At 38.4% G+C, this 144,179-nt stretch overlaps 3 protein-coding genes and 1 long non-coding RNA gene across 4 annotated transcripts in view; all 4 read right to left on the bottom strand.

The window, feature by feature from the left end:
• The window catches only part of LOC122138699 (phospholipid phosphatase-related protein type 5-like), an 11,549-nt gene extending 4,610 nt beyond the window's left edge, over nucleotides 1-6,939 (bottom strand). Inside the window, exons 1-2 of the mRNA XM_042732558.1 lie at nucleotides 6,928-6,939; nucleotides 5,744-5,932 (exon numbers count right to left, since the gene is read on the bottom strand). Of these exons, the coding sequence (XP_042588492.1) occupies nucleotides 5,744-5,932; nucleotides 6,928-6,939 (201 nt within the window). The remainder of the gene's footprint in view (nucleotides 1-5,743; nucleotides 5,933-6,927) is intronic.
• A 22,335-nt stretch (nucleotides 6,940-29,274) lies between these two features.
• Nucleotides 29,275-95,593, bottom strand: LOC109048198. Its single transcript, XM_042732549.1, has 17 exons — nucleotides 95,554-95,593; nucleotides 87,267-87,677; nucleotides 53,876-54,313; nucleotides 52,183-52,620; nucleotides 48,487-48,552; nucleotides 47,277-47,323; nucleotides 46,780-47,146; nucleotides 46,044-46,466; nucleotides 35,219-35,644; nucleotides 34,263-34,520; nucleotides 33,926-34,180; nucleotides 33,599-33,841; nucleotides 33,191-33,448; nucleotides 31,481-31,789; nucleotides 31,149-31,397; nucleotides 30,981-31,064; nucleotides 29,275-30,676 (listed from the first exon to the last, which is right to left on the bottom strand). The coding sequence occupies exons 3-17, from the start codon at nucleotides 54,280-54,282 to the stop codon at nucleotides 30,610-30,612; spliced, it is 3,897 nt and encodes a 1,298-aa protein (XP_042588483.1). The 5' UTR covers nucleotides 54,283-54,313; nucleotides 87,267-87,677; nucleotides 95,554-95,593; the 3' UTR covers nucleotides 29,275-30,609.
• A 35,956-nt stretch (nucleotides 95,594-131,549) lies between these two features.
• LOC109071431 lies at nucleotides 131,550-134,073 on the bottom strand. The gene is made up of 3 exons (XR_006154029.1): nucleotides 133,977-134,073; nucleotides 132,379-132,802; nucleotides 131,550-132,288 (listed from the first exon to the last, which is right to left on the bottom strand). It is a non-coding gene; the product is annotated as an uncharacterized LOC109071431 (long non-coding RNA).
• An 858-nt stretch (nucleotides 134,074-134,931) lies between these two features.
• LOC109069072 (nucleotide-binding oligomerization domain-containing protein 2-like) lies at nucleotides 134,932-138,725 on the bottom strand. Its single transcript, XM_042732537.1, has 3 exons — nucleotides 138,593-138,725; nucleotides 136,620-136,971; nucleotides 134,932-136,538 (listed from the first exon to the last, which is right to left on the bottom strand). Exons 2-3 carry the CDS (start codon nucleotides 136,951-136,953, stop codon nucleotides 134,932-134,934), a joined length of 1,941 nt encoding a protein of 646 aa, XP_042588471.1. The 5' UTR covers nucleotides 136,954-136,971; nucleotides 138,593-138,725.
• Between the last annotated feature and the right edge of the window lie 5,454 nt (nucleotides 138,726-144,179).

Below are 144,179 nucleotides of genomic sequence, written 5' to 3'. Positions count from 1 at the left end.
GATTAATTGTGCAGCCCTACTGTATATATATATATATATATATATATATATATATAGATATATATATATATACACACATATACAAACATATACATACACACACATATATACACATACACACAACTTGCAGTCTGCTATCAACTTTTCAGAAAACAAAACCTGCAATACCTACAGCTTTTGAAATTGTCAACTTTTAGAGAAGCACATAATTAATTATTAACAGCTTCTTTTTGATTAGCGTTTGGTTCTTTTGATCATGCGGTATAGAGATGATGTTTATCTCTGGCTTTCTTTCATCAGTCTGTATCACTCATGCTACCAGTCTCTTGTTCCATTTTCTTCAAATTAATCATCAGCACTGCAAACTCTCTTTCTTACACTTTTCTTCTTGTTGCATTATATACTCATCTGTAAGTTAGTATTGACTAGAGAATTTGCAGAACCCTTTGATAAATCACAACATTTTTATCAGTGAAACTAAACTTACTTTGTTTATTATTATTATTTTCTTTTTGACTGATGAAAGTGATACCAAAGTAATTTCTGTTGCTGGAATTTGTCTATGTAAAAGTACTTTCTTGATATCCTTGTAAAAAAAAAAAAAAGCAAAAGTAACTTGGTTAATTTCTTTAAGCTGGTCATGAAATTGAATGGCTTTGCATGGACAGGGTTTCTCAGTTCTTTCAGACCAGTCCCCAGTGAAATTTAATAAAATAAAAAAATTAAAAAATTAAATATAAATGAATTAAAAATATATATTTATTATAATTATTATAATTATTTATTATTCATAATATTATTTAATAAATACATTAAAATATTTAAAATATTCACCGTGTTCTGTTTAATCTATGAAATAAATGTAAACATACACAATAATTAAATTATATACAATTATTAAAATTATGATAAATACAACAATTTAAAAATAAAACATGTAAAATACATATAAATAATATGAATTATTAATAATATTATTATGAATAATTAAATGATTTAAAACCTGTTCAATGTATACTTACTAATCAATCAAACAAAATTAAAATAAAATAAAATAAAAAAAAAAATTAATAATTTAAAAAATATTTAGAATTATTATAAAACACACAAATCTTTAATTAAACACTTGTATCAGTAAGCCATGCAAACCAAATTATACAAAAATCTGACTGTAAGAGGAATATTTAATATGTTGTTATATTAGATAGATTAGTCAGTAGATGGTAAAGATGAAAATTACTTAACAAGCTGACTGTTTGGGTATGAAAACTCATTTCAGAGCTGAAAGTTGTTGAAAATTTATACAAATCACATCGGCACTGTGAGACCAAACCAGATTCAACCAACATCTCGCTGCCCTCAATATGACTTACACAACATGTGTGAGTGTATGTGAATCAGAGGGAATTATCATTTTGATCCTTCCTTGAGAAAACCATTTCTCTGGACTATTGAGAAATAAATGCTTCAGGGCTCTCAGTGTTTGATAGAATTCATCTTAGCAACAAATAAAAGCTCTCAACGATGCAGGGCTCAAAATGTCACAAACACATGCGCTCACATCTGACCCGCAAGCTCTAGAAACAAACAAGATATTAATTAGAAACTGAAGGTTTCTGTCAAATAGTTTCTGATCAGATTTTAGAAACATGAATAACTTCTCCAGAACAGCATCACGTGTGAAAGACATGAGCAGAGTCACAGTATTAGTGGCTGTACACTGAATGTCATTTCAGCTTCAGTGGTTACAGCTTGAACCTACGACAGGTGACAGAAAACACTCCATCAAAATCACAGAAAGACAGTAAGAGATGTGACACAGGAAGCCCATATAATATTTTTCCTTTTTCTGATTATTATGCTGCCAATCAAATAATGTAGATATCATTTAATTGTGCTTTCTTGTTTCTATTTTTTTTATGTATTAATTATTAACAACAATGCAATTTATAAATATGAATAACAAATGTGAAAATAAAACACCGATAAAATCCAAACAATATTTCTCCAAATTATCATCATATATGCTCACACTTATGTAATCTATTGATTTATTTTTTATTTGATTTATTGATTTTTTTAGATAGATAACTGTCATCATCACTATTATTATTAATATTATTATATATATATATAAAAATAGTATTGAAATTTTCACAGTATCAATATAAGTATTAGGACTGTTGTTGTTATTGATGATAATAATAATATGAAGAAGAAGAATATGAATAATATTGTTTGGCTCTTTATTAGGTTATTTTGTTTCATTTATACATTTATTTGTATATTATTAATATTTATAAATTGCATTGTTAAAAATAATAATAATAAGAAGAAGAATGAAACAAATGTAAAAACATATTTGAACAAATGTAATATATATACTATGTGTGTGTGATTTATATTACATTTGTTCCATTTTTGCATAACAATATACATACAATATATAAAGTTATGTAATATATTTATTTACTTATAATTATTTTTATGTAGTTTTTTTTATAGCCATAAGGATAGATACAGATCAAATTCTGTAATTGATAAATGATGCACTGCATTTTCAATGACAGACTGACCATTATAACATATAGTATGAATCAGTGACGTCTCCTTGTGTAGTCTGTGATGATGGGAACAGCTCTGATGATGGATGAGTTTAATTAAAGATCCTGAGACCCCCAGAGTCTGATGTGGACATCTCCTCTCCCCCCTAAGAGGACTGAATATGACTTCAGAGAGCTCAGGGCAATCAGAACATCTGTCCAACATGCTGACACGGACGCTACAAAACACAGATGTGTGTCTGTGTTTGATGGTGTCAACCAATGTCACATCACCCAAAAGCTTCGCTGTCTGCTTTCTGATGAACACTTTGTTTCATAGTTTGTGGGTCATTCAAGTTTTCAGCTGCTGTAAGACATTTCTGTGGTACTAAATGAACCTGCAGACTCTCAAAAAAACTCCCCTGTCCTGCTACAGCTAAAGACAGAAGAAAACAGATACTATGATACCAACATGTTCAAACAATTTAATTTATATAAATATATGTACAATGTACAACTACAGTACAAATATTTTGTCCGTAAAATACTTTTAATATAATAACTTTGAGCAAGGATGCATTAAACTGATCAAAGTGTCAGATCTCTTTTGTACACTTTTTGTTATAAAATTGTCTTTACTATTAAAAAAAGTATCACAGTTTCCATTTAAATATGAAGCAGTACAACTGTTTTCAACACTGATAACTGATAAGAAAAAAACGTTTCTTGAGCAACAAATCAGCATATTAGAATGATTCTCCTGCAAGGACTGTGGACACTGAAGACTGGAGTAATGATGATGGCTGAAAAATTCAGCGTTGAGCACAGCATAAATTACATTTTTTAAATATATTTCTATATGATTAAATACATGCAGCCTAGCTACTAAACCCAAAATTTTGTAATTGTTTGTGTAAAAATTACTTTTATGCATGATATTTTATTTATTTTATGCATAAAATAAAGAATCTGGGTGACCGTGTTACTCTGCGTTGGACAGAAAGTGACCGTGTCCCGCTGGACAAAAGCACCAGATGTTGCACATTTCATTCCCTCTCTTGTTCTCAAATCCATCATTCCCTCAGCCGGCCATCATAACATCTCCAAATGAGCCTCTGCCTGTGCTTCCACACCTTGCTCGATTCCTTGTACTTTCCCTTATTTATGAATCTAACAGAGCTCCTCCATTTCATGCATCTTCAGTTGGCTGTACTTTCTGTGTGAGCATGTTTTTTTTGGCTCTGCCCACAGACACACACTAGAAGAACCACACACGGCTCTGGCAGACTCAGAAAAGCAGAGAGGCAGATCCATGCGGTCCCGCAATCTGTTGCCTCCGGTTCACAACATGGCAGGGAGACACCAGTAAAAGCATCACCTACAAACCCCTCACATCCAGCTACAGTTGCCGTCTACACCTTCCTCACTGGAGCTCACGCTTCTGCTGCTTTTCAGCATCAACCTCGTGATCTCAGACGTTTCTCATAAAATTCCCCTTAGGTCAAGTTAATTGCACCAATAAGGATTAAGCTTATATTTAGTTTAAGTCAAGGTTTATCTAATTATTCTAATGCATCAAAACTTTAAAACCTTGTTTAAAAGAGTATGTTTAAATTTAAACCATAATTTTGATCCTTGTTTTAATTTACATTTAAGATTTAAGTTTAAACCTGTTGCTCCATTACTAAACTAAAACTTACATTTCAATCTCATTTAGGGATTCATTTTAAACCTGAAGGTGAGGAGGAACTGATTTTGATGAGAAATGTTGAGATCTCTGACTTTTGATTGCAGACTTTGGTGTTTTGCAAAACCAAGCAGAGTTTGAGATGTTGATGAGAAATCGGCTGAGGGACACGTTAGATAGAATTGGAGTTCTTATTCACAGAAGAAACATCTGAGAAGCACACAACACAAAACACCCTCTCCATTTAATCTCACTGCTGCCTATGAGAAACTACTGAGAAATTAAAGAGACATAAGAGCTGGTTATTAAATAAGTACTGGCACATTGTGAATTACACAAAAAGTCTTTCCAGGTCATAAAATTATCAGAATTATTTAAAAATTATTAAATTATCCAAAAAGTTCTGTTTTAGACAATGTGATATCATGATGATAAATTTACTACCAAATTATTGATTATTTAAATAAGGTCAGAATTTTCTACATTTTCTTTCTCTATAATAGTGATCCTCATTAGATTCTTTTTGTAATAATACAATTTTATTTATGAACTAATTTATTATAATGCATGTTTATATTTATGTATTACAATTTTGTTATAATAAAAAACAACAACACTTGTTTTACATTTAATTGTAACTATTTTATTTTATTATCATTTAATAATAATTTTTACAATTAAAAGAATTATTATCTATTACGGTAATGAGAATTGGATTATTTTTTGGCATTATGATAATGATTTGTTTTTGAGTGTTTAGAATTATTTAATTAATTGTAAAATAATATAACAAAAAATTACTACAAATATATGCATCATATTTTTATATGTATAATTATTTATACATACAATTTTATTATATGTATAAAATATGTAATTTATATAATAAACCTGTTTTTAGCTATATTATTTTTTTTGTGAATGTGCTTTGGTTTGTAGACTATTATTTTGGCTAAAATTGTTTGATTACATAGAAATGTGAATATAAAATAATAATAATAATAATACTAGTTGTTATTATTATGATTATTTATTACTAAATAAAGTTATAAAAATATTACATAAAATCTAAATATTACAAAAAAATACTAGGCCTATTTTAGAAACCTATTTTGTAATTTTTTTGTATATATTTTTTACAGCTTTATTTAGTAATATTAATAAAAAAACTATTATTATTATTATCATTTATGGTAATAAGAATTTTATTTTGGCATTTCAATAATGGATTTTGTCACAAACAAAATGTATAATATACAAATGAAATGATAAAATATATAACATTTAAATATAAAATATATTCAAAACATTGAATTTGATTGATGTTTGGTGTGTGAGTATGACATGTTCTCAGGATTTGTGAGATCTGGATTCTCTCTCTCACACAAAAGCACGTGTACATGTACATCCTGATACTGAATAATGATTCATTCTTTATCACCCATGCTGAAGTTGATCCTCACTGCCCACAAGCACACAGAGAAGAAGTGAAGGAAAGACGCAGGTTACTCACGGTTATAGTGGGAATAGCAGCGACCAGAGAGTACACGAGCACCGGCGGTACGTTACTGGTCTCCTCCGGTCCAGGGTAAGGTTTGGAGAACGTCTTGTCGAAGCAGAAGAACCCCTGGAATGTGCACGGGAAAGGTCCCGTGTATTCGAAGTAGTACGCCAGGAGAACGGTGCCTGCCATTATCACCAGCTGAAAAATAGAACATGATCCACGCTTTACAACCAGAGAACAAGACGGGCTCCGCCACAGCCCCGCGCTGCGACCGCACAATCAGAGACGCACGCGCGCACTACTCTCCGGCGTCGCGTCCGTGGATACTGAGAGCGCTACATGCTGCTCCCCGCGAGGAAAGCCGCACACAGAGAGAGCGAGAGTAGAGTGAAAACGCGGTTGCGGTTTTGTGCCGTGTGGTGCGGCGGCGGAGAGTCAGCGGGGAGGGACAGCCGTGAATTGGAGCCTGAGCGGACAACAAATTGGCTCAGCTGCGCGTGTGTGTGTCCGCGTGCCGCGCTAGTGGACATTTGGGAAGTGTGTGTGTAAACACAACGAGGGTTGAACACGCTCATTAGCGACTTTTCGAAACGAGCTCGCCTTCATTCAGTCCCTTCTCATTTCAACCTTTACAAAATAAAGACAACACCTTCTGACACAAGCAAATTAACTACTTATAATGACTCCAAAGGGTTGAGGTACACTGAAAAAAAAATTGGTTTGAATTTTTTTTTTGAAAAAAAAATTTCACACACCATTACAAAAAAAATAACGGCAAGTAGCCTAAACACATTGAATTATACATGATAGGTCCTGTTTTTTTTGAAGTAAGAATAAAAAACTGACAACTGTTACATTTTTGGCAAACTTGTAAAAACTTTGAAAAAAAAAAGCATTTAACAACGTAAGGCTGTATGGTGTGGTTTTAAAAAAAAAATCTCGAATTATGATTTTTCTGATAATAAAGGAATAAAAAAAGACAAAACAGGTTTTGCTTGTGGGGCTGTATAATTTGTGGTTATAATATCAATATGGTTAATTAATACTACTAAAATAATAAATATTACTTATAATATTTCACTGTAAAAATAATAAAAATGAGTATTTAAGAAAATTTTCACTCAGAAATTTCAATTACATTGGAAATAAAGATGGCAATTTTGTAGGAAAACTCAACATACTTCAAAACATACTTCAACAATCATTGCTTTATTAAACAACTTAGAAGATAAATCAAAATAGGGCTGCTTTTTTCTAATTATGATTTTTCTGATAAAAAATTTGGTGATTTAAAATCAGGTTTGCTGTGCTTGTTTTGTAGAGCTGCATAATTTGTGGTTTTACATCAATGTGGCTAATTTAATACTACTACGGCTGCTTACTCTTACTACCACTACTAATAACAACACAATTATTAATATTATTATTACTAAATAAAAACTATAAAATTTACTAGATAAAAACAAATTTTACTATTTGCAATACCACTGTAAACAAAAAAACAGTGTATAGAAAATGAACAAAAATAATCCTTTGTTTTATTTATTATTATTAATAAATTATTATTATTTAAAATTATTATTATATATTACAACTGTAAAATTGCTAATTTTTAGGACTGTCTTAATTTCTTCACTTCTGTTTTAGATTTTTATTGTAAAACCTTATTATTAAAAACTATAAAAATATGCTGGTATGTTTTGCATTGCCAAATGCACCATTAAAGTGACCCAAAAGACTCAGATCAAATACAGAAATGATCTGCTCTGAGACGCTAAAAAAACACTGGATCATGAGCTGGTTCACACATTTAATTGTCAGGGTGAAGAATAAAACATTGCAGGTTTAAAGTATTCATGGCCAAAATTTTGTTTCCTAACATTACAGCCTGAATATAATTGTAGATTATAACAGCCAAGCAGAAATGTATTTATTTGTATAGTGCTTTGTTTAAACCACACATTGTTCTAAAAGCAGCTTTACAGGAAAATATAAAGAATATACGGAAGTAAGAGCTTAGATTTGGTGTAATGCAATGCTGGAAGTGTCCACCAGGGGACAGACTGGAGCTTTAAAGATTATTAATGGTGCTTGATGGGGCAAAAATCGCTATTGATATTTCATTTTTAGAGTAAGAAACTTGAGCAAGCCCCTCCCCCAACTGTAAGTAACTAAGTACATATAGTTATGATTTTTTGGACAATAAAATAGACCAATAATAAATAAACAAAACAATGTAAAAAATCATAGGTATACATCATGATGTAATATTATAAATTTACATCAGATTTACATAAAACATCATAAGGGTGGACTTTAAAATATATTAAAACAGAAAACAGTTTTTAAATTGTAATTATATTTCAGAATATTACATTTTTAAAAGCATTGGTGAGCAGTAGAGAATTCTTAAAAAAAAAATCATCTTATAAAACAGTAGTGTACATATTTAGTAAACAATATTTGCTCTTGCACTATAATATCATGAGTATGTGAAACACAGACCCCCATGGTAGTGTTTAACATGCACATCTGATCATTCATTGGAACAAAATATTCAACTGAAATGTTAAAATAGTATCTCAAAAAACTGGAACATGCTGCTTTTATTTGGCATGGGTTTGTGAACCGATCATTAACGCACTGTACCAGAATCACTCTGTGGCTCGGTGTTCACCAATCAAAGAGTCTAATTGAGAGCAGGGGGAGGAGAAATATTTCCATATGGCAACAGTTTTCTCCACAGCAAGCAAAATTCAAACATTAATCTGCTGTCAACACTCAGTTCTATATAGTGTAGAGCGCAGAGAAAAAAGTTCAGATCAGTTCAGTCCTAAATGTATCCTGGAGACATGACTGTATTGAGTACGTCTGCTGCACCAAACCCATATAAAGAGAGAGACGTGCTGTGGAAGACATGAGCAAAAGAAAACGGGTTAATATGTGTCATAGCATGCCTATGAAATTTGCTCTGTAACTATATGCACTTCTATATGTGGTGCATATACAGCAAACAAGTTGAGATTGATCAATAGAGACCCTCGCCGTATTAACCACAGCATCACATTAAGCAAAGCTGACAGGCGACTCCACAGTTTTTTGGAGAAGCGCTGCGGAGGACACGCTGATTGTGTTTGGAGGAGCGTGGAGAGAGGGACTTTCCAAAGGACAAGATTCCATCCGCTGTCATAAATTTAAGAATGACAGAATGTGGTGTTATTTCAGGAAGAACGCGGTGAAACCGAAGATCTGTTTTCATAGCCTGTTTCCGAATGTACAACTCCCCAGAGATTCTGACGTCTTTCCTGATTCCTAGGGTTTTTATTTTAACAATAATATTTTTATTAAAAAAATTTAATTTTTTTTAATCAAAAATGTAATTTTTACTTGAATACATTTTAATTACATAATTTATATTGTTACTATTTATAATATTTTATATTCATATTATTTTTATTTTAAAAATACAATATTTTAATTTTAATGTATTATTATTATTGATGTTGTTGTACACTAAAAACAAGTATTATATTAAAATATTAAAAATAAAATATTTAATTTTCATTTATCATTTTCATTTTTTTACCTGAATATAGTTTTATGTACATTATTATTATTTATATTGTTATCATTAACAATAGGTTATTTATATTCATACTATTCTTATTTAAAAAGTTATATAAATGGATTTTATTTAAATAAATATAATTTATTTATAATAATAATAATAAAAATAATAGCATTGTTTTTCTTATATGGTATTTATATTAATTTTTATATATACGCTTAAACAGAAAATTTATCTCTAAATTTCAGTTAAGCTCATAGAATGAGGACAGACAGATATGACTCATAATCTCAGTGTCATTCAAATGTCTCGCTCTAATTGGGCCTGAAATCAGTCTGGTCTTTCAGAGTATTTTTAGAGTTGTCTCTCTTCACGCTGGCAGACACTGAAGGCTGTCTAGCCGTTTGAGTGACAGCTCATGATTCTCTTATTCATAGCTCATTATGGGCTTTTATTTCTGCCTGATGAGCAGAACTAAACAGCACCAAAGGATGCCATGTACCATATACTTGTACTATATGATGCAATGGATACAAAAATAGGATCTTTAATAAGTACAGTCTTAGCTGCCCTCCAAATGCCTTTAGGTGGGGCTGTTTTTGGACACTTCTCTAGCTAAAAAACCAGCTTGGTAAATTTGGGATACCGTCTTACACCAGTTAAGAGCATTAAAACCTATATCAGGTCAGATAGACAGATCCAACAGTCTTGATTAAATTAGAATTCAAGCATTTACTGCACCAAAAATGAGTAACGTTTCAACAGGTTTGCTGTTGCTTCACAATTAGCGGCTTGTTAAGAGATGCAGCATAGTGCAGATCAGTGTGATCAGTCTGTTATTAGCCTGTGTTTCAGCATGTGTGCAGTAGATCCTCAGCTGTAAATAAACATTATCCCTCTGAGAAGCCATTCCAAGAAAATTCAAGTCATTTAGGACGCTGCCAAATTGTGCTGCTCTTCCTCTCTTTCTACAAGTCTTCTCTACGCTTCTTTCATCCGCCAAGAGCAACACGGTTTCTCTGCCTTCCCGCTGTTAGTCTTTTATCCTCCTACTGAGTCAAACAGCACAGCTCCCACAATGCTCATCTGCGACCTGCCAGTTCAAGTGTCAAACTCGTTTAAAAAAAATCTATTTTTTTTTTTTTTTTTTCATTTTCCAGCATCTTTGTAAGATCTCCATGCTGCTATCAAATGAGCCAGAGAGACTAGATGGGCTATCGCTCACTACCAAAAGATCGACTGATGATGAGATGTTATTACCTTTTACTTTTCAAATCTTGCTTGTTTTAATATTTAATGCTTTTTAAAGCACCTTTTAAACCATTTCCCTCATAATGTAGCTTATATCAGGTTTTACTATATTTATGGATATTTGCTTACCACAATATAAGCAAAAAACCCGACCCACAGAGACACAGAAACATACCTTTATATCCTAGATAAACTTATTAATGATTTCACCTCAAGTTGAGAATATTTATTATTCAAAAATAAACCAAAACTGATGTGAAGAGAAAGGTTTTACTCTCTTCAAAGTCACTGAAGCACCTGCGAAATGTGGTGCCCCTCTACTGGATTTTATAGGAGGTACAAAGCAAATACTTGAGGTCCACAAATTTCATAAAAATGTCAATTTTGTCATCATATTTCAAATATGTACTATATTTGCCATCATCACTGATACAAGTATCTGGGATACAGCAGAAAGAAAGACAGTCATTGAATACTGATTTGCACACACTCACAAAAATACTGTTTGACTTTTGAAGACTTGTACTAAATGTAATACTTATGCTACTTTGTGTGTTGGTTTTTTTTTGTTTGTCTTTTTTGTGTGTGTGTGTGTTCATGGTTACTGTTTGCTTTATAGTATGATAAAAGAGCAGACCGAAATATTCTTCAACATTTCTATAAATTATTAATTATATAATTATTTATTGACAGTCTTTTCTTTCGGAGAAGCATTGAAAGGGCCAGGCCTTAGGTTTCCCTCTTTAAGCTGTATAACTGGCTGTGTTATGTTTCTTTCATATTCTCAGCCTTTTGCTTTGCCTTGCTTTAGTGAGTCATAGCAATCGTTTGAATGTGCTACACAATAAATAAAATAAATAATAATCAATCAATACTGTGGCTTATCAAATATCATATATTCATGCTCCAAGAGCACGATACTGTAATGCTGTTGTGAATGCATGTGCGGGTGTATTACTGCAAGAAAGACAAAGAAAAGATTTAGATTTAACAACGTGTGGCCGAGAGAGAGAGCATCTAAATTTATATAGCAAAAATAAGAATACAGACTCAGGGTAGAGATCCCCGCTGATTGGTATCCATAGTAACAACAGTGGAGGCAAGTGTAGTGATGTGTTTGTTGATGCACACGTGACATAACACACACACATAATAACCACACTAAAACATTTCAGCCCATATATCTTTCACCATCTTTCAAGAAACAAAGAATGAAATAAATTTAGAAAAAATTCATTTTCTTCCTTAATGAATGAATCATAGAAATCATATAATTGATATACTTTATATATAATATGATATATATATATATATAATAAGATTATATATATATAATAGGATCTATTATATATATATAAGCATATATATAATGCTGCTGCTTTGAAAAAACAAATTATTAATTATATTATAGAAGATTATTATAAACATATATTAAATGTAGAAATCAATATGTGAAATTGTTTCAAACTAATTTCAACTGTATTTTTAATTAAAAAATTTATGTTTATATTTGTCCATAGAGACAGAGAGAGAGAACTCACCCATTTACTTTTTGAAATGAAAAATTAACTGTATATCTGTTTGTTTTTTTAAATTATTCATTTCGAAAAGACAATGTGGTCTCGTTTTTTCTTCACGTCCGCAGTTAACTATGCCCTGCACAAGCACGTGTAAACTGATCTCAATCAATCACAAAGCAAATAGCTTGAGTGTAGCTTCTCTCTATATCATTAACAACATTGATGGTATTGATCTGAGCTTCACTTCCTTTCAGGTCATGACATAACCTCACTCTTTCACTGTGAGCCCATTCAGAGTTCATAAACTTCCTGAATTAAACTTGATAAACTCTGGATTATGATTAGGGTTACGGTTAGGTGGTTAACAGGCTGTAGGATAACTCACCCTCCACAAATAGGAAAACATGGTAAAATGGAGCTACTGCTCTTCGCAGCAGGATTCTCTTCTGCTGCCATTGTAGATCCCTCTTCTTTCTGCTCTGCTCCTCCTTTACACTCCCACTTTATTTCTTCTCACATGAAAGAGAAAGAAAGAACAGGTCAGGAGCTAGAAAAACTCAATTATAATAACTTATTTGTCCATGCTCATTTTTTTTTTTTTTTTAGGCTCATTTTATGTTTTAAAAGCAAGAGGGAATTATCTGAATTTTTAGTGGCATGAACCTCCAAAACAAAAACTTTCCCCAAACCTGCAATGGAAAAATATTTATATTTACATATTTCCTGTTCTTGTGTATCCTGCATAGAAAATTATTGCATTATCGTTGACAGTTCCATGATCCAAAAAGGGTTTCAAATATAAAATGGTACACTGAAATACTACAAGCTGCTTTGATGTTAATAAACTAGATTAGGCCGCTTGCTGGATCAATTACGGTATATGTCGTATTAAGTAATTACTGTTTAACTTGACAGAGAGTTGATGACCCTCAAGATTAACTATTGAGCTTAAGAACAAACTGATGGCAACCATTTGAAGCAGGTTACAATCTACTTAATTAGTACTAGAGTTCAAATTTACGAACAGATGGTCTAAACCTACCCAGAACTTTTCTAAGACTGACATTCATTGTCTGTGACCCACAGAGCAGCATTTTGTCAGCAGGTCTTTTCAGACATCACACTGTAAACCTCAGGAGTTCAGGGACAGGGAACTACATATTCACATTAAGCCAGGCAATAAAAGCTCTACAACAGAAAGTCATTCAGTACCTGCCATCCGCTTTTAGTGTGACTTAACGATCACGAGCGGTCAACGTTTTACATCATGTCCGGTGTGGCCAGTCCTCAGATAATGTATACAAAAAGAGAGAGAGAGAATAGATGGGCAGGCCCTGCATTTTTTTTTAAATGTCCTCCTTGTTGACGGTAGCAACACTGGACTGTTTTCTAAAAATTCTTGTCTCTATGTGGTGTTTCGGTTTATAATGTCTTTGAGGAAAAAAAGCTAAAGTGCACACTCCCAACCGAGACAGAACGATGTTCTCTAATGTAAAGACTCTAGGGGTAATTCCATCCCAAATAAACCCGAAAATTGGCTTACCCCTGAAAAGAGTTTTTTACGAAACACATTGGGTACCCGCCTCGCTTAGTTATTCATTCATCCTTTATAATTTGCTCGGTCCTATTCTTATGGTTCACATGCGTTTATAATTTATGTAGATGCATCAGCTTCAAACAAAAGCCATCCAGGTAAGTGTGTCTTGGAATGGTCTAGCAGGCCTATGGTCTGCTCCTAAGTACTCAGACCTGCACACCCACAGACCAAGCATGGACCTATTACAGACCGGCTGTTGCAATGTTACCCACAAATAGGAGCATTGTGCACTTTGCTGGAAATCAGGACGGGATGTGTTTTTATCGATTGGACCTTTTCTCTATCCTTAAAGCACCAGAGTTCATTCCAAATCGCAGGTTAGTTCACTTATGTGTGTATGATGGCCAACATACATAAATATATAGCCTACGATACTGTTGTGAAATGATATGTTTCTCTATATAGTCTTTTATCTATATTTTTTATTTTATATATATTATTATACAATACAATTTGGGTACTGTGTGTAATATGCAAATTAAATTTTGTTTTGAATAAATATTTAGATTTGAATATACTGCTAATAGTTTAAAAAATTACAAAGTTGCAAGGTTTATATCCACTTTACCCCAAAATGCACCTGCGCTGAATTAACTTTAATTCTCATTATAATTCAATTGTTAATGCAATTCCTCTTCCCTGTCATCCTGACAACTATTTCACACTTTTGGCACAGGATGATGAAGTGTAATGCATGTGAAATTAAACAACAATTGAACAAAATACGCCAAGGAAACATCTGCTAATTTGCAATGCTACTATACCTTTTGCCTTAAAAAATTTTTTAAAATTGTGGTCAGATGGTACTAACTGAACAGGAATTTTTTTTTTTTTAACATGACATGATAAAATGTTTAAATTAAATAAAATTTTTGTCATTATTTGCAATTTTTTGCATTATTCTTGTGGTCAGATGGTACTAACTGAACAGGTTTTGGTCAGAATATGCTGCAAAGTGGGCCAGACTTTGTTGACAGTCAAAAGTCTGGCTGTATATGACTAACTCATGTGTATCATACTACAGCCCTCTACTCTACAAAGCCAGGCTGACAAACAAACACAAAGGCAAAGGCTAAAATTAACCCCTTATACTGAATGAGCCACTTCAAACAGGAGGACTTTCCCAGAGATGGAGGGTTGCTGGATTACCACAAATTGAGACTGGGCTGCTATATCCACAGAGAACACTTGAGCTTCATTCAGTACAGTCAAGCAGTTGTAGGATCCCAGGGTGCACCAACTCCATTACAACGCAGAGCTTACCCTGACTTTTCATTCTGGTTCAGGTGTGAAAATATAGATGGCCTGTCTCAGCTTTCATATTACATTAGAGTTCAGAATGATTGCTATTTAAGAATGGTGATAAGTACAGTATTCAACAACTCGCAAACAAAAACAAAACAAAATGTCTAATCCTATAATGGAGAATACTTGTGCAATATCTTCACCAAAACAAACTGACTTCAAAAACTCGCAAACAAAAACAAAACAAAAGCTTAAATGTTAAAATCATCTGCAATTTTAAATTTGATTAAAATGTATAATCATGAAATACAGACTAAATTAGAAAAAAAAAATACATAAGCCCATAACAAACTATAAAGAGAAGTCTCCTCACATCTTCCAATAATTCTCAGTTTTGTCTATTTGTACAGACTGGTGGCATTATTTGGATAGGTGAGCTACATCTTTTGCATGCTAGTCCTAGGGATGGGCCAGATGGCACCATTCAAATCTATTTGGCAGGTCTTGGCCAGAATAAGCAGTACTATCTTCCACAAAATACAACCCAATCCAACAAAGCCCACAAAACTGCCTAGGAAAGTAACGAAAGCAAATGCGAATTACATCTCTTAAAATAAATGTTTCCAAAACAGGTTTTTTACAGTGATAGCAAGATGACCATTTTTGTTGTCCCAGACAAACCTTTCATGAAACATGCTGAAAAGAATATATTTTTTCTTAATGAATACCTTCCAGCTGTAAAGAATCTTTTGGGAAAGGAACAGGTTCCATGATGTTAAAGGTTTTCAATGATGCCAGTGAAGAAGTACTTGATTAGTATTAGGTTTGTGTCACAACCTAACTCTAAAGGAGTATTGAAACATGATGCTTGACATCATTATCTTCTTACCTTTATGTGGTTTCTATTCGCTTTCCATAGAACTATACAAATCTTTCTTCTGTAGAACATAACAGAACAACTGAAACACTGAACCTCCCACTGTCATGCATTGAACAAAACCCAATCACAGAACATTGTTTCAAATTCATATTTTGTGTTACTTTAAAAGCAAATCATTACAGGTTTTTTAAACCTAAATAATGGCGAAGCTACTGAAGACAGTTTAACCAACCAATCACTTTTCAGTGCATTCGTACAAATGAAACTCCCCATAACCCTTATCCAAGACATGCTGCACAACTAACTCTGTCATCTGTGTCTTAGGCTCTCTTTCTCAGCATTCCCGTCATTTGTTCCAAGCCCAGTAATAATAAGGAATCACGTTGCTCAAATCAAGAGCCTTCTTTCTTGCGGCGTACCGGTTGTGAGCACCTGGATTACACTGTGTGTGTCTCAAATCTATCGCTCCAACTGTCTCATCTTTGATTTGAACGTGTCTCTGGGTTTCGCTACCCCCACAACACATGCACGTTTCAAATCACCACATGCCATCAAGCCGCCAGCATCGCAATTTTCAAGCTATTAAGGGTGGGGATGCATGCAAAGCAATAAGAGTGTGAAAACCCTAAAGGGAGTTTTGGTCCCCCCCCCATACAGGGTAATTAGAGCTAGCGTTTTGGGGAATGAACCACACCCCCACCCTGCCTTCCTTCTCCCAAGTCCCTTCTTGATTTCCATCGATATGGAGCAGAAACATCACATCATCCTTCCATGTTGAACACTCACTCCAAAGCGCCCACGATTCGCCCCCACATGCACGCCTTGAAATTACAGTCAGAACCATCCACAATGACCAGAAGCGTTTGCATGCACAATTAAATGGATAGCCATCCTTACCTCTGCAGCCGTAGCGATGGATTCATATGCAGTGGCCATAGCGTGCGTTTTCCATGGAGCTCCTGTGCACCGATCCCCGATTCTCCTCCCTCGTCCTTGCCTTCTATCTATCCACCCACCCACGCAGGATTATTCCCACGGAAGCGTTTTCCTCCACATTAGCGGACGGCAGATGGCGCTCACGGTCTGTGTGCAAACCACAGGCGGATCCCTTCTTAATGAGGCGTTGAGGAGTTAAACCGTCCACCGGTCAAGCGCAGCTCTCCATGCGGCTGGCCTCTCTCTCTATCTCTCGCTGCAGGGAGTCTAGGGGAGAGTCTGATTTGTATTCAGGCTCGTGCCTCTCTCTCTATCTCTCGCTGAGTCACATTGCAGGTACAGTGTAAGCCTGTAAGTAGAATGTAGGTTAATGCTATATTCAAAAGTGATCTGGTGTGTGGGTCAAGGTAATGCATACCTAAAATTTTTACAATATCTAAAACAAATAGCAGTTTTAGCATTAGTGATGCTTGGATCAGTATTGATAGTAATGCATACTGAATAGTCTAATAAATGACAGTGATCCACAAAAGACAAATGACCTCCAGTAATTGGGGAGGGATCATATTATTGGTTGCCAAAGGCTGCAATGTTAAACAACGGAATCAATGAAACAACTGGCCATGCAGGTGTTTAAGATAAAGACTAATTGAATCAGAACTCCACAAAGTCTCCATGCAACTTTCCCTTAGAAATTACTGACTTCTGGTCTTTCATTTGTTGCAAATGTGACTTGATTAAAAAATTTACTCAGAAAAGTCTGGGGTTCCTTTAATGATGTGCTCCTTTGACATGAGTCAGTAAGTGACATACTTGCACAAAGCCAGAGACACCCTATTAAACCATCTAGCAACACACCCTAGTAAGTACTATTCAGAACTCAATGACAACCACCGAGCCAACCATCCAGAACCACTGTGGACAACCCCTAAAAACACCCTAGCAACATTCCAAAACATCCTAATCACCATAGCAACCATTCAAACACTGTGAAGGTCCTTGCTGCCAAAAATTTTGCAAAACAATACGAAATGGATTTTTTTCGTATTCGTCATCCTTAAAATTAGTTATGCACAGAAACCTTGCACAATGAGTACAAAGCGTATTAATTAATCCATTGCCAAAAATTTTGCAAAACAATACGAAATGGAGTCTTCAAGCAGTGAGGATGATTTTGTTGTCCTCTCTCTTCTTAAAAAGAGAAAAATAAAGAGGAAATATTGGGTCCATCTAATCCTGAGATTGTGTAGATGAGAGAAGGGAGAGTTCCACCTCCTTTATCAAGGAGCTGTGGGATTATTCCAAGCTATTCTTGCAATCATCAGCCAAAAATCTGTATCTCTTTGTATGGACCTTGACAACCACCTAGGAACACCCTAGCAGTCATCCAAATCACCATGACAACCATCTAGCAATGCTCTAGCAACCATCCAGAACACCTGAACAATTAGCAACCATCTAGAAAAACCTAACAACCACCTAGCAATGCTCTAGCAACCATCCAGAACACCACAACAACCACCTCAGCAACTATCCAGAACACTGTGACAATCACCTACCAACACCCTGGCAACTAACCACCATCTAGCAACGCCCTAGTAACCATCTAGAACACCATGACAACCACCAATCATCCAGAAAACGGTGACAACCCACCTAAAAACACCCTCGCAATTTTCTAAACACCCTAAACACCATTGCAACGATTCAGTATACTGTTGACAACCACCTAACAATGCCCTAGAAGCCATCTAAGTCACCATGACAACCATCTAGTAATGGCCTAGTACCATTTAGAACACCCAAACAACCACCTAGCAACATCGCAAAAACGTCTAACAACCACCTAGCAATGCCCTTTGCCAACTATTCATAGCCAAAACAACCCTAACAACAACCACCTAGTCAACCATCCAGAAAACCAACAACTTAGCAAAGTCCAGGCAACCATACAGAACTATCAGCCACCTAGCACCGCCTGAGCTACTAGTTCCAGTCCATAACACCTTGACACCCATCTAGCAACATCCATAACACTGTGAACAATCACCTAACGACCGCCCCTAGCAACATTCCGAACAACCCTAAAAACCCTCTAAGCAATTCCCTATGTAACATCCGAGAAACTATCATGACAAAACCACTTAGCAACCATACAGAACACTGTGACAAAACGCTAACAACACCATATTCAGCCATTCAGAAACACTGTGACACACCACCTGGCAATGCCCTAGCCGCCATCCCCAAATCACCATGACAAACCATCTACCCTAGCAACATCAAGAAACCATGACAACCACCTACTAACCAATCCAGAACACCCTAAACAAACACCTAGCAAAGCACAACTAACACATTTAAAAACACCCAACAACCACCTAGCAACCATAAAAACCTAATGCATTAGCAATGCCCCAAGCAACCTACAACTCCCAACAGCCACCTAGCACAAGCCTCTAGCAACCATCACCAGAACACACGGGGGAAAACATTACAAAATGTTCCTAGCAACCATATGAACACACTGACAACCACCTAGCAATGCCTAACATGCCCTAGCAACACCACAGCAACCATCCAGAGCACCCTAACAACCTCCTATCAATGCCCTAGCAACCATTTATCTAGAACACCCTGACAACCATCTAGCAATGGCCAAGCAAGTATCTGGAACAATGGGGAAGTCATGGCCTCTGTGGTAGAGAGTTTTGACTCCTAACCCTAGGCCGGCAATACCACACTGGTGCCCTTGATGCGAGTGTACTGAACCCCAACTGCTCCCCGGGCGTAAATGCTTCCCACTGCTCCGGTGTGTGTTTACGTGTTTGTGCACCTTGGATGGGTTAATGCAGACACGATTCTATGGATTTATTTGCTTTAAAAAATCATGAACTTACCTTTCATGAGTCAGAGAGCACCTTTCCATCAAAAGCTCCACCAATCGAGTCGATCACTGTTAAGGCCGCCCCCACGAAAGGTTTGTGTCAAACCCACACGAAAACTGCGAAGCGTAAGCGAAATCTGTGGCAATGCATTTAGAATACACGATTAGCGAAAACGAGAATCTTGAAAAACATTAACAAAAATGAGCATATATTGAAGTCCTGTTAAATTGTGATTGCTACTGATTTTCATTTTCATTGTGTGTTTTCGAAAAATTCTTTTGTTTTTTATATGGCCTATTTTTTAAGTTTCTGAACCGTTACGTTCAGTTTTATAAAATTACGTTCTTTGTTTGAAGTCAAATATATTCCATAGATTCTGAGTATGGGTCACCAACTTTGCTGTATGTCAGGCACTTTCACTTTTTTGTTGTACCGGACTTCGCATGGGCTTTGCATGGCAGCCTCATCACATATTCTCGAAAATGTCAACATTTATTTATCAGACAAAAGTCCAACTTTTTAAATTAAACAGCTTTCTGGATTTCCTTCAATGTAGAAGCAAGCAGCAAAGAGATAATGACTGGATTAATGCAAATGAACACCTAAAGCATGCTTTGCATGTCCTCAGGGGTGGAGGCATGTGCATTACAGCAGTCCATTGGGTGCAAATGTGACCATAAATTTATTTTCTAGTGTGGTGTGTGTGCGTGTGTTATTGGACAGCTCTGCTACGTAACACCCATCATGGCTGGAGTCCCTTAGGAGTCTGCATTCAGCCAGCGACAGTGCTGTCTCACACTTGATCATTCCACTAAAGAGTGTTTGCGAGGAAAAGAGAACAAATCGATAAACGACCTTGAATCCATCATATTTCTATTACTGCTTGCCAGCTGCATACAAGCAAACAGTTGCATTATTAATTTTCCAAGGCCTGAAGGATGAATAAAAGAAGTCACAAAAAGGGCAAAATCATGAATATTTAAATGGTTAGTGAAACTAGTTCCAGATTATTAACAGGGATTTTTTTTTTTATTATTATTATTGTTCATATTTAGGGGTAGAGATCTAACAAGCCTATCTCTACTAATAAGAAATGTTTCTATAACAGGATAGTTCACAACAATAAATAAATAAAAAATAAAGTCATCATTTCTCTCACCCTCAAGTTGTTCCAAACCTAAATGAGATTCTTTCTCTTCTGTTGAACACAATAGGAAGACACTTGCTGGTAGCCATTGATTTCCATAGTTATGGGGAAGAAAACAATATGGAAGTCAATAAAATGTTCTGGGCTATATTTTCAGGCAATTTTCCAAATATCCACGTTTTTTAAATATTATTTTTTTCCTTTTTTTCCCTTAGTTTTGTGAACATTAGAGAAAGCATTAAGGGAATGTTAATTTATAATTTTGCAAACATTATGGGAACGGTTACTTTTGAATGTTCTCTGAACAATCTTAACCAAGATAACTTTATACAACATTCTATTAATGTTACTGGGAGGCATGCGTTCATAACTTTCTATAAACATGAAATGATGCAATCTGAGGAGATTTACTATTACTATTTTTAAGACTTACTGTACAATTTGTGCCTGGTGGACATCCCAAAAAAAATATATATATAATAATAAAATAAAAAAGTAAATAAATAAATAAACAATACTTACAACGTAACTATATTATTTTGGGTGAAACTCACCAACCACCAACTCAGTTCAACTAGGCATACGATTTGCCATCTACAATTTGTGTTCGGCACAGATTTTATGGTACTCCTATTCATGTGTACCCTGATTTGCTAATTCCTTTAATGAAGGTGCTAAGCAAATGCACAGTTTATGCAAAATAAAGGGAGGGCATCAGTGGGTGCAACTCATTCTTCCCCTATCACTCCCCCACAGTGTTTATACAATGGGTAAATGAAACATCCTGTTTCATTAGAGCTCGTTTAAAGGGTCATATAATGCTGCTAAAAAGAACATTATTTTGTGTATTTGATGTAATGAAATGTGTTTATGCGACAGTTTAAAGTTCAAAAAAAACATTATTTTCCACATACTGTACGTTATGTTTCTCCTCTAATGCCCCGCCTTTTTTTTTTTTTTTTTTTTTGAAATGCGTAGGCGTACTTTACACAGGTGGGAAGGTCAAACAAGTAGTTCGCTTTTCTCAACGAAACAGCATAACACACCGCAGCCTTGGACTGAGCAGAAGCCGGAGGCCTAGAGTGAGCCGCGGCCGACTTGAGTGAGCAGAGGCCGGAGGTTTCTAGAATGAGCCGCGGCCCGGACTTGAGTGAGCAGAGAGCCGGAGCCTAGAGTGAGCCCGCGGCCGACTTGAGTGAAGCAGAGGCGGCGGCTTGAGGCGGATTCTAGTCTTTGCAACTTTACAGATGTTCTTTATTTACCAAGAGCTTGTAACACTCCAAAGAGAAAGGAAAAATTTGAAATCGCATCATATGACCCCTTTAAGAAAATCTTGTAGAACCTCTGGTTCCTTTGAAATACGCCTTTCTTTTCTGCCGCTGCGCGTTATTCAGCACACAACGCACCAGATGGAGAACTGATGCAGACTATACTGCTGCGACATGCAAATAAACGGCCTTCCCTCTTTAAAATTCATGGACAAAAAACGAGGTCATAGCCAGCAAACAGTCAGAGTGGACAGGTTGTATCACTTCAATTTAAAAAAAAAAATTCTTCAAAGAACACAGTGGTGCTAATATTGCGAAAATTTTTTATAAAAACTGCAAATTTGTCTTCCCATCAAAGCAATGCATTTCTCAAACATTTATAGAGAACTATAAACTGCAATATTCAATATTCTGTTGACAAATACTGCAATTTTGTATCAGCTCCCATTATACCATGTGTCATATTAAGACCTTCATGATCCACTCACTGAAGAAAAAAGAAAGAACAAAAGAAGAATAAAAGAGGGATTTAAACAATCTGAAACAATAGCAGTATCTTTTCTAACTAATAGTTATCACTCAGGTCATACTGAATAATAGAAAAATTAAAATACTAAATATTATTTTTCCAGTATGCAGTAATTATGCATATTTTGTGTGCTAAAGTTGCACTGACACAGGAAAATTGTAAAATTTCAGTATTATTAAAACACACACACACACACACAGGTTAGTGAGAATCACTGACACAGGGCTGGATGTTCTTCACTGTGGTTGCAGTAAAGCTGGCAGCTCACGGAGAATTCTAGACTGTGTCTGGAACAGTCCAGAGAATTTATATCAAAGCCACATGGCCTCATTGAGTTCTTCATGATGTGAGAGACAGATATAAAAGGTGTTGGTAGAAAAAATGCACGAATATGCTTCAAGGTATCCCATCATGCCACCGAATGAATATTTTCAGGGATGAGATGCCAGAACGAATGTGTGTGTCATGTATATGTGTGCAATATGTGCATGTGGGTTCATTGTACTGGGACTATTCATGGTACTGGGACTGCATTTTCATACCACAGAACGCTTCAAATCTTTCACACAAGAAAAAACTACTGACCTCTATTTTCTTGAGATCGTCTATAATGTCTTTGTGAACATTCCTGAGTTATATTCACTTCATTCATCTTCAAACCGTAATTACGGCAATGATTGAAAGAGTATTACTTTTTATTATCATCACAACGATTATCATTTCTAAAACAAATATTACCATAACTTTAAAGTCAGCAATAAAGCAATAGAGGACTCTTATTATCAAGTTACCTCAAAACACTAGTTTAACAAAATATCTTTTCTATTCATTGTAGAAATATTGGCAATTTTTAAAAATAAAATGCCGGAAAATAAAGTTTTAAGAGAGGATTTGTGACATTTTGCGACATATATATGAGTAGAACCACCTTGCATTTTGATGTGAACTTTTTTTATTTGTAAAAATTGTGATGCTTTTGGGGTCACGGTGAAGCAGCTGTGAGTTGGGTGATGTGGAAGCATGTCATATTTTAAAGCCTGGGGCTCTCTGAGTTTCTCTGAATACAGCATGGCCGAAAGCTCAGTTCCAGGGGGGGTTAGAAAGTGTTTGTGAGTCATGCCACAGCAAATCTCAGGAAACAGGCAACAAGCCCCAGGATTGTGAAAGATGGAGCTGTTTTAAGGAAAAACCATGAAACTGGAGGGACTGCTATTTAGAATCATGGAAATAACTGGGTTATACTCTGCTCTTATGACCCAAACTTTATTTTTTTTTTTTTTTGGCCAATTTAATATTACACGGTTGCAATAATTATACAAAATAATGCAAATTTATAAATGTAATTATTATATATATATCTATATAGTATATATATATATATATATATATATAGCTATATGTATATGCTTTATAGGTATAATATATATATATATATGATATATAATATATATATATATATATATATATATATTATATATAATGTATATGTATGTATGTTCATAACGAGCCAGCTAAAAACTATCTATGGGTTAGTCACTGTAAACAGTCCGGGCTGATGAGGATTCCGACGTTTGGGAATTAATTTGACAGAATGACGGATGGGGTGTCCCTGCCAAGCCAATAGTTGCTAATATGAACTCAAAAGGACAAAATGGTTACATCGCTGCTCTGGAGTATAAGCTTGTTTATTATTGCTGTGTTTTGGCCATACAGCCCTATTGCTCTCACATCACATCAAATGACACTATGGATCATGAAGACATGCATAAACCTTTACCAACATATCCATGAATCAAAGCTGAAGTGAAATACTACAGCATAATAGAACTGTATTGAAACTTTCACTGAAATATACAGAAGATACATACACAGCTGCAGTATAATAATTGTTCCAAATAACCATATTTTTAAAATAAAGGTTCTAAAAGGAGTTTTCAAAGTAATGACATAAAAGAATCATTTTTGGTTCCCCAAAGAACCTTTCAGTAAACTTTAATTTTTCTAATTGTGAAGATTTTTAATCTAAAGAACATTTCCCAGTATAAAAAAATAAATGGATGTTAAAGGTTCTTCATGGAACCATCCATGTCAGTTAAGAACCCTTATTTTTAAGCATGTTCCTAAAGAATTTCCCAATACAGTACTCTGTGTTTTTGAGCAATTTCTTTGTTGTAGTGTGATGTACTTTAGATAATAAAGAAGAAGTTCATAATAAGTAAAAGCTCTAAGTAAACTCTAGTAAAAATGTGGATCAAATCTCCTAATTTACTAAATTAAAGAAACAGACACATAAATAAACATAGTTAAAAACATACACAAATACAAACTATATTCTTGATGAACATTGCAAGGAAGAAGAGAACACTTAAAATAAGATTATTTAAAATATAAAATAACCTATATATATAAATGAACATTAATTTCATACTTTAAACTTGACAATAATTTTAAGAATTTTTTTTGTTGTTGTTGTTTGTTATGCAATCAAACATTGCAAGTGTTTATCAGATGGAAGCCTCATGTCATCTGATGTGCCAGTTGCTGAGCAGATTGGTTTTGTGTTTAGTGCTTAAAGACAATACGAGACAATACAGCCTTCCCGAGAGGAGAGCAGATGAAAGCAGAAATGAGATAGGGGTGGAGGAGAGAGGGAGGTGTATTTACTCACCCGTGAAGCACACATGCAGAGGAGGACTAATCAGCTCTGTGCAACAATAACAGAAAAAGTCTGCTTCACTACCAATGATTGCGCCACTTAAAAGAACAATTCGCCCAAAAATGAAAATTCTGTCATCATTTACTCACCCTCATGTCATTCCAAACCCGTACGACTTTCAATGGAACACAAATGAAGATGTTTTGAGACAGAGTGGCATTTGTTTAGAATTCAATTTAAACAAAACATCAATCCAGAATGATTTTGTTACAGGACATGTTGCTGGTATGGTTGTGCACAATCAGTGTATAGTTATTCCAAAGAACAGAACTTGGTCTTCATAATCTTTTATCAAAAATGTTTATATGGTGTGAAATCAAAAGTAATATGCTATTTATCAGAGATCACATCGTTCAGGACACATTAAATGAAGCATATCAGTCATATCGATCAGCTCATAAGATTCCTAAGATCACACAGGGAATAGTGCTACAAAATATAAAAATGCAGATTTAGAGGGACAACATTTTGAACCATTCATGACAACTAGAGGAGAGATTTTGTGATTGATTACTGTTGTAAAGCATTTGGATATGCTTTGAATTTAATATGCTTTAAATGGCTTTCCATTTAATATGGATCAATTCATTGCGTCTCGGAGAAACATGACATTAAAGGTGAAAGTGAATATCGTTGATATCTCCCTAAACCAGGCCAATTATTAATGTTCTTGGTAGATTAGCTGGTAAGCAAACAATCAGTTCTTGGTATCAAAGTGTTGGATGCAGGAGAAAAGGTGCAGGAATAAAGATTGTGAGCAACCTTTGACAAGGGCCCAATATTTAGGCAAGGTGACTAGGATGAAGTATCTCTAAAATGGCAAGCCTTGTGGTGAGAATTTACCATGAGTGGTCCAAAGAGGGACAAACCAATGTCAGGCCATTGGGTGCCCAAGGCTCATCAATGCACAAGGGTAACAAACCAATCAGAGAACCTATGATGACCTCCATCCACTGTAGAAAGTGCCTACAATGGTCAGTGAGTGTCAGAGCAGTGGAAGTATGTTGCCTGATCCGATGAGTCCTGTTTTCTTTTACATCACGTCAACAGTCATGTACATTTGCAGAACGTTTACCTGGGGACGGTGATGGCACCCAGGATGCACCGTGTGACAACAACAACATGGTAGAGGGAGTGTGATGCTCTGGGCAATGTTCTGTTGGGAAATCCTAGGTCGGGCCATTAATGTGTATGAAAATCTGACACGTGATACCTACAGTGGTGTTGACTGGTGAAAGTGGCCTCTTTCAACAGGCTAATGCACCCTACCAAACTGAACACACTGTTCAGGAATGGTTTGAAAAACATGAAGAGTTCAAGGTGTTGCCCTGGCCTCCAAATTCCCCAGATCTCAATCCAACTGAGCATCTGTGGGATGTGCTGGAACCAACAGTTCAATCCAAGCAACTCCATGTCGCAACCTACAGGACTTGAAGGATCTAGCAGAGACACAGGCACCTTTCAGGGAGGTCCATGTCTCAGCATAATTAATACATGGATTATTGCCTCGAAGAAGAGGACATCATTAAAAAAAAAAAAAGGTTTTGTCTTAACAAATCTGCATCTTTGTTGTATTTTTCAAACTCTCTCTTGCTGAGCTGGGTGGAGCAAACTTCAGCAATGTTACTACTGGTCTAAAAACACTGATCTCTTGGAATCAAAAACTCTGATCTCTGCCTCAGTTTCAACCATAAACCTCATAGATCATGCACATGGTGGTCAGTTGCACTAAAATGCCACATTTTCTAATACAATATATTAGTCTAAACTTGCTGGCTGAACTAGCAGATGTACCTTAAATCCTTGTACTAATTCCAGATAAGCACAACAAATATTTTCTAACTGAGATGAGATGGAGCAATAACTCTAACGGCAAAATCAGCACATCCTGTAAACCTATTAGATAAACACTAGTAACTATTTCCAGGTTTTACCACACATAGACACCCACTACTTTCCCACATTACACAAGAAAAACTATGAAGAAAACCTACCACATGAGAAGACTGAGAAACACCTGCTGGGTCTATAAAAGCAAATTAAGGTTGTAGAAGACTTTAAAAACAAGCCCACAGCAGGTTCAAAGTGGAGAAGATGAGATAATTCATTGAAGAGCCCAGCAGAACTCTGCTTCTCAAGAGCTAAAGACAGACTCCCAACACATGATAGCAGAAAACAATCCACAAAACTGCCGGAGAAACTCTTTGTGTGGCTGAAAAACAAAAAGATTTATAACTCCATTTACTGCATTTTCATAGCATTATCTACACTAACTGCTGTGTTGTTAAGGTTAAAAGATTAAAAAACTTAAAAAAAAATAAAAAACTGAAAAAAAGAAGCGTAACATCAAAAACCAACACAAACAAACTGTTTTTTGCTTTTTGTCACACACACAATGATAGCACTGCTTCACATTCAGCTGGAAAGCCATCAGTTCACCAAGAGTACATACTTGCCATTTTAGTCGGATCATCAGTGTGTGTGTGTGTGTGTGTGTGTGAGACTCAAACCGAATCTGCTCTTTTGGGATATGTGACTAGATATTGATACGGATAGATTTTTTCATTATGCGCCATTAATCAAGCAAGAATAATATTTTCAAAATCCACATAGACAAGTTGACTACAAAGTGCATAGTATAAGTGCATAATGTATTATATGTCATTTGGTACACAGATTTCCCTATAAAACAAGCTTTCACAGAGATCAACAACATTCCACAGAAATGAATGACTCAAGACAGTCTTTCTCAGCAGTTCATGTGTAAACATCAGGTTATTCCAGACTCCATTTGTGTATCCATAATGAACTGACTTTGAGCTTGAATAACTTAAATGACAGCATGTAAGTCCTGCCCTCATTTTGACATCACCTTATTTAGTGTCTATCATGTTGCTGGAATGCACTGGATATACAGAAAGCTTTTTAATAATATATATTTTTTTCCCATAAGTGAAAAAGTACTTGTGATAGAAGATAGAAAAAAAGAGCTAAAATTATTTCATGTGATTTCATAAAATTACATAATATTTTATTTATTATTTTTATTTAATACTACATTTACTTGAAAAAAGCTAAATTACTTAATATATTAAGCCTTGTTGTCTGAAAAACATCATCAAAATTAAGTGAGTTCACGCATAAACAAGAAAAAAAGTGACAATGAGAAAAAAAAAACAATTCAAAGGGGAAAAAAAAGATTAGTTTTTTATCCCACGGACATATACTTTTTCTTGTTTTAAGCAAAAACTCATTTTGATCAATTAGTCAGTAAATAAGACTTAATACCTTAAGTCATTTTGCTTCTCAAGTAAATGTATCTCGTAAGATATTTAGATATTTGTATTAGAAAACAAAACAAAAATCCTGAGTAAGAAAATCTTTTTTGCAGTCTATCTCTCTTCAAAACAAACCTACGTGTAGTGTAATATTGTTGCATATGAAGACAAGGCACTTCAGCAGCTGCTCATCTCTCTTTCCAAACAATTGCGAGATGCTCTTATGCTCTGTAAGCACTCAGTCATTCTACTGACATACTCTTGTCGTACAGACATATTCATTGTCCAACTGAAAAAGCACTAAGATTGTTCAGTGATTGAAGACATTGTTCCAGCATGTCTGTGGAAATGGAATCGTCATGGTAACAGCTGTGCTCATAAACCCTGAAGAGAACAATACAAGTACCCTTATCATCCCCCTAATGTGAATCTCGATCAGATCGTCCTCTATTTCTCTACCTTAGAATATTGCTCAAAAGAACTGCTAAAATTCGATAATACATCTTAAATTCAGTAGTTATGAATTCAGAAAGACAAAAACTCAGTCTGTTCCTAAATAATGATTCAATATCCATCATGCCCAAGGAGAAAAAAAATCAAAAAAAAAAACAATAACAATAATATCGTTGAAAATGATTGAACTTTTAGGAAAAGTTAAGGAAAGGAAAACATTATGTTTCCAGTTCCCAAATGACTGCACACTGTATTTCACATGAATATGCAAATGAGCAAATTTTATTTCATACATTTTATGACCATATCCACAGGTTAATACTAGCACTACACAGGATTCAATACAAAAATTAAGAAAAAATAAATAAATCTAAAAAAAAAAAAAAAAAAAAAAAAAAAAACACAATCACAAGGGAAAACTCCTATAAATGTTTGTGATACAGTGATAATTTATTCTGACTGCTTCAGTACCATAACATTTTACACTGTAGTAATAAAAACAAAAGCTGGTAGACCCTCCTGGCTAACTAGCCAAACGTTCAGTCACAGGGATGAGGTAAGAGTATAATATCTCTCTTGTATTCTGTTTGCAGTAAACATTAGAGTTCAAACAGTGAAACACTTCCTGTTTGTAAAGGATTTCTCTCTTTGTTAGGATGTAGAAGAGAAGATCAAGTAATCAATGGTATAAATGCACTTGCTCTTTATTTTGGTTGTGTCATGTGTATGTCCCCCTTGCTAACTTCGCTTGTGAATTTTCTGGGCTCTTGTTATTAATAAATCATTGCTGCTCTCTACTGGAATGATGCTGATATTAAAACAGCAAGATGTCAAAGCTGCAGTATTTTACTTGAAATATAAGCATTCAAAAGCCTTTTTTCAGCATTCATAAGGTTTTATGTCAATAGCTTTACATGCATTTTTTTAAGCAATTAAACAAATAAAAGACTCCCAATTTATATAGATTATGCTTATTTTATAGTAGCATTAAACTGTTCTTGGAAATGTAATGCTGATTAAGTTTTTACAAAATAGTTTTTAAAGGATTCCAGTGAGTAGCTATTCTTTGGCAGTGCTAAAATACTAAAACTAAAAAAATAAAAGTGAAACTAGAAAACTGATTATCTTCTTACAAATCTATTTTTAAATAAATCCAGTAAGTAGATTTACTTTGGAACTGTTAAAACAGGCTACTACAATTAAAATGAAAATAAAAAAATAAATAAAAAAATAAGAATTATAGAATAAGAATAAACAAAAACTAAATTAAAAGGTAAATTAAAAATGTATATAGAAATAAAAGCAAAATAAAAAAATTCAGAACTATAACATGCATGATGCAAATAATATAAAGGGAGGAGAAGTGAAAAGACAGTTTATAAAGGAGATAGTTAATAGTTATAGTTGTCATAGTTAATGCAACAGAAACCAACTGTTGATTATGACTGAAAGTGATGATAACATGAATGTGGTTTATGGCTTGGTGGCTTGATTCATAGGACTCTGGTTGGGCAGATTCCTCAAAGGTTTTTACACCTGTTACCTTATCTTCATTGGTTATTTCACCTGCTTGTTGATTCCAGAGAGTGTTTCTTGGCATCACCAGATCTCAAAACGGGGGTCTGTGCGAAAGAGCGCTTTGAATTCAATTTTGTTGTTGAAGAGCCTACAGAGATACAAACACACACTGATATTAGCTACAACCCGCCGCTTGTATTCCTCATTTGCAAGTCACTTTAGATAAAAGCATCTGCTAAATGAATACATAAATACAGTCATGTAAATGAAACAAACACTTAACATCATTTCACTCTTTTGCACATGACAATATCAACTACCAGACAAACATTTGGACACACTTGACTGAAGTTTTTGTGATCAACAAAATGCTATTTATTCAAACATAAAGCACTTTAACCCAGATTTAACCATTCAAATAACTTCAGACATTGTGACGCTCAGACACAAACCTTACTGTCTTTATGTTACTGTTGCGAGTGACGATACTGTAGATTTTTGGAGCCAAAAAGTCAGTGATGCTATTGCCACTAAAACTGAGATCAAACAAACAGAAATATAAGAACTATTACATTATACTTCACAAATGTACACTTTGTGTTTCTTTCTCAGTCACTCACTCAATGTTTTGCACTTTGTGGAGGTTTGGGAGCAGCAGACCCAGGCTGTCATCGGTGAGACAGCACTGACTCAGATCCAGTTCAGTCAGTCCTTCAGAATATTCCAGAATCAGCTTCAGACCTCTACAGACCTGCGGATTCAGCTGAGTCTGACTGAGGTTAAGCTCTTCACCCAGCGCTTGAGAAAGAGACTTAGCTTCCTCAGGCCTCACATGAGCCAGAAACTGAAGCAGTAGAGATTTAGCACAGCTGAAAGAGAGCAAAAAATATATGATGTATTTTTGAATGTCTTTATATTTCAGCCTGTTTGTGTATCTGTTCATGTTTCTCACCATAGTTTAACAGAATGTAACACTGGGAACAGCTGATCAATTCCAGCTGTATTAATCTCACAGTCCTGCAGAATCAGTTGTGTCTTTGTGTCTGAATGAGCACTCTGAATGACTCTGGACATCACACAGCAGTCCTCAATGGTCAGATGTAGAGGCTCTGAGTCTGTGTTTGCTGTCAGATCCAGAGCAGAACAGCAGGAGAAGTCCAACTTGTGCTGCAGGATGGAGAGCAGAACTGCTGCTGTCTCTTGCTGGATGTCAGAGACACTGCAGCAGTGCATCATCTTCCGTAATAGCAGCCTGTCAACACTGAACACAAACACTATATTAGAACATATTCTTGTCATATCAATACCATCTGAGATTCAAACCATCTTAAACTTTTTTAAAGTAGCATAAGTGTTTTGCTCAAGGTTACTAAGGTAATAGTTAGTGGCCTTTATAAGTATGGATGATAAACTTAAATAATTCAATTATTCTGATCCCTCTTAGCAATTCTGAGTTTACACAGTCTTAATGGTTTCAGTCATTCTATAGGAAATAACATAAATACAATACAATAACTGAAATACATGTTAAATAGTATTCAAATTTGTATTAAAACGAAACCTAGTGAATATAAAAAATCATGCAGACATGAAACCAAAGAAACAGGAAATAGAGAGACGTTAATATGAATTGGAAGGCTGCATAGTTAAGCTGCATATCAAGGCTGCCACATCCTCAAAGCACAGCAAAAGGCAGTCTCATTTTGAAGTATCCTTGAAAAGCAGCCTTTTTTTGCACCCTTCATTTGTGTTTTTCCAAGTGTATTCTTCACATCCTCCAATCACCAACAATCATTTGCACACATTATAATCCACTACAGAAAAAGAATTTGTGGAAAATAAATCCGTACTTTACTTGTCAAAAAAAAAAAAAAAAAAAAAAAAAAAAAAAACAATTGGAGAAAGAGGCAGTATGGTTTATTTTTTGCTGTAAATTAATCACATAATGATAACTGCCCGTCTCCACTGGGAGACCACGAGTGGTTGTCATTCACTGTATTGCACTGATAGAAAGTTAGTTAATAAAATATATAGTATTTTTCCAAAACTGATTTTAGTATTTTCATGCTGTGACAAAAGGGTTAAAACGGGCGCGGGAAGATGTTTTAGGTTGGGGGTTTGAAATTTGAAATTTGAAATTTGAAAAGGGAGAAAAAAAGTCTGCTGTAAGGCAGATTAGAAACCGGGTCAATTGCGTCAAAAGGAATATGACCCATGCTTTATCATCTACTCCACTGAATCTGACAACTGATGACCACCTTTTGTAATGTTGACTAGCCCAGTCACATGTTGCTGTTTTTCAGTGGGTGAAGCTTGTGTCTCTGCTAACAAGGGGACCTATTTGCACTTAGTGTAAATAGACACTCCTATTTCTTTGTTATTATTCCCAACAGTTAAACAGTGGCCCACAGAAAAAAAAAAAAACAGGGTTTGCTGCAGCACCCTCTGCACCACCACTTCCCTCACCTATGGGCTGAAATCTTTATGACATTGCCATGTGCACACTGTATAGCTTCTCATTCTAACCTTCAATGCTCAGGAGGAATTTGGGTACTATTTTTTCTATTTTAGAAGCCTCACGAGGGCTTATATAGGAAGAATGCAGCCTCACTATGATGCAGCCTTCCTACTGAGAATCCCCCATAGAGAAAAGCAGTGAGACCTGAGGTGGGACACATGTGTGAAGAGAGGCAGAATGCTCTCCAGCTCTTCCTCTGGTATGGAGGTCCACTGTAGATTGAGTGAAACTGCAGTGCAGTGCTGCAGTGTGAAGCGCAGGGCCGCACAGTGAACAGAGTCCAGCTCTCTGCCCTGCAGGTTAATGTAGTTCTCAACTGAACTCAACAGACTGGACACAAAACCAACAGAGCCGGACTCATAGATCTCTCTGATTACAGACAGCATGAAGGTAGAGCTGATCCTGTAAAGACATTATACAAATCCTTGCAAATAAATCTAGATTTTTATTTAGATATTATTCAGTTGGAGATTTGTGAGAAAGAAAGGAAAACAATAAATCTCCATTTGGAGGTTTTCTATCATTTCTAAAGTGTTTTTGAGAGTGGTTTACCGTTTAAATTGAATCCTGTTAAAAAATGGCAACATTTTTCTGACATTACATCCAATGTTGCTCTTTCTGAGGTCCACAGTGATGTGTGGAATCTTGTGCTGCAGGAAATAGTGAAGCTCTTCCCAGCTCAAGGAACAGGAAGTCAGATCTCCACCCACTTTCTGCAGGAAGCACTGAGTCAGTTCCTCTTCCTGAGCTTCACAGACAAATTCAACCAGCTTCCGGAGAGTTTCTTTAGATAGTCTACACATACAGAATTTTTGTTTTATTTCTATGCCATGATAAATATAAAGTCAAAAACTGCTGAAATTTGTCTTGCGGTCAAACCTGAGAATCACTGGTCCCTGGTGACACAGTAGGACAGATAGAGAAACAGACAACATATTGTATTCAGTCAAATTCAAACACTGGACAGTCCAGAGTCTCAGAATGATGGCCAAATTGCTCAGGACCCTGGACAGCTTCCTCTCTGACCACTGTTCCATATTCAGGTTAAGTGTGAGTTCATAAACAGTGACAGGAGTTTGAACCCACATAGACCTCAATGCCTCCGCTATTCTCACCACCATATAACCACTCAGCCTGAAAAAAAAAAAATGCACACTTTAAATATAAGCAAATCTCAATCAACATTTGAAATGTTGATTTATAATGGTGTCTGTACCTGAGTGTGTGTAAGTTTTTGATGTGTCTGAAAAGAAGCCTTGTTCCTTTTAGAGAGATGGCTTTTGATTTTAGAGTGAGGTTGAGTCTGTCAGAAGAGAAAGGCAAAACTCTCCCCACAGACCTGCAGGTTTTACTGGGTAAATGTCCTTCCAGACTGAAGGAGAAGCCAAGAACCTCCAACAGTAAAGTCACCAGCTCTGGATTCTCTCTGTACTGGACCACTTTAACTAGTGTTAACAAACACAGCTCAGAACAACTGAAAAAGACAATAAATACTTGATTAAAATAATTACAATTAACACGACCCATTACAATTGGAAAAAAGAACAAAGTATTGAGTTTATGTGCAAAAAAAGTATCAAAGTTCAAAGTTTTTTATTACTCAAATATAAAATAAACAAAAACACTGCACTGAAGGGGAAAACACAGGATCCACCAACACAACAAGGCAGGCGAGACAAGGGAGGACAGAGACAGGATTGGCACAGTGGGGAACACCACACAGAAACATTGGATGTCATTCTGGCACAGGGCAGAGAACACATGGAGAATAAAAAGGGAAAGAACATCAAGAGGATAACAAGAGAGGAGAGGTGGCCTAACTGGTGGTTTACAAGAACAGTAGAGGCAAGACAAATAGGGGGGCATATGGCACACAAAAACAAACATAACAAAAGACACATGCTCAGACAAAACATGAAGATGAATGAAAATGAAAACCATGACAAGCCGTGCATTACAAACATGTCAACGCAAGAGCACCCGACAATTATAGCAGATCACAAGTCAGGTGCTTGACTAAAACACACAAGACCTGACAAGAGCACACAGTGAGGAAATGAGCACTCAACCTGTGTGCTCAAAACAAAAGACAAAACAGAGCATCAATGTCCGAACCCTGTCCCTGAGCTGAAACCGAATTAGACAGAAGTGCCAGAGGTAAGATTCTCTTACCTCAGCTGTGAGATGTAGGGCAGACACTGAAGTAAACTCATCACTTCACTCTCTTCCTCTGAACATCCTCTCAGCTCTACTGGTTTCTTCTCTGTTTGGAGTTTCAGTACTTCCAGGAGGATGGAGCTCTTTCTCCGTGAGAGATCTATGATCCAGACATCAGGTGCTGACTGGAAAACTGACTGTAATGCTGGAAGGAGACTCCTGCCTGTTTGAGTCTCATAGTCCTTCACATGTGAGCAAAGATCCAGCAGGAAATCACTCTGTTTAATTCTGTCAGACCACTGATAAGGAAAAGAGCTGTAGGTGCAGACTGTTTTTAACAATTTCAGCATCTGCTCTTCTGTCTGTGTCTCAGTCTCTGCTGCTTTAATGAGGAGTTTCAGAACAAACTGCACTGCATAATTGTTGTTCCAATGATCAAATCTGTTTTCCAAAGAAACATTTTTTTATACAAAGATAAAAACATCTAGGTTACCTATATAATCCTGTAAGATGCTCCATCATTGCATTGATGCTATGGGAATTCCACATGAACCGGTGTCTAAAGCATGTTCCAAAACACAGCAATTAATTGGCTGAGAGCATGACATGATGTACCATACCACATCACCGAAATTATTAATAGAAAGAAATGCATATCATCAAATTGTCTGAGGAAGACACACAGGCCTGACCGAGGTGTGGGAATGCAACCTTATTATATATACCATATTGTTCTGAATATAAGACGACCCTGATTATAAGATGCCCCCCCCCCACCCCTCTTTTCAAGATGTACCTTTTGCAAAAAGTGTTTTTGAAGACTAAATCTTGTCTTGACGTAATTCATAAAAAATTTAAAAACATTATACATACATAATTCATTTCCTTTTGAAAACTATGTAAATGTACTTTACAAAAATGGTTGACATAGCATAGGGTGAATAGCAGGACCTCACTTTGAGGAACTCTAGTTCTGTACCAAACAGACACTGAACTGGATCAGACTGTCTTTGTTCATACCAAGACTCAAAGATTTTCCATTTTGCTGCATACATTTTTCTAGTAGAGAGAGCCCTCAAGCTCAAAATCATATCCACCACCTAATCTGAAAGACGCATGTCTATGAGCTGGCACCCTTCAGGGGCTAGGCCCAAAACTTCTAGATCTTCGGCCTGGGATGGAAGATCATCTCCCAGACTTGAGATAGATGGGAACCTCACATGGAGTGCCATCCAGGAGAGAGATCAGGTCTGACAACCAAACATGGGCTGGCCAGAATGGTAGAGGGCCACTCCAAAACCTTGTTGACCATCGAGAACTGCACCCCAGCCTGAGAAAGAAGCATCTGTTGATAGAGATTTTTCATGTCAACACTTCCAAAGAACTGATCCTTGGTTCAGAAACCTCTGTGTGCGTAATCCTTATTAGTACCCCTGAACCCTGAGCCAAAGCTAAAATCTGAACAAAAAAAAAAAAAAAAAAAAAAAAAAAAAAAAAAAAAAAAAAAAAAAAAAAAAAAAAAAAAAAAAAAAAAAAAACCTGAGCCAAAGCTAAAATTAAAAGCAGACCCAATGAGATAACACTAGCTGCTGCTGCCATGAGACTCGGCTGCCTCTGAATGTGAATGACAGATAATTCCTGGCCTAACTTGATGCCACTCATGGCAGTAAGGATGGCAAATACACATGCAGGAGACAATCGTGCCTGTGTAATGGAGGCCAGCGAGTAGATGCTGTGCAGGTAAACCTCACTGCCCTGATCTTAAGAGAAGCACTGGCGACTGACGCTAGTGGCTACAGTCTTTAGCCTCCTTGTTAATGCACCCGCCTCCCATAGCGACTGACGCTACACTCTAAACCCAGATATTGTTTTAAATAAACATTTTTAGTCGTCATTAATTATTCTTTCTTGTTTTTGTAAAAAACTTTGACATTACTAAATATACTTAGCTGTTTGAAGTATTCAGACAAAATATTGAATGCAGTGATTATGTTAACTAGATATAGCTACATGTGTTAAGTTTCTGTAAGGGGAGGAGCCCTGTTCCAACACGTTTGAGCAGTGAGCGTGGGATCTTTGAAGATTCCGGCTGATGATGCACGCAATGGATTTGGAAAGCAGCATGTAATGGTGAGTGTGTTAACTTCTATATCTTTATCTTTCCGGGAAAATTGATAATCCAAAAGACCGGTCCGATGACAGCGTTACTGTAGTCGGTTCACAGTTTAGCTATAATGCTAATATTTAAATTGGTGTTTCTTTTGGTTCACAGTTAAGATAAGTTCATCAAGTGTGTTTCTGCATGTTCATTTTAGCTGTAACATTAGCATTTCATTACCATTAGCTTCAGTCGTTTAACATCAGCATGTGTGCATCAATTAGCTTTTTGTTAAAGCTACGTTAGCTTGTCTCTTTGATATATTATCGTGTCTATTATTATTTATAATAACTGCAACTGAGTTGTTGAGCTTAAAGGGTTATACGTATGCTAAAAATTTATGCTGAAAGTTTCAGTTAGTCTTGAAATGTAACACTTTTTTCTCTGTTTTAGGTGTTTATGGAGTTCTAATTAACGTTACAGGATTGTGGGCAAGAATCTCAAGCATGAAATCATTGACCGACATATTCATAGTCTAACTGAGATATTTCAGTCTAGGAGAGAGAAAGTTGGGCAGCTGTTGAAAGCTTTCACAACAAATCAAGGTTGGTCCATATCCGTTATAGACTTGCATTGCATAGATTTTAACAGCTTAATATTGAAAATGTATCACAAAAAGTTGTGCTCAAAATTGTGCTTGATTGGTTCTGCTTTCTTGTGATCAGTTCTTTAATTAAGTTGGCTTGAAAAAGCCAACTTACTGATCTACTATCTAATCTTATTATTATTATTATTATTCTTCTGAGCCAAATTTTAAAACACTATCTCCTCCTAGAGCTTTCAAGCTAGAACCACCAAACTCGGGTCAGACCTTCAGACTGGTCTGACTCGGGTTGCTATATCTTTTCTAAATGATCCGGCTTATGGTTTTCGTAAACCAGACTACCAAAACAACATAAAAAACCATACAACTACCATAGCAAACCTTAAAAACTCTCTACTAATAAGACTTATAATGTATTTAAGTTGTCTACTACCATAGCAAACCTTAAAAACTCTCTACTGAGAATACAGCTAAAACCAGCCTAAGCTGATCAGTTGCTTTGGCTAGTCTCCCAAGCTGGTTTTTAAGTGGTTTTGGCCACTGTCACGCTGGTCTTAGCTGGGTTTTAGCTGGTTTTTACTGAATCCACTGGTTTAAGCTGGTTTTGGCCGGATTAGCATAGAAACATGCTAACAACATGCAAGTTACTCACTAATCAGACTAGAAACATACTTCTAACATGGTTTAAAGTGGTTTTGGCCACTGTCACGCTGGCCTTACCTGGTCTTAGCTGGTTTTCTTTACTGAATCAACTGGTTTTAGCTGGTTTAGTATAGAAAAAATGAAAACAACATGCTAGTTACTCACTAATCAGACTAGAAACATGCTTTTAACATGGTTTTAAATTGGTTTTGGCCACTGTCACGCTGGCCTTAGGTGGTCTTAGCTGGTTTTAGGCTGGTTTTCTTTACTGAATCAACTGGTTTTAGCTGGATTAGAATAGAAAAAATGTAACAAAATGCTAGTAACTTGCTTATCAGACTAGAAACATACTTCTAACATGGTTTAAAGTGGTTTTTGGCCACTGTCACGCTGGCCTTAACTGGTCTTAGCTGGTTTTAGCTGGTTTTCTTTACTGAATCAACTGGTTTTAGCTAGATTATCATAGAAAAACCATGTTAACAATATGTTAGTAACTTGATAATCAGGTTAGAAACATGCTTTTAACATGCTTTTAACATGGTTTTAAAGTAGTTTTGGCCACTGTCACGCTGGTCTTAGCTGGTCTTAGCTGGTTTTAGCTGGTTTTCTTTACTGAATCAACTGGTTTTAGCTAGATTATCATAGAAACATGCTAGCGACATGCTAGTCACTTGCTAATCATGCTAGAAACATGCTAGCGACATGCTAGTCAATCACTAATCATGCTAAAAACATGCTAGTCACTTGCTAATCATGATAAAAACATGCTAGCGACATGCTAGTCAATCACTAATCATGCTAAAAACATGCTAGTCACTCGCTAATCATGATAAAAACATGCTAGTCACATGCTAGTCACTTGCTAATCATGCTAGAAACATGCTAGCGACATGCTAATCACTCGCTAATCATGCTAAAAAACATGCTAGCGACATGCTAGTAACTTGCTAATCATGCTAGTGACATGCTAGTCACTTGCTAATCATGCTAGAAAACATGCTAGCGACATGCTAGTCAATCGCTAATCATGCTAAAAACTTGCTAGTGACATGCTAGTCACTCGCTAATCATGCTAGAAAACATGCTAGCGGACATGCTAGTAACTTGCTAATCATGCTAGTGTGACATGCTAGTCACTTGCTAATCATGCTAGAAACATGCTAGCGACATGCTAGTCACTCACTAATCATGCTAAAAACATGCTAGTGACATGCTAGTCACTTGCTAATCATGCTAGAAAAACATGCTAGAGACATGCTAGTCACTTGATAATCATGATAGAAACATGCTAGCGACATGCTAGTCAATCGCTAATCATGCTAAAAAAATATGCTAGTCACTTGCTAATCATGCTAAAAAACATGCTAGCGACATGCTAGTCACTTCCTAATCATGCTAGAAACATGCTAGCGACATGCTAGTCACTAGCTAATCATGCTAAAAAACATGCTAGTGACATGCTAGTCACTTGTTAATCATGCTATAAACATGCTAGCGACATGCTAGTCACTAGCTAATCATGCTAAAAACATGCTAGTGACATGCTAGTCACTTGTTAATCATGCTAGAAACATGCTAGCGACATGCTAGTCACTTGCTAATCATGCCAGAAACAAGCTAGCAACATGTTACTCACTTGCTAATCATGCTAAAAACATGCTAGTCACTTGCTAATCATGCTAGAAACATGCTAGCGACATGCTAGTCACTCACTAATCATGCTAAAAAAACATGCTAGTGACATGCTAGTCACTTGCTAATCATGCTAGAAACATGCTAGCGACATGCTAGTCACTTGCTAATCATGCTAGAAACATGCTAGCAACATGCTAGTCACTCGATAATCATGCTAAAAACATGCTAGTCACTTGCTAATCATGCTACAAACATGCTAGTGACATGCTAGATACCTTGCTAATCATGTTAAGTACATGCTAGTCACATGCTAATCATGCTAGAAACATGCTAGCCAACTTTGCTAATCATGCTAATGACATGTTAGTCACTTGCTTTTAATGCTAGCAATATGTTAATCACTTTCTTTTTTAAACTTCTGAACTTTTCAAAATTTTAAATCTTTTCAAACTTTTTAAACTTTTCAAACTTTCTAAATTTTTCAAACTTTCTGGTCAGGCTTTTTCAAGCCAACTTAAAGTTTGAACACAAACTTACTATCTAGTTTTATTTATCAGTGATTCATTTTACTCCCCAACAGACTAAAGAGCCAACTGATACTAGGTCTCTGGTGCTCAGAGGACTCCCTGTTGTCCTTGGCAACAAACCTACAGATTTCTACAAAGTATGCTTTGTAAGTAACCTCTGTTTTCTCTCAGAATATCTAAAAGTACATAAAAACATCATTTCCCCATTAATTGATAGTTCCTGTCATAGGCAGAGGGTGAACCAACTCCAGGGTAAGGCTAAAAGTAGCCAAATGTATTAAATATAAACATTGTGTCTTTTTAGGCAAGAACCAGGCATGGGTGTCATGTAGGCTAATTAAATATGTTTAATGGGACTGAATTTGTATTTAATGTGATTACAATTAAATTAAAACATTAGAAATGGATAAATATATAATGTTTCAGTTCCATGGTTATTCGAATGGCAAATAAATTACATAGCCTACAGAAAGTGACATTATCACTTACTTTGATCTATCGCGAGTTTAAGCACTTTCAAAAAACAAAACTGTGGTTATAATCACTGAAGCTGTCTACACTGCGAAATGAATCCCTTACTTACACTGTACGTTTATCTGCGTTTTGCTGTTTATGATGAGAGAATTCGCAAGATTCCGGATTTCAGTCAGTGAACGCGCGCACTCAACAAAGCTGATGAGTTTCAGCAATGTCTCACCTGAATGACTCTGATTGGCCATTGCATTCCTAAGCTCAACAGAATCATGTGGTATTGGTAATAATGCGCAAAACTGTAAAATGCCTAAAATGAAATATTGTGCTGCATTAGCAGATCTTAATCTAATGCCGCAATCGATACTTTCTATTCATTTTCAGTTTGAAAGTGAAAAAAAAGTGAAAGTGAGCCATACTCAGACAGTACACACACAGCAGTGAACACACACACACATGGAGCAGTGGGCAGCCATTTATGCTGCAGCTCCCGGGGAGCAGTTGGGGGTTCAGTGCCTTGGTACCTCAGTGTGGTATTGCCGGCCTGCGCCTCGAACCCACAACCTTAGCATTAGGAGTCAAACTCTCTAACCACTAGTCCACAACTTCCCCACTTTGCTAGCAATCCCCAGCCTTACACATTCTCCACCTATGGTTCCTGTGTTTTATAAAACTGCTGAGAATAAAACCTTAACCATTAACTTATTACAATAGCTCTTTTAACCTCTTTGGGTGATCTGTTTGCTTAAAAGGTTAGTTCATCCAACATTTGCTCACCCTCATGTTGTTACAAACCCTTTGGACTCAAGTTTTTAAGAATTGATTTTTGAAATACAATTTTAAGTATAGTTCACGTAAGTATAGTTTAAGTATGATTCATTTAATGCAAGTCAATGGCTATCAAAACTAATACCTGTGTCTCTTGATGATACATTGAGGTCTTGTGAAGCAAAACAATCAGTCCGTGCAAGAAACTGAACATTATTTACAGCATTATTACATTTAATCCACAGCCCCGGCAAACAGTCCTGAGCGTGTTTACAAATGTCTGGAGTTCAAGCATAGTGTGTTGTATTGGTCATCATCAAAATGGTACTTGCGTGTACTTATTTTGGATCCCACAACCTACATAAAAATTAAAAAACATTTGCTTGTGCAATAAACTTCAGGAAGATTGCTCATGTGTGAGTTATCTCCTGCGCATACATTATTATATGTGACAGGAAACTCATGCTCCAGACTGTTGTGAATGCGCTCAGGACTGTTTGCAGAGGTTGTGGATGTTTCTCAGACCAATTGTTTTACTTCGTAAGACCTCAGTGTATGGTCAGGAGTATCCACAGGTATTAATTTTGTTTTGCCTGTGCATGTTTTTTTAACCATCAAAAATTACAGTTTCCATCGACTGTTTTATATCAATCACCAAGGACCACAATTTCAGCTTATAATCTTTTAAGGTTCTACTGAAGAAAAACTCAGCTACACCTTGGATGGCCTGAGGATGTGTAAATTAACAGCAGATTTTCATTTTTGTATGAACTGTTCAGTAATGGAACATCATAAGTTTTTGTTCCTAAATTCCAAATACACATGCAGGTGACAATCGTGCCTGTTTAACGGAGGCCAGCAAGTAGGTGCTGTGCAGGTAAACCTCACTGCCCTGATATTAAGAGAAGCACTAGCGACTGATGCTAGTGGATACAGTCTTTAGTCTCCTTGTTAGTAAGGACCCGGGAGAGAGGGGTTAAACCAGCATCAGTGTAGAATCCCATACAATACCAAGAAATGTGGTTATCTGAGCAGGAGAAACACACACTTTTTGAGGTTCAATCTGAGTCCCAAACGCATAATGTGAGCATCTCAGTGTTGTTTTGAAAGCACCTTTGATTGGGCCAAGATAAGTCAATGGTCTATGTAACTGAGTACAAGAATGCCCTGAAGTTGCAGAGGAGCCAAGGCAACATCCATGTACTTTGTGAAGGCTAAGAAGATTCTGAAATTGAGGAGCTTAGCCCGAAAGCTAACCTGAGAAGTTTTCTGTGCTCTGGCTGAATCTTGATGTGAAAATAAGTGTCTTTGATATTTATTGTTGCAACCAATCTAAGATTGAATTGACACAATGAGTATGTCCTCAGATTCAGGCAACGCAGATCTAATACTGGATGTACACCCCATCCTTATGAAGTACCTGCTGTAAAAGCGTGCTTCTCTCTTTGGAGGAGGTACATTTTCTGTGGCCCCCTTTGCCAAGAGATATTGCAGTTCTTTATTTAAAAACGTGGACGGAACTTGAATCACCATTGTTACTAATAACCCAAAGTGGGCAGGAGGCAAATTGAATTCTGTAACATTTCTTCACAATATTTAGATCCCACTGAGAAATATTGGACAAAAGTTGCCACACTGCCACAACATTTGACAGGGGAATAATTTTTTCGATGGGATTGATCTGTTTGGGGCCCTGAAACAATGCATTGGTAGGGAACCCTTAAACAAGCCTCAGAGAGAGAGATCTTTGGTGAGTGCAGATAGGGATAGGTAGAAGTACCCTCTAAGGGCATCCTGGATTGTCATTTGGCCTCCTGCTATCCGTAGATGAAGGTGTATACTTCATCACCAAACAGACCAGAAGGTAAAACCAGGGCTTCAAGGAGAAATGCCTTGTCCTTCTGATGTCTTTTCTATGGTGGCCATGAAGGGCAAAACAAATTACAATTATGAAAACAAAATAACAAATTACAAATGCAACAACAATTCAGTAAACATTATAAAAAATCAGAAAACACAACAACAATTCAGTAAACATTATAACAAATCAGAAAACACAATGACAAATTCGAAAACGAGATCGACCAGGGTTCGATTCCACCTTTTGCCGCGCTTTTTTTTCTTCTCCCTTTTTAAATCTCGTATAACATTGTAAAGGCATTTATTTTCAATAAAAATTAAGGAAATTATCAAAAAGGTGAAAATAAAGTATAGGGTAGGTTTAGGGAGGGCTTTATTGTACCAATAAGGTGGCATCCATTTAATAATTTGAATTAAAATGATCATTTACACTCAATACGTTTTTATTGCATACTGTTTTATAATGTACTGTTATACTGAAGTGCAGTTAATTGCCACTATTTGCAACAAGTAGTATACATAGCAGAAAATCCTGCTATTCTGACACAGTGTTAATAGGTATTTGCACTTAGTGTAAATAACATATTGCTAAAAATACTGCTATTTTCACTTAGTGTAAATAAAATCCATTGCTAACACGAAATTTGAAAAGGGAGAAAAAAAAGTTTGGCAAAAGGTGGGATCGAACCCGGGTCGATCGCGTCTAAAAGTTAAGAGCAGACACTTAACCATCTGCACCACTGGAACAGACAAAACACTGATGCCTAAATGCCAATAAGGCAGATAATTTGCACAAAGTGTAAATAGACATTCTGTATGTTTTATTCCATAGTAAGCACAATTCATACAATACATTTAAACTGAGCTACTTTAAGACCATCTCCGAACTTTCTACCACGACTCTGCTGTTTTTCGGCTGGTTATTTCTGTATACTTTGATTGACAGATGTCTCGTCCAGTCAGTGGTGAGTAATCCCAAACCAATGGCGCTATCTCAAACTATACTTACCTCTTCCCGTTTGTCTGATTTGTCGTTGTGTTTTTTGACTCGTTATTTTGTTTTCAAATTTGTCATTGTGTTTTCTGATTTGTTATAATGTTTTCTGAATTGTTGTTGTGTTTTCTGAATAGTTATTTTGTTTTTTACATTTGCGTTTGTAATTTGTTATTTTGTCTTCATAATTGTAATCTGTTTTGCCCTTCTTCGGCCACCGCACTTTTCTGATGGCTGATGTCTGTCTGCTGTGTTGCATAGAGTGCCAGATCTGTGGCCCAGTGAAGTTCCAAAACCGCCTCTTGGCTTAATCCCTCGATCCACAATCTTGCCCACCAAGTTCGACGTGACTCTGCAATACTTGGTGGACAAAGCAGAGCATTTCTTCGACCTTCAGCATCACCCCGTAGCCCTGTCTGCACATACTAACCATAATAGAGTATGTATAAGTGGCGTTAGTATGTACTCAAACAGAGTACATATGAGTACATAAGTGGCATTAGTACAGTATGTACTCAAAGTTTCATGATCTTGACAGCTCAGTGTGGAGAACTGGAAAGAATGGGAGATGGCAGTGAAAAGGTTGTACAGAATGTAAGAAAACAATCATCTAGTTTAGAATAGACAATCGAGGACCGTGCATGCTCCTCACCCATGCAGACAACGCACAACTTATGCGAGTTGTCCCTCCTAATAAAGTGAGGGCATGGCGTCACACTCTTTGCCTGACATTATACACTCTGACCTTATATACTCTAATTCCTGATCTTCTTGAAGCAGTGCACACCCACTCTTTATGATTCATTTGCACACAAACGCGCACAATCGACATGCAGCTCCTGAAGACAAAGAAGCTGATGATGTGCATTTCTGATGTCCATATATGACGTGATGTGCTAAGCTAAATAATCATGCCATGCTTTCTGCCAACTGATTGATGTGTTTTGACACATGCTTCAGACACTGGTTCATGTGCAAGCATTTCCATAGCATCAATGCCATGATACAACAACAAATCACTACTCAAAGGGGAGTAGTGTTTGTTTGCAAATTTAATCTTCCTTTGTTATTAAGCTTAATGAGTATATCAGATGAAAGAATAAAGATCAATGTAAAACCAATCATTAAAAAAAGAGTTTCAACTCTATTTAAAACAATACATATTTGTTACATTAACAAAATAAAAAATAAAGTGATACTGATTGAAATTTTGGAAAATGAATATCCAAAAGTTCAGGTACCTCAGCTGTGAGATGTAGGGCAGACACTGAAGGAAACTTATCACTTCTCTCTCTTCCTCTGAACATCCTCTCAGCTCTACTGGTTTCTTCTCTGTTTGGAGTTTCAGTACTTCCAGGAGGACGGAGCTCTTTCTCAGTGAGAGATCTATGATCCAGACATCAGGTAACTGGAAAACTGACTGTAATGCTGGAAGGAGACTCCTGCCTGTTTGAGTCTCATAGTCCTTCACATGTGAGTAAAGATCCAGCAGGAAATCACTCTGTTTAATTATGTCAGTCATTTCATAAGGAAAAGAGCTGTAGGTGCAGACTGATGATAACAGTTTCAGCATCTGCTCTCCTGTCTGTGTCTCAATCTCTGCTGCTTCAATGAAGAGTATCAAAACACTCTGAATGGCAAGACTGTTATTCCAATAGTCAAACCTGTTTGCCAAAAAACCCCCCCCAAAAAATATCAAATAGTTTAAACAGAGTACCACAGAATCTGACAAAGATAAAAATTTAGAAATTCTACTTGTGTACTTATATGAGAATTTAATCTTCCGTCATAAAAACATTTTTAAGAACATCAACATAAAAATATAAAAATAAAAATAAAAAACATAAAAACAAAAAAAAAAAAAGAAGAAAAAAAAGACTATTTTTGAACCCAAATTTGTTACATAAACCAATTCAAAATACAGGGAAGTGATACTGGTTGAGAAGTAGTTAAGTGAATCTTCAAAAGTTCAGGTACCTCAGCTGTGAGATGTAGAGCAGACACTGAAGGAAACTCATCATTTCACTCTCTTCCTCTGAACATCCTCTCAGCTCTACTGGTTTCTTCTTTGTTTGGAGTTTCAGTACTTCCAGGAGGACGGAGCTCTTTCTCAGTGAGAGATCTATGATCCAGACATCAGGTGCTGACTGGAAAACTGACTGTAATGCTGGAAGGAAACTCCTGCCTGTTTGAGTCTCATAGTCCTTCACATGTGAGCAAAGATCCAGCAGAAAAACACTCTGTTTAATTCTGTCAGTGCTTTCATAAGGAAAAGAGCTGTAGGTGCAGACTGATGATAACAGTTTCAGCATCTGCTCTACTGTCTGTGTCTCAATCTCTGCTGCTTAAAAAAAGATTCACAAAAAAAAGCACCACACCACTACTACTCCACCAATCAAAAAACCTGTTTCCCAAAGAAAATTAAATTGTAGTATGAATAAACATTTCACAAAACTCTAAAGGGATTCACTCACCGGATAAGCTAGAATGCTGTTTAAAATCCTGCCGCACTAGAGTGCCACTATATAACAGTTTTTTTAATTACGTTAAATTCACATTAAATTTGTCACAAATTGTCATTAATGTGCATACAGACTTCACCCTGTGCTGCAAGATAGATTTCACAAGTTCACACTTACATATAAACACAATCACAGAAAAAAACCAAAAAACTCCTCCATGTCCCAAACAGAGGGCTCCAAGTGTGGAATAGTTAGGAGTGGGGAGTTGGGGTAGAGGAGAGATCCCGGAAAACCAATATTGGACAGATTTGAGTTGGCTGTATATATATTTACTATCGTGCTTATTAGGTTGATTATCTGAATGTGCTCCTCCGGGACTTTAATTAAACATAATTTAGTTTTATAGCTTAAATAAAATATGAACACGTTGGAGAAAATGTATAATAAACATAGCCCTTTCTAATCTTTAATTTTGCCTTGTTGTGCCATTGCTATTATTAAACTAAAATTTATTACATTAATACATAACATTCGATTACTTTTATAATCACATATTAAGTTTAATATTGCATTGTTGACTTCGAAATTGAGCTTGCATGCATAGAATTTGCACATTCGGGGTGTTATACGTCTGAGTCGTCCTAGACAAAAATCAAAAATTTGTGTGCGTGCATGCAAATTTTAGCTATTGCTTTGATATAAAGAGTTTAATAACTGCATAAAATAAAAGAACCAAGATTAGTTTAAAACTCAGATCATTATAAAATAGTCTATTTTAGCATAAAAACAAATCTGCAACATAAACAGACTCAGGATATAGTGACATTGACTGCAGTAAGTGAAAATCCAAAAGTTAAGGTACCTCAGCTGTGAAATGAAGGGCAGACACTGAAGGAAACTCATCACTTCACTCTCTTCCTCTGAACATCCTCTCAGCTCTACTGGTTTCTTCACTGTTTGGAGTTTCAGTACTTCCAGGAGGACGGAGCTCTTTCTCCGTGAGAGATCTATGATCCAGACATCAGGTGTTGACTGGAAAACTGACTGTAATGCTGGAAGGAGACTCCTGCCTGTTTGAGTCTCATAGTCCTTCACATGTGAGCAAAGATCCAGCAGAAAATCACTGTGTTTAATTCTGTCAGTGCTTTTATAAGGAAAAGAGCTGTAGGTGCAGACTGATGATAACAGTTTCAGCAAATCCTCTACTAAAACTTTCACAAACACTAAAGAATCAATAAAAAAATTCAGAACAAACTGCACTGCACGACTGTTATTCCAGTGTTCAAACCTGTTTCCCAAAGAAAATTAAATTGTTGTATGAATAAACATTTCACAAAACTCTGAAGGGATTCACTCACCAGATGAGCTACAATGCTGTTTAAAATCCTGCCGCTACTATATAACAGTTTTTTTAATTCGAACCCGATTCCAAAAAAGTTGGGACACTGTACAAATTGTGAGTAAAAAAGGAATGGAATAATTTACAAATCTCATAAACTTATATTTTATTCACAATAGAATATAGATAACATATCAAATGTTGAAAGTGAGACATTTTGAAATGTCATGCCAAATATTGGCTCATTTTGGATTTCATGAGAGCTACACATTCCAAAAAAAAGTTGGGAGAGGTAGCAATAAGAGGCTGAAAAAGTTAAATGTACATATAAGGAACAGCTGGAGGACCAATTAGCAACTTATTAGGTCAATTGGCAACATGATTTGGTATAAAAAGAGAGCCTCTCAGAGTGGCAGTGTCTCTCAGAAGTCAAGATGGGCAGAGGATCACCAATTCCCCCAATGCTGCGGCGAAAAAAATAGTGGAGCAATATCAGAAAGGAGTTTCTCAAAGAAAAATTGCAAAGAGTTTGAAGTTATCATCATCTACAGTGCATAATATCACCCGAAGATTCAGAGAATCTGGAACAATCTCTGTGCGTAAGGGTCAAGGCCGGAAAACCATACTGGATGCCCGTGCTCTTCGGGCCCTTAGACAGCACTGCCTCACATACAGGAATGCTACTGTAATGGAAATCACAACATGGGCTCAGGAATACTTCCAGAAAACATTGTCGGTGAACACAATCCACAAAGCCATTCACCGTTGCCGGCTAAAAACTCTATAGGTCAAAAAAGAAGCCATATCTAAACATGATCCAGAAGCGCAGGTGTTTACTCTGGGCCAAGGCTCATTTAGTAGTAGCCCTTTATTGTCACTGGTCACAGGTACCAGCGAAATTAGCCATCAACCTGTCCATACATACAATATGACAAGGGGGTAGACAGGACAGGAAGACAGTGAATTGAGGAAGAAATACAGCATAACATGAGGGAGGGGAGGAGAAAAAAAACAACCCCCAGACTATGCTCCTGTGGTGAGTACAGTGCGGGAACAGGAAAAAACACCTCAGCAACATAAGGCCATAATCAGTACAGCATGAAAAACACACGACTTGCAACAGGGGAGGGGAGGGGAGGGGAGGGGAGGGGAGTGGGGGGGTGAAGGTAACCCAGCACAGGCAAGCAGCCATCCGGTCCTGCAGCCATTCTCTGCGCTGGTCACAGACCCGCTTGTCAGACTGGTGGTACAAAGGGGCGAAGACGAGGCATGGGGGGTGGGGGGTGGACGGGGGGGATGCATATAAAGAATGCATATCTTTATATATGTGCGTATGTGTGTGTGTATGTATGTAAAAGTTCTTGTATGTGTAGGCCTGGAAAGTTGCTACTCCTGTCATCAAATCTAGGTGCCTCAGTCTGCAGGATTGTCATAGCGATTCACAGCATGTTGCCATAGAGACAGCCTTGATCAGGTCCCAGACAGAGTAAACAATCATCAGGTGTATGTGGAAGTGGGGGGAGGAACGCAAGAGCGTCTCACTGCAGTGCTCTTCCAGGGGAGTTGTTGTTCCAACAGCGGCCTTGGCTGAGGCCAGTAGTGGTTGACGGGAGCCGAAACCAGATAAGATTGGGATTGTTTGGTCTTGGGGCGAGTAGCCGCATTCTAATTTACACGACTACTCTCTTAGTCCATTCTGGTCTCCGAATCGATCCATTTGCCTTTGCAAATCCGTGAGCTTCTCCGTGGTGTTATCCATATTGCAGTTAATAGTCCCAGTCTCAGTGCTGACCGCTCTGCCCACTGCTTCAATCATGACGGGCAGCCTTGTGAGGCTTTGGACAGCTGTTACCATTTTCTGAATTCCTCGATAAACCAGGGCAATGCCTAATCCAATCAGCAGAAGACCTGTTTTCATGGTTCCGAATAGGTAGATATCTTCAATGTCCTCCATGGAAAGAGCCGCCAGACACACGACCCGCCACCTCTCCCATGCATCCATTGTGTAGCCAGCTGCGAACGTTCCGGCAGGGCAGTCAGGTTCCCCCGAACCCAAGCTTCTCATCGAGAAGATGGTGTCAATTGCGTTGAGAGACCAGTTGATCAAATCCATGATTTTTTTGTTTGGAGAGCAGTGCGGAGAGAGTCTATCAAAGTATAAGACAATAGACGAGAAGAGACGAGACGAGACGAGAGGAGCAAAGCAGGGAAGGTAAGGGGGAGGAGAGGGAGAGAAAATGCGACCGCCTTCGTTGAGAGCCAAAGAGAGAAGAGATTTAAAATGGACTGTGGCAAAGTGGAAAACTGTTCTGTGGTCAGACAAATCAAAATTTGAAGTTCTCTTTGGAAAACTGGGACGCCATGTCATCCGGACTAAAGAGGACAAGGACAACCCAACTTGTTATCAGTGCTCAGTTCAGAAGCCTGCATCTCTGATGGTATGGGGTTGCATGAGTGCGTGTGGCATGGGCAGCTTACACATCTGGAAAGGCACCATCAATACTGAATGGTATATCCAAGTTCTAGAACAACATATGCTCCCATCCAGACGTCGTCTCTTTCAGGGACCTTGCATTTTCCAACATGACAATGCCAGACCACATACTGCATCAATTACAACATCATGGCTGCGTAGAAGAAGGATCTGGGTACTGAAATGGCCAGCCTGCAGTCCAGATCTTTCACCCATAGAAAAAAATTTGACGCATCATAAAGAGGAAAATGCGACAAAGAAGACCTAAGACAGTTGAGCAACTAGAAGCCTGTATTAGACAAGAATGGGACAACATTCCTATTCCTAAACTTGAGCAACTTGTCTCCTCAGTCCTCAGACGTTTGCAGACTGTTATAAAAAGAAGAGGGGATGCCACACAGTGGTAAACATGGCCTTGTCCCAACTTTTTTGAGATGTGTTGATGCTATGGAATTTAAAATCAACTTATTTTTCCCTTAAAATTATACATTTTCTCAGTTTAAACATTTGATATGTCATTATGTTGTATTCTGAATAAAATATTGAAATTTGAAACTTCCACATCATTGCATTCTGTTTTTATTCAAAATTTGTACAGTGTCCCAACTTTTTTGGAATCGGGTTTGTACATTAAATTTGTCACAAATTGTCATTAATGTGCATACAGACTTCACCCTGTGCTGCAAGATAGATTTCACAAGTTCACACTTACATATAATCAGATTGAGTGAATAATATGTATATTTGGTTTGCTGTCCGAGGAGAGGGCTCCAAGTGTGGAATAGTTAGGAGTGGGGAGTTGGGGTAGAGGAGAGATGCCGGAAAACCAATATTGGACAGATTTGAGTTGGCTGTATATATATTTACTATCGTGCTTATTAAGTTGATTATCTGAATGTGCGCCACATGTGCATGCATGCAAATTTTAGCTATTGCTTTGATATAAAGAGTTTAATAAATGGATAAAATGAAAGAATCAAGATTAATTTAAAACTCAGATCATTATAAAATAATCTATTTTAGTATAAAAACAAATCTGCAACATAAACAGATTCAGGATATAGTGACATTGACTGCAGTAAGAGAAAATCCAAAAGTTCAGGTACCTCAGCTTTGAGATGAAGGGCAGACACTGAAGGAAACTCATCACTTCACTCTCTTCCTCTGAACATCGTATCAGCTCTACTGGTTTCTTCTCTGTTTGGAGTTTCAGTACTTCCAGGAGGACGGAGCTCTTTCTCTGTGAGAGATCTATGATCCAGACATCAGGTGACTGGAAAACTGACTGTAATGCTGGAAGGAGACTCCTGCCTGTTTGAGTTTCATAGTCCTTCACATGTGAGCAAAGATCCAGCAGGAAATCACTCTGATAAAAAGGATCATACTCATCAAACTCTAAAGGGAAGGTTTTGTAACTGCACACAGATGACAGAGTTGTGAATCTTGTTCCTGTATCGGTGTCACTTTCTACCGCAGCAACACTGAGATTCAGCAGGAATCTTACTGCAGACATCCATCTTTCTTTATCATGAAATTCCCCAAAACTGATAATATAAAAACAAAAATGAAACACTTAATTCATTTCAGAAATCTTACATCACATAATATAATACTTTACATCCTACACAAATAAATAGTTAAGCAAGTAGACCCAGGGCTTTAATTTGAGAATATCTTAACTGAAATGAAGTGCTATATGGGATGTCATTTGTGCAAAGTCTGTGGGTATGATAAAGGAGGCTGGAAATTTTCTTGGACGTACCCAGTAAGTCTTAAGACCTATTTACACCAAGAATGATAACTGTAACTACAAAGTTTTAATAACCACTCTTATTCTATGAGAATTGGTAAGTCCACACCACAGTTATAGCTATATTACAGAGGAACGATATCATTAGAATCACTTTCAGAATGATTTTTTTTTCCAGCTGATGAACAATAAAAACATTGACAGCCAATCACAATCCACCCGACTTTAAAGAGCTTGAGCATTTAAAGTGGCAAGTGACAAAATGGCATCACTCACTTATAATAAACAGAACATTATTGTCTGTTGGTGTGGATGTTAGAATAATTATTCCTATAGTAATAATTCTTGGTGTAAGCAAGCCTTTACGTGCAAGTGGACTGGTGAAATCACAAGCACAAAGCTTGAATTCATTTGGTAAAGTGCACTTTAATGATGAGTTTATTCCCTGCAAACAATAGTGATATACATGATGTTAGTCCATACATAAGAAGTGAATGGAGTGAAAGTGATGCATTAGAAGAATAGAAAAACTGTCTTATGTTTGTTTTTTTAATGCATCCTTCTTGAATAGCAAAATACAGTGCTCAACAGGACTAACAGGATATTGGCTCCATTAAATGATAAGAGAATGGAAGTATAATTAATCATACTGATCTACTGAAATACACAGTGATGACTAGTGTTAACTGTTATTGTCAGCTACATCACTTAGCACATATATTTTGGTATCTGCTGGTGAAACCTACAAGGTTCATCTACAAGGACCTCCCATAACTACACCTATAATTTGTGCTTGTACATTTACAGATATGGTGAGCACTCACACCCACTGACAGTTGTGAATTGCCCTGCATGAAAACTGCACTTGGATTTAAGCATTCACACAAAGACGAGACAAGATTTAGTGAATGGTAAGAATGCATCACCATATACCTAACACTGATAAAAACAGAGCCCATAATCTAACAACACTCATTAACACCTGAAAACATGTTCCAACACAGAAATCATATTTCACAATAACTGTAAGTTTCCAGAGATTCTTTTACCTCAGCTGTGAGATGTAGGGCAGACACTGAAGGAAACTCATCACTTCACTCTCTTCCTCTGAACATTCAAGTAGCTCTACTCGTTTCTTCTCTGTTTGGAGTTTCAGTACTTCCAGAAGGACGGAGCTCTTTCTCCGTGAGAGATCTATGATCCAGACATCAGGTAACTGGAAAACTGACTGTAATCCTGGAAGGAGACTCCTGCCTGTTTGAGTCTCATAGTCCTTCACATGTGAGCAAAGATCCAGCAGGAAATCACTCTGACAAAAATGATCATACTCATCAAACCCTAAAGGGAAGGTTTTGTAACTGCACACAGATGACAGAGTTGTGAATCTTGTTCCTGTATCGGTGTCACTTTCTACCGCAGCAACACTGAGATTCAGCAGGAATCTTACTGCAGACATCCATCTGTCTTGATTATAAACGTCCTCAAAACTGATAATATACAATCAAAAATAAAACACTTCATTACTTTGAGACAACTTACATCACATAATACAATACTTTATATCCTACACAAATAAATAATTCAACAAGAAGACCCAGGGCTCTAATTTGATAATGTCTTAACTGAAATGCAGTGCTATATGGGATATCATTTGTGTAAAGTTTGTGGGTATGAAGGAGGTTAGGAGTTTTCTTGGAGAAACCAGTAATCCTTAAGGCCCATTCACACCACGTACGATAAATATAACTAAAAAGTTTTAATAATCGTACTATCTAATTCTATGAGAAATGGTAAGTCCACACCACAGCTATAATGATAGTGTCACAGAGAAACAATATCATTAAAATTGCTTTCAGAATGATTTTTTTCCAGCCAATGAACAAAACCATTGACAGCCAATAAGAATCAGAACTTTTATTCACCAAGGAATTTTTTTTTTTCAGGAGCCCTTGGTATATACATACATACATACATATATACATATAGGACATGGGAACAGAAAGAACATTTAAATTAGTAAGACTAAGGAAAAAAGTAGAAAAAAAAATATTAATAATGTGGTATACATCTGGAACAATACATATGTACAGATTTGTCTATTATCTACTATATATATATATATATATATATATATATATATATATATATATATATATATATATATATATATATATACACACATATATATACACACACACACACACACACACACACATACAACCGTATAAATAAAATATGTATATGTATTTACATAATATCGAATTATTGCCTCTTTCTCAGGTACTGAGAAAAAATGAATAAAAACAGGTGGTAATTGCTATGTTAGCTGTTTAAGCTGGAGATGGCATGGGAGGAAAATGTTTTTATGCCTAGATGTTTTAGTGCACAGAGATCTGTAATGTCTGCCTGGCAGGACTGTTAACAGGTTGTGTCCGGGGTGAGCGTGGTCTGTTATGATGTTACCTGCCTGTTTCTTCACTCTGGAGTTATACAAGTCCTGAAGGAAGGGCAGGAGCACGTCAATTATCATTTCAGCTGTCCAAAAAGTCCATTGCAGTTTCCTTATATCTGATTTGGTGGCTGACCCAAACCAGACAGTTATAGAAGTGCACAGGACTGATTCAGTAACAGCAGAGTTGAACTTTTTCACTTGACGAAGGAAATATAACCTGGGTTTTTTTCACAATAGGGTCAATTTGAGTGTCCCACTTCAAGCTCGACAGAGGGGTCTTTAGAGGTGCAGTCATTTGTGTAGAGGGGAAGAGCAGTGGGAGCCCTGAGGAGCACCTGTGGTATTGGTGAGGATCCTAGATGTGAGTATTCCCAGCCTAGCTGCTGCCTTTCTGTCAGGAAGCTGGCGATCCACTGACAGATGGAGGTAGGTACAGAGAGCTGTGTGAGTTTAATCAGGACGGTCTCCGGGATGATGGTGTTGAAAGCAGAGTATTTTCCACCAAATTTGTGTGAAACGACTTCGTGATAATGGCAAGCAGAGGCAGCACACTTCAAAGCATGGAAAAGTCCAGTAAATCAGTGAAAAAAGACGCTAAAGCTGACGCTCTGGCAGAGGTGTTGCACGAGGAAGATGGCGTACAAGACCAGGCTGAACAGGTGCTCAGCTCTGAGAGACTTGTGACGGATATAACGAAATGCATCACTGGATGAAAAGCTCGCTACTTTCCTAAGTCAACTGCAAGATATCGCAAACAAAATACAAGATAACACAAAGCGTATCAATGAGGTCGAAACCCGAGTATTCGGAACAGAAGACAAACTAGCATCGACCAAATTAAAGCTAACGAGCACGCTTAATTGCCTAGATGAACAGCCAAAGAGGATGATTTGGATAATAGATTAAGACGATACAACCTGATCATCTTTAACTTTCCCGAGGGGGTGGATGCGCTAATCCCACCAATGACTTCCAATCCTGGACACCCACCTTTCTAGGATTAGAAGAGAACATGGAGATAGTTTGTCTGGATCATGCTCACAGATTAGGGAGACCCAGTTCGCAGCTGCCCAAACGCCTGGGGCACTATCCGAGGCCGGTGATAATGAAACTACATTAAGTTGGAAGTTTTTTTTATTGAGGTGTATGTGGGTGGAGAGGATTGGATTCGGGTGGGATTTTTCAAGTTTAACTCTAAGTGATAAACTACTCCAGTAACACGTTCCTTGGTCTACTGAGGTAGAGGTGGGTCATGTTTCTGTTTCTTTAATTTTTTTTTTAGTTGCTATTGCACTTTCGAGACATGGTTGTTATATGTCCTGAATTTTTTTTCTTTCTCTCGGGGTTCCGTTGGGAGGGAAGGATAGTGTGCAGCCCATCAATTTGAGATCGTCTTCCCACCTGTTTTTCCAACAACAGTAACGTTATGTTCACTATTGTATTATTATTTTATGAGTGATCTTAAAATGCTGACTCTAAATGCGAAGGAGAAGAACCATGTGATCAAGCACGAAAAGGTGCAGTCCTGGCTGAAAAAAGAAAAGGTACAAGTAGCCTTTTTACAAGAAACCTACTTAAATGACATTGAACATGCCAAATCACAATGAGATGGGGTGAGGCAAGTATTTTTTTCCTCTTTCAAATCAAACAGCAGAGGTGTGGCTATATTAATTCACAAGTACTTCCTATTTAAGTTAGAAAAAAATGATTAAAGATAAAGAGGGTAGATATGTTTTTGTCTTGGGCTACCTCTATGGAGAAATGGTCACATTAGGCTCAATGTATGCCCCCAATTCTGTAAATTTTTTGCTTCATTGTTAAGGGACCTGGCATCCTGCTTCAGTTCATTCACTGTTGGTGGAGATTTCAATTGCATCATGGATGCTGATTTGGACCGTAAACCGCTTCTACCAGCTAATGACAAAAGAAATTCCAGGGCATTCAGAGACTTTGTAATGATCTTAATCTACTTGACATGTGGAGACTTTTACACCCCAAGAATAAAGACTTCACTTTCTATTTAGCTCCACATTAGTCTTTTTCGAGGATAGATTTTTTTTGCTGCACAAAAACATTTAGCCTTACTTGCAAATATGTTTGTTCAAATTTACTTTTAGAAAAATGTGCATCATTAACCTGACAAATCATGACAAATAGTCACATATCAGTAAAAGCCTAATATAGAATCAAATTTCACGTTCTTTGCAGATAATCCATTGCGTTGACATAAAATACTGTTATCAAATGTACATGTGAGTTAATAATAAAAAAAGTAAAACATTATGTCATCCGTGAAAATCATTTGTAAAAACAACATCTCCCATCGTTCCATGCTCCGTCATTGCGTCATCGAGCTTCGCCTCTGTTATTGTTTTGAAAACGCGACCTCTAGCTGTGAAAGCTTACATTTTGTACCTTTAATTGCTCTCTGCTTAATAATCCAAAATTCCTAAATTATTTGAAGGCGCAATGGTACTTTTTTTTTTAGAAACCAACAATTTACTTTATGTCTGCCCCTTAATTTTATGGGAAACAGGCAAAGTTTATATGCTTTGTCATTAAAGAAGGAGACTAAAGAAGCAGGCAGAACTTGAATCCAAGACTGGTTAAAAGCAGGCAAACAGTTAATGGAATTTCCTCATTAAAAAACAGTAATGGCAAGACACACCATCTGACTAAGACAATAAATAAACTTATGACAGAATATTATTCTCAACTTTATTCCTCGGACACCTCAGCATCCGAATATCTTCCTAGATTAAGTGACGAAAATAGAGAAGTACTATCTAGTAGTATTTCTAGGCGAGAACTTGGAGGTTTTTGGATTACTGAAAAATGGCAAAGCCCCTGGGCTTCGGTTCAGATTTTTATAAAAAAAAAAATGTCTTTACTGATATATTACTTAAAGTATTCGACTTCTTTTGAAAAAGGAATGCTATCTCAAACATTTTACCAGGCCAACATACAGCTTATTCTAAAAAAACAAAAAAACAAAAAAAAAACACTCCAGATGAGTGCTCATCTTACCGCCCTATTTCCTTGATTAACACGGATAGTAAGATTCTTTATAAGGTCTTAGCTCGATGCTTAGAGATATTTTTGCCATCTCTAATTAAAGAAGATCAGACTAGTTTTGTTCATGATTGTCAGTCGTTCACCAATATGAGAAGTCTTCTCTGCATTTTTCAATATTGCAATCATTGCTTTGCCGAAGCCTTCCACCAACACAAATAAGCCCAGTTACTTGTTCTAGCTCTGGGGACAAAGACAGAAAATAGCTTGAAAACAAGAGGGTCTTCCATATTTTTAGGAATGTAATATCATCAATATCATCCCTAATTTACTCACTCTGTGCCTGTCTCAAGATTTCAGCTTCATTGTAGGCCTCAGGAGAGGGAGTTCTGTTCTCAGCCACCCCTGTGAATAAATGCTGTCGTAGCTAGGGATGGGTATCGTTTACATTTTATCGATATCGATACCGATACTACTTATCGATACCGGTACTTATTGATACTATTTGGTGCAAAAAATATGAAGTGAAAAGTTGTTGAAAGTTTGAAAAAGTTATTTTATTACTGCTGAACTGTAGCAACTGTATTAAAGTTCTTCAGTCAAGAGCGAGTTATTTTTCTCTTTGTGTCTTATTTTATTAACATTAAAGGAATAGTTCACCCAAAAATGAAAATTGTATCATCATTTACTCGCTAACAAATACATGTTTGGGCAACATGTGAGTGTGTAAATAATGACAAAAATTTATTTTGAAGAATGTGGGAAACTAAACAGTTAAGTTTTTTTTTTCTCCTACTATTAAAGTCAGTGGGGACCAGCAACTGTTTGGTTACCCACATTCTTCAAAATAACATATTTCGTGTTCAGCACAAGAATAAATAAAAATTAATACATGTTTGATACAACATGACTGAGGAAATAATGACAGAATTGACATTTTTGGCAAGCGACAGAATGTTTAGTACGGTCCCTTTAAGAGTTGCACGCATCTGTCTACTTTCACTTTAGACATTAACTGTGTTTATATGTAAATCTTGTGTGATTTTGACAGTATTAGTGCAATCAGACGATAACTAAGTAATAAGGTGCTGCTTGACCAGCCTTTTAGTGTACGGTCGCTTAGGGTGTATGCGCTCTAAATAAACACATGTTACAAAATCAAGCAAAAGAAACAGCTAACAGACAAAACATAAAACAACACATAAATAACACACTTCTGAGATATATAACAAGCACGTCAAGCAAACGTCTACTGAATCAACATTTGATGTGAATGTGTCTCACAAGTTTCAGCAGGAGCTGGAGCCACGAGACATAATATAGCACATTGCTTGAGGTAGATACTGTACGTTTCATTAATAAATGTTTCATTATATTACTAGTGTTTCCTTCTTTGTTCACAATTACTCAACTGCATACATTTCATCAGACACTGTTGTTGCTTAGTTTTGTAACGTGAGCTCACACTTTCAAACGTTTCACTCTTGCCGCAATGACTGATTGCACGCAAACACACAGCACATGCGCCATGGATATCACACACACATCGAGCAAACGTCGGCCACATCATTCATTGAAGGGAAATGACAAGCCGCAGCATCTAATTAACCATTAACATAGAAGTATACTGAGATAAAACAATGCAAGTATTGATATAAGTATTGTTTGTCCTGAAGCTTATCAGTATTCCGGTATCGACCCAATTACGTACCAGTCCAGAAAAAATACCGGTTCTCGGTACCCATACCTTGCCATAGCCATCAGCAGTTCTTGGGAGATAGAAAACTGACTAGAATGGAACAAAGGCGACACCACAGAAGTGGGGTTTACGTGATAATATGAAAGTTCTGTTGGTGGCCTAGTGGACCATATGAAAAGAGGGACCTTGGCTCTATCAGTTTGGCCCGATAAGTTCTGACAGAGTTTTACCCCTGGTTATATAATCGGCTGGATTATTTGCAAACATAATGCCACTCTTGCCTCCTGTAAATTCCAGGGCCTGGTTGCATGAAAGCCCTTAATCTAAGAAATCCCTTAGTTAAGGGTACCCATTAGTGAAACTTGGGTTGCAAAAAATAACCTTAGGGTCAACTTAAGTAACTTTAAGGCTGTCATTAAGTATTCCCCCTTAATTATCTAAGAGTTCCCTTAAGTGTTGCTACAAAGTCCTTAGTAACCATTTCACCTTGAAAAATTTAAGGGACCAAAACAGCTCCCTTAAGTCATCATAAATTCAAATGCGATGGCTGATTTTATGTTTACTATTATTATTTTTATTATTATTATGGAATTATTATTATTATTAGCACCTTATGCAATCTCTGTATCTGACATCACAATACAAAAGAGACTATCTTTGAAAGCAAAATACATTTTACAAACTGCAAGCCAAAATCATTGGCACTCATCTGCATTATTTTACCTGCTTCCTGAACTGCTTTGAGGAACACCTGCAATATTGACTAGAGTAGGAGATTCCTTCCCCAGTGTGTCTTGGAACAATTTCGCTGTATCGGATAGATCTTGTGGCAGTGGCCCTCCTTCTTCACATAATAAAACAATTGTTAAATTGTTCCAAACCAAGAGCGATACATTTTAATACAATATACCAAGGCACGAGCTTGAATGTTACGCACCATTTTTTGCAGATTCTTTTTTATCGTTCATTATTTATTTTCATGAACTCACAGCATAACTTTTACTGTGCACAGTATTAAAAAGCAAGATTTCTTGAATTGATTTATTCGATTCAATATGAATATCCTACATGTCTGCCACAATACCATGTTACAGTTATTGTTACTACAGTAAATCCATTGTAAATGTTGGTGATTTGTGCATTGAAAAATATTGTAACTGGATTGTTGTCGCATAATATTTCTCTTATTTTCTGTGTCAGTGCTGTTGAGCATCTCAATGCTGTTTCATCTGGCTTTAAATTAGTTTACATCACAGCGACATCTGTGGTTTGTATCAGAGACCTCCGCTCCAAAATGCGAATGCTTCTCACAGCACTGTTTTGTGGTCACGTGATCGAAACCAGTCAGCAAGTAAACGAATTTGTTCTGGGCTTGTTCACACAGGTAGCGCTGTTCTGCTGCATTAAGGAACTTTCGTGCTGCACATAGTTCGAGTCACGGGATCGACAATTGAATCTTCGGGGCAACACAAGATCTAGCCAGAAGGAAGGAGACATATGATTGGCCAGTACTAGATTCTGTATGTAGGTAGGCTACCACACCATAAGACTGTTCTGATGAATCACAGAATATGTGGATCTCTCTAACAGCAAAAGTCTCAATAGTGTGAGGGGTATAGCACCAAGGAAGCATGACATTGGGCAACATATGGAGTTTTGTTTCCCATGATCGCCAGGCCTTCAAGAGCTCATGAGGTAAGCTGGTTTGTTAGTTAGTTGTTTATTTTTATTGCCATGTCAGCATCTAAGGCTATCTTTATGGCAAGATTGACTCCATCGCTCTGTGTTTGTAGCAAAAAACATCTGAAAGACAGTTCCATTGAAGATTCTTAGGTAGACTCTGGTTTGCTCATAACCTTTATGTTGATTCCTCAGAGTTCTGTTTGTTCTAATGGCATCTGAAGGCAAGTGTTGGATAACATCAAGATCACTACGTGCCCACTGATGAATTTCAAAACCTCTTGAAGCCAGTACTGTGCAGAGATTATCACTGAGACTGATCTGAGCTCAATCATTATTGTCGTTTATTTAACCAGGTAAAAAAAACTTTCTGAGATTAAAAATCTCTTTTACAGAAGTGACCTGGGGCCCGTTCTCCGTACCTCGCTTAATAGATCTGAGATTATTGGAAAGATGCCAGATCTTCTAATCGTGATAACTGATCTCTGGCTAATTTGGTTCTTCAAACGAATTTGCGGATCTGATTAAAATATCGGGATTATACATCATATATTTAAAAAAGAACCTGACGAAACTTGACACATTTATGGACCTTTATAAGGAAACAGCCAAGTGAACAAAATAATAGATAAATTAAATGTGCACTTTTATTTTATTTTATTTTATTTTACATGATTCTCAATTATTTATATTCACGATTTCTAGTATTTGTACAGGCATTACATTTTTATTTTAATGTTGTCATAAGCAATCCATGTAATTTTATCTTCGAAACAGATTTGTTATGTGACAGCATTAATTACAGTTTTTTAAGGGTCAAGATCAAGTTATCTGCATCTCCTGCGCTCCAAGTTACTCCCATAATTCTGTCACCACTCAAATTAATGCACGATTCAGATTAACTGTATAGCATGTGTGTAAGACTCTAATGCAATTATAAGTAATTATTTTATCACAAATAAATCTTTCAATAAGTAAAACTTGATGTGTCTATAGTATTATAGATTACACAACATCATAATATTATTTTCAAATTAATTTTTAAATTATTATTATTTTAAATTATTGTCCCCGGATTAGTAGTGTACTCTTGTAATAAAGTAGCAGTGGCTGGGACAGATTTTAAATATTAATTCCACTTTAAAAGACGCAATCTACTCCTGCTTACAGGAAATAAGCCTGGTCCTGAGCAAGTTTACGTTTACGGACTTGTTGCTATGACAGCAACTCCGGGATGAGCTTCGAAGAATCAAATAATCCAAGATCATGCCAAATCGTCAACAATCAAATCCAGCTAACTGAGTTAGGGCACCTGGCCAAGATGCAGTACTATATTATCAGAAGAAAAACTTAAAAACACAGTATCAAAACACATTTAAAAATATTTAGAAATTGATTCTTCCTTTAACAGCTCACTAATCAAAAATCTAAAAGTGTTAATTGACACCAATGTCTGCATCTTCAAGTCATATTGTAAAGAAGCTTGTAAAGAAGCTTGTTTTCCAAATTCAGTTCATACAGATGGAACCAAAATGGTATACAAGTCCTGTGAGAGTATGAGAAAAAGCTCCAGGAGGTTAGAGTTGGGTGAGAGAACAGCAATATGAAGGCAGCAGACCCAAAATTGATTTGTAGATAAACATATACCAATGCTTACGTCTGACTGCTGATAATGACGACCAACCAACTCTATTAAATAAATCACAATAATGAGTACTAAAATTACAATGTAATATAAACCTAAGCACACCATGATTCAAAGTGACCAAGGAACATACAAATTTGATAGACGATTTATACAGAATGTCTTCATAATCAAGGACTGGCATAAATGTGGCAAAAGTAATCTTCTTTTTGCCTCCAATGAAAAGCAGGGTTTATTTCTGTAATAGAACCACATCTTTAACTTTAATTTAGTCCTTAATTGATTAAAATGAGATTTAAAAGATAAAGACTAATCAAGCATAAAACCAAGATATTTATATTCTGTCACTATCTCTATTAGGGGCAGTCATGGCCTAATGGTTAGAGTGTCTTGTAACCCAAAGGTTGCGGGTTCGGCAGTAATTGTCTGTGGAGGGAGTGAATAACCAGTGCTCTCTTCCACCCTCAATACCACGACTGAGGTGAGACCCTTGAGCAAGGCACTGAACCCCCAACTGCTCCCCAGGCACCACAGCAATATGGCTGCCCACTGTTCACAGTGTGTGTGTGTGTGTGTGTGTGTGTGTGTGTGTGTGTGTGTGTGTGTGTGTTCACTACTTGGATGGGTTAAATGCAGAGCACAAATTCTGAGTATGGGTCACCATACTTGGCCTCACTTCACTCACTATCATAGTACCCTGTAATGTTTTGAGTGATAGTTGATTTGCCACTTGCTTCTTTGATCTTAAAAATAACATAACTTTAGTTTTGGTAACATTCAAAGTCAGGTTTAGGCCACAAAGCCTTTGTTGCACAACATCAAAAGCACTCTGTAGTGAGGACACAGCTTGATGTAACTTGGTTGCACTACAATAAATCACAGTGTCATCAGCATAAAAATTAAAATTAACATTACTAATATTCAGGGCCAAATGGGTGCCCTAAGCAGAATTGTACTGTTATGCCCCTCCCCCAAATATTATGGAACTAAAAAACAAAACAAAACAAAACAAAACACCCACTATAGGGGTCAAAATAGAACTTATAATAAAATATAGAAGTAAATAAGTAAATTGTAATTAAACTGTATTATTTACAAAGTACAAGTGTAGTTCTATAGCAAAAAAAACACTAAAATTACACATATTAAATAAAATAATTTAAAAGATTAAATAATATCAAAATAAACAATTATAAATCAAATCAAAAACCGCATCATCCTCTTTTGTAACAAATTTCAGTATTGACCCTGAATTAAATTAAGCAGAAGATATTTTTAACATGGGAGGCGTGACAACGGAGCTAAGGATCCAAATGCAGCTTTATTTAGAAGAGTGGTCTAAACAGGTCGGGTCAAACAACAGCATACAGGTACAATCCAGGGCGAGACAAAAAAGTAATCCAATAGAACAGGCAAGGGTCAGACCAGGCAGCAAACGATCAGATACAATGAAACCAGTCCCTCCAGGATTTTTCAATTCTGCGACCGCTGAATTTATCGCAAAATCAAGCAAACTCTGCAATTTTTGCAAAAGATCGGAAATTTTCGTAATTGGTGCAGATTTTCTGCAGATTTTGGTCTGAGACACGTCCCGTCACGTCATCGCAACGTGCATTCAGTCAAAGAAAGGTTGTTTCTTAGTTCCAAAAATGGAATGAACAGCCTTGCGTTCTCGTCATGACCGATTTACAAGAGCCACATTGGATAAATGAACCGGAAGCAGAACGAATCCGCACTACTCGTTTGTTGTCCGTTTATCTGCTCGGGGCTGATCTCGATCACGCGACACCGTTATAACCAGCGCTGGGAGATACAGTGAAGCAGTGACGTGCACAGACATTTTGAGGGGCAGGGGCTCAAGTGGAAAAAAGGGCACTTCTCATATTTATTTCAATTTATTTCTAAACAAAACGTTAAATATATTAACACAACTCTGACTTACCAATTTATTTAATTCCCTCACACTCACCCAATTGTTTCATGTTGTTTCATTTTTCAACAGATGTCTACAAAATAATCAGTTCACAGTGTTGTATAATTACATTACTGCACACATAAACACACACACACGCGCGCACGCGCACACACACAAACTGATGGTGACAAGAACTTTGTTTCACATTTGAGGGAGGGTTGGTAAAATCTATCAGCATACAACATACTAATAGAATGGATAGTTATTAGATGAGGAGCCGGAGATCAAAATTATGAAGTTATTCTTTAAGGCAGGACACTTCATGTACTGTTCAATTTTGAGATTTTGGTCTATTTTTGCTTCCATGTCTTCTTTTGCTCTAATGGAAAGGGACATTTCCAAAATACACAATTCAAGGGAAAAGTCTCTTGATGTAAGTTAATAACTAATAACTGGGAAAGTTCTGTGGGTGATAGGCTTTAGTTATTTTGTTTTCCCTATTCATCTGCAATGCCTTGTGTCAAATGTATACAAATTAGCGCATTATACTTAACGCCTGATTTGCATATCAATGTGGCGATTCAGGTGACGTTATTAATTTTACTGTATTTACTATATTTGCCTTTTGGATAATTAACTGTAAATTCGAGGTACAGATAGCTTAGTCTGTTGTTCATCACCACTCACCTCCACACCAAGACAAACACAACTGGACAGGGAGGAGGGTTCGGGAGGGGTTCACTTCTGCGGCTCTCTGTCTGTCTGTGATGTGCCGATCAATGTGTGCTACACTGCTGTGCTGCACGGAGACGCGGAGGGGAGAAAGGCAACGGAACTCAACAGAGTCTCAGAAGCAGTTTTACATGCATTCTAATAAATGTCTATTTGACATCTGACAGGAAACATCTTAGAGACGTATGAGCAAGCACTCTTAAAAATACATCTTGCAATTGTAAATGCAGACTTCTAATAGACATCTCTGAGATGTACATGTGTGATTAGGGTGAGTGCTTTACTGTCAGGTGCTGGTGCCACCTTCTGTAGAACTTAATGGCACTGGTGCTGGTGTCCTCAAATGTAGTCTGGAGCCCTACAATGTTTCTCGAAGTCAGAAAAGTCATACCAGTGTTAGAAGAATGTTGTCTGTGGTATATTTTCACTGCAAAACAATAAGAAATGCCGTAAATATCACCGCAAATTTTGAGAAAACCACAGCAAAATCAGTCATTTTAGGCCGCAAAAATCAGAAAAAAGTTCCGCGAAATCCTGGAGAGACTGGGTCAAAAACACAAAGGCAAGGCAAGGCAAGGCAGAAGTGGGGAAACACGGGAATGCTACAGGTTAGACATTACTGAGCTCTGAGTGAATGAAAAACCAAGCTTTAAATAGGGTGAGACTGCTGAGGTAACAAGACACAGGTGAATGCAATCAGTGATGATGAGTCTGGCAAAGGATTATGGGGAATGTAGTTACTGAGAGTGGCAAGAGTCAGGGGTGGAGTGTCCTCTGGTGCAGTTCATGGGCACTCCAGCTGGAGATTGTGACAATATTAGTCACTAAAGAATTACTGAGTGGACTTGTAAATAAACAGTTATTAGTAAATAAAAATAATTAAAAAAAAATTAGGAGCAGTCAGTGTGATAAAACATTTTAAACAAAAAAAAAAAAAAGGTTGCCCCCTATGGCTATGATTTTATTAATAAAGAATATTAAAGTACACGTGAAATCAAAATTGACTATATTTATTTTGTTAGTGCACATTGCTATTTTTGTGGTGAACAATTAATCCGTGCAAGTCAATCCACAAAAAAAAAATAGTTTGCCTTCGTAATCTTTAATACAAATCTGAGAATGCTCCTCGCCTCTAAAATGACGGACCTTCTGTGATGATGTCAGTCTGACCTAAGGCATTCAGTTCGTGGTAAAAAAAAAAACAAAAAAAACATGGTCTCTATGCTTTTCGCATACAATATTCCGTTTCTTTCTGAAGTACGTCAAAATACAGAAGTAAAATCGGTCACAAACTTCCAGTTCACGCGGACTTTAAGCAGTTTCACTACAATAAAACCATGTTAATTTTTGTAAGGGTTGTGATCTCCATATGTTTTTGATGAAGAAATTATAGAGGCTGTAGCAATTCTATCGCAAAAAGGTGGCCAAAAATTTAACATAGGCGGAGTTTAGGGGGGCTGAGGGGGAGCACTGAGACCCACAACCCTAGGGTTAGGAGTCAAACTCTCTAACCACTAGGCCATGACTTCCCTTAAGGTAGTCACAACTCGTCATCATGATTCTTAACTTGTCACAATAGGCTACATGAGAGGACTCTCTTCTCATTATTTTCCCGCTTTAGCAAGTTAGCTGAATAATGGAAATTTGTTGTATATTTTAATAAACCCGTGAATAAAAATTTGGTGTACTGAGTCACTGCTGGCTGAATTAGACAGGCAATTTTCACATGAATAATATATATATAATATATATATATACACATATAAGTTTTTGTTTTTTAAAGTAATGACCAAGCGGCCAGCGGTGAATGAGCATATGTTTGATTAATTTAGCCTTCTAAAATCATCACGACTTGCCTATGTTTAAACATTTAACCTAGATAAATGTGCGCTATATCCAATAATTTGTGCAGAGAGTGCAAGCTTAAGCACACTTTGCAGGACATAGAGGCGCCAGCATGATCACTTGCATTTTTTTCAGTGGATACGCTGTCATTTTTGCTCAAAAGGTAAGACTCGCGTAATACACCATTCGTAACTGTAAAGGGTCTATTTTTTTGTGTGCACTCACAATATCAACAAAATGATGTGCATGCATAAAGTAAAGAAAACAAACACGATGCGCTTGTCTTGAACAGGAGTGCTTCACAAAAATGAACCAAAACTCAGCGAATATACAGTATGCCACACAGACATGAAAATTATATCTATAGAAAGCTTTAAATTACTACTTAATGAAATAAAACAAATCAAAAACTCTTTCATTATAATAATAATCTGTAAAGATGCACTTCTCTCTAAAGGCGCGTCTAATGAGGAGATGCCGAGTCAGGATCGGAAACTTCATCCTTGCGACACAGACTCAGAAAACATTTATTAGTAATTCATTAAAATATCTCCTTTCTGTTTTCCCCTGATACATTTATTGTAATTATTTTGCTGATGCTTTATGGCAAGCTTAAGCCTATTGCGTGCATTTGAACGCAGAACTGTTCAGCTGTGCTGATGACACGCACTATACTGCTGCGGGACACAAACACGATCGAGCCGCTCTTGACAGTCGCAGTAGCACAGTCTGGTGTTGTTTCCACCTGCATAGCATTTTTTTCCATCACTAATTGATGGATGTCTAAAATATAAAAATAAGGAGAAGCCTACAACAGGCTCGAGGCCGCGTCTGAACAATGACGTGAAAATTGGCCCGAAGCCCAGCCCGAGGGGAGTAAAAAGGTCGGGGCCGTCAGGCCCGTGGGCTGAAATGCAGGGCTCTAGTTCGGCTACATCAGAAAAATATTCTCAGTTATGAGGAGAATAAGAAACTGGCTCTGATCTAGCACACATAGAATGATTTGACTGAAAATTTGTCAGAAGAGATTAAAGAAATATAGTGGTCATCTACGCAATTCAGAAAAAGAGGCGGCTTTTCTAAATTGTTTTTTTTTTTACTCTTTGTACAGCAGTTATTATTCATTCTAAATGTATGTTTAATGTACAATATGTGTTACATAAATACATGAAATGTAGAACATATAAAAAAGTGATCGTGGCTCGTCTGCCAGTGAGTGCCCCCCCACGCATAAAAGTGAAACTCCGCCTATGAATTTGAATTAAATGTTAGGTCAATATTAAACAAGGATTTGATCGTCCTGTAAGTGTAACAACAGCAATCACCAGGCCTTTGGGACCCTTTGCAGGCATTTATAAATTGTTTATTTATTTTGTATTACATTATGCAACAGTGTTATTCAATGAAACCATATTTTTATTATTAATTAACCAATCATTATTGTAGAGGTTTCCGCTGGACTATTTTTTTAGTCCCGCTCCTGCAAGGTTATATTCCGCACCCACCCGCTCCCGCTCCCTAAATTTAGATCTCGTTTCCAGAATCTCACATTTAAATTTCTGCTACTGAAAGAAAGAGTGATAGGCTAACAAATAAATGTGTAGTCTGCATAAAATTGGATGTTATTTTATTCATCTTGTCAATAGTCTTGAATTTATTGACTTTGACTTGAATTTATATGAATTATGTGAAAATTTTGTCATTAATCACTTACCTCCATGTCGTTCCAAACACGTGAAAGCTTAGTTTGTCTTCAGAACACAATTTAAGATATTTTGGATGAAAACCGGGAGGCTTTTGCTTGCCCCTTAGACTGCCAAGTAAGTTACACTGTCAAGGTCCAGAAAAGTATGAAAGACATCGTCAGAATGGTCCATCTGCCATCAGTGGTTCAACCATAATGTTATGAAGCGACGAGAATACTTTTTGTAAGCGAAGAAAACAAATATAATGACTTTATTCAACAATTCCTTTGTCAACAGTCTCCTCTGTGTCTCTCCATATCACCGTATGCTGCGTATGCTCTTCTGTATCAGCCACAAGGATGCGCTGTTTCTACGCGTATTTAGCTTTGATTCAAAAGAAAACAGTGCATCCTTGTGGCGCGGCTGATACAGAAGAGCATACGGTGATATGGAGAGACACAGAGGAGACTGTTGACAAAGGACTAACTTACTTGGCAGTCTATGGGACAGTCACAGGCCTCCCGGTTTTCATCCAAAATATCTTAAATTGTGTTCTGAAAACGAATGAAGCTTTTACGGGTTTGGGTAAGTGATTAATGACAAAATTTAAATTTTAGGGTGGAGTATCCCTTTAAGACACAAAATTTGTTTAATATTTTATGCAACACAGTAGGAAAAAAAGTGTCAGAGAAAATAGAAATGTTGTACAAAAGTTGTATTTCTTATTTTTATATGTCGTCAGGATGCAATTCGTTTAACATTTACAACACAATAGGAAAAAGTGTCGCAGAGCAAAAAATAAATAATGTATGTTATACAAAAATAGCCTATTAGCTATTTTTATTCGTCTTGTCAAAATACTAAATTCGTTTGACATATTTCTGTTAACACTGTAGTAAAAAATACAACATCTGTCATTTAAAATTATAGGCTAAGCAAAATATAAACAAAACCGAGTTGAACGTCCTTCAAGGACAGCGTGTCCATACTTTGTTCCATCCTTACTCTGCTCTGATACTCATCGACTACCTGCCTGTTTTGTCTGAGGGCAGTATATTTACCACCAGTACAGCCTGCTCTAAGCATTGTTATGCACATGCTGCGCACAGACCTCGCGAATAAAACGTGTGACACAGGACGTCGAGAACGGGATATTGTTTTACTGCCCGCTACTGTTCAAATTACACCAGAGTTACCGATTGCTACCGTGTTTTATTCTTGAATTTAATCCCAAAACACAAAAAAACTGGTCAGGTCGAATGCAGACCTCTACATTATTGCCTCATTGTTTTTATATAATGCATTTTAAATCATTTTAAAGGCTGTTGTTTGCTTAGGTCTGTTTTTATTACCACAAAAAATATTAGGCTGAATACTTTTTTGTTAATTGTTATTTGAAGTAACAAAACCATGGTTAATTTGTGGGTACCATAGCTACAAGAACCATGTTTTTTTTTTTGTTTGTTTTTTTTTTTTTTTTTTATTCGTAGTAAAACCATGGTTAATTTTAGTAAGGGAACATGGAAACTCAGAGAGAAATATTAAAGGCGTTGGTGGGTGGTGAAATTATTACCGACATTTAAAACAACAGACGCAAAAAAAGTTTCACAGGATAATGAACATACATGAAAATGATACACAGGCTTCATCTTGGGCTTTTTAACTTTTTCTTTTCTTGGCGAAGGACTGCTGATGTCTTTTTTCCGGGCATAGTTGTCCATCAATTATGATCATTTGCAGTCAGCTGCAAACATGAGGTGAGGGCAGGTGCGTATGTGGGAATTGTGCACGTGTGCTTAGCCTACTGCGTTCACCCTAAAATGCCTTTTTTAAAGGGGTGGTTCACTGTTTTTTTCTAGGCTTGATTGTGTTTATGGGTTGCAATGTGTTAATGCTTCTTTAAAAAAAAAAAAAAAACATTATTTTTCACATAATTTACCTTTATTCCACACCACTCTTGTATGAAAGCCCAACGACGCCACCCAGAGGTATCTTTGTGTTTATAACCCTTTTAATGTTTGGGAAAGCCTGAACAAGTCAAGACATGCCCGGACAAGTATCAGGAGGCAGTCTATATGTATGAGTGGAGTGACTGACTTGTTCATTGTGCAAGTAAAGGGACTACTGCATGTTTGTTTCTTCTGTGAGTGATTGATTAAAAAGTAAGTTATACGTTTTATATTCTGGTGTTAGTCAAACTAAAATACATTTTCATTCTGTTATTGTCACCTGTAAAACTTTACTAGTTCAAATAATGACTTGGATATATTGTATAATTTTTTGCGTGAGGTTGCAGGCTGACTAAGTCTATGCTAAGTCAAATGTTGACACTCGTTCAATACTGCCTAACTGTGAATGTTCTACTGTGTAATTTAGATTTAGAAGCTAAAATGGTACACCTGTTTACGGTAACATATTTAAATGATAAACACTTTGCCAAGTAATGCAGCTATTTAAATGCAACCTGAATGCCTTTATTACCTGATAATTGATACTGTTATTTACTGTCACTGCTGCTGTGTGTAATGTTCATTTCTTCATGCTAGCCATATTATTGTTTATATTACAAATTTTATATTGTATTTTGTTTTCTCTGTTTATTGTAGACCACACACGCACACACAAACATGCAAGGATAATTCAAATAAAACCTTGACCTGCTCTCTTGCTCCCGTTTCTCTAACCGGAAACTCCCACTACCATTTCTACGTGTACCTAAACGAACCCTTGAGCGTCCCACGCGCTCGTGCATGGTCCTTCGAGCCGGAAGTACTTCTGTAGAGATGGATTCTGATGCTGCCAGCATGGCAGACCCTGCGGTCCGACCCCGCACACAAAGAGAGCGACATCTCCCAGCTCATCTAGAGGATTATGAAGTCCAGCTCCCTGCACACCTGTATTCAGCACCACCTCCAGCTGACACCCTCTTCACAGAGACATTCTAGACATTTCTTCTCAGTGTATCTCATCTGGTACAGCCTCCAAAGCTAACCTCCAGATCACGACACAGTGCTCCAAGTCGATCTCCAAGACACGCTCTGTCTGAGGTCCAAGCTGCAGTGCTGGAGGCAAAACTAAAGGCTCTTGAACTAGAGGAACTACAACGCCAGATTGAAGAGGATGCTACAGCAGACAACGAATGTCAGAGACTTGATGACCAAGCCAGAGAGGCACTCAAAGCCAGAGAAGCCTTGGCTAAACAGATTGATATACGACGTCGCCTCAAGAAAGCACAAAATGAGCTTGAAGTTGCCAAGCTAGTCACCTCGTTCCTTAAACAGGACAGCAACAGTAGATCTGGATCACAGTCTAGCATCCCCAGTAATTTATCTGAAGCACAACCTGGAGTAAACCAACCTCCACAGAGAGCTGTTACTAGTGATATTTTTACATCGTATGCCCAGGAAATGCACAGATCTTCCTTGCCACAACCTGCGTTTCTTACCTCGGAGGCATCAGTATTGCTTCCTCCAGCCACACAGGTGGTGCAGTTTACATCCAGTGCCCAGGACTTTACTACCGAGGTGCGCCATCTCTAACGTAGTGACATGGTCATCACCTCCACGTGCAACAGCTCAGTCGACTTCAGACTCTAGAACAGTTTTTTCACTGGTCCATCACCTATTTACCCAGCTACCGTCACAGTACAGCCAACTTCTCCTGTCACTACGGTAACCTACCATCAGACACCTGCTGTCAGTGTGCCTCCCTCAGTAGCTTCACCTCTAGACCCTGCAAGCTTAGGGGCTTCTGTACTTCCTCAGCCACACCAAGTACTGTACCCTCACACTCAAGTGGCATTCCCGGCCCCTCATCCAGTTCCAGCTCAAGCAGGAATCTATGTACCTCAAGCCCAGCCTCCCGGGACTAGAGATGTTAGCTGCTTCGGCTTATGGTATCCCAAAACCTGTCATACCATCCTTTGAAAGTGGACGCGGAAAAGTGACTTTGCACTGCTCAAAATGGCATTGGACAATCTGATGAACAATCAGCAGCACTTAAGTGAACAGTACAAATATCAAGTGCTTCTAGGGCATTTAAAGCTTCCCAGTGCTATCCAGCTTGCCAGGACAACCAAGAAGGATTCACACCCACCTTCTCGGCCTAAGGACAGATCCACTTCAATCCTTTACTCAACTAACAGTACCTCACCTGTTCAAGGACAAACAAGAGTTCAGACTCCCAAGTTCCAACCATACTGTCCAATACTGCAACAATAAGGACCATTTTTTCTAAACTCTTGCTCTAAATTCAAGCTTCTGACCACAGAGCAAATATTATTAAAGTGGATAACCGAAGGAAAAAACGGTGTTGGAAAATGTGGAAGAGCACATCCTGCAGACAACTGTACTCTGAAGCGAGCTTGCAAGACTTGCAAAGAATTGCATCTTACCATCCTCCATGAAGCAGTCCAACAGACACAAAAGAGTGTTCTTCTAGTCAATGTTCCCCTTACCAAGGTCTACTTAGATCGTCCCAACCGATCTCCAAAGGTGATGCTAAAGGTAGTCAAGGTTCTTCTACACTACCAGAGATAAATCCATGGAGACATATGCAGTGTTAGATGATGGGCTCAGAGCGCAGCATTGTATTACCACAGGCTGTGGAACAGTTAAACCTTACTGCAGTGCCTGAAACGCTCACCCTACGTACAATACATCAGGATGTACTTCACTTAAATGGAGCATATGTTTCCTTCTCGGTGTCTCCCCTAAACAGACCAACTAGGAAGTTTGAGATTAATCATGCCTTCACTGCAGAGAACCTGAGACTGTCTGAACACTCTTATCCAATAGCTGCTCTACAACGCAAATATGCCCATATCCGGTCATTGCCACTTCCACAGATTGAGCGAGCACAACCCTTGCTACTCATTGGGTCAGACATGCCTCATTTACTTGTGCCAGTCCAGCCTATACGAATGGGATCTCCTAATGCACCCATAGCTGTTCACACCAGACTCGGTTGGACTCTCCAAGGCCCTGTGGGATACAGCTTAACTACCCCTTGTGACCAACGATGTCTGAACATCACTGTAGACAGTCAGAATGCTGAGCTACTCAAAAACGTTGAGCGTCTTTGGCAGATTGACAACCCCTACCCTACATTAATGAAACAGCAGCCACTCGTTCTAAACAAGACCAATACGCTCTCACACTACTCCAGACTCACACTACTAGGGTAGAGGTTGACGGCATTGTACGATATGCCACGCCTTTGCTCAAAACGACCAAATGCTGTCACCCTTAAAGCCCCAAAGGAAGCAGTACTGGCATCCCTTCGCAGCACTGAACGGAGACTTGCCAAAGACCCAAATCTGTCTGAAGCATACTGCACTGAGATGGACAAACTAGAGAAAGGCTGGCTACGTGGCAGAAAATCTCCCTTCAGGAAGCAGAGGATTCAGCTGAATCCTGGTACATTCCACACCATATGGTGAGACACAATGGCAAAAACAGGATTGTGTTTAACTGTTCTTTCCAGTATCAAGGTCAATCATTAAATGAGCACCTCATTCCTGGTCCCATACTTGGTCCATCTTTGCTTGGAGTCTTGCTTCGGTTCAGGCAGCACAACGTGGCCGTGAGCGCAGATGTAAAAGGTATGTTTCACCAAGTTCGCCTACTGCCAGATGATAAGGCGATCCTGCGCTTCCTGTGGAGAAACATGAATAGGACTGAGCAGCCAAAGATCTATGAGTGGCAGGTCCTGCCTTTTGGCACAACATGCAGTCCTTGTTGTGCTATATATGCACTGCAACGAGTAGCCCAAGACAACAGTGAATACTGACCCCACTCTAGCCAAATCAGTCTCCCAATCATTCTATGTAGACAATTGTCTTCAAAGTACACAATCAACAGATAAAGCCAGAGCTCTTGGAGATGGCCTACGGCAATTGCTGCTTACTGGAGGGTTCAATCTTCGCCAGTGGGCCAGTAACAAACCTGAAGCAATTGAACACCTTCCAACAGAAGCAAGGTCACAAAGCAGTGAGCTATGGTTATCCCAAAAGAGCCCAGATCTTCTGGAGGACACACTTGGATTGCGATGGAACTGTCTCCGTGATTCTTTAGGATACAGACCTCGCCAAGTAGAATGTTTCAAACCAACTTTGAGAAATATCTACAAAGTATTAGCATCACAGTATGACCCTCTCGGGTACATAATTCCGTTTACCACACCCAGGCTAAGATACTTGTTCAAGACCTGTGGAAAATTCATCTGGGATGGGATGACCCCATTGAGTCTGACAGCCTACAAAACAGATGGCAAACTTGGTTACAGGAACTGCCCAATTTGGAACAGCTAGAGATTCCCAGATGCTACACTCCATTTCAAGTACATGAGGAAACGTGCACCAGAGACCTGCACATCTTCTGTGATGCATCTGAAAGAGCATATGGCTCAGTATCATATCTACGCACAGAAGACAAGAATGGCCATATACACATTTCATTCATGTTGGCTCGTTCACGTGTAGCACCCAGGAAACAAATGTCCATGCCACGGCTTGAACCGAGTGCAGCACTTACTGGGGCGCAGATGGCCAAAGTCCTCCAAAGGGAGCTCACAGTCACCATCAGGCAAGTCATCCTCTGGTCAGATTCTACCACCGTCCTTCACTGGGCTGCTGTCTGACTCGTGCAGGTATAAGGTCTTCGTAGGAACTCGAGTTGCTGAAATTTCAGTCCCCTCACAGACATCAATTCCTGGAAGTATGTGGATTCAGGAAATAATGCAGCAGATGACATAACCCGTGGAAAATCCTTAAAAGAGTTGACACAATCATGTCGCTGGGCTACTAATGGACCAGACTTCTTGCATCAATCAGAAGCCTCCTGGCCAACCATGCCCGCTGCTGACCCAGAACCAGATACTGAATTAAAGAAATCCACACTCTGCCTTCACCAATGTACTAGTCTTGATGTCCAACTCCCAGACGCAACTGAGTATAACACATGGAAGGACTTGGTAAAGGCCAAAGTGGCGTACCTACACGGGGCGGCACAGCCTTCCACTCAGACAGATGAAGCCGAGCATTATTTTGAAGCAGAGCGGCTCCTCCTTCAACAAAGCCCAAAGAAATTCATTTCCAGAGGAGGTCAAGGCTCTCTCATCACACCGACCCTTACCATCCAATAGTCGGTTAGTGTCCCTGTCTCCTGAATATGATGAAGGTGCTGGGCTAATTAGGGTCGGAGGGAGACTACGTCATGCTGAACACATAGACCTTAATGCTCTACATCCCATAGTTCTCGACCCCCATCAACAAATAACCAAACTCCTTATTAAGGAATATGATGCCAATCTCCTTCACCCTGGTCCAGAACGAGTCCTTGCAGAGCTCAGACGTCACTATTGGATTTTGAGAGGCAGAGCAGCTATCAAAACGCATCAACTTGCGTGTATAGAATGTCAAAAGTGGCGTGCCCAACCCAAGATCCCTATGATGGCAGATCTCCCACCAGCTCGTCTTAGGCTTTACAAGCCCCCCTTCTATTCCACTGGAATGGACTGTTTTGGACCATTCATAGTAAAAATAGGACGACGAACGGAAAAGAGATGGGGAATAGTCTTCAAATGTATGACCACCCGATGCCTCCATCTGGATCTACTTGAGAGTCTGGACACTGATGCCTTCTTGATGTCTCTACGGAGATTTATTGCTAGAAGAGGCAAGCCCTTTGAGCTCTTTTCAGATAATGGCACCAACTTTACTGAAGGGAACAGAGAGATTAAAGAGGCATATGAAGCTATGGTACCCCAACTTAAAGAGCAATTAGCTGAACAGAAAATCTCCTTCAGATTTATTCCTCCCAGCGCTCCACATTTTGGTGGTATTGGGAGGGAGAGGGAAGTAAAATCAGTGAAACAAGCCTTGAAAGTCATTCTAAAGGAACAGACAGTCCCTGAAACAGTCCTCCGCACTGTTCTTACTGAAGTCGAGGGCATAATGAATGCCAAGCCTTTAGGCTATGTATCATCCGATATCGCAGATTCGGACCCAATCACACCTAGCATCCTGCTCATGGGGACGCCACGATTCCTCCCTCCCACAAGTGATGTATGACTCCAGCAATCTTCTAGGAACCAGGAGATGGAGACATAGTCAGGTACTTGCGGACCAATTCTGGCCAGATTTATTCATTTCTACCTGCCAACTCTCCAGGAAAGACAAAAAGTGGCAAAAAGGACAACGACCAGCTCAGGGTAGACCAGGTAGTGCTCATCATGGACCCTCAACTTCCACGAGCCCTCTGGCTAATGGGCAAGGTGACCCGCACCTTCCCTGACCTGACGGACGGATAAGGACAGTTGCAGTTCAGGTTCAGGACCGAACTTATGTCAGACCAGTGGCTCGCCTAATCCCACTTCCCAAACTTGAGGATGATGACAGGTCCAGTCCCACCACTTAAGTAGGGCTTACTACCATGTTCAAATGTCCAGAGTGACATTTGGGGGCGGCAATTTATGAAAGCCCAACGACGCCACCCAGAGGTATCTTTGTGTTTATAACCCTTTTAATGTTTGGGAAAGCCTGAACAAGTCAAGACATGCCCGGACAAGTATCAGGAGGCAGTCTATATGTATGAGTGGAGTGACTGACTTGTTCATTGTGCAAGTAAAGGGACTACTGCATGTTTGTTTCTTCTGTGAGTGATTGATTAAAAAGTAAGTTATACGTTTTATATTCTGTGTTAGTCAAACTAAAATACATTTTCATTCTGTTATTGTCACCTGTAAACTTTACTAGTTCAAATAATGACTTGGATATATTGTATAATTTGCGTGAGTTGCAGGCTGACTAAGTCTATGCTAAGTCAAATGTTGACACTCGTTCAATACTGCCTAACTGTGAATGTTCTACTGTGTAATTTAGATTTATAAGCTAAAATGGTACACCTGTTTACGGTACATATTTAAATGATAAACACTTTGCCAAGTAATGCAGCTATTTAAATGCAACCTGAATGCCTTTATTACCTGATAATTGATACTGTTATTTACTGTCACTGCTGCTGTGTGTAATGTTCATTTCTTCATGCTAGCCATATTATTGTTTATATTACAAATTTTATATTGTATTTTGTTTTCTCTGTTTATTGTAGACCACACACGCACACACAAACATGCAAGGATAATTCAAATAAAACCTTCAACTGGGACCTGCTCTCTTGCTCCCGTTTCTCTAACCGGAAACTCCCACTACCATTTCTACGTGTACCTAAACGAACCCTTGAGCGTCCCACGCGCTCGTGCAACTCTGTCCCTTCTCTGTGAAACGCGCTGATCATTTCCTGCTTTTATGAATCCCCTCCCTAAGAAATAGGCAATGGGCTCTGATTGGTTAGCTAGCCCAGTGTGTTGTGATTAGCTAAACCGCCTGTAGTGCACGTCTAAACGTCCCGCCCCTCACCTCAGCGGCATGTACTCCGGTTGTATTGTAAACGTCCAAACATAAAAACTTATCGGCTAATGCCGATATTTGAAAAATGCCAAATATTGGCTGATATATCGGCATTGGCGATATAGCGGCCGAACACTATCCTCTTGGACCACTGTTTGAAGAATTTATCTTCAAGAATCTTGCAGTAAGTTTTGGGAGCTAATTTTTAGTCCATCTTCAACCCTGAAAGGTCTATCTTACTCATTGTTGTAGCAGCTCACACCATGACCCCCTCACCACCGCCACTCTTGTCCAACTTAAACTGGTGCTGATAAGTCAAGAATCACTCTCAAACTATGTTTATAAAACATTTTCAAACAATCAGTCTTCATACATTTCATAATCACAATCATATGGCATGTTATTCTTATTAAGTGGGGGTCATGTTTCAGAATTCTTTATCTTAGCAAAGTCTCTGAGAACCTGACACCGTCTTCTGGAGACTCCATGTAGGTTGCAGATCTGGAATATGGTAGCAATGGAGACTAAATGGTTCCTGGTGGTTTCACACCTAATTCTTCACCTTAATTATTTTGCAGTTATTATGTGTCTTTTCTTCTTCACCTGTTTTTTTCTCTGACCCTACTGACCCAATGAGCATTTCACTGTCCACTGGTCATGATTTAATTCAGCAATTTCTGTATTGCATTATTTTTAAATATTTATCATGGGCATTTTAATAATTTTTGACATTTCGGTACGGAGTTAAATCTCTTTGACGCATTTTACCAGTAAAGAAAACCTGCTTAATAATTATGCACACCTGAGTATAAGGCATTTTTCACATCCAGCCCTTGTTGACAATTATATATCACTTATATATGATTGAATACTAAATTAATAGTAGTTATTAACTAAGATTGATGTGGTTTGGAATTGGTCAAATGTGCTTGAAAAAAAAAAACATGACCAGAATATCAACTTGCATAATAATTATGCACACACTGTATAAAGGAAGTCCTGCAGCATATTTTACACCAGAAATGGAGTCAATATTTTTCCAAAATCTCATAGGTTTATTTAGATTACGAGTTGTTTCATTTAAAGGGGTCATGTCCTTACTGACGCGGTCTGGAACTTCATTAAAAATAAAGTTTATCCATTTTTTCCTAACACTGGGATTAGAAGGATGGCAATGCAAAGAATGTTTTTCCACAACTTGTCACTGCACAGCATCTTGTTGTCTTAGGCAACCATTTTTATTATTTGGTTTCTGCATAGAGCTGTGTTTGCCTCTCTCATTATTTACACTATGAATTGGTGGCCAGAGCTAAACAGACAGAGATGTAAGTGCAGGCATTGATCATCTTCTGTGGAGATGGTGTTTAGCCACACTATAACACCATATATTGGCAAATTCCACAACCTGTCATTTTGGTATATTGGCTTCAATATGAGCCAATATTTTGGTTTCTCAGTTCATTACCCCTTTAAAGGAACACTCCACTATTTTTGAAAATAGGCTCATTTTCCAACTCCCTTAGAGTTAAACAGTTGAGTTTCGCCGTTTTCGAATCCATTCAGCCGATCTCCGGGTCTGGCGGTAGCACTTTTAGCTGCAGCTTAGCATAGATCATTGAATCTGATTAGACCGTTAGCATCTCGCTCAAAACTGACTGAAGAGTTTCAATATTTTTCCTATTTAAAACTTGACCCTTCTGTAGTTACATCGTGTACTAAGACCAACGGAAAATGAAAAGCTGCAATTTTCTAGGAGCAGGAGGAGCCAGGCGGGACCCAGACCGCAGCCAGGAATGCGGCCCATGGTGGAGCCATGGTAGAGGAAGTGCTGATGACTTCATGGGGCTGTCAGATAACAGCGGAGACCAAGGCGGAGCCGGAGAGATGAGGGAGCCCAGCAGAGCTGGTGGACTGACAGGTATTGGTGGAGATAAGGGAGCTAGGAGCCACTGGGTTGCTTGGTCGACGGGCAAAGGCGAAGTTCGGGACACAGAGGCTGGAGGTGGAAATAAGTGATCCTTCAGCCATGTCACTGATGGGGACTGGCAGACCCACGGCGAACCCACATCACCGATGGTGGGCTGAGGGTGAGCTGAAGAACTGGCAGGATGCAGCAGCAAAGGGGCAGAAGATGGCAGACTCATGAAAGGGAGGCTGGCTGGTAATTTGTGACGGACAGGGCTTTTTTGGAAGGTGTATGCCGCCCACACACACCAGAGTGCAACTTCCGGTACAGGGAGCCCTAGGGACAAGTGAATGACCTCCATGGTCATAATAGAGTAGACTGATTCTACTCAGAGCAGACAAACAGTTCATTACAGACGTCCATGGTAATGACGGGACAGAAAGACGGTTCATAAACAGCCTCATTGGCCATAACTGGACAGGCAGAGAATTTAGAAGAAGACAGGAGGAGGAGAGGCATGTCTGCATACAAATAGTTTCTCTCTGATTCCAGCAGTAGCTCACCCCCAGCGGTGGTGCAGTGGGTGGGGCTTTCCTACACGCCCTCACGCTCAACTGTGACTTCCTCCGTGCCTTTCAAAACTTACAAAAATGGGAAAACAAATTGCGGAGACACACGCTGCTAAACTTTTAGATGGTCAGGTCTTCTGTCATGGTACTGTGTTGGAAAGAACAGGCACGAAACAGTCCACATATAAGTAAATACACATACAGGAAGGCTGGTAACTTTAGCAGATAAAGGCTGTAGCAAGTTCCAATTAAAATTTCCAGTTAGTACTATTTCCTTAAAATTCAACTTGGAAAAAGATCAAAATAATTTTTTTTGTAGCTGACGAAGGTCTATAGCAATCCACTACAGTAAGAGCTAAGGTCATTGAAAAAACTACATTGACAATCAGAAATTCAAATTTTTTTAGATGTTGATTTAGGCCTAGATAGCAAAAAAGTTGCTGCATACTTATTTTTTATATAAATCACTAACCCCGTACCCTCTTTTTGGCCAATCGATTTTAAAAACAATATACCCTTCAATATTAATGGCATTATTTGAAACTGAATCTATCACTGAGCTGATTCAGCTATTGGATGGCTTTGCAAGCAATTGTCCACATAGAAACCTTTATTCACTGAATGAGGTATGTCCACTCCAATTTGTTCATCCTTGACCAGTCTTTGCAGAGCATAGATGGCAACAGGGGCTGCAAGTTGTACCAAAATGTAAAACTTGTCATTCGTACATGGTTTCCCGATTCAAGTCATGCCACGGGAAGCGAAGGAGAGGCTTATCATCTGATGGAACATACGACGAATGTCCCCACTGATGACAATTTTATGCTCCCTGAAGTGAAGGCCCCAGGAGAGCCAGACTTTACAGATTGTATGGGGGTTACCAGACAAGTGCAATCTGCATCAGCTAGAACCAAAAGCTGAATAAATGTCACTGGATGAGAACAGACAAAGCAAGATGTTCAGCAATGAAAGCATGATGTATGAGGAAGGATTTCTCTGGATTGCATATAGGAGTTATGGTGAAAATTACTGCTGCACCCTCAAGAGTTTTAACATCTTGGCATACAATTCTCAATGTTAAAAACTCTGGTTTATCCTCCAAGCACAACTGTTGAACTGCTGGTTGTTAGATGATTGTCTATTCAGATCCATCATCTAATATGGCATACGGTAGGTGTCTAAAGTTCTGTCCCCATTTGTCAGTGTCACTGCTACTACATTTAACAGCACTCTGATGCATTCACTGGAGTGATCAAGATACAAATTTTGAGTGTACAGTTGATTAACATGGCAAAGAATCTGTAAGTGTTTCCCACTGCAGAGACTGCAAGGGTTTCTCAGGTTGCAATCTGCTGCCAAATGATTATGGGCACACCACCAACATCGCTTTCTCTGCTGAATCCAATTGATCTGTTGATCTTTAGTGAGCTTTTGAAAGTCATCACATTAACTGATATGATGCACAGTGGTACTGCAGTAAGCGCAAACAGGAGGGCATTCTAAATTTAACTGAGGGGCCATTATACTACCTGTAGAAGACTCGACTCCAGCTTTAAGAAGGTCTCCTTTGTGAGAATTTTTAACACCATGAACAACTGTTGTAGCTTTAACTGAATGAGATACCTGCTTTTATTGATCAGCTGGAGGCAGATTGTAAGAGAATGGTCCTTAATTGGCTCTTTTCATGAACCTATTAAATTCACAGAACTGCACACTGGGTAGTTTTTCTAAAAGTCTCTTTACACAAGAGCCACAGGTGAGCTCAGAAAGACCATCATGGCCCATGGAAGTAGTCCTTCAAGTCCTACAAGTGCTTGGACATGCAGGGGAAACCGATCCAATGCTTGACCCTCTCCAGGACAAAGAACTGGCATATCAAGAATAGCATGAAGCTCTTTCAGTGCAAGCTGTCTTGGCTGTTCATAATGTTCATCGAGAGCTCTGATTGCTTGAGTGTGAAGTTGTGGGGTGTGGAGATAAGCCAACACAAGTCTCTTAGCTAGATCCACTTTCAAATGGTCCAGCAAAACACGATACTTATATTGTTCAGTCTCATGTGGATCCAGCAGACTAGACAAGGCCATTATCAGCATCATATACCAGGTTTTATCCTCTCTTATAAGGTAAGAAAAAGATCTACCTTCGATGAATCTCTCATGATGTCTGTAAAATGAAGTGGTGAACAGAGGGGCTGCAGCAGAAAACACTTGATTTTGATGAAACTGAGAAGCAGATGCATAAGAGATCTGAGAGGGCACTGTTAAAGGTTGCAGGCTTGGATATTGAGGAATATTTGATGCAGGTGCATGGGTGAGCTGTGGGGGTATTGTCACAGTATCAGCTTGAATACTGCTGCGCAAATATTCTGACGAAGCAGGCTGTTAAGGGACTGCAACTGATAAACTCAAAGGTTGAGGCAAAATTGACTAAAGCACAGGAGCTGACAATGCAGGAAAATGAGAGGCTTGAATTGGGCTTGTGGAAAATTAAGAGCAGGAGATTAATTTGAAGGTAGGATCTGACAAGAGAAGTGATGATGTAAGGAGGTGATGACTTAAGCCCAAAAGAAGCTAGAACCTGATGTGAACGTTCAGCAACACCACTAGGGGGTGGATTAAAAGCAGGCTGTGAAGGTCTAGGAGTTGAATGTTCATAGGGGGAAGACCTTGAAACATGTAGAGGGTCACCAGCCTTCAAACACTGTTGGATAAATGTACCTTGCATCTTGACTTTTGTGATCAATTGCTGAAGGACAGTCAGGTTCTGTGACTGTTGGAGGGGATACAGAAGAAGGATGAGTAATTTCTTTAAGAAATGGATCCTCATTCTTGTATTCTTCTTTCTGTGGATGGTACTGTGCACCACAATCCTCAGGAAAAAACTCTCCACCAGTCAAAGGTGAATGTGATAAGGCAGGAAGATGCATCACAAAGTCATCACAATGAGCAGGAAGTTAAATCTGGCAACGTGATCAGACAACATGAGAAAGAGATGGCAAAGACTGACTGGAAATACATGTATCCTGCTGATAATAAAAAAAAGCTCTGGCTCGAAAGGACCATGTAAAGGAGGTTAGGGTTCAGGAAATGTCTGGCTTGAGTCCAGCAGGGGTGTCTATAAGAACACAGAGTCCCATAATACGAGTGTGTACACTAGATTCCATATTATCACTTTATTCATCCATTGAAGCAGGTAGAGCAAAGATGACCAGGGTGAACAACATGTGAATATGGGGGTGTGTGGTTTCTAAACAAGAAAAGAAATACAAACAACTGACTCAAAATAAACCATACTAAGATTACATAGTCAAAGATACACTATATAAACTAAGAAACCAAAGAAAACAAACTTACATTGCTCATGAATACGCACAAACCTTACAAACACCCTGCAGCTCCAAAGTCTCCTTGTCTATTGCGCATCAATGCAGGCATTTATAAATCAGGACTCATTAGTCTGTGGCTGCAGAGATTAGCTAAATAACAGAGGGCATATACATTTCAATGAGCAGCTAATTGGGGAAAAAACAGAACTAAGTAAGTGAAGTTGTGGTGTATAAGGAAAGTAAACAAAAAGAATTATAAATAAAGACAAAATAAATTTCAATACAACAACAAAAATGAATCTTTATTAAAAAAATGTGTTCTGTTGAAAATTCACATAACCTTTTTTTTCTCATGTTTTATTGGTGAGCTGTCAAGTTTAGGCATGGGCCGGTATGATATTTTCACGGTATGATAACCTTAAGCAAAAATATTATGGTTTCACATTATCACTGTATTGTTTTTACAGCTCTAAAATGTGTTATTTTTAAATATTTTTTTCTAAATGACTGGGTAAAAAAAAAAAAAACTTTTTTCCCACTGAACACAATACATTTTGTTTTTGAGCAACATACAGAATAATTGGAACAGTAGTATTTGTTTATTTTTTTCTTTAATTTGTTTCCGAAATGTTTGCTGAATTGTTAGCTGTCCTGCCCCTGATAGCACACGTACATCTCAGAGACGTCTACTTGACGTCTGCAAGACGTATTTTTTAGACGCATTTTCATCTGAAATACGTCTATAGGACATTTCCTTTTAGATGTCAAATAGACGTCTGTTAGGTTCCTCAAATCTTGCCCTGGAGGGCCAATGCACTGCAGAGTTTAGCTCCAACCCTGATCAAACTCACCTACCTGTGATTTTCTAATGATCCCGAAGACGCTGATTAGCATGGTCAGGTGTGTTTGATTAGGGTTAGAGCTAAACAGAGCAGGAAAGTGGATCTCGTGGGCCAGATTTGAGGATCCCTGATTTAGAATGTATGTAAAACTGACATCTGAAAGATGTCTGTCAGACGTTTGTAGACAACAGATGTTTTCCAGATCAAGATATCTTTAACAGACATCTTGCAGACGTGTTGATTTGCTACTAGAGTTACTGCTGCCCTAAAAAGAAGACAAATAAAGACTGACATCTTTATTTAACCTAAATCTGCAATTACAGTTATTTAATTTTAGTTATATAATTCATATACATATAATTTTACATAATTTCATATCATTTAGTTATAGAATTTCATATACAGAATTTGATTTAATAATAACCCAATTTGAAGAAAAAACTGAATGTTCTAACTAGCTTCGAAGTGGCGTGACATACATACAGGCAAGTATGGTAATCCATACTCAGAATTCGTGCTCTGCATTTAACCCATCCAAAGTGGACACACACACAGCAGTGAACATACACACACACACACCGTAAACAAACCTGGAGCAGTGGGCAGCCATTTATGCTGCGGCACCCGGGGAGCAGTTGGGGGTTCGGTGTCTTGCTCAAGGGCACCTCAGTCGTGGTATTGCTGGCCCGAGACTCGAACCCACAACCTTAGGATTAGGAGTCAAACTCTCTAACCATTAGGCCAAGACTTCCTTTGTGAAATTATACTATATGCCTGAACAAATCAAACAGCAGAAGCTCTCAATGAGATGTCAGATTCACTCTCTGACAGCAGAATGGGCTTCTGGAACAGCATATACAGCATTTCCTTGTTTACCGCTGTAAACAAAGCAGTGCTGCACTGAAACACTGCTTTAATGTGAATTATACAGAGACGAGATGAAAAGAAAATATAATTTAAACTTTTCTGAAGACAGTCAGTTCCCCTGAGAAACACATTCATATAAACCCCTAAATTAATATTGAGGATTTTCTTCCAATAGTTTGTGCATCAAGAATAGTGAGTGATCTGCCTGCTACTGTGTTTTTCTACTATATTATTCCTTCATCATCTCCTCACTACTCTAACAACTGTTTACAAAATACATACATACACACAAATAAAATACATTTTGGAAAATGATTGCATTGCAACGTCCAGAACAGAGATTGGCTGCAATAAAACAATAACCGGCTGTTTGCCGATGATCGCGTAAGTTCCAGGGGAAGCTCCTTCAGCCGTCATACACACGTGACTGACTGCTGCACCAACAGGAGGAGTTACTCTCTACACTGCACTCAACCTGAGGGATGCCTACATTTTCATTCTTTGAGGCGACATGAACAACAGTGCAAACCACAGAAACGGTATAATAAAAAAATGTTAGTGGTTTTGAAAATATGAAATTTTCAAATTGTGGTATACCTTGATACCAGTAATCGGCCCATGCCTAATTAAGTTCTCATGTGTTGAAATAATCAGTTCATGTTTTATTCTTTTTGGTCCTTCAAATCATGTTCCCACACTGAAGGCAACCCCTCAGTGTATGGTCAGAATGCATCACCCTATAACACTGATACAAAATAAACCCACTAATCTAAATACACTCATTGAGACCTAAAACATGCTACAACTTACACAGAAATCATATTTCACAATAACTAAGTTTCCAGAGATTCTCTTACCTCAGCTGTGAGATGTAGGGCAGACACTGAAGGAAACTTATCACTTCTCTTTCTTCCTCTGAACATCCTCTCAGCTCTACTGGTTTCTTCTCTGTTTGGAGTTTCAGTACTTCCAGGAGGACGGAGCTCTTTCTCTGTGAGAGATCTATGATCCAGACATCAGGTGTTGACTGGAAAACTGACTGTAATGCTGGAAGGAGACTCCTGCCTGTTTGAGTCTCATAGTTCTTCACATGTGAGTAAAGATCCAGCAGGAAATCACTAATTCTTTCACAATTAAAAAATCTGTAGCTGCAGAGTGATGTTAACGGTTTCAGTATCTGCTCTTCTGTCTGTTTCTCAATTTCTGCTGCTTTAATGAATAGTTTCAGAAGAAATCCGGTTTCAACACTTTCATTCAGATTAGAGATTCTGTAACAAAATGGAAATGTGAATAAATAGACATGTAACAACTTATTACAGCTATAATAACTAAATGCAAATATTCATAATAAACCGTTTTCAACTCACATTGTTGTAGACACTTGAGACATAGCACCAAATTAGTCATGAATCAATAATGAATTTGCTAACTGTACAGACATTTAATACTGGAATCAGATTAGATTAACATTGAAACACAATAAGTAGCTGAGATCATTTTCTTAAAGGGATAGTTCAACCAAAAATGAAAATTCAGTCATGAATTACTCACCCTCATGTTGTTCCAAACTGGTAAGACCTTTTTTCATCTTTGGAACACAAATTAAGATATTTTTGATGAAATCTGAGCGCTTTCTGACTCTGCATAGACAGCAACGGAACTACCATGTTCAAGGCCCAGAAAAGTAGTAAGGACATCGTTAAAATAGTCCATGTGACATCAGTGGATCAACCTTAATTTTATAAAGCCATGAGAATACTTCTTGTGTGCAAAAAAACAAAACAAAAAATATCTTTAATCAACAATTTCTTCTCTTCCGTGTCAGCGTCCGCCACCATTCATGAGACTACCACGGCACATGCGTGGAGCCGTGTTCTGATGTAGAACATCCATCTCTCTTAGTTCATCATCTATATATTCTGGTTTGAATAAGTAAGACTAGGAAAAACATTGCAAGCCATCCTTTATGTCAAAATTTCCAGACATGTACAGCGTGCATCTTCCTCTGCTTGAAAACAAGGCGCAGCGCATTCAGGTTCTATGTCAGAATGCCCGTTACTGTCTGTGCAGGGTCAGAAAGCTCCAGGATTTCATAAAAAATATCTTAATTTGTCTTTCAAAGATGAATGAAGGTCTTACGGGTTTGGAATGACATGAGGATAAGTAATTAATGACCCTTTAAGTTTTGCAAATATACACTGTGCGATATCTAGTTATAATGGTAATTAAGCAATGTTTACACATGAATAAAAGCATACATTAAAATCTGTCATATAAATTGGTCTCTTCATTAGAAATTAGCCTACTGATTGCCACCATTGATAGACAAATTTTTTGAATAACATTAAAAATAGCTGTATGACAGTATATTCTACAGTCTTTTCTGCTGTACTAAATATCTATTCCTTTTAAAGTATCATATCGAAGTTAGAAATTCAAGTACTGTGACAAAATTAATTTTGTCAATGCAGAGTATTTAAACCATTTGAATGAGTGTTCATGCTGTTTACTTTCGCGATCACACGGACTCTGTGTAAAGGGAGCGCATCTTAATATTTAAGATATTTGTCAATGAGCTCTGAGTCTGTTGAGTAGTAAATCTTCCACTGTGGTCTTGTAAGTCATCCCTCCTCTCGACCCATGATCAAATTTGACTCCTGCAAGCACTTAATTGTTCCCTTTTTACTCATACTGCACATCATGTGATTCAATGGCGTTGAATGTTACAGGTTACAGGAGCAGATTAATGCAAATAAAGATCCCACATGTGTTCTGCTTTATATATATATGTGTGTGTGTGTGTGTGTGTGTGTGTGTGTGTATAGATAGATAGATAGATAGATAGATAGATAGACTGATTGATAGATAGATAGATAAGTAAATGGATTTTTTATTTTTGCTACTGTTTGCATATGGTGGTGTGTTCTAAATGACAGTTTTCCTTAAATTATATCATATTCTCCTATTCCTAAAATAAGAAATATCCCAATATATAATTTTGCTTACAGTATCACAATATATCGCAACATATCATATCGCAACCCCTGTATCGTGATGATCACTCATCAGCTCAAGTTTTCCACTCCATAGTTTTTGTCACGTCTTGCTTATGGATTTTAATAAAATGACTATTATTCCAAATTTTTGTACTTTTCCTTGTACTAAAGTATGAATTAAAAAATTAGTCCTCTTCCATTTGGCAAATGGAAGATGACTCGAGGAGATGTAATTGTCTTAAGGGTTCTTAGTTTATTTGTGTTGTGCAATTTTGTGATGAAACTGATTGTATTGCTGGCCAGGACACTCCTTTGAAAGAGATTTTTAATCTCAGAGTATTTTCTGGTTGAATAAAGGTTAAATTATTATTTTTTTTATAATTATTAATGGTCAAATAATTAAATAATAATGCATTAAGTATTTAATCTTTAACTGTAGAAGCTGCTTAATATATTCAGCCACCACAGACTTGTCGCTGCTGTAGGTTTGTTACTCTAATTTACTCTGCATCACTTAATGCACAGCTCTATTTTGACATCGGGTTGTCAGATAGTTCATTCCGTCCATTGCTACAATATATTTATCACTGTCAATCACAGCAATGACTCACGGAACAATTTAGCTGATTCACTCACATATTTTTTTACATTCACGTTTGTCATTCCTGAAACAGTCTGAACTTTTCATCAAGTTTTAAATGAATTATGTGAGAAACCTTGTTTTCTTGTTAAAATGGGAAGATCCACAAGCATGTAGAACTCCGTAAACTTGTGAAAACAATTAGTTCAGAGAAACACCTTTTGATCTGATTCTGATTTGTGCATGACACATCGCTGTGGAAATAATAAGATGATACGTATAGATTATTTAATTATTTAATATCACGTTTTTGTATATTACCATTGTCCACTGACACTATAAAAAAAAAAAAAAAAATCGAGCTGTCATTTCTTGTACTCTTGGGGGCCCCCTGGTGGCCACGGGGCCCTAAGTAGCCGGTTGGTTCGCTTATGCCTTGTGCCGGCTCTGGTAGTAAGGCTGTGTATACTTGTCCTTACAAGCACAATTTTAGCTGTCTTATTTGTGTCCCCTTCAAAAATTCCTTGAGAAATTTTATATTTAAAATATATAACTGTTAGAGGAAATTTACACCCCTGCCCCATGTGTATTTAAACCCCTGTGTTCTTGGTCAGGTCTTGTCCATTGTTTGATGTTGTATTAGGCTATGTTTACACTGCGAGCCTTAGTGGTTAATTGCGTGTTGTTCACATTTTTGTTTTAAATGTAGGCAATATCAGATTTCTATTGTGAACAGATCATGATTCTGAACTGATCCGCATGCGCAAAAGAACAATACGAACAGGGTTGCCAGGTTTTCACAAAAAAATCTGCCCAATTGCTTCTTAAAACTAGTCTAAAACTATCCCAATCGTGTTCTGGGGGTTATATTTCGCGTTATTGGGGTCGCTTTAACTCATGGAGTTAAAAAACAACCCGCAACAACGATGAAAAAGTTCCCAATTTTGTGGGAAAATTGTGGACTTGACAACACATGCGCAGCGCATTGTCATGCAGAAGTAAACACGGAGGACATAAAGTAAGCGATTATGCATATAACTGTCAAAGACATTTTTAGATGTGCATATTTATGTTTCTGTTCAAAATCGTGTATCAATTTTAGTTAATTTATTGTTGAAAAATATTTGACTAAAATGTATAAATGTGATATTCAAAGTAAAAAGTAGAGAATGTGCTCCCTTAAAATGTTAAAGTTAGGGATTTTTTAAGAAAGAGTTACTAATGAAGCATAACTGGTCATATGACCAGGTTGAGTTGAACGTGGGCCCATTGCATTACGGGTTGAAGTAACATGGATGGTAACATGGAACGCTAATGGTATGCAGAGCATGAAAAAGAATACCTTTATCTGCAGTCTAAGACGGTGCACATGGTAATACATCTTTAAATCTGTTGCATTTTGTGTATAATGTTGTTTTATATCAGTTTATGTGAACGATGATATGTGTAAATAGTGACGTCATTGGATTCAGATTTGTCACATGTATTCACTTGCGCATCACTGGACATTAACATGAGACACCTGAAAAGGACTCGGCTAAATGCATATTTTGAACATTATATGCTTTATTTCTTGTAGTTTTCACGGTGTCTGCCGAAGAGAGACAGAGACAGAGAGACAAATAAACAGCAAAAAGACATCTGTATGAAGCGTGGCTATAATTTCATTAGACCAGTGCAGCTACAATGCGTTTATTTATAGTATGATCTGCCGCAGAAGCAAGCGCAATTATGTGCAGGTAATGTGAAAAATAAAGATGAGGATGTGACAGTTTTGCAACCTAACTACCCAGCGTTCAACAACCCAGCACCATAAAATCAGAGGCTCTTGTCAATGTGGTTCCAGCAACTCCTAACTAACTCCTTCACCACTTTAAAAAAAAAGCACGCCTGTAAGAAATAGCCCCAACTAGAGAAAGATCTCCATCAATAGGGATATCCCAAGCCGATTTAAAAGATTGGGGCGATTAAGCATTTTTTAACTGATCAGTATCAGCTCTCCTAACCACGACTCTTATTTTACATCAGCTGTCATGCTGCTGTCATGCAGTAGGTGGCGGTATGCACTCTTAGGCGGGTTTGCCAACTGCCATTAAAGGGAAAAGAAGATGCTGAAATGTGCGTGTGTGATGCATGAGAACCAGTGAAGTCCATTCCAGTGCGTCACATGCATTTGAGGTTCCTGGTTTTCAACTTTAGGCAGATAATCCAAGGCAAATGGGTCCAAAGATGGTACATCCCAACGCTCACAAGTAGAATCATTGGTTAAGACAAAGGGGGGTGATTCCCCTAACCACTCTCTGAATGGCACAGAGACTGCGTTTACATGGGCGACGCTAGGCCATTTTTAGGGGGGCTAAATTTCTACTCAGCCCCCCTAAAAATTTTGCCATTAGCTCAATAAACTTTACACGGGTTTGTGATCACTTCAGTCCCCTTTAAATTTCATATGAAAATGGCAGCAGACTTCAGCTTATCCCTGTCTTTCAGCGTGTTCTTCAATCCACAGACCGTGGTGGCACAGAGCTAGAAACAGAGGACAAGGTGTGTGTTTATCGATAGATTGTTATAATATCTGCATCTGTGCGGTTCTTTGTCATAAATACAGTTTACAAAATGTCATGGGGGAACAATCAGTTTCCCATCTACTGTAAAGTTTTCGCTTCGCTCACCACTCATCACACAACAGCTGTTTCCTCCATATAAATATAAATATAGCCCTTAATGAACGGATACTTTATAAATGATCATGTTGCTATTTTCATTTGATTTTTTTAAATATAACTTTCAATATAAAACATACCCTATTACAGTGCATGTGGCATTAACTACCATACAGTCATGCACAGATATGATTAAAGACAGTGACAGGCAGTCCTTGAGCTAAAGAAAGAGGTTTGTATTAAAAATGCAAACAGTAAAAAATTGTATTTCTACAGTAAACAGGTGTGTGTGTGTGTGTGTGTGTGTGTGTGTGTGTGTGTGTGTGTGTGTGTGTGTGTGTGTGAGTGTGTATGTATGTGTGTGTGAGAGAGAGAGAGAGAGAAGAGAGAGAGAGAGAGAGAGAGAGAGAGAGAGAGACGAGAAGAGAGAGGAGAGAGAGAGGAGTATCGATGGAGAGAGAGAGAGGAAGAGCGGATTGAGAGGAGAGAGAGAGAGAGAGAGAGAGAGAGAGAGAGAGAGAGAGAGAGAGAGAGAGAGAGAGAGAGAGAGGAAGGATTGTATTTGGCTTATTACTCAAATGTTATACCCATCTATGCAATACAGTGGAATCCTGCAATAAGTTTAGTTAATCACCCTACCCTATTAGTCAAACATTTTTTTTGGTTTGTTTTGTTTATTGTTATACCCTCATTGGGGGGTGAGCCCCCCAAAATGAAAATCCTAGAATTGCCCCGTGCGTTTACATATCAAAACTCATCAGTTTATCCCAAAATGATGCAAAGAAGGGCTTATAACCAAATATCATTCCATTGCATAATTCTACAGTTTATGTCGTATCTGTAACCTACATGTTTAACTATTATGCTTTAATTAAAGGATTAGTAGACTTCTGAAATAAAATTTCCTCATAATTTTCTCACCCCCATGTCATCAAAGATGTTTATGTCTTTCTTCCTTCAGCCGGAAATAAATTACGTTTTTTGAGGAAAACATTCCAGTGTTTTTCTCTATGTAGTAGACTTCAGTGGGTTTCACTGGGTGGAAGGTCCAAATCGCAGCCTCAGTGCAGCTTCAAAGCGTTCTACACAATCCCAGATTAGAAATAAGGGTCTTATCTAGCGAAACGACTGGTCATTCTCTAAAAAAATTACAATTTATATACTTTTTAACCTCAAACACTCAACTTGTCTAGCTCTGCTTGAACTCTGTGCATTCCGGTTCATGACAGTTAGGGTATATCGAAAAACTCCCATCTCATTTTCTCCTCCAACTTCAAAGTCTTTCTAAATCATTCTACATCAGTTTTACTGTTTTTTAAATTTTTTTGTAAAGGGTGTTTGACCCTCTTTGCATGTTCACTTTGTAAACACTTGGTCGGAACTTGTGCAGCGATGTAGGACGATTTTGAAGTTGGAGGAGAAAATGAGATGGAAGTTTTCCTACACAAGATGAGCTTTTGAGGTTAAAGAATATATAATTTTTATTCTTTTTTAGAAAATGACCAGTCGTTTCACTAGATAAGACCCTTATTCCTCATCTAGGATCGTGTAGAATGCTTTGAAGCTGCACTGACCGCTGCCCACATGTGGAACTTCCACCCAGTGAACCCCACTGAAGTTCTACTTATATAGAGGAAAAACACTGGACCGTTTTCTCCACCTGTATTTTAACATTCTTTTCGACTGTCACAGAAAGGAAAGACTATTATGACATTCTTGGATGACATGTGGGTGTGAGTAAATCCGACTCTGAGGAAATTTTGTGGCCTTTAATTAAAGATGATTAATTAATAATGTGATGTTTGGCCTCATGTGAACGTTCTGCGCACCTGTGAGTGACATGGTAATCATTTACCAAAGTCTGATTATATCGGCGGTAACGATACGCGTAGTCGTACCGGAACGGTTACCGGGCAAATTCGCAAATGGTACGTGATCATACCCATGGCCCCCTTGGACGTGGGGAACTTTGGAGTGGAGAAGGGCACCGTGCATGCACACGTATGTAAGTCATTTGGAATGAACTTGGACAAAAGGAGCGATGCATTTCCGTCATTATCTCGTAAGCTGTGGATTGCTTCACTGTAGACAATCTGGCCAGCGGTGTGGCGTCAAGCAGATGACCGCGGTTTTAATGTCAACATTTAAAGACTTTTTATTGTGTTAGCATACACTGTTGCAAATAAACATATTTTTTTTATTTTAAAAAAGTTTTCAAATATGCTATAAATATACAAAAAAATATATATATCATATATAATATATATTATATAGCTATATAATTATATATTATATATATATAATATTTTTTTTTTTTTTTTTATGCTGGTGTTCCATCAGCAAATCTGCTGGACGCACACCGTGCTGCGTTGTCACCAAGGAACACACACAGCTGGAAGATAAGAGGAAATGACATCGCTCCTTTTTGCCAAGTGCATCCCAAACGACTACATAGTGGCATGCACGTGCCATAGCTCACTCCAAAGTCCCACCCAAGGGGCCAGGGAACCATTGCTCACTTCAATTTGGAATTTGCCCGGGAACCGTTCGGTACACGGTACGCGTATCGTTACACCCTTAGTTGATATCAATCAATTCTTGGTAAAAACTTATCTTATCACACGAACAGTGTGTACAGACCACACGCAAACCGTAAAATTACTAAAACTGTAAAACATTATAACAATAACAGTACCTTCGACAGAATCAGAATGCCCAAAACAAAATATACTTTGGGCTTAAAAAAAACTGCACTTAAATCAGATCAGGTGTAGTAAACGGTCAGAATGCATCATTCAAAATAGAACTCCTAATCTAACAACACTCATTAACACCTGAAAAAATGTTCCAACTTACACAGAAATCATATTACACAATAGCTGTAAGTTTCCAGAGATTCTCTTACCTCAGCTGTGAGATGTAGGGCAGACACTGAAGTAAACTTATCATTTACCATCTCTTCCTATTAAAACATCGATTCAGCTCTACTGTTTTCTCTCTCTGTTTGGAGTTTCAGTACTTTCCAGGAGGACGGAAGCTCTTTACTCTGTGAGAGACTATGATCCAGACATCAGGTAAATGGAAAAACTGACTGTAATCCTGGGGAACGGAGGACTCCTGCCTGTTTGAGTCTCATAGTTCTTCACATGTGAGCAAAGATCCAGCAGGAAATCAACCTGTTTAATTATGTCAGTGCTTTTATAAGGAAAAGAGCTGTAGGTGCAGAGACTGATGATACACAGTTTCAGGCATATGCCATCCTGGTGTGGGTTCTCAATCTCCTGCTGCGTTCAATGAAGGAGCTTCAGAAGAAATCTGTTATGAAAACTTTTACGCAGATTAAAGAATCTGTAACAAAATGTGAAAAAAATAAAAATAAAAAAATAAAAATATAAAAAAACCCAAACAAAAACCTCAAATAAAACATAGAATACAAATCAAAATTACAAACAAAAATGAACTGATAACATTAAAAACAACAAATAATAATGAACAAACAAATGCAAAAACATAGGCTTTAACACACCAAACAAAAATCAAAACATAGGCTGTGACACACCAAACCAACATAAAAAAAAAACAAAAAGAGCACATATAACACGAATCAATTAGGGGCAAAACACAGCTCTCCATTGACTTTCTATTGCGGGAAGCTGCCTCCTTGTCATTTCTGACTCGTAACAAAAAAACAGAGCAATGCCTAAAAAACTGCTATGTGACAAGGTGTACAGTAAACAAGCTAAAATAAAACATATGCTACTTATAAAAAAATCCTACAATAATACACACACATTATCACCGCATTTTTCCTACTCCTGCGACTTATAGTCAGATAATTTAAGTTTGGCTGCTCCGCCCGGACCTTATAGTCAGATGCGACTTATTTATCTTTAAACTTTAGCCTCATTCATCTAGCACATTATTAGGAAAGGTGATTTGCAAAGATTCATTAAAAAACCGTACACTCATTTCTTCTGGAGGTGAAGCTGGATCACGAATGATTCGCGTTGAACATCGACGCCTTAGGTAGATCAGGGGCGCCTTTCACTTCAAAAACAACCGCGAGCAATGCCACTGTCGTCTCAGCAGCTCAGATGTCGGGAGCGAAATGACGACTATTTTTTTCATTTATTACGTTCAACAACAAAACCACCTTGATTTGCTTAGAGAGTCGTATTCTTCTCTACATCTGCATCCGGCGGGGGAAACCCAATGGCGGACTGATGACAGCTCACTAAGGGGACAGGTTTAAGATAACGACGTCCCCCCCCCCCCCCCAGTCCCCCCCCCAGTTCTGTGCTGACAAGCGTACTGTACCATCAAACAATTGGCGGCGTAGGGGCAATCTAAGATCGGCCGATTTGAGAAAGCGGTCAAAGATATTAGTCGATTGAAAAAAAAATACTGGGTGGAGTTTAACCATTAATGGGGGTGCGTAACACGGTGTGAGCTTTCCCTGTTATGCTGATGATACTCATCTCTATATTTCTTCAAGGCCCCGGCGAAACATAACCGGAATTTGAAAAAAACTAGAGGAATGCATAGTCCAATTATATAAAAAAACTGGATGACGAGTAATTGTCCCCTTTACTGCTAAATTCTGAAAAAAAACAGAGGTTTGTAATTATAGGACCTTAAAACTCTGCAAAGTTATTATGTACTAAACCTAGAACACTGTCTAAGATTTGATGGCTGCTCTGTCAATCTTCTTCGTTCATCATTTATGAAACCTAGGTGTGCTATTTGATATGCAATCTTCCCTTAGAAGCTCACGTTCTGAGCATGTGTAAAACTGGGCATTTTCCATCTCAAAAATATAATCTAAATTACGAACCATGCTCTCAAGGCCAAGGCAGAACACGTTAATCCATGAATTTATGACATCAAGGGTTAGATTATTGTCATGCTTTTATGGGTGGGTGTTGCTGCCGCTTACTAAACAATCTCCAGTGGGTCCAAAATTGCAGCAGCTAGAGTTTCTTAACAAGAACCAGGAAGCCTATGTACCATATTAGACGAGTACTGTCTCAACACAGGCACTGGCTTCCTGTTAACCCTCTGGAGTTGATTAACGCGTATACGTATACACTTTATTCAGCAGAGATCATAAAATGAGTAAGGACACTCTCTTTTTATTTATTTCTATAATCTGGACTAGGTTTCCACATAACGTGTAAACTTTTAACTAGTTTAGACTGTTTCCAAAGACTTTTTATCAAAAACTATAATAGCCTGAATAAATGTATAATCAAGTGACATATTATGAAGTAGTTTCCCTAACAATATACACTACTTACTATACCATTACAAAAGCTTGATGTAAATAAAGATAAATGATACCAATACAACTGTAACTGTAACAAATGAACAAACAATGAGATGATTTCAAGTTTATATCCCCCCTAAAAAACCTGAAAAAAATATTGATAGCTCTATTTCAGCATTATTAATAATAATAATAATATATAATAAATAATAATAATAATAATAATATGTTTTTTTTTTGTAGAAAATAAGATTATTAAAAGGATATGTTAAAAGGATTTCTGAAGGATTGTGTTACAGATGCAAAAAATTCAGTTTGAAAAGTCAGCTTTGATTGATCCTAATTAAAACTGTTTAACTTAATGCACGCATCACAAAGTGGAATATTAAATTCTGTTTGTGGGATAATTAAATATATTTCTAAATCAACATAAAAATTATATACATTATTTGGTCCTCACATTCTTTCTTGTAACTCAGCCCCTCTCAGTGACACAGCTGACTGAATGGTGGGGTGGACTCATTATGCAGCTCATTATGCAGGCCTTGGTCTTATCAGGTGTGAATTCATGATCGTTGTACAGCCTACTCGCATATGACTTTTACCAACACAAAGTGTCTTAGAAAATTTTACTCCCAATAGATGTTTTTCTGTAAGTGAGTAAACAAGATTATTTTCATATCATTTAGAAAAAAAAAAATGCTAGGCTACAACTTGCCAGTTCTTCAAAAGTCCCGCGCCAACCACTTTTCTGTGTGTGTTAAATTGCCTTCTTCAAGTGGATTTAACATTTTTAGTTTTTCCACTCCCCCGCATAACATTTGTTTTCTCAAAAACACAATCATGTACCATACATGCTGCTCACAGATATTGTTATAGCACAGTTTGTGCTGATTACAGTGAGATTAGACTTTCAGCCCATTTGGATATTTAATAAGAAAACTGAAAAAAAGCAACAAATGTCAGGGCATGACAAAACTTCTCCAGGCCCCAAAATACCCTTAGACTCACGTTTGTAGCGCAGACTTCTTATCAGAAAAAAGTTAAATAAAGAAATTGGTTTTTTTGCGGCTTATGGATTATGGTTTGTGGTTACACGTCTAAAGATTTCTTATGCATCTAAACAACATGCAGGAGTAAGCCTATGTTGTGTATGGAAACGTCAAATACGAAAGTATAAACATTTGCAGTTTCTGGATTTGTTCTTTCTAGAACAATTATCACATATTATTTAAAAATGTACTGTATGTGTTAACAGCAAATGTAAAAAGTACTGTAATGGTCACTGATCAACTTACTTTCCTTCAAAATAGCAAATTGGCCATTATATACAAGCCTCTGTGCAAATAATATGTCCATTCACATTACATGTGTAACTTTTTTTTGTATTCTTGGCCCAGTTCACCATCTCATTGTAGCTGTAAAAAATAGACGATTGGCAAGCCGTTTTAACATTTAAGCTATAACACTGCACTGAGTATCTAACTTTAAACTTTTACTAGTACCTTATTTTTTAGGGATTACTCGAATTCTTTTCAATTTAGTACTAGTACTGATTCCATTAACTCTAGTGATTAATCATGAGATATCAGTGCCATTTTCATTAGATACTAGTGCTCATTTAGTAGGTTATAGTACTTATTCAGTAGATACTAGTACTTAATCCTTAGATACTAGTGCATTTTCATTAGATACTAGTGCTCCATTTATTAGGTGGTACTAGTACTTATTCATTAGATGCTCCACTTCGAAAAAATGCTGGGTTGTTTTTCAACCCCAAAGGTCGTGGGGCTAGAGACACTTACTGGGTAAGGACATTGGGTTGCTTTTAACCCAATGTTGCGGTTGAAAATTGGTCTTGATCTATAACCAAGCGGCGTCTGGGTTGGGCATGTGCGGATGTGTGAAAGCACGCATGTCACGTTTAACATCGGACAACTACAACCCAGTGCGAGACAGCTGTCATGTGCTGAGCGTATTCAGATGGAAGCAAGTGCGAGTGGGGGGAATAAAATTTTTTAAAGTGGTTTATAGTAATTAAAGATTAAAAATGTTAGACGAACATCATTCATTGTTTGAGTCAGGTAGTATTTTGCGAGTTCATGGAAGGTGTGGAAATATTCCGAAAAGACTCTTATATTGAAAATGGTACGCGGAGGCCGATTTCTCCTCAGAAATTAGTCTTAAACAGCTCTTTTTCACGGAACGTAAGTGAGTGTCTTAGGTCATATTTACCTAAGATTTTTACAACATTTACATTTTTTGAGGTGTTAAGAGAGGGTTCTAAACATATTTAAATGTTAATTCGTTTATCTTCTTTTTCACATTTAAATTGAATGGTAGTTTCCTAAAGGAAAACGGTATTATGTAATAAGGTGACTAGCCTAATTAAGAAATCAGGAGTTAACGACACAGAACCCTCCTGCCTTGTTTGAGGAGGGGCGGCGATGTTCTCATCTTCTTTTCAAAAGAGAGGGGAAAGACGGTTTCAGGCAAGTAAACTTCATAATTCCAATCATGTTAATTTTTTTTTAATTTTATTTTTTTTTACTAAGAGTAAAGATGTTTGTTTTTGTAGATTGAACGCCAGCAGACATTGGAGAGCATAATTCTTTAGAAATAATGGTTCCATTGTCTGCGGCCTGTTGGGGGGGAGGAGACAATTTCTCATCTTGCTTCAAAAGAGAGGGAAAGACTGTTTAAGACAAGTAAGCCTTCTTAATTCCATGTTATCACTTTTTTTTTTTTTTTTTTTTTTTTTTCTAATAGTAATTGTTATTTAAATGTCCTGCTATACCCCATTAAATGACAGTCATATTTATTCTTAGATCCGACACGTATCCATTATATACTGTTACGTTCTTCATTAGGTACTAGTGCGTTATTTATTAGAAACTAGCACTCATTCATTAGATAACTAGTACACATTCATTATGATACTAGTACTTATTTCTAAATGTTACTAGTAATCAGTTTTTTATTTTTCCTAGTAAATTGAATTTGAACTGTACTGTAGCCATGTGGACTAGTCATAACATAAGACGAGACAAACGCATGATCTGACTAGCTAGATAGAATTTTTTATTAGTAGAAATACAAAGTATTCTAGTGTCGAATAAGAAATACTAGGTACCTAGTGAATAACTACTAGTATCTATTAAAAAGGTACTATTATCTTAATGAATAAGTACCAAGTATCTAAAAAATGTGTTTTCCTGTTGGCTCAGTTGTGTAAAGCATTGCGTTAGCAGCACAAAGGTTATGGGTTCGATTCCCAGGGAACACGTTAGGTAAAAATGTTAGCCTGATCAAATGCAAGTCCGTAAGGCCGCTTTGGATAAAAGTGGCTGCTAAATGCATAAATGTATAAAAAAATAAGTACTAGTATCTAATGAATGCTTAAAGTGATATTTAAATATCTATTTAAATATATACAGTCACTATTGCAATTAATTTGAAAGATATCAAAAACAGAACTATGACTCCCTGTTCATTTGGAGATAAACTTCAACCTCAGAAAGACTAGTGAGAAGGTATTTGGAGTAGGGGTGGAACGATCCATGTATACATACGAACCGTCAATACAGGCAATTCAACCCCGCATCCAGAAGAGGGGGCACCCCCAGCAATGGCAAATGCTGTTTGATAATCGGCCGCCAAGCCAGAAGAAAGTGAATGCAAGGGCACACCTTGAAAACAAAGCCCACTTGAAAGCTCAAGGCCCACTAGAACAGTGTGCTGACCTCTGAATGCATCTCTCACAGACTGGCAAGGAGTAACGTTAATAAAGGCTTGTGCACACGCCCTCAATGTTTTTTGCGAAACTGGAGCGTTGTGTCTTGTGTTAATCTCATTCGGCACAAATCCAAATATTCCAAATATTCTCCATCACTTTGCGATGTAATGTATCTGAATGCTAAACTGTATTTAGTTATTAGGTGGTAAATTAGGTAGATCACAACAGGCTGGTGGTGGTGGTGGGCAAAAGCAGGACTGGACTGGTTCCTTTTTCAACTCCCCACATTGATTCCATCAAAGGGAAGGAAAAGGCGTTGCACTAGTCCAGGAGGAGGTTGAGAGCAGTGGTCGACAAAGACAAAAACAGGACACGAAGAGCAAAAACATGCAAAAAGTAGAACAACAAGACTGCAGGAATGAGGCAGCAGGGGCGCATGTGATATGCATGGGAGAACGCATCGAGAGGAAGGTTTGTGACATGGGTGGAGCTGTGGAAGGCATAGAGCCACAGCGGATCAAGTTTCTCATCCAGTGTGGTATAGATGTGCTTCCAAGCCCATCAAATCTTCACAATGGGACAGGGTGGAGTCACCGGCAATGTCCACTGTGCTCCAGGTGTGGAACACTAGAGCACATTCTGAGTTGGCTGCCCAGAGGCACTGGATGGGTGAGGCATAGGTGAGAACCATGACCAGGTGCTGAAGGTATTGCTTGAACCGCATTGCCGCAGGGGGTCGAGTGGGCCAAGCTCTCCCACCCCTCCAAGCGCACGCCATCACCCTCATCAAAGCTGGAGAGCAGCTAAGACGTATCTGCAAAAACATCCTACAGTGCCATCCTGGCCAACTGCGAGGGGACTGGCAAGCTGTCTGGTGGACCTGGAGCAGCAACTCAAGTTCCACAAACCCCAACCCACATTGTGACCTACCAGTCTCTTAAGGATACAGCACTTTGTTCTCTGTTGTCTGAGTTCCTAAAACAGAGGTTCTGTTTGGAGTTAACAGTCCCTTGGGAAGACCATCCTGGAAGAGGCTTTTGGAAAGGAAGCTCGCCAGTACGAGGGACTGATCAGTGAGTCCTCGACATTAGCCCGTCTGCAGAGCAAGGTGTCTCCCAATCGACAGGTTGGAAGCAGGGGCTTTGGGGGGTCGGGGTGGGGTCTGCTCTTCTCGGCGGCTCTATCCCTGTGGTCATAAACCTTCAGCCTAGTTAGGCCATTGTGAGGGAGTGAGGAGTGAGAAGAGCTATTCCTATCAATATCCACCAAAGCATCAGAGAAAGCCTCAAGATGGCTATGGCTTAAGAGAAGAGACCATGGGGGCAAACTAGCTATATTCGTCGCTACTGGACACAAGCGGGGGTCTGATCACCTCAGCCTGAGTTTGCCTGTAGGATGTTGTATATGCGTAGAAAGACACGAAACACCCATGAGTTCCAGGAGACATCAACTGTGAGATGTGGTCCAGTAGCATCAGATAAGTAAGTTATTGTAACAGTAGGCTTTTGCGTACTTCAGTCGCGTTTCCAATGGGTTACCCAGAGCGATCGAGCGCACTGAGTGTTTGGTTCACGCTGTGATTTTTAATTTTGATAAAGTACCAACTGTGCTGTTCAATTAGCAATGCTGGGGGAATTTATGTGTTTTTGTGTCGTGTTGTGGGTGGGGGGCAAAAACGTTCATTTGAACTGTTTCCTATCATACCAGCAGAATCAACTTTAACACTTATTGTCTTATGTAATAATACATCACTGTAAAGAAGGTCTGCTTGTCTATTTGTGTACCCTCACAATGAAAACACAAACCATTGTGCTTTTGTAAAATAAAGAAACCAAATAGCTGTCACTTTTCGGCTATTTGAGTGTTTCATTTCTATGAACAACTAAGTGTCACAAAAAAGAACTGAAACTCCGCGTATGTAACGCTATTGTTACGTTTTTTCCCTTGTGTTTGTTATATTTATATATATATATATATATATATAATATAATATGATATATATATATATATATATATATATACTGCAGAGTTTATATAGATATATATATAATATATATAAATAATAAAAACAGTGTAATAATATGTAGTAGTTTCACATCTAGTTGGAAAAAATGTGTAATTTTTGTACTACTGTCTGATTAAAAAAACAAACCCAAGCATAGTATTTTTTTTTTCCTGTTGTACTGTAAATCGTATCGAACCATGGACCCTCGAACTGAGTGTACGTGACGGAACCGTGGACAATCCTGTGTTACTGTTCCACCACCTAATTTGGAGATATCTTCATTTAAAACAGATCTTCTTACAGGAACACATATGTTTTTGTGTCCGACTCTGCTCTCTGCCATCATCTTAATCAGAGTCCACCATGGTAATACAATACTATTATATAGGTGAAATAGAAAAAATTTGATGTGTTAAGTGTAAGAGCATAAAATGATCTTTGAGTATGTTCGCCTAATCTGTGCTAATTATGATTGTTTACCAGCAAAACACAAGGAGAAGATTACAGACCTTTTTTTGTTGTTCCGACCAAACAGTATATGATTCCTGTGGATTAGTGTTGGTAGTAATGCATTACAAAAGTAATATTATTACATGTAGTTTTTAGAACTTTTTTGCTGCTGTAACCGTAATTTAAATGTATACTTAATAAAATTTTGGGTAATATTTCATTAATCGTTACATTATCTCAGTATTGAGTTTAACAACAACAGATTTTAACTTTATTAAATAAGTGATGATCTTACACAACAAAAGCAAAAACAGCACCAGAGAAAAAATTCCACGTTACAAATAGTTTTGTCTATTCCTTTTGCCTGAATTCATGGTCGAAGATGACTGCAATAACGCTATTGATAGTACCACCCTCCCCTGTTAATACACATTAGTTAATCACCACTTGCCAAACAGGGATTAGAATGCACAGTCAGGTGTAATATGTGGGTCACCAAAATCCTCAAACATGGGTGAGAAATAGCACAAGTAAAACCTTAATAATGCCTGGACTTAATATGCCCTAACACTGACTATCAGAGAGAGCTGCGGTTCGGAGACGAGAAAAGGCGGCGGACTAGTCCGAGACAAGTACACAAGCAATTGCGGGGATTTACTAAAAATAACAATCTGTTTTTAATAATCATAGTCTATAGAAAATGAATGAAATGCAAATATTTGACTTATAGCATAACCAAGAGAGATTACCAACAACAACAAGAAAAGACATAGGTATGGCCTGTGTTGCTAATTTTTGGTTTTTAGGCTAAACATGTTGTGGTGCGGTGCTCTATGAAAAGTCCTGAAAAGTAATCACAGATGACATAATCAGTAAAAGTACACAGTACTGGGGGAGTTGAATGATCTGTATACCAGCTACAAACTACGGAGTATTTTTTTGTTAATATGTTTCCCGCTGAAAATCTCACAGCACCAACATCAGCGACTAAGGAACAGCGCAGGTGCAAACACTTGCAGCCGGTTATTTATGCTTAATAAATAGGCCAACCAACACACAGAATACGAGACATATGAGTACTCGGTGAAGAGAGGGTGTACTTGAGATGACAGTTTTTTAAAGGACTCGGCTTTTGGTCATGGACTCGATGCTGTCTATGTGGACCGCGGACTGACTCAATCGCAAAACGAAGCCCACTTTTGACTCTGAAAATAAGTGCGCACCGAGGGCCAGGTCACACGTTGACAGAAATCTTTCACTGACTCAATGCATTATCCCGCAGTGATATCCAGTATTTGTAGTGTGTTTTTAAGGCTTGTCTCGGTACTTTAAGCCGACAGTTTTCTGTGCTCACACCCCCAATGCCGTGCTCACAGAATAACGCCCGCTCATGCAGGGCAGTGTGTGACATGGGCAAGAGCGTCTGCTTGTCACGGAAGTTCTGTTACTGCTACACCTTACCACCAAAAAGTGATAGGGTCCAAATGGGCTGTCTTGAAGACTATTCATGTAAAGTGGGCAGGGGCTGGTTTTTGTCCTTAAGTGAACTTGGAACAGTGGAGAAATGACGGATGGTGTCAAAATAGTTTGATCTAGCGTCAGATCATAAACCAACAGCATAACCTGCATGTCATGCCGCCGACTGCTCATAAATGTTAATCAAGTCAACTAAGAAAAGGATAAAATCACTATTGAGTTTGGGAGGTGGGAGTAATATAATTATACAATTTAACTTGTAAGTAATACTTGGAGTGTTGACTTGCCTTCCAGTAAAGCTTGAGAATGTTTTATTACCTGAGTGACAGTTTTGTTTTTTTTTTTTTTTTGGGCATTTTGTATTAGTGGCAGTTTCTAGCTTCAAAGAAAAATATTTTTTCTAACATCTTTTGAGGCAATAGTTTACATTGGTCCCAAATCACCTTTGGGGATGCATATTGTTCGAATAATTCATGGCCTGTTGATCAATTATTTCTGTCTTACATGAGGGAATTTTATTGAATTAATGTATACCTATAATGCATAAAAATAAACAGGTGTGAGATTGCCGGTGACTTATGGAAAGTGTCAAAGTAGGGCCTTGTTTACACAGTGTGTGCCATTGGACAGGGACTAGGTTTATCCCTCACAGCCTCATTTTCATCCAAAAAAAATAAAAAAACCTATTTCGCAAAATGCTCGGGCCCGGTGTACTTTGGGCGTCCTAAATCATTTTTTTGTTTTTGTTTTAACCCAGAAAGTGAAAATGCAGTTTCTTCGGTTTAAGGAGTTCAAACACTGTATGATAGAATAAGCAGACCACAAACTAATTTGGATTCTTCCAAAGGCATATTGCAGGAAAAATCTTAAACAAATTTTATATAAGCTTTGTTTTTTATTGAGATAAAAGGTGCATTTTCGGCTCTTAAAAGGTCCCAATTCAACAAGATTACCTACTCCTTTAGCCTCACGCTTGAACTGGAATACATTTACTTTAAAGGGGTCCAGATGCAGGCAATTGAAAAATGGGCCTTTCGGCGGTGGTAGTGTTACAAGCTCTTGGGGCATTAAAGAAGATCTGTACAGGGTGCAAAAACTAAAGTCTCAAAGCCAAAGAGATATTCTTTATACGAGTCAGACCACGCCCCCCTAAACGGCTCAGTCGAACACGCCCAGGAGCATCTTCGACGTCACGATGTGAGAAGGCATTTGCATCAATAGCCAGCCCAAATGTTTACACAAATAAAAAAGTGTTACTTTTTTATTCTCGCTGTTGCCGGCCAACCCGCCAAGTTGTGGAGAAGCTGTGTGTTTCCTTGTGAAAGCAAAACTACGTTGTTTGGGGCCTTCCAAACCCGCAACCCAACGAGAAACAGTGGGTTGAAGTGGATTGTACAGGCACTGTTCCAGAACAGCCAACCCAAATATTCAGAGTGTGTGCATGCGGCATTTTATGGAGGATGAGGATGTTTCCTGTGAGAGTGCCATACAATGGGCCTGTGCTCAAAGGCTTTCCGATAAAGTGGGGGGGCCTTCCAGCTTTGCCAAGGACTCTGCCTGTGCTTCTGACCCACAGCCTGTTAAGTATGGGTTTTCTACTATTAAAGAATTTGCCACTGTGACTATTCAAATGGAGTTTGGTGAGCAGTGTAGAATATGCTTGTTGTGGTGTTGTTTCTCTGACTCAAAATGGCCAGACATGGTTTTATGTGTTACACCAGCGCGATATAGACCGCAGCACAACACAAAAAAAAATACAGCATAAGTCATTATAATCAGTAATTATGTCCCCACTGGATGCAAAAAATGCCGCTTTGTAATGGGTTTTATTGGGTTTTGTCTCATCGTGCTGGAGAACGGCACCACAGTACCTGTAAGGGGCATAACATTTCCGTCCACCACTTGAGGAATTCGGTCAATCCAGAAAAGCACTGGATGAGCTGTCCAATCATAGCACATCTTGACTTTGGGAGAAATTATGAGCTTTGGTAAAAATCGACAGACGTTTCCAACACCTCACGGCGGGGGCATAGAGAGCAACATAATGACCGCTAATATGTAAATAAAAAATGTTTTTTTTTTTTAACCTTAATACTTGCATAAACTTGTTGCATTAACACCAAATACACAAAAAATGTTCTTTTTTAGGCCATGTCATATGACCCCTTTAACAATTAATAAAAGTCAAGTCCCCACCCTTTAAACATTGTTCATATTCTAAAACCTGTTTTCACGCTAAAATATGTCCACAATACATAAATCAATTCAGCCATAACTTCTGTTACATGACTTTCAGTAAGTTTGCTAAGCAAAGCAGGACAACTAGTTATTCATCACAAATCAAAATGGGTAAATTGTAATACAGGTGTGCTTTTGTTAGAACATTTTAAATGGATATTGCATTTGTGTGGGGGGCCGAGTTTGTAAAGGTTAAAACAAAATGTTTAAGATATTAATATAATAGAGTTTTTGGTTGGACATCGGACTCGAGCTCGGCTGTTTTGGACACCTCGGACTTGAGTCCGACTCGGCCCCTTTTGGGGACTTGGACTTGGGCTCGACTGGGGAAACACTCGGGTACGCCCGGGGGGGGCTGACTCACTCATACGCAACTTGGTTCTCAAACCCTATGGTTAATTTAAACAGTGCGTACTGTGTAGTACCAACCGTGCTGTTTCAGACGCCTGAGGCAGGCCAAACCACCCATTTGCTCATGTGGAAGCAGGATGTTTTTTTGGAATCCGCGTTTAGTAAGTCTGGTGGTACGACACATAAATAATAGTTTTAGCATTCAAACACATCGCAAATAATGGGCCACATTTAAATTGGAATAATTGCTGAATGAGAGAGGTAGGGCTGCACAAGCAACGGCCATTTGCTTTCAGTGTTCGCAATGAATTAGCCTAATTCGTTTTGCTCGGCTTGTTGTATAGCAACTTATATTTTTCATTCTTGTTCTCTTCTGAAAAGATGATTTTAATAATTTTAGTGCTATATAGACCTACCACATTATCCCTCCTGGATGTAGAATAAGCAGCAATAAACTACATTTTTTAGCATTTTATAATACTCTCCTACCCTGATATTCTTCTGTGTAACTCAAAGTACTGGTAAACATTACATTCAGAGACATTAATATTGTGCATGTAAGGTAATTACTTACACAAAGACAGTAACTTGTAATATATAATTGTTATACATTTGGAAGTAAACTTGCCCAACACTGGATATGTTTAAGTCCAAATTCACTTCACAACATCAGTTGAGTCTTTGAAATAACGCAGTCATTGTTTATTTTCTTCATGTTTAATCAGTAAAACATCTATCTGCTCACTACATCTACAGCAAAGCTGAAATGTCTTAGTGTCATATAAGGCCCGTGGTTCCCAAACCTGTCCCCTGGAGACCCCATGCCCTGCCCTTTTTGTATGTCTCCCTTAATCAAACACCACCAACTTTAGTTGTCTTGCAATCTCTACTAATGAGCTATGAGTGGGAATCAGTGGTGGATAAGGGAGACAAACAAAAGTTTGCAGAGCAGGGTGGGCCAGCAGGACAGGTAGGGATCTGTGACAACTTGTGTGATGCCTTTTCTGCTGCAGAGGGCGCCCTCTGGCGACCAGGTATGAATGAAAAAGAAATTACATTAATTGAGTACTCCATTTTGCTCTCAAAACCCTAATTTTTGGGTACAAAAGAGTCAAAAAATATTAAGACTTGTGAGGTAAACATTTGCAAATCCTTATGTTTTTCTCCAGGTTACGAGTGTACAATTTTTTTTTTTTTTGGCGGGGACTTGCAGCATAATGTATTATTATTTTTATTCTTAAAATACTCTGTTTTGCATATTATAGTGAAGTAGGGGAGTGTATTACAAATATTCCTTATATTACGTTGCTATAGTTAGAAATAATAACCATAAAAAACATTAGTTAGTTATACTTTAGTCTATAAATACTCAACATTTTTGGCCAAATGGGTGCAGCCCTACCAGTACAGCAAACCTGGTGGTGTTTTGTTGGTTTTTGTTTGTTTGTTTGTTTTTTTTTGTTTTGTTTGTTGTTTTGTTTTTGATTAATAATGTTTGAAGTCTGTAGCACCATTGCTATATGTTAAATGTCAGCCCTGGGTGTAGTCGCCCTCTCACTCGCTCTGATTATAATACCATAGCAGCGCACCGGGTTCTACAAAGTGTCTCTCGACTATGCACTAATGCTAATCCTCCCCTAATGTCCAGAGGTGGCAAGAGTACAAAAATATTCTACTCAAGTCAAAGTACCATTACATTAATGAAATTTTACTTAAGTACAGTAAAAAAGTACCAGTCTTAAAATCTACTCAGTAAAAGTAAAAAGTAGCTCATTTTAAAAACAACAAAATTTACTCAAGTAAAAATTACTTAGTTACATTTTAAACAGTGGGAGGGTAGGCAAAAATGGGACAGGTCACAGGCAGGTGTCGAACTCAGTTCCTGGAGGGCCACAGTCCTGCACAGTTTAGTATATAACCCTAATTAAACACAACCTGATCCAGCTAATCTAATCATTTAGGCTTATTTGAAAACTACATGATAAATGTTGTGCTGGTGCAGGTTTAGAACTAAACTCTGCAGGGCTACGGCCCTCCAGGAACTGAGTTTTGACACCCCTGTGGTAGGCCTATTAATCTCAAACTAGTTGTTTTTAATGAAAGTAATCAGTTATTTAGAATAATAATACATTTGGGCTTTGTACCAGGCAAATCAGTATCAAACAAACTCATCTTTTCAATGCAGAGGAAACTGCAGAAGCGTCATCGGAAGTGGCATTGTAGAGCATTTACACACTGTTTAATGCAGGACAAGAAATGCATTTAACCTGCATTTACACATGCATGAATAAGTGTTTTTTGATATATCAATACATAAAATGTTGGAATACTCATTTGAAATTATAAGAAAATGAATTATTTAAAAAAAAAAAAAATCAAAATATACTTTAAATGTTAAATTAAAATGGCCAGTATGGTTCCAGCAACGTCACTGTTAATGAGTCATTGCGATTTGATGGTGCCGAATCATTCTTAAACGGTTGATTCATTCAGAAACGAAACACTGTCATGGTTGCTCAGAGAACGCAAACACTGTGCTTTGGTGGCTGTGTGTTGGAATTATTTTTTTTGTATTGAAATAGAGCAAAACAAGCCACTGATGTGTGTCTAAAAAAAACGCAAGTCTCTTAATTAACATGTTTACTGACCTGTTGTAAAAAATAATATAAAATTATATATGTAATCATGATGATTTTTGGAGGAAAAGACGGCATTCTTTGTGTGATTTTGATTTACTATATGAAATGATATAAATATGTAAATTTCCCCTTCTGCCTTTTTTTTTTTTTCTTATAATCTTCATTTTTGTGATCATTCTAATGCATTTTAGCAGACTGAATCACACACTGAAAGAACGCACTGTAATGCGCTCGCGCCACTCATGAATAAACAACAATTATGATATATCGCGGACGATATATATCACCACTCGTCCGCACCAACTTGTCTTTTTGGCTAATTTTTGTGGCCACAACCTCTTGCTAAAATGTCAAGCAGCTTGCATTTTAAACACCACCTGCACGATGCCATTATTTAGCTTACCTCTGACATGCTTGCGAACAGGTTGATGTCTTGTCGAGATTTTATACAGCTGCTAGTTTGGTCTCCCTAGCCCTAGTGCACAGCTTACACTGCAAATAACAGCATAAATATGGCCAGGGGTTCACTTCATTTTCCTTCGAGTTCAACGTCAGAATACTGACTGGTTTTTGTTTTCTGCAGCTGTGTCTGTCACCAAACTAACTTGCCTGTGTCTGGTCCGTCTGCATCTTTTCTTGTTTCTATGTTTTTATTTTTTTTTTATTTTAAAATTACAGATTTAAAAAATTAATCTTTAAAACAGTAGAAGTACAAACAAAAAGCTACTCAATTACAGTAACGCGAGTAAATGTAATTCGTTACTTATTTCAACCTGCTGCCTGCCTTGTCAGCACTAGGAACGGTCACGGTATAATGACTTCAATCAACACAAAATAGGTAAGTAGAACTAAATTACACCATTAGGTTATTAAGTACACAGTAAAATAAAATAAAAAATGTGTAAATATATGTTGTATAGACAGATGCAAATGCCAAAATGTTGCACTAACTCTCAATTAAATTAAACCATACACTTGTCTGTGTGTTTTTTATTTTGCCCTTTGAGGAAAATAATTTCAAATCACTTTCAAATATAATCAATGATATGACAGAGCAACAGGTTCCTTAATATCTCAATAAACAAATAATATCATTACACCAAACAGTTGAAACAATCCCTTTTATACCTCTTTGAGTGGCCACTCAGCCTATGTAGGCCGCACACACACACCACACACGGGGCACCTGTATGTTGCGAGGGCCATGGATGTTGCTAGAAGATCGCATATTAATATCGCACCGATCGATATATGCTAAAACGTGCATTTAAATCCGCATCAGAGCGTTTATTACGGCCGATGAAACATAAAAACAGAGTCTCATTCTTCACTCATGTTATGAGTGTTGCATATGAGTTTGCCCCACCAGAGTGAGCTCTGCAGCTCCCCAGTTGACAACATACGCCAGAAATCCACTACAGAAGAAAGCTACCCGTAGGCACGGAGATACTCTTTTGACGGTGGCCGAGTCCCTGTTTGTTCGTCATGTGGAAACCAAATGTTATTGTAGATTTTAGGTTCATACACTGTATATATAAAAACATTGTGGATAGTTTCTAAAAGCTACGGTCCTATCATTATCACATACTAAATATTCTGTTAAACATCATTACAGAGCCGCTAATGCATTGCTATATTAGATTAGCCACAAGCGATACCATGTTTATCATGGAAGAGCGCAACGTTAAATAAGAGGTCAAACTATAACGTTCAGCGTTTTAAACTTATTCTAAATATATCTGCAGTGTTTCCCACATAAAATGACCGCGTAAGCTGTGGCGGGGTCGCGCGTGTAGAGCAATGACCTACAATTTATGTACAGCGTGCCTCGAAAAACAACACACTGTTTACGTTATTCTAACCGCAAACATAGCTTCCGTGTTTAGCAGGCCCCTTAACATGCTGCTATTAACTTGTTTGAAGGTGGTTCTTCTCAAAATGGACAGCGGTGTGTTCATGACACTAACGTTAACCATTCAAAAACTTCGAATTGATTCCGTAATCGTTCCGGTAACAGTAGGCTACACTTTACGGTTCGCCAGAGCGCATGACGATGTTTGTGATGATCAGACTGCACAAAGAGAAGCAGGAAGAGATATACGGCGTCCCGTTGTGAATGTGTCGTGAGAGCAAAGTATAGTGTAGTTACAGTAACTACATTAGGTGCGTCAGAAATGATTAAACCAGAGGGGACATTTAATAAATGTGGAGCTGAACAAGCGCTTTTTTTTTTCTTCTTTTTTTACAGAATTCGTTTCAAAGCACGCTTTAACAGACATAAAACAGGAAAATGTTGTAATAATATATTTTAAATATAAGTAGTAATAGGTAATAACCTATTCCTTGACAAATAAAATATATATCGATATCTATTATAATATATTTCTCTATATTTTTTCTTCATTTTTGCCCTAGGTAGGGAATTCCCGGTTACATTATTATTATAATTCTAATGATGACATGAGTAATGATACCATGGTGATAGTATTAATACAACATGCGTATTCTTTCTCTGGCCGCTCTCTCTTTCTGCCCCTACAGATGGCTGAGAAACAGGTGAACGCTGTAGCAGCAAAGATGTGGTACTACTTCTGCCAAAGATTCCTCTAATGCAGTTTTCTTTTGATCATTAAAAAATAATACTTTTGAACAAATGTGCAATTGTTTTAGTCATTGAGACTGTAATCTAATGGCTTTTTTTTTTACAGAATCCCTTCTGGAAAAATGGTTTATACCAGCCCACATACATAGAAAGGCGAGCCCCCCCATATTTTAACTATATTGAAGTTTGTGTAAGTGTAAGTTTCATAGATAAATGGGTCTAAATATCCAGTTTATTTTCAAAATCAAAATATCGGCTTATAAATCGGCTCTTTTTCGAGTTAATATCGGCAGTTCGCCCCCAAACATTCCTAAATCGGGTCGGCTCTAACTCAGCACTACAAAAAAACAGCTTTTTTATACTTCACGTGTCGTGCAGTAGTATCGCGCTCATACACGATTCATCAATGTCCTTAAACTCTCAGATATGAAAGAATGTAAGTTCACAACACTTATACAGCGTTTACTTGTATATTTCTTCTCCGCCATCCGAACAACACTCTCATGCGTCCCTCTCTCCCCTCTAGTCCAATCAGAATCACACTCTCACACGTGAGGGGGGAACAAATAAACAACAACCTATCACGAACAATAATACTAACTTTGCTACAGGCAAAAGCACATTTCGCAAGTGCATTACATACAAACTTTAAAGTATCCAACGCGTAATGCTTAAGAAGATGCTTGTGATAAAAAGTATTCTGCGACTGAAACACAAAATAAACACCCCCCACCCACGATCCGGCTCCCGAGAATAAGCATACATGATGGTACTCCCATCTCACTGTATTCCTATTAACCCTCCTCATTGATTAGATAGTATTTATTCATCATAACTTGTTTATTTTACCCCATCTTGAGCCCATTCTGTTTATTAAATCAACATAATAAAACCCTAACCCCGGGTTACCCTACTCCCTCTACTGAACTACTCTGTCCCCATGAGGTTCTCCAACTAAACAACTGTAAGCATAACTTCAGACTTCAGGTTTGGATGCAGACAACAGACACAATGTTCACAATGTGGCCCTGGGGTGACAACCACAATGTATTGCAAGCACTCTTACACCTTAGAAGACTCGGGAATTTTCACTACCATACCCCCTATTACGATTATTAAACGCCTATCAGGGATTTTCCAAGTCATCCATAACTAGTTTTCTGAACTGGTTTTTAGACATCCTCTTTGGACGATTTCCCCCTCATTCCATGTTTCCCTTCTTCCTCTTTGTAACATCCACTGATTCATTGATTTCTTCGTCCCCCAGAAAACTGAATCTCCCAACGTTCATCGAGCATCTTGCTGACACACTATTCCCTACATGGCCAGTCATTCTGACAAATCTCCCTCCAGTCCCTTCCCACCGGAGCCAGATATCCTTTCGCGACCTAGTAGGGCTCTGTCTTCACCTTCTCCCTCTCAGAGGATGAAAAAGACAGTGTTCCAAGGTCGTACTGTTTTGTTGCAGCTGGGTAATATGCACAATAGACTACTTTCAAGCACATGTCATAGGTTATTTTCACAAGGCCGGAAACACGTTTTACTCACTCTCTGGGTCCCGAGCTACGCGCGGTAGGTCTCATAACTTAAGCTTTTGTTTTTCTGTGTGCCTTGTTCACAGGTGTTTAGGATCCGTTATGTGCACCGATGTGACGTCGGAACTTCTTCCCTATGAGCTCAGCAGGTAATTGCTATACTCCTCACTTCGATCTCCAATTGGCAACAAGTTGATTCCCGTGCAGAGTTCTCACACCTCCTGTTCCTGTTGCTTTGGCTGTCAAACCCTGTACACAGGGCAGATTCCTTTCTGCAACTTCTCCACACGACAAGTGTAAGTGTACTGAGTTCCCGCTCGCTCTGGTAACTGTTGGCTGTTTCCCAGTCGTTGCTCGAAAGTTGGTTCTTCGACCAGGCACACAATCAATCCTTTTCCAGAGCACTACTAAATTTCACGGCTCTGATCATGACTGCTTTTGTTCCTTGTTGCTGTGTCCTGTCTAGCGCATTTTTGCAAAGATCACTATATTGCATGTCTTAAGTCCTCTTTCATCCTCGCGACATACGGGTTGATGAGGTGCTCCCCTCGGGTACTGCTCACTCTGCAGATTTTCAAAGTGCACATCTATCGGGAGACGAGCTGCCGATCTTCCAACATGAATAGTAAGCGATGAAGTATCCCTGTTAGCGGCACTTTGTAGTGACAGGTTTATATACATGTACTAAAAAAAAAACCCTGACGCACCTCGGCGCTCTGGCTCCACTTTCTTTCTTTGCAGTATCCACGTGTAACCCACCATTGATCAAAAGTGCGGGGTGAAGCGGATGCCAGGGTTGGGGATCTCCTTTTGGGGGATGGTAGGGTGACGTTCTTGGTCGGTGTTCGGGATCCCCAGGATTCCAAGTAAACTCCTTGATAGTCCCTGCTCGCAAAATCACGGCCCTGGTCAGAATGAATTTCCGGCAGGGGGCAACCCTGAAGGTACAAAGAACTTCTTCTCCACTAAATGCTCGTTGCAACCGTTTAACCTCCTTCTGAACTCTTGCAGATATCCTGTGCAGCATAACGTGGTAAAGTGGGTCGGCTCCCACTACTCAAAGCATTGGCAACTCCCTTTAAATCTGGTTACAATTGACAGTAAGTCAATGCAAACAAGGTCCATTGGCGCCCTAGTTGTAATATGATTCAGTAGGCCTGATTTTTGTGGTAGAGTTTTGCCTCGCAATACATCTTCCACACATGTCTTCACATATTTCTGCACGTCCCTAGTCATATGACGGCACAATTAAAATCTGTTCTTTACCCCATTCAGATGATTCCGTCGTCATCCCTATGGTGACCTGACTCATCGTGAAGAGAATTCAAGAGACCTCTGTTTCGTATTATGTCGGGCAACGACTAACTGCTCTTTCGCCAAAAGAGTTCATTTTGCTTACTCTGTACAAGAGCTGATTACGAAATGGCCACACGTTCTTCACTGTTGCCATCAATAAGGTCTCCAAAACAGTAGAACGCTGTTGAAGCATTGGAAGTGGCCCACTGTCTCCACATCGAGGGCACTTGGTGCAGCGACGATTCAGGTGGTGCTAACCTCAAATCCGAGTCAGACTAATGGCGAGTTTGATGGCCTTAACTCTCAACCGTATTGCGGCACAGCATCCACATTCAGGCAATACGGTTCAGAATTGAACAGACCCCAGTCTGTTCTACCAATCTTTGTCACTGGATTCTCGACTCATAACAGGGAAGCTAACTATTACTCACGGGAGCAGAAAGCTGTTACTCCCTCTCTAGCAATATCTATCCCTTCTGCGGTCCCCGCCATGATCCCAAAAAGGCTACAGACATGACCATATCTACCGCAGCATCCGTATTCTGACCTACAGTGTTTAGTGCTGGAGGCTGAATCATCAAGCCTAAGCGCCGCCAACGACCTATGTCCAGCTACATTGAGCTTTGCACTTTGATAGAAACATAGAGTACGGGGTTGGTGTGGCCCGTCCTTACTGTGATTTTTTGGTCCATACAGGGAGTCATGGAATGTATCAACGCACACCCATTGCACGAGCCAGGAACTCCATACTGTGATGAATGGAGAAGCGTTGCTCAGCTGTCCTCCACTTCCGGTCGCCGCCGAATACAATTGGTCTCACAACCCCTCCGGTATTCCGGAATTAAGTACCGCACCCACCATTGTACAGCTGCGTGCCACAGCACTAGTAATGTACTGTCTTAGTATGAGGATCTGCGTACAGCTAGTACTGGGGGGGGCATGGGGGAGACCATGGATAATGGTATGCGAAGGCTTCTGTACACTCTATCATGGCCCCGGCCTCTCCAAAGGGTTCCGGTGCTTAGGAATAGTGACGGATGGAGAGGTGGCCATAGCGGGGTTGGTTGTGTATGGGGGTGTTCACGCTGCGGGGGTGGTACTCAGCACTTGGGGCATACCCGTTTGGCAGTTCCGAGTAATGGCCGTACTATCGTTGGCAGTGAAGTCTGACGAAGCGGCGATAGAATCCACAGAAGCCACGAAGGAGCTCAGGACCTATGAGAGCATGATGAGCGGCCTGATTCAATTTTACAGGCCTGCACCTTGTGCTGGGTGCGTGGGGTTACGCCAGCGGATAGACCAATATGCCCGCATGACTTGACAGCGGCTGTCAAAATTGAAACGGGGCACAGCCACGTTGAGTCCGATGACATGTCTGCCAAAAGTCGATCAGCACGGTCATCAACCGGGCCGCATGCGCCCTAACGTTTCTTCCGAACAACACTAGAGCCGCGAGATACACTATAAACTGGTAGCCCAACGTGCAGAGCTCAACTTCCCTCTCCAGCAAGCATTGACAACGTTGCGGGAAGCTCCGCGATACGCTCGGGCGGCATCCGCCTCGAATTGGGTAGAATCCAAGAGACAAATGAAGTTCCGCTTTTCCGTATCCTTCGCCAGCACATTTGCAAGTGGGGAGGAACCACGCCGAAAGTCCGAAGAGGGAAAACACATTGCCCCCCCGAACAAACACATCCAAAGCGTCCTGCTATCCCTGGAGTGGTAGATGTGCTGGTACGTTTTCTGGAAATTCAGAGTTGCGTATAATCAAGTCAACATGCCTAATAGCACCACTCTGCTGACGAGCTAGGACTAGGGTGATGCATAGGGACGCCCTTGAGTGCCTTCCTTGATTTACCGGCCCCAAGCAAAGCCTTTTCAAGATGACGACGCACATCATCGATGTCTGCTGGTGCAATCAGCCTAGACCCTTCCCTAAATGTCGTGCAATCGTCAGCCTAAGGTATGCAGGAATCACATCGGGTGGGGCGGTGTCACCACCTCCCAGTCTGATAGAGAAACACGTTACTGTAACTCTTAAATTCAGGATTGTTAAGGAGATAATCATGATCCCCAGAGAGCCCCCAGATGGGGTAGCGCCCCCCATCGGCTTTGATTATAACCACCAGCGGCACACGGGTTCTTAAAGGTGTCTCGCGACTAAGGCACAGCACTAGGCTAATCTCGCCCTATGTCCGCTAGAAATGTTCACTAGTAGATCTTCAATCACACAAAGAGGTAAGTATAACTAAATTTAAACCGGGAGGGGGAGGGATACACATTAAAATATGAGAAATGTGGTAAATATCTGTTTCAAGGCCAACTGTGTTGCAATAAACTCCACAATTAAACATACATCCTGTGGCGTTGTAGGGTGCTGCCCCTTCTGAGGAAAATAGGCATCACTGCAAATAAGCACTTATGACAAAGCATCTACTCCTTAATCGCGCAAATAAACAAGCACTATCAATACAAAAGATTCTATGTCAACAAACCACACTTGAAACATAACCTGCTTGATAATACGTTGAAGGGCGTGCCACTCACATAGGCGCCCACACAACCGCACACACACACATCACTCCACCAAGTCCCAACCCCGCCCTGTTGCAGCCTGGACGTTGCTGAAAGATCGTCTGGCCGTGAACCAACAACTGCACACTTCACTCTATTGAGCAAATAAAATGAAATCAGATCACCTTAATTCCTCGTTAGCCGCGTTCTCTTTAGACTCCTCCGAAGCTCCGACACAACCGTTCTCCTCCTCGTCATAGAATGATGTACTCCCATCAACTGGAGTGCCAAATGAACCAGCATCTGATTACACCGATATTAGTACTAACTCAATAATCTTGTTTAATTTTACCCATCATTACCCCTATCTTGTTATTAACTCAACATAATCATCACCCTACCGGGGTTTAACACTGGTAATGATATTTATTGTTTTTTTACTGGGGAGAATAGGAACATTAACAGATATCACAAATTGGTGGGTGCTGAGCTCCTCCCTGCCATCAGAGGGCACTTCACAATGAACCAACAAACTACGTAGCTAATGTTTACGAAATTACAGTTTCAAAAACTGACAAAAAAAGATAGGGGCTATGATTCAATGTAAAAACTAATTGTTGCTTGTTCTTTTCTATGTGCGCGTGTTCCTAAAAAAACGGGCATCCATCGCTCGGGGTGCCGGTTTCCTGTTCGAAGCTCTCCTCCTATGGGCCTGGGGCTTTCATGAGATAGTCAACATAACTATTACCATACTGGCCAAAATTCCAAAGTAAAAAAGGCACTATATGTATCTACGGTTTCGATCAGCGGCTCCTGGTTAAAAAGTTTAACCCAGGAACGAAAAGGTAAGTACGACTTAGGGCTGTGCAAAAAATCGAATACGCCATCTTCAGGCCAATCGCGTTAGGAAAAGACTCTCCAGTTATTAGGAGGATAATCTCACCGCACACGTGCGTTCAGATCATGGTCTTGCCTGATTGTTCACAACACCATCGTGCCCAGTTATGCTTCGCAAAACTGGGCGAAACACTAGCCCAGTTGCGGGTTCCAGGCGGTTCCCCGAGACAACCGGCAGCCCGGGGGTGAAAGTTACGGGGGGGGGGGCAGGGTTGCCGAGGTAATATTCACATATTTATGCACGAAATAGAACGTGATGTGGTATGGGGGTCGCTTGCAACCTGTGAAGCGTGAAAAACCAACCACTGAGACTTGCACCCCCATCTGGTTGCCTTTGACTACACAGAGCCATCAGGCAACTGTCAGTCTACACAAAATCGAGTGGTAAAATCGCAGGCGATTCTTGTTCTGGGTTCTGAAAGCGAATTTTGTGGGGGTACGCTGGTCCGATGGACCACGGCTCTTGTGTTAGTAATGCCTGCTCCACCGGAACCAGTGTTGCCCAGGTCGCCGGGTGTGTTTGTCCTGTCCCGTGGGTTGTGGACGCGACCCCAAGACCAAACCGTAGAGATTTATGGCGCCTAAAAATGAGAAGGTTACCAAGGCAACCCCTGCCAAAAAACGTAGATTTTACTCCGGGATTCGCATGGGGAGTTTATCGGGGAACCTTCCGGAAACCCGCGATTGTGGCGAGGTTTGGACTATGGTTTGAGAAGCACACTGGGCAGGATTGTTGTGAAAACCTGGCAAACACCTCTGATCTTGAACCGCACAGGCTGGGACGAATCTTACTAATGACAGGACGGCCTTTACTGGTCTGAGATGCGCCTGAAAATCATAGTCGAGATGTGTGTTGCACAGCCCTAGTACTAATGTAAATTTTTTGGGCCAAGAAGAGTATAATTAAATACTATTGGAATATCGTACTAGTAATCTAAATAAGGAATAAGAACTAGTAGCTAAAGAATAGCACTCAAAAAATAACCTAATGAATAAGTACTAAGTACTTGATGGAAAAGATACTAGTATCTAAAAAATAAGTAACTAGTACCCATAGAAAATAGATACTAAGTACTGCTTACAGATTAAATGTTAAAAACGGGCTTTCCGTCCATAGATAACACAGGTGAGTTTCTCTTTATTATACATTGTAGGGTTAGGTTCTCTATCAGGTAGGTGTAAATGTGAGTCACTCCACCGGAGGTAACTTTTGTCAGATCGTCCATCCATTGAGTGATGTGTTGTACGGCTCGGACAATCTGGATTTCGTTAAAGTTACACTGTAAATAACTTTATGGACCTAAAAAAGGCCTTTGACACTTGGAGTGTTTCCGAGTTGGCACCTGTGTATCTATGCATGTCCGTCTGTCGCCTCCGGTGTTTTGATTGTCGGGTTGTCTGCTCTTTTTTTTTAAAACTGCTAAACACGGCTTTTAATCTTACAACCATCAAAGCTCTCTTGGATATCCGCAAAACTCTGTTGCGAACAACTTTTCACCAACTCTTACACTTTGGGTGTGGACTCGTCTTTTGACAATACGAATGAGTCGTTCTACTAAGGATTTTATACAGCATTATACAGCATGTCTGCTGTCTGTCTAACCCCTTATCACATGACTTTTTTAATCTTATCAATGCTTTTTATAAATCTATCCCGAGTGGGTTAAATCATGACTCTACTAGGTATATTCAGAATAGGACATACGTTGAATCTTGTCACTCTCATATGGGCTTGATGTACCTGAGTATTGTACTCTCGCGATTCTAATGATCTACTGACCATAAGCCCCTAATTATTCATCCTGTTTCTTCCATATCTCTCTCATTTTTGTAAATTACCTGTAAAATCTTTTTCGTGCCTACTCTCCACAGTTTTGGCACAAACCCGTCAACTTGTGGGCTTTGCTTTGCGAACTGTTGCGCACATTTGCACTTGGATCAACCGTTATCTGACTTAGCCTCTTAATTCTGCCTGGCTGTAATGCAGCAAATGCAAACTGCCCCCCTTAAACCCCACAAGCAAAAACCCAAATCTGTATTGTGGCAAACTCTGATACCCGTCTCCTAGACAAAACTGTAGGAAAGGCACAGCAGACCAGAACGTAAAATGAAAATACGGACAGGCTGCCATATCTCTCTCTCACATGTTTCAGTACTCCTCTCAAATCTTACCAGCTGCCATTGCCCAGCTAAGTCTTGCAACAAAGCTGCATACTTTCTAATCTAAGACGAAGCGAATCACTCTAAACCTAAGGTTTTGTTTTCAATTATTCAATTCTGTAAAAAATCCTTCTGTTAACACCTTGGCTGTGCCTCTGATGCTCTCTGTGGAAGTTTCTTGAGATATTTTTAGTGACAAAATCACTAAGTTAAGACTGCCCCACTTCACCCTTTACTTTAACCATCTCTCCAATCATTTCATCTGCCTCTGCAGTTTTTGGGATGCTTTTAAACTAATCAACCTCCAGGAATTGAAGGAGCGTGAGTGATTGACAAGCTTTTAACCTTCATTCTGTTTCTAGCAAATATCATTACACCCAAAATTTTTTAAAATTAATTATTGATTCGAGTTGGGCCAGGTTTCTGGCTGGGTTTCTCTTATATAATAAGTGTCTTTCAAAACTGGCTCTGTTCCGGCCAAGTTACCTTAAGTCACAACGTTCACCGCTGTCTCTGCTCAAGAAGCCTTCACTGGAATCCCTCGGTCCCTAAAAAAATTTTCGGCCTATTTCTGTTTTGCCTTTTTTCACTTCAAAAGTTTTGGTGAAGTTGGTGCTGACGCAAACTTCAACGTTCACTTTCTGACTAGTAATTGTATTTATGAGGTTTTTCAATCTGTTTTTAAGGCTGCTCACACACAAACTGGTGAAACCGCCCTTTTGAGAGTGTTAAATTATATGTACCTCTCTACTGATTCCGGAACGCTGGGTGATCTTATTCTTTTAGATGTGATCGGCTGCTTTTGATACCGATAGACCACCTCCTCACCGATTATCCTAAGATTAGAGCGATCTTGTGTATAGGTCTAAAAGCAAACGTTCTAAAATGGTTTCAGTCAGACCTATCTGACAGAAGGTTTTTAGTTGAAACAGTTGAGGGTAATTTATTTTTCCGTCTTCCCCCTGCTCCTCGGACTAACCTGTGGCTTTCCACAAGGCTCTATTTTAGATCCCTCTCTAATGTTCTCCTCTTTACATGCAACCTCTGGGGCTCTATTCTACGCAAAAAGTATGGTGTGTCTTTGTTCATTCTCTATGCAGGTGACACGTCAAAGACTATCTACCAATCAAAAACTGCGATTACTTCTCTTCTTGCAAATGTTTAAAGAGGTTAAATCAGGCTAGCTCAAATTACCTCTTCCTCACCGAAGGACAAGACCAAGGTAATTGTTTTCGGTTCGGCAAAATGAGAACTCCGCAGTGTATAAGCCTAGAGCTAGAAAAATGTATCAGTTTTTAGTATCCTCATGGGTATGGTACCTAGGTATTCTAGTTTGGACCAGCATTTTTAAAATGTGATAAACATCTCTCTTCTGTTATTGGGTCCAGTTTTCTATCAGCTTCGGATTTCTGTCTTAAAATGTAAAACTCTCTCACTCCTAAACACTCTAGAAATGGCTTGTTCATAGCGTGTGTTACATCTCGTCTAGATTACTGCAATTTTTTTTATAGTGCGCGGTATAGCTACTAAATCTCAATCCAAATTGCACGTCTACAGTTTGTCCAAAAGGCCCCAGCCAGACTTATTTTAAAGTGTTGTAAACATGAACACATCACTCTTAGCTTGATCTCGTCAACTGATGCCGGTTTTTGTCCAGAGAATCAAACTGTTTTAAAATGATCCTCTTTGTAGAGGGAATCCCTACATAACCAAGCTCTGTCTATCTATCTGAACTCTCTCATCTCTATACTCTGTCTAGAAGCCTACGATCCTGTGACCAGGCTTTGTTGGTGGTCCCTAATGTTAGGCTTAAGTGTAGAGGGGACCGTGCATTTGCAGTGGCAGGGCCAAGACTCTGGAATACTCTGCCTTTAGAGATTAGAATGGCCCCTTCCTTATCTGTTTTTAAGTCCTTGCTAAAAACCTATTTGTTTTCCTTAGTGGTAAATCTTAAATCTGTAAATTAAAATAAAATTCTTCATTCAAAAAATACAAAAAATGAAACTAAAAATTCTACATACAAAAAAAATAAAAACAAGAAACAAACACTTACAAATATGAACAAAAAATACAAAACAACACCCCCATACCATTTAGCACAATGATCTTACCATTTGGGAGTTAAGAAGGCATAAGATGCCCCTATAGCTGTTTTTTGAAGTCATTATTGTCACATTTTAATCTGTCGTTAATTATTAGCCCATCATGTGGTCGCCAAACCCATAAAACACCCTTCCTTCATCTTTGGAACACAAATTAAGATAGTTTGGATGGAAATCTGAGAGCTTTCTGACTCTGCATAGACAGCAACAGAACTATCACGTTCAAGGCCCAGAAAACGAGCAGGGACATCATTAAAATAGACCATGGGACATCAGTGGTTCAACCTTAATTTTATGAAGCCATGAGAATACTTTTTGTGAGCAAAGAAAACAAAAATAATGACTTTATTCAACAGTTTCTTCTCTTCCATGTCAGTCTTCGACGTGCGTTCATATACCTACAGCTGGGCGGTATACCGGTTTACACCGAAAACCGGTGTATATTTTCGTTACGATGTTAATTTTTAATATACCGCCATACCGATGTATTTAATTACTCAACGTTCGGAACGTTATGCTGCGCCCACGGCCGCGGCACACTGTTTCAGACGGACCCTTTACAATGTTAGCCACTTCTAAGCAGCGACAGCGTAAGGAAGCAATTCATAATAAACATACCTGCGGAGTTTGGACATTGCAAGTTAACAAAAACTCTCATATTCTAGGAACACGCCCAAACAGGATTATGAGCATTGATGTCAGGAGGAGGAAACAGTTTAATCACAAATCTTTATATCATTGTAAGAAATATATGCTAGAAAGGCTTTAGAGTTCAAGAATCAGCTACGGGGAAATAGGTATATTAGCAATATAATGTTAAAAATATAGTAAAACATCATGGAAATGACCAAGGACGGAGATATTGTTTAATTTTCTAAGGAGAAATGGACTAGTAACGAAGGTTTAAATAAAATAAGAAATAAAAAAATAAAAATTGAGTAGAGTACGCCTTGAGTGAGACCACAAGATGGCATTTAATGCAAACTATGGAGGGCCAACTGCCCGTAAAAATCCAATGAAGAAGAAGAGGAAGAAGGAAAGAAAGCGTACAGCGGTTAAACCACGTAGTGCATCTAGTGTTACGCTTTTTAAAAGCCTGTTTCACACATACCTCAGTTATGCAGTGCGTATTTTTTTTTTCGCAACCATGTTAACGGATTCCAGCGTTTCAATACTGCACGAGGTGTTGCGGGTCCGTCAGTTGCGTTCAAGGAGCGGTGCGTCTGCAGCGTGTGAAGCGACGAACGTTTATGTACCGGAAGTCTATTTTTGCTGTGCTGCAGGCGCCTGAATTGTGCTAACTAAGCTGCATTGTTCGCCAAGGGAAAATAGAAACATGGCAATTTACACGGAAAACTGCAGTCCATTACAAAGTAAATGAATACTCAATTAGTAAAGCTGTTTTCACAAGCACACACATCGGTTTTCGGATAGGTTTTAAAAGAAGAACTAGTGCAACTTTTTAGATAAACAAGGAACACTAGATATATAGATTCACTTATATGGAGGCAGAAAAACAAAGTTCATTAAGACTCCGTTGTGCCTATTTCTGTGTGTGTGTTTTCTTTTTTACACGATAATGAATCAAAAAACAATGAACAAAGGTTGTGTTTGTGGACTAATACAGCCGAGGCTATCAGTAGCGGACTGCAAACGGAAAAGTATGTGTGTAAACAGGCGTTACACGGGAATATGGATGATGCAGAACATAGTTAGGAACATGACACAGAAGAACGTGTGCCAAAAAGAGGAGCCCTGGTCTGTTGTTTGGAGGTTGTTTGGGTTTCCAAAAAACGACCCACAAGATCCAAAACAACCATTTTTATGCAAGTGCTGTCAGGCTAAAAGCAAGCACTCTTGGAATATCAACCAGCTAGAAATGCACTGCGTACACCTGATTATGAATGAAAAAAAAAAAAAAAACAAAACCTCATAAACCGGGAACGCGGCATAATTAATTTAGAAAAAAACCGTGAGATAAAATTTTTGGTCAAACCGCCCAGCACTACATCCAGAGTACCACGGCAGTACACACTGCATTACAATACCTCCCAGAACAACTCCTTGGTGTATCGTCCTCAGTCACAATGCCGTAATCAAGCATGCTCATGAGAGGTTAACACTGGACTTTGAATGCAATTCATTAACTATTCTTAATACGACAACACTACCAGTCCAAAGAGTTTCAACAATACGATTTTTAATGTTTTTTAACAGAATATATCTTCTGGCTCACCAAGCCTTGCCTTTAATTTGATTCCAAAATACAGCAATAATCAGTAATATACGTTGAAAACATTTTATGATTACAAGTTTAACTGCGGTCTATTTGAACTATATTTTTGAAATGATAAGTTATTCCTGTGATCAAAGCTGAATTTTTCAGCATCCACTTATCCAGTCTCAGAGTCACATAGATCCCTTCAGAAATCATTCTAATATGCTGACTTGCTGTTCAATAAACATTTTATTATTATTGTTATTATTATTATTATTATCAATATTTAAAACACTTGAGTAGATTTTTTTTAGGATTCTTTGATGAATAGAACGATCAGTATTCATCTGAAATAAAAACCTTTTGTAACATTATACATGCTACCATTCAAAAGCTTGGAGTCAGTATTTTTTATTTTAGGGGGGTATTAATTAATACTTTTATTTAGCAAGCATCCTTTAAATTTATCAAAAGTGATGATAAAAACATTTATAATGTTACAAAAGATTTCTATTTCAGATAAAATCACAGAAATAAATTAAATTTTGCAAGCAGCGATATAAATTTTTTAAATACTGTGCAACACCCTCCCCCCCCCCTTCACTGCCCAAGATTTCGGCTGTCAACAGGTGCCCGCTAAGATTACACCTGTGAAATTTGGCATGGAGAGTCTTCAGGCGATATTGGACATTGCATGTTGTTCACAGTCAAGCTGCACAGAATCCAAGCTTATTAATCGGGGATCTCGCTAGAGAGACCTTGTCTGTGAACAACGGCTCTGTGTAGTAACAACGTTCAAAGTTCGACGTTACGTCAGTGACTGACGAATCGGGGATCTCGCTAGAGAGACGAATCGCCTTCGAGTGTTAACAAAACAAGCCAATGAATGTTGGCGTGCGAGATTTGTATTGTGCACCCCGACCCACAGCGCGGGTATATAAGGAGAGTGCGTGCAGTCGCACATTCAGCTATTTGCTTCGGAGCCAAGCTCCTCCTGGGCGCTTCAACACTTTTGTGTTTTCTCAACTAAAAGAGCAATTCCTAAGAGAGCTCCACGAGTGACGGGGCATCTTTTTAAAGATGTCTTTCCACTCGTGCGTTTCTGGATGTGGTCGCTTCCTGGCTCCATCTGATGGCCACGATCGCTGCATCTCATGCCTGGGTGTCGAGCACGCTGAGGCAGCGTTCATGGATGAGTCATGTTCTCACCTTGTCTGGGACATGACCATCGCGCGATGGTTGCGATCGAGAGCTCCTCTTCGTCAAACGTGAGGAGGATCCCCCTCCCCATAGCCCCGTTCTAGTTCCTCCTTCAAAAGGAGGGCTACTGCGGTCATGGCCAGGGCGATCTGAGGGTCACAGTGAGGGCCTTCCCCCGCCGAGCGAGTCTTTGGGTCCAATGGGCCCCTCACTCCTCCAGCACATTGTACCCTCGGGTGTAAGTTGGTACCCGCGATGGCAGATGCCTGAATCGGCCGCGGTTCAGGGCGAGGGGGCCCAGCACTTCATTCACGCAACCCCACCAGCGGATGACCTGATGTCCGATCACCCTGCATCGGGGGACGAGCTAGGCTCTGGAGATGAAGATTCGGCTGCGTTGCCGCCTCCTGGGAGAGTGGCGTTGCCCGAGTCAGATCCAGAGCTGACTGCTATGGTTGCCCGGGCCGCCGAAAGCGTCGGGCTGCCATGGAAGGCCCCTTCCAATCTCCCGAATGACCTTCAAGGCCGGAGCGATGTGGTTTTACTGTGTGGTGGTGCGGAAGCACGCTGATCGTCGGCAGCCACACTCTCGGATCCCAACACTCTGTTGCAACCCCCCCCCTCCCCCAACATGTTTTTCGTCCGCCTAAATTTCGCAAGGGAGGGGTTACTAGGCTGGAGGGCACCTTTTTTCTTTTGCGTTTTCTGTGTTTTTTCCACTTTCTTCCCTTATTTTTTTTTCCTGCCCAACCACATGAGATCTAGTGCCGTCCTCCGTCCTACACTACCCGCTCGGAACGGCGGGAGCGCGGCTAAGGGGTATGTGGAGATACCCCCCCAGTTGATGCGCCAGCCTTTTTGCGATGCAAGCTTTGTGCCCGAAACAAAAGTGCTGCCGCCTGCGCCCGGCGGGGTAGGGAATCCACGCCTTCCCATCCAGGGCCTGTAAGTTCTCAATCCCGCACTGAACGGCCAAGGCTTACGGACAGCTGCTGGCAAGGCCAGCCGCTGCCACTGCACCGCCATGGCCCAATCCTGCAGGTCTTACACGAAGGCCAAGGCGTTTAAAAGCCAGACGGCCACTTCGTTTCGGACCAGGGTTCTGACCAGGTGGTCATGCAGGAAGACTGCGCACATGCTGAAGGGACCTTGCCCTAACGGGGGTGAACGAAAGTCACAGTGCGCGTCCTCTTGGTCAGATGATCGTCTTACGCTAGTGGTCCAGGAATAGCCACCATTGGCCCCCTTACCATGGCATGATCTAGAGGGAGTACCGACAAGAGCACACTCGCTCTTTGGACTCTCCGATCTCCCAGCTCTGGCCCTCTTCGGCGATTGGCGGGTGGAGAAGCTTCATGACCAACACGTTCGTCCTTCACAGCTGCGCAGACAGCAGGACGGAGGCGATCAAGCACATCCTGCCACCTTCACGCGCGGCCCGCCTGACTGCCATTCACCCTCAGCCGCCGGCCGCAGCCCACCCCCGCTCCCTCTGCTCTATCGGAGAAGGGCGCCCTCCCCTGCTGGCTTAGCTAATTAGCCAAAACCCACTTTCGGCTTCAGCCATTCCCCTCTACGGACCGGATAACGTGCGCATTAAGTCTTTCAGGATCATTTCTCCCTCGTTGGTGAACCCTGTTTTGAAGTTCCTCCCACACCCCGGCAGTCAGGCATGGCGGAGCACACAGACGCCAGGTCCAGCACTCACTGTGCCGGCACCTTGTCGGCACACTCCTCAGCGTTAAAGACCTCAGCGAAAGACTGAAAAAAACTGTGTGTATGTGAAAAAAGCTGCACGTGAAAAACAGTGAAGTGAATGTATGATGACTGCACGCGCTCTCCTTATATACCCCGCTGCTGCGGGGCCGGCAGGCAAATCTCAAGCAACGCCAACATTCATTGGGGCTTGTTTCTGTGTAACAAGGGTCGAAGGCAAGATTCTTCCTCTCTAGCGAGATCCCCGTAACTGCATTCGTCTAGTCACTGACACGATAAAGTAACTGTCAATGCCTTTCGTTCATTCCCCTGGACCTTCAGAAATTTTACAAGGTGGTGCTAAGTCCCGATTGCCATGATTAAGGCCCGACGAGATAACACACTTCTGGGGGAAATCACTATATCAGATGTAAATTTTCGCTGGTTTCTGATGCGGACTGTGCACCCCTTTGTTCTGTGGAGGTGATTATGGGGCATGTTTTAGGCCCCTCAAAATGGCGATTCACTTGGAGACAGGATATTTTAAAGAAGAAAGAGAAGGAGAAGGAGAAGAGAAGAAGAAGCAATTCCAAGAGGTTCCTCGTACCGTTGTGCTTGGGCACTAAATTCAAATAGAAAGTTATTTTAAATAATAAAAATATTTTAAAAATGTACTGTTTTTGCTGTACTTTGGATCAAATAAATGCAGGCTTGGTGAGTAAAAAAAATCTTAAAAGAAAAAAAATCTTACACTTCAAAAACTTCCGACTGGTAGCGTATATGTATTTAAAATATATTTAATACACCAATTTAATATTGAAATTATGAAAAAGTTGTTTGAATCAATGATTCAAGGATTCATAAACCTACTGGATGAATCAGCGTTTTTGAAGATTCTCTTGAATAAATGATTCATTCAATTATACATTTTTTAAAAAAACATTGCAATCGAAACAAACCAATATACACAAACTACATGTAAAAGTCACATTCAAATGCTCAATATTTGCTCTATTTTGGTCACACTACCAGAGACATCAATGTTTATATCTGAATTATAAACTTTCATCCCAGTATTTCTGTGATAATAATTCTGTGACTGTACGACAGAAACAATACTGTGTAGTTAAAAAGACTGTTTGTGAAGCTGTTTCTTAACCAAACATGGTAATTGCTCTCAGTGTGTCAGCGGGAGTGCGAACGCAGATTTGACTGATCCAGTAAAAGTTTGTCAATGGTTTAATAGACAGGAGAATCATTGTCATTTAGAAATGAGATTGTGTGGTTGTCTGAATCGAGATCTTTTAACGATGCAAGCTCTAGTCCCCAGTCACATGCCGTATCAAGCATTTCATGAGTACCACTGCTTTACAGTACCTACAGAAAACTTTGGTATCGTCCCCAGTCACATGCCGTATCAAGCCTTTCATGAGAGTACCACTGCTTTACGGTACCTACAGAAAACTTTAATATCGTCCCCAGTCACATGCCGTATCAAGCCTTTCACGAGTACCACTGCTTTACAGTACCTACAGAAAACTTTGGTATCATCCCCAGTCACATGCCATATCAAGCTTTTCATGAGAGTATCACTGCTTTACAGTAACTACCGAAAACTTTGGTATTGTCCCCAGTTACATGTCATATCAAGCTTTTCATGAGAGTACCACTGCTTTACGGTACCTACAGAAAACTTTGGTATCGTCCCCAGTCACATACTGTATCCAGCCATTAATGCCATCTTCACGTTCCTACTCTTTGTATTTTTTTTTCCATATTTTGACCATTTACCAGCTCCAAGAGGTGTGGTATTATTCACAGGTGACTACCGTCTGAGTGAAATCAGAATGGATGCAGCGGATTAAATGCAGAGCTTCATTTCAACTTCGGAAATTAATAAATTTTTAGCTACAAATATAAAAGTCTCATAATAAACATTTCAAAACATTCCTAACAATTTTTTAATCATTGTAAAATGCATACGTAGATGACAATTTTTTATTATTATTTTCTAGCAACAATCCTTGCAAGACCAGCCACTCTGTTACCATGGAAATAAAAACGACTGCGCACAGGGCGAGAAAACTGTGGACTTGGCAACCCTGAGTAGGCCTATCCACTTAACACACTGCACTTCTATCCCTCACAGCCTCGCTTTCATTCCTGTCAAAAATTACATATGTTGCTACCCTGAGGTCTACTGAATAATGTTACATGCCCTGAAATGTTCGACTTGCATATATTTTAAATAATTTTCCTAAACTTAGCGAATATGCAATGCTGGTCAAGAGTGATCAAAATGTCTATTAACTTTTTTGCCACCTGCTGAAAAAACAAACTCCAGTTTGGCTGCATAGGATCACTCTGAAATATGAAGCATAACAAGTGCTTGAAGTGAAAAGTCAGGTGCTCATGTTAATACAATTTCGAAAATGGTCAAGAGTGTCCAAGAGCTTTCTTTGTTTGTTACAATATGCAAAGTAGAAAAGTGAATAAAGTAAAGAATATGGTGGTGAATTAATAATATTTCTTCAGTGAATTTATTTCTTACTGGATGTAATATATTATATTTAATATAAATTTGTATGTTGAATTGTGTTGTAAATTTTTACTTGCTATATTAAAAACTGGTACAATTGCAACCCTAAATGCCCAGCATTGCAATTTTGCAACATTTTTACACCCCAATGCAAAACATATGTAAAACGAATTCATTTTTAGAACTATTTATGTTATATCAATAGCTTCTTCGAAACATTTCTAGCATGACATTTTCAAATCAGTGCTTGGGTGTCTGAGGGTTAAATCAACAATTAAAATGTAATTTCAGGTACCTCAGCTGTGAGATGTAGGGCAGACACTGAAGGAAACTCATCATTTCACTCTCTTCCTCTGAACATTCAAATAGCTCTACTGGTTTATTTTCTGTTCGGAGTTTCAGTACTTCCAGGAGGACGGAGCTCTTTCTCTGTGAGAAATCTATGATCCAGACATCAGGTGCTGACTGGAAAACTTTCTGTAATGCTGGAAGGAAAATCCAGCCTGTTTGAGTCTCATAGTCCTTCACATGTGAGCAAAGATCAAGCAAAAAATCACTCTGTTTAATTCTGTATGTCCTTTCATAAGGAAAAGAGCTGTAGGTGCAGACTGATGATAACAGTTTCAGCATCTGCTCTCCTGTCTGTCTCTCAATCTCTGCTGCTTTAATGAAGAGTTTCAGAACAAACTGTGCTGCAGAAATGCCATTCCAAAGGTAAAACCTGTTACCCAAATTAAAAATATGTATCAACAGACATATCACAGATCTGTGACAATGATGAAAACTCTATTTGTGTGTTTGTATGAGGTACCTCAGCTGTGAGATGTAGGGCAGACACTGAAGTAAACTCATCACTTCACTCTCTTCCTCTGAACATCCTCTCAGTTCTACTGGTTTCTTCTGTTTGGAGTTTCAGTACTTCCAGGAGGACGGAGCTCTTTCTCTGTGAGAGATCTATGATCCAGACATCAGGTGCTGACTGGAAAACTGACTGTAATGCTGGAAGGAGACTCCTGCCTGTTTGAGTCTCATAGTCCTTCACATGTGAGTAAAAAATCAGCAGGAAATCACTCCAGTCAGTACTGAAAGTCCATCTGTAAGGGAAAAAGCTGTAAATAAAGCCAGATGTTAACAGTTTCAGCATTTGCTCTCCTGTCTGTGTCTCAATCTCTGCTGCTTTAATGAAGAGTTCCAGAAGAAGCCTTTTTTGAACCCTTTCACTCAGATGAGAGATTCTGTAACAAAATGGAAATGAGAAATGTGAATAAATAGAGATATCACAGAACATATTATAGCTATTATGTGACTAAATAATGCTAATTAAATTGTATTTGTTTCTGTTTTCAGCTCACATTGCTGTAGACACTTGAGACAGAGCATCAAATTAGTTATGAAATGTCAATAATGAATTTATCTCTGATAACTGTACAAAAATTTAATATTGGAATCAGATACAATATAGATAAACACTCATCGCTAGCCTTGTTCTTACAAGATAATGTTTAGGATTCATGAGACCCAGCATAACAAAATTGCAACACCTGAATAAGGTTATTAAATAACAGGCTGCTAAACTGTTGCCTATAGCTGCCTTATCAGGCAGTGACTTTCCAGGCAGCATTTGTGCACGAATGCACCTCATGAAACGGATTTCAGACAGGCTTCTGAGGAAGCGTAACGGTTTAATGACCTACAACAAAACAGAATGAGCTTTGGTGATAAATAAGCAAATATTTAATTACAATAATACGGACTTCTCGCTAGAAATAACAAAAAAATGCAAAAAGTTGGTCAGAAACATACATTTACACACACACTAACCACCGAACAACCTTCAGATGCCATCTTTATTTTTTTTTATCTCAACCATCATGGAATGGAACACACAGGGTTGTGGGGGTATCAAAGGCAACAAAGGATACATCTATGCTACCTTCAAAAATCGATCAGATTACGGCATCTCAGGAGACTGGAAGTGAAGCTTCCTACCTTGGAATACATTCTCCAAAGGAAGCATTTTTGAGCTTTCTGATGCAGCTGCTAAATGAGCTGGCATAAACCATCAACATAAGATAGTGCAAATCAATATATTGACTCATTTAGAAACGGAGTGACTTTCAGGCATGTCCAAAAGTGAGTTTTGATTGAGTAACTTGTAAATCTGTGCTGGCTCGACCTGCAAACTATTTCAGGCTGGTTTGGTGAATTGCTTCATCCAGCTCACTAAAAAGAACCAGTTCAAAAGAATCTGTTCGCAAACCGGACATTAGTCTGGACCATTTGCTTGAGGCTATGGATTATAAGTAAAAATTTTGTAAATAATGTTCAGTTTCTTGATATATATATGAATATCAGTGCTTGGGTCTCTGAGGGTTAAATCAACAAACAAAAGCATGTAAGTTAAGGTACCTCAGCTGTGAGATGTAGGGCAGACACTGAAGGAAACTCATCATTTCACTCTCTTCCTCTGAACATCCTCTCAGCTCTACTGGTTTCTTCTCGTTTTTTCGGTTGTTTTGGAGTTTCAGTACTTCCAGGAGGACGGAGCTCTTTCTCTGTGAGAGATCTATGATCCAGACATCAGGTGTTGACTGGAAAACTGACTGTAATGCTGGAAGGAAACTCCTGCCTGTTTGAGTCTCATAGTTCTTCACATGTGAGCAAAGATCCAGAAGTGCATTGAGTGGTTCATGGTTGTAATTGTATCTCTGATCAAAAAAGCTGCAACAGCACTGAGATGCTTTATGGAAGAATTCTAGAAAGAATGTGGTTTGCTCCAGTGGTTCTTTACAAATATTTAACCTGCAACACATAAATCTAAAATTATGCCTTGATGATCTACTTTAGAGGTTCAGTACTATGTCTACCATACAATGTTCATTTCCAGGGATATGTGACCTTGGACCACAAAACCAGTCTTAAGTCGCTTGGGTATATTTTAAGCAATAGCCAAAAAAACATTATATGGGTCAAAATTATCGATTTTTGTTTTATGCCAAAAATCATTAGGATATTAAGTTAAGATCATGTTCCATGAAGATATTTTGTAAATTTCCTACCGTAAATAAAAACTTAATTTTTGATTAATAACATGCATTGCTAATGATTCATTTGGACAACTTCAAAGGTGATTTTCTCATATTTAGATTTTTTTGCACCCTCAGATTCCAGATTTTCAAATAGTTATATCTCAAACAAATATTCATACTATTTTTAATTTGTCTTTTTAGCAATCATGTCAGGCCTTCAGCAGAGTAAAAATATCTAAAAACACACATATAAAAATAAAAAAAAACACACACACAAAAAAAAAAAAAAACCCATCACCACTAACACCATAATTTGTTAACAACCTAACAACAATTTACATTCCCACATCAGCTATGGTACAGTCTTCCAGATTCAGATAAACCTCTTTATCTCTGGATTGAGCGATCACATAAGACAAAGCACAACACTGATGAGGATCAAGATCCTCTTCTGGTTCAAGCTGATGGTCCATCTTCTCCAGGAACATTAAGCAGGCTTTAGGAGACTGGAGCTCATACAAGCACTGACTCACAAAGAGAAGATCAAACTCTTCACTGTCTTCACTCTCTTCACTCTGAGGCTGGAGAAAAGTGTATAAAAGCTTCTCAATGAACCAATCAGATGTTTTCTTTATCTGATCCTCTGGGAATAGACACTTGAGGAGTCTGATGTTGTGTTCACTCAGAAGTCCACATAAGAAAGGAAGAACATGTCTCATGTGTTTATGCTCCTCAGTCTGACAGAGCTGTAGGACTTTCTCAATTTCATCTGGATGTCCAAGAAGCCACAAAGCTGAAAAGAATTCCTGCATTGTGTTGTGGAGAAACGCACAGTATGTCATTGCAGATGTTGGTGAGTCTCTTATTGTTATCATTTTCAAAAAAGCACGAGAAATGTCTGTCTCATCACAGCTAATAACATTTAGGGTTTTCTGCATAGTTGCATTGAATGCGTTTTCCATCAAGTAATAAACCTGATCTTTGATTTCTTTCAGGTATTTATCTATTTGCTGAATTTGTTTCTTCACGGCAGCACGGAAAATGTGGATGTACATCTCTGTGACTGTGTGTGGATGGTCGCATACTGTGCCATTTTTAAATTGCATTAAGTCTACAATCATGGATGCATACAATGGAACATGACTAAGACTGAACAGCTCTTGATTCTTCAAAACAACTTCTAGAAGAACAGGATCATGACCCAACATAGTATGGTAGTAAGTGTTGATAGACTCTTTACTAAACCCTTGGACATACACTTTCTGTGTTGGCCATTTGCGGAAAAGTGGTTCATATTCCACCTCTGATCTGCATGTTATCACAATCTTGGCATCGGGCAGGAGCTCGTGGTTCATGATCTTCCACAAAATGGAATGTTTTCCAAAATCCGTCACTCCATCCAATATAAGAACAACATTCTCAGAGTTTTCCTCAATATCTTTAAAAACATCCATTCTGTCATTTTCCATGGGTTTTAAATACACATCAAACAAAATAGACTGCAAACTGGCAATATTAGAACTGTGGGCCAAAACACTTTCATCAAAGTAAAACATGTAGTCTATTTCTCTGCCATCTTTCTCTGACCACAGGCGCAACATTTCCTGGACAACTGTAGTCTTTCCTACTCCAGGTTTGCCAATGATGAGGATATTCTTATCCTGCCATTTCAGGAGATCCACAGGTGATAATGCTTGTTCCTCATTAGGAATGTAAGCTCTCAGCTTCTTGGGTCGCAGCTTTTTGCATTTTTTGTTTTTTGATTTTATTTTGCATTGAGGAGTTTTCGCCACAGAGTTTCTCTCTAAAACAAGAGGTATAAAACTGAAGTTTACATGTACATTGTCATCCAGATATTTACAGCTATGTTCCTTTTGGTCCTTCAGGATACTTTTTGCTTTCATCTTGAGCTGTGTCTGGTAGCTTTTACAGGGCTTTGCACCTATAATAGCAACAAAAGCATTAAAAATTGTATTGGAAATGTGTTAATTTCACCAAAATGTTCTTTCATTTTTCTACTCACCAAATAAATAGCTGTCCTCTGTATCTTCCACTCTGAAGGAAAAACAGCTGATCCAATAGTGTAAACCAGGATCTAATGTCCTCTTCTTGGTGACATCCAGAATCCTGAGTAATTCATAACTGGCCATTTCACCTTTATTAATGACCCAATCCAATATACATCTGGCTTTATCAAACTCTGTCCTCTCAGCTTTGAGGGCATCAACCTCATGATCATTGAAAACATTCTTCTGATAAAGATTCTCAATGATCAGAGGAAAGTTTTTCATATGAGTCACCAGGTTTTTCCTGGCGTTTTTGAGGTACTCGGTAGCAGATTGCTGTGCACACGCCATGCTGCAGGTATTTCAAACCTGAGGTACAAGACACAGGTTTAAGCATATTATGCAACGATATTAAATTTTAACTATATTAACTATTTCACATTTATTGTTTTTACACTATTTCACATTTATTGTTTTTACACTATTTCACATTTATTGTTTTTACACTATTTCCGGTAAATAAAAGGGTTAACAATCAGCCTAAATCCATCATGGTAAACAGAATAAACATTCTGAGCATAAATAAAGCTGCACAGTGTGAATGCATATACTGTATACTTAGGGATCAGGGGGTCATAGGCTCTGTGCCAAAAGGTGCCCTATAAGGGCACTTGTGATTCTTCTCCAAGTTCACACTTTAGTGATGTAATTCAGCTTTAACTGTGGAGTAGTAGTCTGTTTGTGGAAATGCAGATAGCGAGGGTTTACATAGTGGCCACAAAGAAGGGCACTTGTGAGAAAGCTTCTGAAACCTGAAGTGACAAATGGGTCACACTCTCTCTAAAAATGCTGGGTTGTTTCAACCCAGCTCTGGGTCAAATATGGACTAACCCAACTTTTTGGGTTAAAAATTTTATTTAAAAATTTAACCCAACAGTTGGGTGAGTCCACATTTGACCCAAAGATGAGTTGAAACAACCCAGCATTTTTTTTTTTTTTCTTTTTTTTTTTTTTTTTAAGAGTGAACAGTCTTGTGGACTTCACAGGGACGTGTACATGACATTGCTGTAGTTTTGTAAATACAAAACTACAGCAACATACATCTGGAAAAAAAATATTTTCAAATGCGTCAAATTCTAAATTCAACCCATGTGAAGAGGTAAAACAACTGAGCTGCCTCGGGATGGTTAATAATAAATTATATCATTGATTTATGAATATGAATGGGTACAAGCTTCAAAGAAGAACATGAATGAACTATGTTAGCATACAGTCTGTGTACGACTTGCAACAATATTCTCTCCTCCTGCGTCATCTTAAACATGATAAGAAATGCTGAAAATACTGTTACATGTTTCCTACTACCAGTCCTAAATATATTTTAAAATTCTGTTAAGTATTTTTACTTAAAAATATGATATGCCATATAAAAATGTCAGTAATTATACCACCTTTCATGACCCTTAAGTAGCCTACACAGAACTTCAATTCGAGACAAACACTCCAGAAAGTAGGTGTTTTATCAAAAGAATCGACTCATATTAATAACTTATCTGTGAATCGTGTATTACTTTGGTTTACAGTGTTTTTATCTAATCAATCACATTAACTCGGATTTTCAAAACTCATATTCACAACTTGAGTAACCTAAACAATAGCCTATTTCTTTAAAAAATAAACTGCATCCGGGTTTTCTGTGAACAATCAAAAGCGAAACTAAGTTGAAACATGCGTCGCAATTACAGAGAACACGCGAAAAATGCCTTAATAGACTTAAAATGTTGAGATAAAGTGAAACATACTTGCAAATAAATGTAACTTACGTTAATGAATAAAACACACGATGTACAAGTAAGTGTAAGTTTTTTTGATTAGACCGGATTTAATACACATCTGATATGAAAAGAACAGATTAAATAACATTCAGACAGATACGTTCCGACTGAAATGTCAAACAAATCTAAACAATTTGGACTGGACAGAAATTTACCTGACATTCACTTCGACAGCACCCCCCGAGAGAGTCTGGCTGCAGACATGTGGCGAATGGAGCGCCACTCAAGAGCGGAAATACGTCACTTCCACTAGCGACGTGGCCGCCATGTTGGTCCGGGCAACACTTCCTGTAGAATTAGGTCACCTTCTTCTTCTACTAGTGTTTTATGGCGGTTTTGGCAAACCAGCGTAAAGGTGCATTACCACCTGCTGATCTGGAGTGTGGAGTGCGCATAGATTTGGAAGACAGACACAACCCAAAAAAAAACAAAAAAAACAAAAAAAAAAATTTCACAAACAATTAAATCAATGCCTAAATTCTACATAGTGTTCCTGTGTTTTTCAGGTATTTAAACAAAATTTCATGCACTGCTGATTGCCTTGAACCGTTTCCTAACAATGTATTTAAAGAAATATGATCAACTCCCAACCATCCTAATTCTTGAATTAATTGAAATCGCTCTCTTTCATATGCAGAACATTCAATAATAATATGCTTCACTGTTTCTAACTCTCCACATTTATCACACTTTCAAGATTCATGCTTACCTATCTTATACAGACCTTGATTCAATGCTGTATGTCCTATTCTCAGTCTTGAAAGAATGACATCTTTTTTTTCTATTTCCGTATCTTTTCCTCTCCTTTCCACACTCTCCTGATCTGGAATAGGTGTCTCTCCTTTAGACCCCACTATTCCATATGTCTCGCCATTTTTTATTTGCTTCTAATGTAATCAGTCTCTTGAATTCAGCTTTACTTAATGCTATCTTAATTTCTATTTGTGGATGATTTAATGCTTTCTTTGATAGCAAGTCTACTTCCTCATTTCCATCCACACAAATATGTGCAGGCACCCAGAGGAATGTAACCTCAATCAGTTAATTGTCTTATTCTATACAAACTGTTGTAACACTTTCTAATACTAAGTCTTGCCGAGCTTCAGATTTACCACTTAATAGACTTGAGAGCGCAGCCATTGAATCCGTACATATCACTGTTCTTGCTGGCTGAACTCTTCAATCCACTGTAGCGCTAGGATGATAGCTAACAATTCAGTAGTAAAAACTGACACATAGTCTGATAATCTTTTTGCCATTTTTATTTTAAAAGTAGGAATATATACTGCTGCTCTTCCAGACTCTGGCTCCCTTAGACCCATCTGTAAATACCCTGTAACACAGAATAATACTCTTGATTTATATATTGTTGTACCACTACTTCAGTTGGCAAGTTCATCTCCTGTTTTTTTATTACTTTGTAAATTTGTAAGTTTATTAGTTGCATAGGGAACAACCAAGGGGGACAATTCCGCTCTGGGAATAGCAACAGAAGGAGCAATATCATGGTCTTTCATCTTCAAACTATTCTACTCCTTCCTTCCTTACCTACCCAGCCAAAGCTTGTTATTTCTTTGTATACATATTCCCCAACAATCTTTCAGAAGTAGTCTAACTGGGTGTCCTTTCCAGATGTCCCTTGACACCACACCATGTACCCTTAACCCTCAACTGAAACCTATGCAGTTGTAGAGGCAATTCGTCCCATTTCAACTTGTAACGAAGCCACTGGTGAGAAGATCTAAATGCACCACAACAGATCCGCAAAGCTTGATTTTGAATTACTTCTATCTTATTAAGCAAAGTTTTGTTTGCAGAAATTTAAACTACACAGCCATAATCTATGTTTGACCTAATAACAGCACAATATATTATTTTCAGTGCATGACAGCTTGCCCCCCATTCAGCTCCTGACAAGCACCTTAAGACATTGATTCCTTTTTTGCATTTTTCTATCAATTTTGTTCTAGAATTTTGTCTTATTTGAAATCTAAAATTAGTTTAGAGTCCTGCCACATACCCAAAAATCTTACTACACTAATTTGTTCTAGCTGACAACCATACATTTTGACATTCAGGCTAGCTCTTTAATTTAATTCTTACTAGTAAAAATGCAATTACAGAGTTCTATAATTCAATTTTTACTAGTAAAAAAACACATTAAAGATATGTTTAATTGCAGAGCTCTGTAATGGAATTAAAGAGCTCCCTAATTGGAATTCTTAGTAAAAACTGAATTAGAGAGCTCTTTAATTGGAATTAAAGAGCTCTCTAATTAATTTGGTACTAGTAAGAATTGCATTAAAAAGCTCACTAATTATCAGTTACTAATAAGAATTGAACTGTAGAGCTCTCTAATTCAGTTGTTAGTAAGAACGCAATCGCAGAGCTCTCATTCAATTAGAGAGCTCTCTAATTAAATTGTTACTAGTACAAATTGCATTAAAGAGCTCTTTAACTGTATTCTTACCAGTAAAATTTGAATTAGAGAGCTCTCAAAATAATTGTTACTAGTAATTAGGGAGGCACCGGTTGACCGGCCATAAATCAGAACCGGACGGTTTTTGATTAAAATACGCGATCGGCAATTTCCGGAAGTGCGCCCGCGTGCACAGACTACATTGTAATCATTCGCTATGTCATTTGTGTGGCAGTATTTCGAAATCTGTGCGCAGGACATGGGCAGCCGTTCAGCACTGGAAGTGCAGAGCTACATGTCTGAGGCACAGATAGCAGGAAGTGAACAGCTGCTGGTGTACTGGCGCACAAATAAGAGCCTTTCCCTGCGCTCACTGAAGCTGCGCGAGCGTACTGTACCTGTCCGCGCCCTGCACAAGCGTACTAGATAGTGAAGGGATGTTCAGCTCAACTTCTCGCGTGTTGGATGAGAAACGAAACAGACTAAACTGTGATAAAACTGAAGGTTTTTTTTTTTTTTTTTTGTAAAGTAGAACTTTCATACACGTTTGAAAAGCCAGAAGTAGACGTCAGTTCTGTATAGGATGATTATTTTTACTTTACCTTAAAATTACATCGACTTAATTTGATTTAAAATTCACCTGCTGAAAACTGAAAAAGTTTCATTCATCCAATTAAAAATTTTTAGGGTAATGATTCACATCTATATATTTTTTTTTAACTTAAGCCAGTAGTTATTTATTTTTCATTGGCTCAAGTAAAAAAATACAGATGTGAATCATTACCCTATTTTTTTTTTTTTTTTTTTTTTTTTTTTAATTGGATGAATGAAACACTTCGCATTTTTGTTTTATTCGCACCAACATTATTTGATTTTAACATTTTGGAATAATGTATTTATAGCATACTTTTATTTAGTCTCACTGGTAAAGACCTTTTCTTTTAATTTAAAACCAAATTTTAAAATTAAAATACTGAATGCTGATTAAGAAACATCTTATTGAGTATGTGTTGATTGTGTTGTTTGGATTGTAGAACTATGCAGATGTTGCCTTTAATTTCACATGGTTACAGTTAATCTTTTACTTTAAGGCCTGTTATATGTAGTTTCAACCCAATTCAAAAACAAAAGCTAAATGCTCATTTCTGTACCATCTATGTTTGTATTGAATGTAGGCTACTGCAGTAGTGCAGTTACTGCCGTAAATTTCAGATGGTTACGGTTATTGTTTTCAAAAGCCAAAAGCCAGTTTGGCCTATTAAATACCAAATAAACATCTTGTTTATGCATACTTTCCTTCTTTCTTGTTTGTTGCTTAAAGATAAAAAAAAAGAAAAAAAAAGAAAAAGGAAATCGGTATCGGAATCGGCCAGTTTGCTTGTAAAAAAATCGGTATCGGAATCGCCCAAGAAAAAACATGATCGCATCCCTACTAGTAATAATGCAATTGCAGAGCTCTGTTATTGAATTTTTACTAGTAAGAATTATATTAGAGAGCTCTGCAATTGCATTCTTACTAGTTGCGCCTCATGCATTTTCATAAAACGGTTGACTGTCTGTCCTAATAGCCTTGTGGACAGTCCGTCGATAAAGCCGTTGCGCCACGGGTATCCTGAATTTGAGTCCCGGCTTGTGTCATGGACTCTTCCGATTAGATGGACAATTTAATAAACATATTTAAAGATGTTTATTTAATTCATGTCTGTCTTTAAATGTAGTTTAATAAAACAATACATTTAAAAAAATATTTTTTTAATGTATAAATAGACAAATTTAAAAATGTTTAATTCATGTTTTAAAACATGGATTAAAAAACAATAAAAAAGTACATTAATCTTTTTAAATACACATTTTAAAATCGCTTTTTTTTATCCATTTGTCAATCGAGTTAAAAAAAGACATTGGACAGTGTATCAGCAGCTAACTGCCGAAGGCTTGGCATATCAACGCACACTTTACGCACACATCCAATGTCCAGTCTTCATGTCGATTTTAGTCTAAAATTGCTTTATTGAACATAATGGAAATACATACTTGCAATGATGAATGGTGGACACCTTAGCTTCCTGAAGTGTGGTAAAAAACTGTATAGGTTCCCTGCACCAAGCCTGCTTCCACTACGTGAATGAAACACCCTTAAAACCCTATGTGCACATACTGCCCCCAAGTGGTGACAACCCAAAATACATCGACATTACATTCGACAACAAATTGGCTCCTACACACCGGCCCCATAATTGTTGATGTGCAACTACAATTATCTCTTAAAGCACAGTGCAAAGTTGATGTATTTCCATAGCGACCAGCACGGATCAGCTCAAGGCATGACGAAGCGGATATCATCCTCTTTTGGAAGGCCAAACAAAGTAGTTTTCGCTTTCACAGTAGGTAGACATCCAAAACATAAAACATACCGCCACCCGCAACAACAACACTACAACAACAAAATAAGGTACAGTAGGTAGACATCCAAAACGTCACTTCTACCGCCGCTCGTACCGCCGCCGCGGCGTCTGCAAAGTGCATTTGCAGCTTTTGACCGCTGAGTGGCGCTTTAATCACAAGTTTTCAAACAAGCGCATCAAAGAACATTTTCGCAAATAGACGTCAGTTTTGCCTCTCTGATGTGTTACATTTTACGGCTGCAGTCAGGGAAAATGAAAGAAAAACACTATAGTTAAAAATATTTAATATTCACAGATGAAAGTTTGGTAATTATGAAGTTATGTGCATTTCTTAGAACGATTTCAAGCAGGATAAATGTCAAGCCTGTGCCTGAGCCTGTGCTTATATTTTCTCTAAGATACACAGTATTACACCATATTTTAGATTTGACACATTTAATAGGTGTGCAGTATTATTTATATAATATGAATTATGTGTTATATTATTCAAAAAGAAATTGTGGTTTACTTTGCATCAGAGCATTAAAAGTGGTAGCCTATTTTTTTAGTGAGCTAGGCTACATGGATTTATATGCAAAATGTCAATATTCTCATATATTAGGCCTATATTTTAATTTATATTTTAAAATTGCTTTTAAGAAACAACATGCATTTTTGTTATTCGTTAACTGTCCTTTATTTTGACAGAGAACTTCTTGGGAAAATATATTTGTCTGTAAGAAATTGTTGCTTGTTTTATAAATTATTTTCTTTTAGTAAAACTTGAGGCACTGTATAATTTCGTTCCCATTATTTAGGCCTGATTAAAACAAGAAACGAATAAATTAAACCTGCACGATTTAGCTAAATCATTGAAATTCTAAAGAATGGACGGATTAATAAAACGTCCTCACGATTAAACTCAAGTTCTCTCATTAT

The sequence above is a fragment of the Cyprinus carpio genome, chromosome A3 (genome assembly GCF_018340385.1).
Source record: "Cyprinus carpio isolate SPL01 chromosome A3, ASM1834038v1, whole genome shotgun sequence".
Taxonomy (NCBI): Eukaryota; Metazoa; Chordata; class Actinopteri; order Cypriniformes; family Cyprinidae; genus Cyprinus; species Cyprinus carpio.
The sequence above is the reverse complement of the archived record's forward strand: the minus strand, read 5'-3'. Positions and strand labels throughout refer to the sequence as shown.

Bases quoted from the DNA above. Each gene is read 5' to 3' on its own strand.
- LOC109048198 (XM_042732549.1), bottom strand. From the start codon at position 54,282: ATGTCTGCAGTAAGATTCCTGCTGAATCTCAGTGTTGCTGCGGTAGAA. The intron at 48,553-52,182 runs GTACCTGAACTT...TTTGGGAAACAG, and splicing joins CCCTTCATCTCAAAGCTGAG to GTTTGAACACTGGAATAACA. The intron at 35,645-46,043 runs GTACCTGAACTT...TTTGGAAAACAG, and splicing joins CCCTACATCTCACAGCTGAG to ATTTGATCATTGGAACAACA.
- LOC109069072 (XM_042732537.1), bottom strand. From the start codon at position 136,953: ATGGCGTGTGCACAGCAATCTGCTACCGAGTACCTCAAAAACGCCAGG. The intron at 136,539-136,619 runs GTGAGTAGAAAA...TTGCTATTATAG, and splicing joins AGAGGACAGCTATTTATTTG to GTGCAAAGCCCTGTAAAAGC.